We start from the raw sequence: 144,179 nt of genomic DNA, 5'->3' as shown, positions 1-144,179 counted from the left end.
AATGCCCATCACCCAATTACCCCATCCCCCACCCACCTCCCTTTCCACAACCCTCCGTTTGTTTCCCACAGTCCAGAGATTTCCATGGTTTGTCTCCCTCTTTGATGATTTCCCATTCAGTTTTCCCTCCCTTCCCCTATGGTCCTCTGCCCTATTCCTTATATTCCACATATGAGTGAAACCATATGATAATTGTCTTTCTCTGCTTGACTGACTTCACTTAGCATAATACCCTCCAGTTCCATCCATATCGATGCAAATGGTAGGTATTCATCCTTTCTGATGGAATATTTTCAGACTTTTAATGAGTATGAAGTGTTCGTTCTGAGTAACCTCATTTTTAAATTTTCAGTTTCCTGATTATGTGAGTTTGAGCATTTTTTCATATGCTTATTGGCCACTCAGGTTCTAATTCTATTAATCTCTTGTTCACATCTCCTGACGATTTTCCAAGTAAGCTTTCTTTTTCTTACTGATTTATAGAAAATTTTCTGCATATTCAGAGTATCAATTCTTCTTCAGTTATATGCTTTGAAAATAATTTCTCTTGGTCTGTGGCTTTTCTTTTCACCTCGCTAATGAAATCTTCTGCCATGTAAAACTTATATACCAAATTTATCAGGTAAAAATCTTTTCTTTTATGATTTGAGCTTTGTGGGTCTATCCTACTGCTTTATAATGTCAGCTCTTTCATTTACCAAACATCTATATACACATGACAATATTTCTGGCTCTGTATCCTGTTGTATTGTCTGTTGGTTTATTTCAATGTTAATTACCATACCACATTAATTACTGCAGCTTTATTAAAAAGTCTTGATATATGCTAAAGATATTCCCCAGTCCATATTCTTAAATTGTTTTAGCTATTCCTGTCCTATTACTCTTTAAATAAAGTTTAGGATTGACTCGCTAATTTCCTTTAAAAAAAAACTTTTTAATATTTAGAGAACAAACAAAATTTTCTTCTATATAATTATCTTTTCAGAATTAGTAGTATAGAAGATACCGAAAATTAATGCATGTCAAGAAAATTTTTTAAATAATTATTTATGTTATTAAATAAGTGCCTGCAGTTATCAGAAAAAAACATTATGTATTTTTTCTATATGAAGTTCTTGGTAGAACTTCTATATGAAGTTCTTTTCTATATGAAGTTCTTGGTATGGGGGACTGCTGGGTTCGGAAGACTAGATGTGACCTCGTTTTTGTGAATCCCAGAGATTAGCAACCTATGAAAATCCCATAATAATTAAAGCTGTCAATCCAGTGTGTTTCATTTAAGAAATTTTTAATGGAGGAAAGAGGTAAGATATTTACATTCCTCTGAGATGCTGTAGACAACACTTGGATATTGTACTCTATTGATCAGAATTGATATTTTTTCTGAGCCAAGTACATTTTCCATTGCAAAAAAAAAATAATAAATTTCCTTCAATTCTCTGCTGTTCAAAGAATTTGGTTATTGTGTTGGTTAGGGTTCTCCAGAGAAACAGAATAAGTAGAATGTGTGTGTCTATGAGGAGATTTACTTTAAGGAATTGGTTCACGTAATTATTGAGGCTGGCAAGTCCAAAATCTCGAGAGTAGGCAGGCAGGCTGAATATCCAGGGAAGAATTAATGTTGTAGTTTGGGTTCAAATGCAGTCTGCTGGCAAAATTCCATCTTCTTCAGAGAGGTCAGTCTTTTTTCTTAAGACCTTCAACTCATTGAATGAGGCCTACCAACATCATGGAGAGCTGTCTGCTTTACTCAAAGTCTACTAATTTAAACATTTATCTTGTCTAAAAAATACCTTTACAGCAACATCCACAAATGTTTGGCCAAATACCTGAGTACCATGATCTAACCAAACTGACACACAAAAAATTAACTATCACAGGTATTCTAAGTAAATTTCATAAAATATATGAAACTGTAGTTAAAATATTTCAGGAAACACTTTAAGCAACAGAAAAATACTGACACTGACTGTAACAGGGTAAATTCTGTAGTACAGGCAAGTAAAGAAAAGATAGCCTTTGTGAATGAACATGTTTTCTCAACATTCTAGATTACATACATACAAAAAGGGAGAAACTGATGAAATTTCATATTGCATATTGTTCTAAAGTCTCAACATCAAGTTGGGTTTTTGTCTCCTGAGTTTTCAGGGATATAAGAATTGACTTTTCACTATTTCTAATTTTGCTAAGAGGTTAGCAAGGTCATCCATACCAATATCTTTCCCAATTTTTTCAATTTGAACTAAATTCTTTTTTATTTGAATCTCAACTGAAAAATGTTGGTTATCTAAAAATACTGTAAAGATTTTTTTAATTGGATATAGAATTGCTTGCTTGTTCTAGTACTTCAAGAACAGAAAGACTGTTGAACACAAAGCTAAACTCCACCATCTCATGTAAACTCAAATGGAATCATAGTTTTATTGATGTTTAGTGATTATAGCTATTTTATTGCTGTCATAGTCTCCATGTATTTCTTCTTTAAAAGGAAATCGTTTGAAAAAAGGAATCCAGTGACTCTATGCTTTTCCTGCCAGTTGTCTAATTGACTATAACTAGGCTCTATGGGCTGTATGCATAATATGCCAAATTTTCAGACAATAAAGAATTGGACAGGTACCTATTGTGTGTGTGCTGGTGGAGGGAGATGAGTAACACTTTTCAAGTTTCCCAAGGATGAGAAGGCTAGGTTCCCCCCACCCCCCGCCACCGCCCGCCACTGTTTTGCTCTGTGTCAGTAATTAGCAGACATCCTTGTGTATTTACAGGTAACTGCTCAAGCTAAGAGCTTTCTGCTTTCTTGGCTCTTTGCCCCATGGAAGACATCCCATCAACAATTTTTTCAACGACCACCTTGAACTTTGTGTGGACTCTCGCCGATTTACTTTGGACTGAGCTTTGTTTTTTGTTTTTTCTTCCTGTCTTTCTTTGTCTAATCTTTAATTTTTTTTGTCTTTTTTCTTTTTTTTTTTGTATTTCTTTTTAATTTTTTATTTCTTTTCTTCATCTTTAATCTCCTTTACTTTGATAGTCTAAACTTTTAAATCATAGGTTTTAGTCTTTTATGTTCATCTTTTCTCTCTTTTATTGTTATTTTTTTATTAGAGAGAGAGCATGCACAAGCTTGAGGCAGGAAGGGGCAGAGGGAGGAGAGAGAGACTCTCAAGCAAACCCCACTGAGCCCAGAGCCCGACATGGGGCTTAATCCCATGACCCTGAGATCATGACCTGAGCTGAAATCAAGAGTTAGACATTTAGAGGGGCGCCTGGGTGGCTCAGTCGTTAAGCGTCTGCCTTCGGCTCAGGGCGTGATCCCGGCATTCTAGGATCGAGCCCCGCATCAGGCTCCTCTGCTGGGAGCCTGCTTCTTCCTCTCCCACTCCCCCTGCTTGTGTTCCCTCTCTTGCTGGCTGTCTCTCTCTGTGTCAAATAAATAAATAAAATCTTTTAAAAAAAAAAAAGAGACATTTAACCAACTGAGCCACCCCTTTTTTTAGAGAGAGTTATTGATACATTTTTAATCATTGATTGTTTATGTCTTTATTTTAAACCACCTATTCATCTATAATTTTAGCTCCTAACCTTTTGTCTTTATTGCAATTTGTCATATTTAGGTAACATTGTTTCTTTTAATTTCTTCCTACATCTCAATTTTTTGTTGTAATCTCTTCATAGTACTTTACAGTAACAGATAAAAATCCTTCTGTTGCATGGGACAGAAACCCTCACAACAAATAGCTGGAGCAAAATAAAGGTTTAGGTGGAGAGGGTGGAACATATTAACCCACATTCCTGAAAATATCAACTTGCAGGCTTGATTTCAGGCATAACTAAATTAGAAATCTCAAAAACTTTCCCTAGGTCCTAGTCTCCATGCCTACTCTATATTGCTACTACGTTCTGGACAGGCTTCACCACCACTACCCACAGGGTGGCAAGAGGTCTACAACAGCTTCCGCCTAATGACATCCTTCCTCATTCAGGTCCTTCTGATGAGAGAGAGCACCTCTACTTCCCAATCAGCTTCCTGACATCTCACACCACCCAGGCCTTAAATAAACAAAAACATTTTCCATTTTAAAATTCAATAGAGAGAGAGTGTTTATGAGCCAAGAGGGGTTGGACTATGAGTGCTTCCTTGAGGAGACGCTCTTTGCAACATAAGTGGCCTGACACCATCAGAGCCAGTGGCTTCAGTAAATAACAAGCATCAAATTTAAAGCCACTGTATTCTGTAAGCTCCAGGGAACTCCTTGGAGTGTGCTCCTCAACAGCAAAGACTCCTTCTATAATAAGGCAGACACACACAGCTTTTACTATTTATACTACCATTTTACCAGTCTACCTCCTTTCGTGTTGTCAAATAGCAGAGAAGGAACTATGGCAGGCATGAGCATGGGTGACTTACATCTCTTGCATCAGTCCAGCATCCAGTTTTGCACCTCACTTCATCAGAGCTCCTGCCCGGCCCAAGTCAGTTCCAGGAAAATGATAGGGTTATCATCCCACTCTCAAGCCAATTTTTGAGATGATTTTACAATTTTTATTTACTCAGCACAACCAAGAATTAATCACGTATGGGAAAATGAATGATACATGCATAAACTTAATACATGTTTCTACCTAAATGACCTCTCTCTCTTTAGTTCCTATTTTGCTGGAATCCCTTCCTGATATTTTGGGGGTGATTTCTGTTGCTTCAATGTATGTGTGAGGAATTAGAGCAAATGTCACTCACCAAATCATTGTGCCTTGCCTCTTGACTTAATGCCTTTCACAATTATATAAATCCCAAACCCCAAGGTTCAGCCTGGAGCCAAAAACATGCCACATCTACGTGACACAAAGGAGCTTAACCTTGAAATGCATCATACCAAATGGAACCCCATTCCTTGCCAAAAGCTTTGCAGGCATCTGTCACAACATTTATCTCCCTTCAAGCCAGCAGCAGCGTTCACATTGGTTTCCAACACTCAAGCTCTGGCCCGAGTCTCTTCCCCTCCATCTTCTTCAGACCATGTTCCAAATGCGTAGAATAGGTTTTCTCCTCCGGCCCAGCATGCCTCACCTTCTTTCTATTATGAGCTTCCCTGGTTCACCCTACAACAACTATTGTTCTCACTGCTAAGAAACTCCTTTAACACATACAGAATTAGCATGTATCTTTCAGGGCTATTTCTGAACTCAGTCTTCTTTTCATTAGTACTGTACAATTTTCACTACTCTAGTTTTTAATTGTTTGAATTTTTTAAAATAATATATGCACATGATATTTATTTTAAAAGTTCAAAAGGGTATAGAGTGAAAAAGTACATTTTCTTCTCATACTGGCCTTCATCGTGAGCTCCCCTTTCCGAGATAACTACTAAAAACAAAAACAGTTTGTTGTGTTTTTCAAGACACGCTCCTTTGTTTATATAGAGAGATAGCAATCCAGTTTATTGAGAAATATCAAGTGGGTAGAGTTTAAATTGTGATAGCATTATTTTCTCAAGCACGACATTCAGCTGAGCTCCGAAGAATCTCCTTTCTTGCCTACTTGACTTATTCAGCCAATCCTAGAACTTTCTTGCTATTGTCAGTTAAATTTCATTTTAATTTGTTTAAAATTCCCATCTCATATCCAGTTTTAATCTCATCTCCTCACTTCTCCCCAATGAAGACTTGGCATTTGCCTCAAAGGACTTGGAGTTGGGGAAGATGCTCTTTCATTGTGTGGTGGGAGAAGGAGGGGGCCTGGTTCCTTTTCTGGATCAGGCATTTTAGATTAGGGGAAGGACTGGAAGCAGAGACCTTCTTAGATCACTGGCAGCCTGTGGGTCCTTGGGAGTCTCCCCTAGTCTTGCTCTGGCTCCATCTAGCTCCACCTGCTCCTAGTAGCCTCTGAAGATAAGGAGGTCTTTCCGGGGGTGGGATGATTTTCTTGGAATGGTGTCCAGCTTCTCCATGCCTTCCTCGGTTGTTGAGAGCCACCTCAGAAAGTGGCATCTGTGTCTCCTTTCAGTCTCAATAAAAAACCTAGGCCCCTGTTATGAACTGAATTGTGTCCCACTAAATTCATTTCTTGAATTACAAAATTCCAATATCTCAGAATGTGACTGGAGATAGAGTCTTTAAAGAGGTGATTAAGTTAAAATGAAGCTGTTAGGGTGGACCTTAATCCAATCTGACTGGTGTCCCTTTAAGAAAAAGAAATTTAAGCACAGAAAGAGATATCATGACTGCAGACATACATAGAAAAGACCACATGAGGACGCAACAAAAAGGCAGCCATCTGCAAGCCAAGGAGAGAGGCCTCAGAAGAAACCAAAGTTGCTGACACCTTGATCTTGGATTTCTAGCCTTCATAACTATAAGGAAAAATAAATTTCTGTTGTTTAAGCCTCCCAATCTTTTATTTTATTATGGCAGCCATAGGAAACTGATACAGTCTCCAAATCCTGTACATCCACTTAGACCAGAGGTTGCCTGGACAACGTCATGGCTTGTATCTCCATTCTCTCCTTTATGCTCTTTTACAAGAAGATCCAGTACCCTGTAATTTCATCTTCCATTTTTCCAAAGGACATGGAGAGCTGCAAGTGGGGGCTGCCTACTTCCTTTTCCCAAGCAAACTCCCCCCATCCCGTCTCACTGCTCTGCAATAGATGGCCCCTGCAAGGCTCCTTGCAGGAATCTCCAGATAAGTAGTCTCTGGGTTCAGATTACCTCCAAACCACCAGAGCACCTGTTAAGCTCTCTCGAGAGGTAAACTCAATTCCAATGATAACACCACAGTGACCCTCCACATGGAATTGCATCCAGCCAGGAGAGGAAATGTCAGCCACCCTCAGCACCTTCTTCCAGCAGCCCCCATCCCTGTGACTAAGTCTTCTGAAGCCCCTTCATTCTATCTTGGGAGAAAGCACCTTAACCTCTGGACTTATTCCTTAATCTTTTTACATAAGCATGTGGGAGAGAGGTGACAGTTGAGGTGACAGTACTCATTCAGCACCTCTCGGTAAGCCCAAATGGAAGTGTCTGATCATAATTGTGGGCAGCTCTCTTTAGCATGTGGGACCTGAACACCTTTTTGTTCTCAACTTTGAGCCTTATTCACCAATTTGGGAGAAATAGGAAAAGTACACCACCACATACATGTACATATTCCAAGTTCTTACTCAGAGGGGTGGTTTGTCTTGACTGTAATTGATCTGTTCTTCAACAGCAACCCCCACCTTTGAAGGGGTGGTGGAACACAAACTTCAACCTCTCTGGTTTGACACTTTATCTAATCTCTTCAATAACCCCTTTGAGGAAGTGTTCAGTCTCTTGGGAGAAATGCTCAGTCTTTTGCTACAAAAAAACTACATTCAATGACTGTCAGTGTTTATATTGCTTTGTGCACAGAAGTGTGTCATAGAATTAATTCCTAGAAGTAGAATTGATGGATCAGATGGTATTCAGTAAATTCAAAAAATATTCAATAAATATTTGGAAACCACAATAAATAAGGTAGTCATATAGTACATTAGAAGACGGTAACATCTACAGAAATAAGAAGAGCAAGAGGGAATGGGATCAGGAGGTTGCAATTTTAAATTGAGGGGTCAGTGAAGGTCTCATTGAGAAGGTGCTATTTCAGCAAAGACCTGAAGGAGGTGAGGGATTTGGCCTTGCATATAGTAGGAAAAACTATTCCAGGCAGAGGGAACATGCCATGAAAAGACTCTAGAATGGAAGGATCACTGACATGTTCAAGAAAAAGCAAATAGGTCAGTGTGGCTGGAGCAGAGGAAGCAAGAAGGACAGAATAAGACATAAGATCAAAGGGATTCTGGAGCCACGTTATGTAGGGCCCTATAGCCCATTATGGGAATTTTGGCTTTTGCTGTTAATAAAATGGGATACCAATGGAAGGATTTGAGCAAGATGTGACATAATCTGGCTTCTGTTTTAAAATCTTTACTCTGAAGGTGTGTTGAGAAGAGACTTCAAGGAGTGAGAGTGAAGCAGGAGGCCATTGCAGCACTCCAGGTGAGAGACGTGGTGGCGCAGACCTTGATGGCAGGAGTGGAGGTGCTAAAATGTGGTCAGAGTTTAGCTATATTTTGACTGTGTGTGACTGAGGTTGCCAAATTGGCCCTCCAAGTGTTTGCAGCAATTTCTCTTCCCACCAACAAAGGAGACTTCCTGTGTCCCCACACACTGACCAATGCAACACAGTAACAAACTCCTGAGGTTTCACCACACTGGTAAGTAAAAAAGCAGCAGCTCAATTTTGGTTTCCTTTTTTTTTTTTTTTTTAATTGAATTTGTGTTTTTCCATTTGTGAGTGGGATAGTTTTCACATGTTTATAAAGTATTTTTTCTTATTACCTGTTCATGCATTTCACCCATTTTTCTAGTGGGTTTGTAACCATATAAATTGATTAGTCCTAACTTTTTATATATTAAGGAAATTAGCTTTTTGTTTTGTCTGCCATCCTTTCTCAGTTTGTCATTTTCCCTCAACTTTTTCTATAATATTTTTCCCATGTGGATACTTTTATTAATTTTTATATACTTAAGATTACTGATCATTTCTTTTAAAATAACTCTTGAGGAAAGCATTTCTTGTCCACCAACACTCCCTTTCCCAAAGTCTCTTCAGAGTCCAGTGGTTCTCTAAGTTTCCAAAAGAATGATCCTTGTGCTTAAAAAAATCTAGAAATGACTGTAACCCTACTCCCTTCCTAGAGACTTACCATAGTAACAAAAGTCAGTAAAGAAATGTAATTCCTTTGCTAACCCTCTTCCCAAACTTACTGAATCACAAACCACAGTCACAAATTCAATGGAACTGATTTTACTTAGAACATGATTTTAAAATGCTACATTAAATATTCTAAAATCTGTACCAGTGTCAATCCGGCCAAGAGCAGTGATCCTGGATTGCATTGTTTTGCCTACTCTCTCCCTGTCACCAGTGAATGTGCACGGCCTTACAGCACATGTATTGTGTACCAGCCTTACTTTTGATTTTATCTGACCTTCCCAAACTCTCAGTTTCCTTTTGCCCTGCTCTCCTTGTCCACTTATTTTTTTAATTTTATTTATCTCATTGTTTTGCATTTATACATGCATCTACTTGAGACCCTCTCTTACATCCTTTCTGGAATAAGGCAGGGAACAAGGAAATATAAAGAAAGAAATTCCATCTATATAGCAGGGATATTGGGCTGACATATGAAATGCTAAGGATATAAAGATAAGTCACTTAAAAAGGAGGAGCCTGCCACAGTGAGTCTGAAGGTTGGAGGAGAGTGAAAGTAAGGATTCCTGACTTCAGCAGCTGATATATCAAGGCTCAGGAATTGCATGGTCCTCAATAGCAATTGCCCCCTCCTGTCCTCATCTGTCACAAGGTGGGCTGGAGTGGGAGGGTTCACCAAAAGGCATGCTGGATCCTCAGCTGTGGGTCAGCAGAAAACTGGGGGAAAATTGAAATTGGAAAGGACCAGGGCTTTGGGAATTGGTCCAAATTAGGGCTGGTCCTCAAGGAGGTGCCCCATGACAGTGCCAAGCGGAGATCTAATTGAGTGCCATTGTAAAGGTGGTGGGTTTCCACTGTCTGGCAATGCATGACCAGAGCAGTTTAAATAGGACTAAGGGAGCACAGGTTTCAGGAAAAAGACTAACTCAGGAGATGCAGAAGAGTAGAGTGGTAAAGAGCAGGAAATTTGGTGCCACGTTGCCCGGGTTCAAATCCTAGTTCAGCCATTGACTGGTTGTGTGGCCACAGGAAAATTACTTATCTTCTCTGGGCCTTAGTTGCCTCATCCTTTAAAAAAAGGAGGGGGGTGGTTGGTTAACACCATAAGACTCAATGAGCTAGCATCCATCAGGAGCTTAGAACAGCATTTGGCATAAAGTAAGGACTAAGGGGAAGAACCCAGCAAGAAGCACTTTAGGCTCAGGAGAAAGCAAATGGAAATGGGGGGACTGAAGAATGCAAATCCCCCATGCTTTGTTTTTTGTTTGCTTATTTGGAATGATCAGCAAGTTGGGAGGAAGATCCTGAGTTGAAGCACAGCAGGACACAACCAATCTAGACTAATCATTTCAATTCAGCTCCTAAGACCAAAGGAGCAAAAGTAAACTGTTCAAATATTCACTCCACATCAGGGCCACTGCTTTCCCAGATGGCACCTTTTCACAGATTGGAGAGTGGGGTTAGGGGAGGGGGTCACTTGCCCAAGACATTTCCGTGCGATTAGTGTCACAAATCTATGATGGCTCTGATGTGAACGGAGTCCCCAGCGCTGTGCAGTGTGCATTCTACACAACTACATGCAGCCTTTGGCTCCAACTGAAAGTTTGTTTTCTTGTCTTTATGCGGTATGTTGCATAATCTTTATCATAAAAAGTTTTAAACAACAGGAAAAAGGAGAGGGGTATGAACCATGTTAATCTTTCCTCCTGTATGGTAGACAGGAGTGTTTTAATCCTTCTGAAATCTATTTCACTTGAGATGTGACTACTTCCAAATGCAATTTTTTACAACAGAACTTAGTTCAAAATGTTCAAGTTCTTTAAAAGTAAAAAAAAAAAAAAATGTTGAATATGATCTAATGTTGGAAAAGCTGTGTTAGTAACTCCTTCATTTTGAAAGAAAGTTCTGGAGAGGTTTAACAAAAGCCGAAAGGCTTTAAAACCATTTCTGCAACAATTGAGGTCCACGGAAGTATATGACAGGGCTTGAAGCAGTTTGGCTGAAACAAACACAAATTCAACTTCTGGTTTGGGTAGAGTTCCCCCCACCCCAAATAATTTTCCTTTCATCACAAACTAGAAAACCTCTCTGTTTCACGTATCCAGCTGTGCACCCATGGGCATTCATTCTGGTTTGGTCTCGGCTAAATGCAGAGAAACACAGTGGACCTGTTTCAAGTCTACGCTGCCAAGTCGTCATGAATTCATCACTATCCTGTCACAAATGTCCTCCTACAGTGTTTTTCATTGCCTGTGGTACCAAAAGAAAGGAGCCAGTATTGTTTATGAAATGGCTGTGAAACAGATATTTGATTCTTTTTTCCCCTTAGAATCTGTTATAAGCCACGGAAGCAAAGGAAGGAGGAAGAAAAAAAGAAAGGCAGTCACTTCAGTCGTGTCAAACAGAGAAGAAGGAAAAGGGGAGAAAGAAATAGAAGGAAAGAGTTGAAAGAGAAAAGAAGAAAGCTAGAGGAAAAGAAGGGAAGGAGAAAGGGGGGGAAAAAATCTCAGCTCTCTGGGCCATGTACCTGGAATATAGACAGAACCCAATTTGGAGGAAGATTTTTTTTTTTTTTTTACTTTTTGTACCTTAAATGATAAATGTCTACATCTTGTTAAGCTGTGACCTCTATCTTTACTATGGTATAAGCCTCATAATCATCTGAGACTTTCCTTCCCAAAGGTGTGCTATTTAGATTTTTATCTGAACCTCTGGGTAACCAAAATAGGAGTTAAGTTTGAAACTGTGTCAGAGGAACCAGAATGTCCCTCTATCCTCCTCTGTGCTGGGGCCTGGACTAGGAAGAGCAAGCCACACCCCCATCCACAGTAAAAATTTAACGAGGCACCCACTCTCAGGCTGTGACCCGGCACCCACACAAATCTGACAGTGGGTACCTCCTTAAAACATAGCGCCCCAGGGGGCTCACTTGCCTCACCTCTTCCTGACCTGCCACCTGCTCCCTGAACAAGCGCTCCTGGGCCCTGGCAGTCATCTCAGGGCTCTTTCTCTTACTTCTACCTAAAAGCCAGTTGCCGCGGCTCCTCCCCCATCTGAATCTCACCCTGTACCCCCACTACCTTCCCACACCACTCCAAGCCTTGCTCCCACCTAACTCAACCAAGCTGCTCTGGCCTTAGGAATCTATGGCTGAGTTTTGAACAAGCCTCCAAGAATTTTGGAGGTTAATGAGTAGTTCTGGACTTCACTTCAAGAAGAAAAAATCAGCCAAAGAATTTCCTTTGTTATGCTGTGAAACTATGAAATCCCGTTTAGTGACATCATGCCTTAGAAACCATCCAAACTTTTATCCAAAACAGATTTTTATCTAAGGAAAAGATAATGTCTAACTAAGGATATGGGCCTTTCTAGTTAGTTATCGATTTGATTACTTTATTAGTACTATAAACCTCTGGGGCACCTGGGTGGCTCAGTTGGTTAAGCGTCCGACTTGGTTTTGGCTCAGGTCATGATCTCAGAGTCAGGCTCCACGCTCAGTGCAGAGCCTCTTTGTGATTCTTTCCCTTTTCCTCTCTCTCCCCCTCTTCACTACTCTCCCACCCCCTGCTCCTGTGTGCCCACTCTCGCTCCCTCTAAAATAAATAAATAAATAAATAAATAAATAAATAAATAAATAAATAAAATAAAATAAAATCTTAAATAAACTCCTGACTGAGATTTTTCTAGAGGAAATTGTAATATCCCACTTTCCTGCTGAGGGCTTGTTTCAATCACCCGGAGATACTCCTTCTCCCCACCCACTCTACTTTCCTTCTCCTCTACAAACAATTGCACACTGCGGTCTCTCTTAAAGAGTGCATCCTATCCCTCAGTGCACTGAAAAGCACGGCTTTTGCTGGAGAGAATCCAGTGACTCTGGGGAGAATAAGACAACCTATATCAAAGCAACGAGGCTCAGGTGAAGACCTGCAGGCCGCCCTGGTGGGTGAGCACAGCGGTGTCTCGGTCAGCGGCTCTTCTTCAGCACCCACCCCATCACCACCGTGGGGCAGTCGGCACCTTCCCCACTTCCTCTAGAAGCAGCCTCTGGATCCTGAACACAATTCTCCCTTCGATTCTTTTGATGACAGAGCAACCACAAAATGCTGTGGCAATCAAAACTGCCTGGAAACGGCATATTAACCGTTCAGAGTTTTAATTGAGTTAATCAAGGAACGTCAGCACATATGCTCTGTGCAGTTCTTCTCATGTAGATGAACTCTGGATGCTGTGTCTTGAGACTTTGCTCCTTCTCGCTGAAGAGTCCCTCTCCCAGACGGGATGCTGGTGTTCACAGGAATGACTCCCACACGGGATGAGGGCTGAAATGAAGATGTGCCAGTTACTTACAAATGCCTTCTCATTTCTGTTGCCAAAGAACCCTGCCAGACACATCCCCGTGTCATCACCTTGCAACTGAAATTGATACTAAGAGAAGTTCAGTGCCTTTCCTATGGGCACTCCGTTAAGAAAAGGTGGAATTAGAATTAGAACTCATGTCTAATCTTGTTAGACTTTACACTCTCTGTCTCTCTTCAGCCCTCTCCTCCACTGTTTTCTCCCATAATGCAATGCTACAAGTACTCCTCTCCAGAGCACAGTACTTGGTTGACAACGTGGTTTATTTATAAGAGCTGGGTCTTGGCCTTTCGTATCTGAGCTCCAATCATAGGAAATTAATGCTGAACAAATCTTCTAAAGCTGCCTCATGCAATCCCTTTAAATTATGATAAGAAAACTAAAGTGCAGTCATTAAGTTACTCTGCCCCTAGAGAGCCATTAAGTCAGTGCTTGGAGCAGGACCAGCACTAACCATCGCAGTGCGCTGGCACCTCACCATGCTTCCTAGGTCTTGCAAGGAGAAACCCTTGTCCTAGATGTGGGGAGTTGAGTTCTCTCAAGCCCCCAACGTTTCTGGAGATACACATTGGTAAGTGGTGAGATCTGGTGTGGTGGTAAGGGGCAACATCCATACATGTCAATCATGTTTGGCTCCAGAATTGGCTGTTTCTTTTCGGCGGAGCAGTTCTAGGCATCTAAACCCATAGGGAAGACGGGTATCAGAGTGAACAGGAAATAGGGTCGCCAGCAATTTTCCAGGTGGATTCCTGCATCTTCTTCTAGGACTTCCTGATTCTCTCATTCTCAAGCACTTGCAGGGATCCGTACAGCAGTACCAGACCTAAACTACTCCTCGAGTCACCACTACAACCATTACCACCCTCAATTCCTTGTAACCTGTTTTCCAACATGGCCCCTCGGTCTGAGTCAACCCGGTCTATATATACCAGTGCCACGAGCAAAGCCTCTCTACACAACTTAGCTGTTCTCAGTTCTGGCCCCATATTCATGCCCCAGCTCCTGGATGTCTTGATCCTCCCTCCTGTGTCCTCCTCCCCCAGTTCCTCTAAGATGGGGTTCTAGTCACAAATGTTTTTGAGGGCCAGGAAGGTAAGGGAAATGTGTGAAGTGCTAGGTGCATGATGAAGGGAATGGTGGGAAGTACAGCAAACTAAAAAGTGCATGGCCCACCTAAAATACAATTCAAATTTTAAGAAATTTAAAGTATTCAGTTGTTAAAGTACTTCCCAGCCTGGATTCAGTAGGCACCCATTTTCAACCCATTTGCTCTCTAATCTGCAGGCATTACTGTCTTCAAATCCTGACTCAGAGCCAAATGTATTTCTCTAGTATTGTCTTTACTCATCACCACTCCTTTACACCCCCTTAATTGTATGGAGATTCTGTACCATTTTCTCTGGCTTTTGTATTCTATATACGTTAAGGGCAAGAACAGTTCACCTTTGTTTCATACCTCAACTTTAGATCAGCCTTGCCTCGAATTTAGCTAACCAGAACCTCCAACAATATATAGTGTATAGTGTGCAAGTCTGATAAAACACACACACACACACACACACACATTTTATTTGGTGTAAGTCCTATTCCTAAGTGTGTATATTTGTGACGTTGGCATCTTTGGAAACTCCTAATAATGGGGCAGAAGTTAATTTTCTGCATCTCCATAGGTTGGAAGAGAGGGAAACGTTCTGTTCTTAATTTGCACCAATACAAATAAAACATATGGCTTTCTGAATGACAGAGTCACCAACTACGCCTGGACCATTTCTCACTCATCTTCCAGAAAGCTGTCAACACGGGGGTGAACCTTAATGGCCCATGAGTCCTTCTGTCCTCTGCTGCCCTCTAGTGGACAGAAGGGATATAGCGAAGAGTGTGATCCGGAATCCAGAACTTCCTGAGGCCTATCTCCAGAAGACAGTTGACAGCCACGTAGAAAAATCATCCCTTCCTCTGTGATGTAGAGTTGGAGTGATTATAATAAAAACAGAAAAAATTTACAGAGGCATTGAGCTATGGTTTTCTATTATGGAAGACAAAGTTTGTGTTGAAGTAAAATAAGTAGGAATCAATAACTCTTCGGTGAGATATAAGAAAACCAATGAGGCTGAGAGGAAACCAGGATGTGGTCTTCACACCATGCAACAAACACCATTTTTTTTAAAAAAAATATCTTTTAGTGGCTTTTTTTCTATAATATAAAGTATATAAACTTTATCGTACATGTTTTTCTTTGTTACACAAGTATGTGTTCCACTTAGGAAGTATGGATACGCAACAAAATCCAAATGAAATCATTCAGAAACCGCCTTCCACTAAAAGAATACCACTGTCAATATTATGAGATCCTTCTAGATGTTATGGAATGCATATGTAAATAGATAGAGGATCACATTTTGCATCCACTTTCACAACCTGCTTCATTCCTGCCATCTTCTGAGATCATCAGGATGCATGTTTTCTGAAGTTATTCCTTACCTGTGCTGTGTGGGCCAGCCACTCAGAGTGGGGCTCGTGAGTGTGCTATACCAGGCAAAATTACCAGCATGACTCACCTAGCGCCCCCTCTCATCTGCCTTTGCCAGCTGGCTTAAGCATGTGACTAATCATAGCATATTATTTTCTTTTCCAGATGGTAGTTAAAATAATAAATCTGGGCATATGGAAAATAAATTAACATTAGTACTATTTAATGTAGCTGTATTTATCATGGATTTAAACTGTGTGGATACGGCATTTTAGTCCTGCTTTAATAAACACATTTTTTAAACGACATCTCTGAAAGATTTTTCTCCCAAAATTATGGGAGATATTTAACGCACTTGAGAGAAAATTTCAAATGTAACCAATCTGTACTTAGAAGCGAAACAAGATCATTGTTTCTCCAGGCATGTGTAGTTTGCCCCCATGTGATAAACACAACAAGGAAAAGAACGGCATCTATTTAAGAGGAAGCCGTGATGGTGGGGATGAGAGACGGCATGACCAGATTTAATGTTAAAGCAAAACTAAAAACTCCAGGATGGCACTTAAGTGAGCGTGATGGGAACGTATTGTTTCCTTATAATGATTTTAAATGGAAATTACAATTCAATCACAAATAAAAGTAAATTGTAGACAGTGAGCCGAACAAATCTGTTTCACTCGGATTCACGGTGATTATCAAATTAGCAGCTACTCATTCACCACTAACCATTTTCAGTCGTCTTGGTCTCTCTAACAGCCCTGAACTGCAGCTTCATGGTGACTGCAATGGTGGCAGCACATCAGGGCTGTATTTTAGCTGTGCTTTTATCTTCCCTGTTTTTCCTTTCCATTGCTTGCCAAGGTAAAAGGGAAAAAAAGATCATTAGAGGAGTGAAAACTTCTGCTTGCACCTGTTTTTGAAAGTTGTGCAGGCCTAACATCTGACTCCAGGCTGTCTCCCAACCCATCTCCTAGCAGTCTCCCCTCATTAACTCCACTCCAGCCACCGCGGTCTCCTGACTCTTTCTCCACACACCAAGCACACTTCTGCCTCAGGGCCTTTACACCTGCTATTTCCTCTGCTAGAACATCCTTCCCACCTACATCTGCAAACTTCACCCCCCCCCCACTTCATTCAGGCCTGAGTTCAGGTGTCCCCTCCTTAGAGAGATTAGCCGTCCCCAACTGACCCTTCCTAAATTAGCACCCCTGTCACTCTCTACTTCCTTAGTCTGCTTTGTTTTTTCTTGCCAAAACATCTATCACTACCTAATGTAATATTATATGCCTACTTTGTGTTTCGTTATTGAATGAACCCAATATCAGGGAATTCTGACAGAATGTCCAGCATGGGTCTGAGAGTACATATATTGAAATCACCAGGACATTTTGACGTACACCTTGGTTAAGAACCCGCTTTAAGGGACTTTATAGCTTTAGGAATCAGATGGTCTAGATTAAAATTCCAGCTTGATAATCATAGGACATCACAGCTGTAGGCCCAATTGGAAGCACAGTAGTAATAATACCCGTTTCCCAAGGTTATGCTGAACATAACATCAGGTAACAGATTTGAGACAACCTCTTGAAACAGAAAGTGTTACATAAATATTAGTTACTAGTGCACTATTTCATCTCTGAGGGTGATTTCCTTATATTTTGAAGAATAAACATTATAAAATAAGAATAAGATACATTTTTAATTAGAACCCCAGACGGTCTTCTCTGAATCAAACTATTGCTTCTATGTAAACTCTAAATTGTACATCCATTCCATCCCTGAAGGCAGTGCAAATGAGAAATGAATCGAACTTAGCCAATACGTATAGATAATCCCAATAATTCCATATTCCGAAATTCAACATTGCCAGCAGCGATTTTGCCAGCACTGCCCTGGAGTGGCCGCGGTGAAGGGCCCACCTCCCGGGGCTGCACTTCACCTTGCGGATGAGGAGTCCGGCTCCCAGCGAAAGGTGGGAGCAGCGGGCGGGAGAGCGCGGGGATCGAGGATAGGCGCGGAGGGTGAAGGTGCCTCCCGGGGAGACCCGCAGACAGCACTTCTGGGAGCAGCAAGCGGAAACGTGGCATTTTGGAAGCATTAGCTCTAATCACAGGAGATTCCAGTGTGATCCCCCAAGGGGGTGGGTCCTGTGACATAAAAAACAATCGGTGAATTGAGGCTCCGACTCCAGCGGCCCCGCCAAAGAGGTCTTACAACAGAAGTGGCTGTGATAGGAATTAGTGCTCCAGAGAACAGATGTATGGTCGCCTTTTATGACACAGATCACCAGGGAAGGACTTCAGAACATACAGGTGGGGACATTTGGTTATTCATGTTTACGTAACCAAGGAAATAAATGTTTTATAGTTATACTTCTATTTATAAACACCGCTAGCGGGTTTAATTGGATCAAGAGTGACACCTAGTGGAAAAACTTTGCTAAGCTCTGTTTTCTATCTCCTCCTCCCCCACCAAAGTCAAATTAATTTCGTTTATAAAATTATTCCACAATATCATCAACGGGTCATAATGCCAATGGCTTTGAAAATTGCGTCCAAAATCCTGTAACATCAGGCTCTGTAAGAACAACGCCAAAAGAGGACTGAAAGCCTGGAACTAGTTTTAAAACTATGTACATACAAAGAAACTGGTAAAGAAAGGCAACAGTAAAAGAAATAAGACAAATCTTTGTTCCCAGTTTCTTTAGCATAGTATGAAAATTTTCCATTAGACAAAGAGAACAATTGGAATTTGACTAGGAATCTGTGAGTGGGACTTTTTGGATTGGAAGCAGGTGAAAACCAGTGGCTACTATTTCTGGAAACCCTGTTGAGTGGCCTGGCCTCCGGTAATTGGCCCCTTTGCTTGGGGCCCAGGAATCCATTCTTGCCTCTAGTCTATGAGCTTCTGCAATTAATATGTCCCAACTAACACAAGCACGGCCATCTGGATGGGCTTCTATCCCCAGATCCTTTTCCCATTTTTTCTCAGCCTACAATCAGGACATGTGAACTAACACCCAGTTGGACCATAAAACAGAGCCATTGAACCAAGGACTGCTACAAGAAATCCAAGATATTCACTTGCTGTGACAACCTCTTGTTGTCTATGTGACAACATAGATGTGTATTTGCTCTTTTTAAAAAAAACATTTTTTTAAAGATTTTATTTATTTATTCGACAGAGATAGAGACAGCCAGCGAGAGAGGGAACACAAGCAGGGGGAGTGGGAGGGGAAGAAGCAGGCTCATAGTGGAGGAGCCTGATGTGGGGCTCGATCCCATAACGCCGGGATCACGCCCTGAGCCGAAGGCAGACGCTTAAAGGCTATGCCACCCAGGCGCCCCTAAAAAAACATTTTTTTAAAACTTACTTTAGAGAGAGAGAGAGAGCATGCGCCTGTGAGCAGGGAGAGGGGGCAGAGGGAGAGAGAGAGAGAATCCCAAGCGGACACCCCACTAAGCACGGAGCTGATGAGGGGCTTGATCTCATAACGCTGAGATCAGGACCTGAGCCGAAATCAGTCAAGAGTCAGACACTTAAGGGACTGAGCCACCTAGGCGCCCAAGGTGTATTTGCTTTTAATGATTTCATTTTAAAAATGCATTCTACTTCCTAAATGGCCTCTGGGATCATATTTTCCTCTCCCCCACCCCCCACAATTATTGGGAGCTCTTTGAGAGGACTTTACCAGGCCTTCAGTGAAGGCTCTGTGCCCTTCACGTCCTACCTGCTTTCTCTTAGCTTTTCGGGCCCTCCTGGCCTGATTGCAGCATTCTAGTTTTTAACCCCTCCTCTTCCCCACTCCTCTTAATTGCTTTCTCACCGGACTCTGAGCTGGCCCCAGTGCAGGGTTTCCATCGAGAGTACTCCCACCCAGAGCCTCCATCCCAGCTGCTTCACAATGATTTCTCTGAAACTCACTGAGTGAACATCAATTTGCCATGAAACAGCTCCCACTCGAGCGTCTCCTTTCCACTAGAAATGTGCACTTTATTACTCCCGTGCCTGGTCTGCACCACGCGGTTGGTCTGCTCTGGCAGCCTTGTTGAGCCTAATGGCATAATTCACTCCTGTTTGTTTAATTGGTTAAATCAGATTAAAATGTGTTTTTGGCAAGGGTATAGTGTGCTCACTTGTGTGTATTTTAATTTTCACACGCGATCTCAATGCTGAGACCCAGAGGCACAGTTTAAAAATTAAAAGTTTACAAAGCCATGCTGATGACAGTCAACGACAGTGAATAGACTTCACAGCCAGCAAATACTTGAAATAAGTTTATCATTAAGAACTACTGCTCTTCCAGGCCCAAAGAAGTATTGTTACCTTCTTCAAGGTCCCCAAACGGCTTTACCAGCACCACCAGGAAAGCTTCATGAAAAGACACAGTCCTGGGCCCCATCCCAGATCTCCTGAACTAAAATCTCCAGGCAGAGATCTGGAATCTCTTTTTCCACAAGCTCTCAGCCAGCCCCACATACTTTCAGTCCAATGTTTGGAAGCACTGCTCTGAATCACTGCCCAAAGCTCACGTCTTTCAGAAAGGTCTAGTAAAGCAACTTTTGCCAGTATTTCCCAGTCTAAACACATGCATATTGTCTTGATTTTTGCCATATCCATGTACCACCTACTCTGTAATTGACCTAGTATGTGTATATCAATTGGCTCACATTTTTGTATGAATGGATTTCACTTTTTTTTAAAGTTCTGTCACTACCATAAAATCATGACTTTGATGTATAGTTTTTCTAGTACACAATAATAATATATTATTATTATTAATAATATATATGCAATATGCATAGTTTGTGTACCAATGGGGTACACCTACCATACCTGAGAAAACGTTGATGGAAAGAAATAATCTCTGGTCCCACCTTTCCTTCCAAAGAGGGCCCTGAGGACAATTATGAATAGGAGAATTTTGTATTGTTCCATTCTTTACCCATCCTCTCCTTTCTTTAATCAGTAACCAATCAAATCACTGGAGGTGGGGTCCAGGGATCAGTCATTCTAATATAAAACCAAGGGTAGAACCCATCATGCCATTTCCCCTTCAAAAGACGTTTCTCCCGTTTGGGCTCCCAGTATGCTCTACCACTTCCATGGGGCTACCTTGTATTTACTGATAAACAGAGGACGAAAAAGCCACTTAAAACATTCTCACAAGTACAAATCAGAGCCAAAAAGTTGATGCCTTGACTCCAGAATTCCAGGGAATACCAACCTCCAGGGCTGTCCTGTACTCATGCTACGCTGACACTCTTGTACCTTCACGGCAGCAGGCCCGGGTTTCTTTCTTTTTGTTTCTTCTTAGTCTCTGCTTTTTCCTTTCATTAGTTAAAAATAAATGACATACTTTTTTTGTTCTTACTTTGAAAATAAATATTCATGTAAGAAAAATTAGAAAGAAAAGGTAAGATACATAAACATTTTTAAAGGTCCATAATACAACTGTACAGACACTACTTTTAACCCTTTAGAATATATATATTCAGAACACTTTCTAGAATGTGTGCCAGGGTATTATTCACAGATTGATGTGTGCTGAGCTCACTGCTAGGAACGAAGGAGAGGTGCTTTCTTCTCCTTCATTCCTAAGCCAGCACTTGATACACTTGAGTTGCAGAGCTGGAATGGAAGCTAGAAGGCACTAGAAGGCGAAGGCTCGCCCACCGGGAAGGAGGCCAGTGCGGAGAAGGAGGAGGTCTGAACCAAGACCGGAGGTTCACTAGGGAGGAGGCCAGTAGCAGTGGGTTTTGTGAAAGGGGAAGACCCAATGCCCCACCCCACCCCCAGACAGCCCTCAAGTAGTGACTTGGCTTCTGCAGAAGGGGGACTGAATCCCAGATTTTTGGCCTTATCCTACAGCGTCACATCCTTGTACCCAGCTTGGCAAAGGAAATGAAGCTGACATCTTAGAAAAAGGATAATGAGCACCTTAATGGCTCCCATGGAGACATGAACATTGTAACCTCTCTGTTTGCTGTATACCATGTAAAACTCAACTGAGATGGAATTTCCAGCCAGTTCCGGTGGGGGGGGGGGGCAATTTATCTCCTTTAGAACTGTTAATGCTCCTTGGCCAGAGATCCCAAAAAGGGAGTTGTGAGGGGCTTTTTAGAGCATTTGGACTTGTTATGGATATGTTTAAGGAGACATTGGAGCAGCAGGGACCAAATCTGGACTGGATTCTGTCCAGAAGAAAGGGAATTTGGTGGTAACTATCTTAATATTCACCTTGAAAGGAAAAAACTGAAGTGGGGGAGAGTTGTCATCAGTTTAAAAAGAAAGAAAGTAGCAGTCATCAGTGTTAGAAAAGATATTTTAGGTTGTAGAGTGGCTTTGTCTTTATCTTGTTCCAAACATGGTCGGACTGGCTTTGTACAGCATTGTTCATACTCTTTAAACATTGTTAACTTCCACTTGGCAACATCATGATCCAGCTGCTAGCAGAGCCATTTTTTACTTTCCTGAACAAAGGACTATATCATTTCTTAGACCAGATTAATATCCATTACATATGTACACAGTTTTTTTTTTTTTACAAATATAGGAGTATACTGTACATACTGTTTGAGAATCTATTTTACCTAATGATACATCAGCAAGAGTTGTTTGTGACAGTATTCAACTGTGTCGCTTTAAATGGGAATAATGGGGTGCCATTGTGCAGCTAAGCCATACATATTTAACTAGTCCCATACTGCTCGACCTGAGAATGTTTTCCTCTGTGCATACAAGCCTGTGTGTGTGTGTGTGTGTGTGTGTGTGTGTGTGTGTGTGTGTGTGTTATGCTTTTGTAATCAATGTAGTAATGGACATCTCTGTATCTAAGATTTTGTGTATATCCACAGTTAGTTCCTTAGGAGAAATTTCCAGAAGTGGGATTGCCAAATTGAGGTGGGACCACTGTTCTAAGGCTTTTGGTAATATTGTCAAGTTGCCCTTAGAAGTTGTTACAATGTACACTCTCACACAGCAGTGTGGGAGAGTGATGTTAGCCCTGTTTCCTTCAATGTGCTTTGTAATTTTGCAATGTCTGCGTTTATTGGTTTCACGTTTGGTAGATTTATCTCCCTCCACATGAGTTCAGATGGTCTAAGCATGTTAGCGAGACCAAAACTATCCACTTAATTGCTTCCTGAGTAAGCGTTGTTATCACTAGTTAAGTAAACAAGTCAAAGGAAATGTCCTATTGAGAGTAAATCAGGACTGGTTTTCATACACAAAGGACAGCCTGTTAAGGTTTTTGCTGCCAGAAATAGTTCCTTGATTTGTGTCTCAAGCATTTACGGTTTGCTACTCTATGACATTTCAATAAACATTTGTTGACTCTCTTTTAAACACTATCTGATCCAATTAGATTCTTTTGGTTGCAAGTGACAGAAAAACTCAATTCTAAATGGCTTAAACCAAGAGCAGGGTGGAATTTATTGACTCGTGTGACTGAAAACCCTGGAAGACAGTACAGCCACAGGTGAGACTTCATCCTGAAATTAAAGCCTGCCACCAGGATCCACCTCTGTTTAGCTGCCTTTGGGCTGGCTTGATGCCTAAGCTCTCTGCGGTGGCCTCCGGTAGCCTCAGGCTTTGTCATCATAGTCACAGGATGACTGCAGGAAAATCAGAAGGAAATCATCACTGATACTGGGCTGGAAAACAACAAACACCGCCATTCTGACTCTTCTAGAATTCTAGAGCTGGTAGGAAATTTGGAAATCATCTAGTCTAATGTTTTTCAAAAAGTGTTTGTTTTGCTTTGTTTAGTTTTGTTTTGATGGATCAAAGATCTTTTGCTTTCTTGGGGCACCTGGGTGGCTCAGTCAGTTAAGCATCTGCCTTTGGCTCAGGTCACGATGTCAGGGTCCTGGGATTAAGCCCCGAGTAGGGCTCCCTGCTCAGTGAGGAGCTGGCTTGTTCCTCTCCCTCTGCCCCTCCCCCTGCTTGTGCTCTCCCTCTCTCAAATAAATAAAAGTTGGCTTTTGCTTTCTTTACACAAGAGCTTATGATAAAGCCACATACTTGAAATAGAATAAAACTGAGCTGCTCATAGTTGAAACAGGGGTGGGGACCGTAAGCCCCAAGTATTTCACCCCCTCTCTTTTTCCTCATCCTCCCTGAACCTCCTACAAGAAGCACGGATCACTCTAGTGTAGAGAAAATGAGGCTCTGAGCACATCCATGGCTGGCTCTAGGACACGTAGCCCATGAGTGACAGAGCCAGGGGAACTCGAGTGCCCTCACCCTGTCCCACTGTCTTGCTGCTTCCCTCACCTCTGTTTATTTTTCACTGCCATTTTGAGTATTGTGTTTCACTTCTATTTTTGACCTAGCACCTCTGCCCCCACCAAAAACAGGGAGAGAGACAGACAGACAGAGAAACAGAATTGAAAGGCTCAGTTGCCCACCATGGGTGTCTATGCCCAGCCCTCATTCCTCCAGCCATAGTGGATCACCGAGACAGGCTCAGAACCAAGCAGATTCAAATGTACATTGAGCTTCAGTGTTCCTCCAAGTCCACTTGAAGTTTTTATTTTAAATCACCAAGACGATGCCAGAAATCAGTGTTTCTCAAGGTATCACTTAAGGACATTGTGGATACTTCTCTAAGATCCTCTTAGGAATTCTGGAGTTTAGAAGATATTTTTGGACAGAGTGCACGATGAGCAACAGAAGCAAAGGGCCCCAAACAAGAGTCCTAGAGATAGCTGTCCTATGAGAAAGGAAGATTGTCAGTTCGACTTTAAGGGATGGAAACATTTTCTTTAGTGCACAATTGAAAGTTAAAGCCAATATTGAGAAAGAAATGAAAAAGATGACCAAATTTACACAACTGCAAAAAGAATCCCAAGTGGTTACAATAAATAGAAATAAAATAATAAACAACACCATCCATGTCTGGTGAGAATTATACCCCAAAATATCACCGTTATGTTTCATATCACCGTTAATGATTTTCATATCACCATGACCACCGTATCACCATTATGTTTCATTTGCCGTTATAGCCAAGAAATAGATATGAGGAGCTAATGTAATTCACCAATATATTCTCTCTCTCTCCACCCCCATCCATCTCTTTCTCCCAGTTTTAATTAAAGCTTTTCTTATGCAGCAGAATCGGGGCATAGAAAAAACTCAGAAAACTACATTAATAAATTTCCCAACTCAAACAAAATAAAAGGGTAAAGGTCTTGGGACGCCGGGTAACACTCAGAGCTCCATATATACAAGATCATGGGTTAGAGCCAATGGATGACTGTCACAGGAGACCAGGAAGGGGGCAAGCCTCTCCTTCTTAAAGAGCAAATTTTGGAGGATCTCATTAAAGATAATACTCCCTTTATATGGAGGGAAAGAATTTCTATCAAAACTGTGCTTTCTAGCAAAACCCATGCATAACCTTTTTCATTGTACACTGGTATTTTGCAATTAAAAGCAATATTTAATCTGTTGAAGCTAGAGAGGTAAAGTCTCCCAAATATTCAAGTTATAAAAGGAAAATTTTTCCATTTAACATAGAAGAAAAAAATTAGGAGAAAACTGAGCATGTACGTATATATCCCTTTCAGATCCAAAATCACTTTGTGAGATCAGTAACATAGAAATAATTAAGCCCCTCATGATTTGTTTGTAGAATCTTGAGGTCTAGTGCACAGAGAAATGTGATTGTCAGAAGAAATAAGTTGGTCAGGGAGGCATTCATTTTTTTCACCTTTGGGTTTGAATAATCAAAGAAATTAATTCATATCCCCCTGTGACCACCCACTTTATTGTTCACACCTCAGGTTTTGGTCACCTGGTGTTATAATTTTATGTTTACTCATCCATCTTTCCCACCACCAAACTCCGCAAAGGCAAGGACTGTATCTTACTCATTTAGGATCCTGAAGGTCCTAGGAGAATGCTTGTTTCTCAATAAATAACATAGAAACAGAGGCAGAAAAGCGATCAAATGAACTGTACCAACACCCCTTCCGGGCTATGATTTGCTTCCATTTTTACCTTTTTTCCAAATTAATAAAAGGTTAAAAGTAAATTCCAAAGAATGATTGGGTCAGAAGATTCAGAGACCATGACCAAATAAGGGTTAGGACTGTGGAAGAAAGTTCTAGAAAAACTGCATAAAATTAATTTATCCCCAACTCTACCTGTTGCTTTTTTCCTTTGCCAATTTAATGAAAAAGATAATTAAGCCTAAAAATGCAGCGTTGTCAGGGAAATGACTGTTGAAGACAAATAGGGTGTACCAGAAGAGGGCAGTCTTACCACAGATATTTACGGTTCACATTTTTTGAACGTTTGCCCCACAGCAAGGCCAACAGAGAACGAACGGCATTCTTTCCTAAGGAGCTCATAATTCTCCCAGCCAAGCAAGGAAAAGGAAAAACAGCAAGGGTAAAAAATTAGAGAAGAATGCCAAAAGTGATGACCATGCTTCCTGGCCATTGCAATCTGGAAGCAGAGCTTTATATGGTTCTAAGAGGACTATTTACCCCCTCCTCACTAGAGCTAAAAAAAAAAAAAAGAAGAAGAAGAAAAAAAGCCAAAGAGGAGCTATACCACTACACCGGCCAACCCACATTCTGGCCTGCATTAACCCCTCCCTCTGTATTGCCTTTCAACTCTTTTTATTTACATGTATTAAAACAAGTCATTTCATTCTAGGGCTAGACCAAACCACATTTGCCAGAAGTCTGTAGTGTTAAGTGATAGCACTGTACTTTTTAGGGGAAGAGCGGCCACATTCTCCCTGATGCCCCGTGGAGAGTCCTGGGCTTCTGAGCCATGGAGAAAATGAACCCTTTCTGTGCCATCACGCGTCTTTGGGACACTTACAGACTATAGAACTTTTGGTTCTCCTCCTCCTCTGACCGCTGTCATTGTACACAATTGAGCCAGACATTGGGAGGTAGGTACCCCATCTCATGCTGTCCCCAAAGCCCTGTCTTCCCCAAGGCCAGCCCTCTTTGGGGATTTCATTTGTGTACTGGTCTTCCCTTCCTAGAAAAAGAGCTGATGCTTGACTCCTTCAACCTCAATGCCCATCATTCTTCTCATTGTTTACTCCAGCCAGATTGGCCTCTATGTTGTTCCGTGAACATAACTGGGCTGCTGCCTCAGGGCCTTTGTACTTAGTGTTCTCTCTGTCTAGAATTATATTCTCCAGTACCCACATGATTCATTCTCTCACTTCATTCAGGGTTGTGCCCAAATATCATGCCTTCCCTGACTGTGAGCATCCAAAGCAGCTCTGTGCCATATTACACTCTATCCTCTTCCTGCTCCTTACCCTGCTTTATTTTCCTTTACAGCGTTCATCACTCCCTGACGGTGTGTTACATATCTGATTGCTTACTTCTGTCAGCACCCTGAGGGCTGAGACTTAGTTCTGTCTTGCAACTATATTTGCAATACCTGGCACTTTGGATGTTCCCAATAAATATTTGCTGAATTAATTAATTAAACCATGCCTTTCATCCACTCAATTCCTTCCTCCATCCCCTCAGGGACTCCTCATTCATTCCAGAATTAAACCAAACCCTCTGGCATGGCATTCAGGGCTCATGATCTGACTCTCCCCTCCTCTTCTGGCCTTATTTCCTATCACACTTCCCCCACCTGCAATGGACCTTGAACTGTAGTCAAACCTAGTGGTACATCCTCCACTCTCATGCCTGCTCGCCTGTGCTGCTGCCTATGTCCCACCACCATTTGCTGAAATCCTCCTAATCTCTCAAAAACCTTCCGACGCGCTGTCTCCCCGCAGTGGAGACGTCATCTCTATTCTCCTTCCCATCCCAGCCATTGACAGTTCTGTCCTCGGTATCAGTTTGTACATCTCTTAAATTATGTCCTGTCTTACACGTTATTTCTCCATTTAACTTTCACTATCCGTAGACAAAATACCAGAACTGGATATTTTCTCTTAACTCCCGAGCACAGAGAGCGGGGGTCTCAAACTCAAATGCCGGCAGAAGCCAGGCACAAAGTGAGGGACATGTGTGTCATCAGTCTGCTTGGGCTTCCATAACAAAATACCACAGAGTGGGGGCTTCAAACAACAGAAACTTACTTTCTCACAGTTCTGGAGACTGGGAGTCCAAGATGGAGGTGCCATCAGGATTGGTTTCTAGTGAGAGCTCTCTTCCTGGCTTATGGATAGCTGCCGTCTTCTCTCCATGTTGGGGTCTTTCCTATTCCTCCATAGACATGTGGTGAGAGAGAGCGAGCCCTCTGGTGTCCCTTCTCCTAAGGACATGGGTCCTAACTGCTTTTTTCTCTCTTTTTTTTTTAAAGGTTTTATTTATTTGAGAGAGAGAGAGAGAAAGAGCAGAGGGAGAGGGAGAAGCAGGCTCCCCATTGAGCAGGGAGCCCCATGTGGGGCTCCATCCCAGGACTCCGGGATCATGACCTGAGCTGAAGGCAGGCACTTAACCGGCCGAGCCACCCAGGCTCCCTATCTCCCCATATAGTCATACTGGGGTTAAAGCTTCAAAACATGAATTTAAGGGGACACAGTTCAGTCCATAACAAAAGGCCAGAGAGGGTTTAGGGAAACTGGAAGCAGCTCCCCATTCCTCTGGGGCAGCTGCTGCTCAGCTCTAGCCCAGGGCCCCAGGCCCGACACGCAAGCCTCATATCCCCCAACCTTCAGGATTTAAAAGAAGCTAAAAATCTAGATCATTTGTAGGTGAAAACTCTTCGTTTTAAGCTGTCAGTAACTAGTTAAAACATATATTTAAGCTATGAGACCAAAACAAATGCCGTCCACAGGCAAGATCCTGCTTGGGGACCAAGGATTGGCAGTGTTCCAGATGCTGGTGAAAGTACTGGGCCCATAGCAACACCTTGTTCAGCGTTTTGTGAGGGAATGGTTCACTGATGTCTGTGTGTGCCACTGTTTGGAGAACTCTGAAATGAAGATGAGTGGTAGGGGAAAGTCTGACTTCAAACTTCTGTAAAGACTGCCTACTCCTCCCCCCATTTTCCGTGGTGCTTGTCCCCTAGCGAGTTCCGCTGGCCCTGGCCGCCTCTCCATTCCCGTCTCCCCTACCCAGCCATGCAAACCCGGGCAGACCCTCCCTCAGGGCTGCAGTTAATGGGGGAGAGTGAGAAGCTGGAGCGGTTCATAGATAGCCACCGAAGAGATGAGAGGTCTGAGAAATAAAGATCAGGAGAGGTGAAAGGAACCAAGGTAATTCCGCTCGGAGGTGAGAGGGTTACAGGGTTAGCCAGCAATGGTTTTCAAGTATATAAAAGGCTCGTGCCCAGGACAGTAATGAGCTGTTCTCCCTACTGAGAACAGAACAAACAGAAAACAGACTCCAAATGCAGCATGGGGATTTGGATGTTTCTTTCCCTAACATAAGCATTTGTAAGGACTTTTGTGTTTGAATGGATCTTTATAGTGGAAAAGTTCTTTTTTTCATTCATTATCTCCCTTCTGGCTATAACATTCTGTGATTTTAAGGAAGTCCTGTTAGAAAAGGTTGTTCATAATGAATGAGCCATAAGGTGAAAGAAAGACTTTCATCTAGATACGGTGGTGATGTGATGTTTTTCAATGAAGGATATAATCGTTCTGTATTTACCTCTGAGAGTCACTTCATACAGAAAGCAACAAAAATCCCAATGAACTTGGTAATATGTTCAAGGTCACAGATGACTATAAACAGCCACATTTCCCCCTCATATACTTTCCAGTGACATACCAGGAAAGGCAGGTTCTCTCCAGTAAATGAGGAGGGGTAAAGAAGACATATAAATAAATAGATCCACAGAAGCAAGCAAGCAACCTGTTCCTTAAGAAGTGCAGAGTCATGATCCTCCGGGACAGAGACGAGCTGCCCTCACAGGACAGCTGGGCCTTCCCTAGGGGCCACTGTAGTGACTTGCATTTTCTTAATTTGCTAAGTGAAAGGAATAGCAGGGTGAGCTTTCGTCTCTGGAAACCCTGGCGAACCTGGAGCTGCAGTCAACTGGCCTCCAAGGCAGCCCTCGGCAGAACAACAAAGTTGATCAAGTCTTGGATGTTTCTTCTGTGCCTCCTCTCCCCGGGGTGGCCCAGAGCCCCCCTGTCCCTGGACACCTCCACCAATAGCCAGCTCTTTTTGCCAGGTGCACCCACAGAGAAGGCTAGTCAGACCCCAAAACCAGCCTACGATCTTTCCTCACTGGCTCCCTCTGACGAGGATTTCCAGCCAAAGTGATATGGCCTTAGTCCTCTTTCGAAGAATGACCATTGTCACGTAACTCACAGGAATGCATCTGGAGGATTTCCAGGGTTTCAGATGAATGCACGCCCTCACGCAGGTAAAACCTGCCTGGCTAGTCTGTGGCATTCGCTCAGTCCTGAACTCCTTTCTCCTCCTCTTTCTGCCACTTCCCAAGATTTATTTCTTTACCCCGATACTGCCTAACTCTATTTTTCTTCTTGGTGGACTTTTAAAGGCACTTGGTATCCTATTTTAACAGGACTAGTTACTAGTTAACAAGAACAAGAACGCCAACATTAAATCAAAGAGAAGTGTTTTGTTTTGGTTTGTTTCATGAGATAGGACTCTATCTGAAGGGTACAATACGGAGAGGGGATCCTATTTAATTATAGGTCGTAAATTGTCGCGGGACATCTGGAATCAAGGATGAGTACAGCAGGAATTTGAAAGGCTGACAAGCACGAAGAAGGTATTTGAGACCATGAATTCAGAACAAGTGAAGGGGCGGCTTATCTTGTTGCTGGTTGTTCCTTCCAAAGGGGTTATGCTCGGTGCCACTGTACCCTGCCTGGCTTACATAGCATACAAATGGGGCGATGAGGACGCTGAATCTATTTTTTATGAGTAGAGATTACTCATTTGAAATTCTGTCACATAAATTCGGAGCCAGACAACCTGGATTCCAATCCCAGATCTGCCATTTGCTGTGAGAACCTGGCCAAGAAATGTCATCTCTAAAATAAGGGCAAGAATACCAATCTCTAAGCTTGCTGTAAAAATTAATTTATATAAGAGACACGATACCCCTGGCAGTTGTCAGCACATATCTTTTGAAAAGCGGTAACTATTATTATCATTAAAATAATAATAACAACAACAACAACAACGTTGTCACTCCTTGTAGCCTTCTGGAACACACCTCTATAGCTTCTATTCAAACAAACTTACCTTGAAAGCAGACATCAGCAACCTGGAATATTGTGGCAAAGGCAGCCCTGATAGCGGCTCAGAGCCAGCGTCTCCCACTGAGGTACAGGAATGTGCTCAGTGTAGCCTAGGCAACCTCCCTCTTTCTCTCACCCTCCCTCCACCTTCCAGCAAACCTACCCACCTCTGTCCTGCCCCGAGGCTACTCCTCTTCTCATCCTCTCCTCTTTAATCAAAACTCCATTTCCTTCAGGACTGTGATGTTCTGTACATGCTCAGACAAAGATATCGTCGGCTTCCTCCTCGGCCAACTGAAAGAGTGAATAAAAATCTCCTAACTACACTAGGTACTCAAGAGGTCTTGATAAATGGGAGTTCTCATCCCTCATGTATGAAGTGAGAGAGCTGGACGAGGTTACCTCTAAATTCCTGGGATTCCACAGAAATTCAAAGCCAATTGTGAAGCTGGTATATATTTGCATGCTGGCAAGAGAACTTTTTTTAACCACCCACACTCCTCCTAGTTGAGACTAATCTCTGGTTGGTAGGTTAAGTGATATTTAAAGATACCCAGAGAAACTGGATCACCCCCAGCCCACATACAAAGGCCAGAACAGTATTAAGTTCCTCACCACCCCACTTCTGAACGGTGGCTGGCCCTCACTGTGAACACGAACATGGCTAGAGAATTAAAATTAAGGTTGCCACCTACTAGGAATGTTTATGGACAGTCCACGGACACATAGGTCAACTTTATCCTAGAAGGACCCTTTGATCAGAAGCTGTGACCTCAGGTTATCGGAAGCATGACAGGCTTTTTGAGCAGACTCTAAGAACAGTCCAGGCACCCCAGGCTTCCAGTACCTTCTACTGGATTCAGGCTGGGGTGACCTGAACTGAAGATGGCACTTGACATTAAGCCAAGTTTGGAATTCGCTGGCTGGTCTGTCCAGCAGAGGACCATCTACGGGACTGATGGCTCCATAAGAGCCCAGTAATGAAATTATGTGCCTAGGATACACAGCTGGCAATTATACTCTCTATGGATCACTTGAGGCAGCAATAAAGATAAAGTGCTTTATAATGTATTCATTCATTTCAATGGAGTCAGTAGTGATGTTAGAAAGTGGTTCGTATCAAGAAAAGGCTGAACTGCATTTGAAAAGGAGAAACGTGTTTTCTTAATGGGATTATTCTGGAGAACCAAATGACTGTACGAGATGCTTCATTACATCATAAGTCAGTTTGGCAGGTGATCCTAATATGCTCCTGGCAGAAGTGGGAACTGGAGCAATTGAAACGGCGGAAACAAATGAGCTACAGGTGTGCCTTGTTTTTGTTTTGGGTCTCATTTGGATTATTATGGGCTACATCAAATATATTTCAAAAAGTTCGTAGCATATCATCCCAACAAACAGATTTCGAGTTTCTGGGAAGCCTCAGACATTTATTTGATGGACACACGAGGGACAAAATGTGGTTTCTAGGATGTCCTCTTGGAGACTCAACGGCTTCAGGGTAAATCCCCCTATTCCAAGGCTGTTCTCTCCCACCTCTCTTTCAGGGAAAAGATAAGTCACACAGGAGAAAAACTGGACCCTTAAAGTGAGGTGGAAAACACTGAGATAACCACCCAGAGGGGCACTCTCCTGGAAGAGGTTGTTCTGATCCTCAGAAAGAAAGTAAACCTGTAGAGTGCCCAGCTGGGTCCCTAGCCTTGAAATCCTGCCCATCACCATCTAATGCGTTGTTTCTTCGAAGCTGATCCATGCTTAAAGCTAACTCATCACCTTCCTTTTCTTCCCCTCCCCAAATTACCCTCTTTTATGAACTTTCCTAGTTCATTGATTTCATTAACGTATCTTTATTGAGAACCTACTATGTGCCAGGAACCGTGTGGAAGGCAGAGGTAAAAATGAGGGATAGTTTCTATCTGCCCTCTCATTTTAGTAACAAACAAACAAAACAGAAAATAACCAAACGAATGACTAAATACATAACATATTCTTAGATGATAAGAAAAATCAAGGAGAGTAAGGGGAAAGAGAGGGATGGGGTAGTCAGAGAAGGCCTCTCTAATGCGGGTACATTTTAGCAATCTCTGTGAACCTGCAAGAACTTTGGGGGAGAGTAATATTTTCATGTTTTGTGTACTGGTTGAAAATTCCAATTTTCCAAACCACAAAGGTAAAATAAATGTGCAGAGAGGCAAGATAGGGACTGAAAGTGGGGGAGCAAGTCAGGTAGGTACCCGGGGAAGAATGTTCGGGATGGAGAAACTGGCAAGTGGAAAGGCCTTGCCGTGGGATTTTGCTGGCCTTGTTCAAGGAACAGCAAGGACACCTGTGTGGCTGGAGAAAGTGAGCAGGTGGGACGATGGGCAGAAACGGCTCCCGGTTCTTGTTCCCCTCCAGCATGGAGACTATAGGCGCCTTTTACTCCTCCCACCCTTTCCTATAATTGGTTTTCTTTTCTAAAGGATGATTCTCTAAAATCACCCTCTCCCTGTTTCTCTCTGATCTCTCACCCGAATTCAGGCTCCACTCACTTTATGCCTGGATTACTGAGGAGCCTCCTAACTGGCCTTCCAAACTCATGCTGCAGCAGCATCTATTGCTCTAATCACTTTACTCTAAGCTTCTAGATTAATCTTCCTAGAGCATGGCTTTCATCATGTCTCTCCCTCCCTTGCATAAAAATGGCTTAGCATTACCTATAGGATAAAGCAGAAGCTCCCTAGCATGCCCCTCCTCCACTCCTGCCTCAGTCTGGTCTAAACCCCATCTTTCTGTATCTCTGTTCCCACCTTCCCACCTCCAGTGACCTGCACCCATCATGCCCTGTACTCAGGGTCCTCACCCTCAAGCCTTGAAGCCTGGCCTACAACCCGCTTTAGCCTCCTCTGAGTAGCCCATCCCGAAAAAGATTGCCTCCTCTCTCGAACAGCTGGCATACTAAGTCAGGAATATATCTCCAATTCACTGCTTAATATACAGCAGTCTATAAGGCCCGTAGCCTTCTTCTTTAGTCCTAGCCCCCGAATAGACTAAATTCATCCAGGGTGGGAACCATGTCTTCTACATTCGTTATATCGTTTGAGTGCCATGAATGTACAAGCTGTATTTTATATTACGTGTGCAAGAAATACTAACAAAGAAAAAGCTCTGGGTTGTTAGGCACTGAATTGGGTAAGAAAAAATAAAATTATCCTATTGTATCAACGAAGCCATCCTTTTTCTGCAGACAAAAGGGGCTATTCAGGGCAAGGTCATCTTCTTCGTAATATGAAGGAAGGTAAGCTCAGCAGCATGATCACAAAAATTTCATTTTGTTCACCCCCCATATTCGGTAACTAGCTGTCTAAGTCATCAGACAGTTCCCGTATTTGTGTTAAGCACTGAGTATATGTAACTACAAATTCTCTAGGGAAATGCTATCAGTGTGATTGAACCAAATGTAAAAACTGGACACACCTACGTGGACTTCTGGTAGGTGACGCTAGCAGGTCTGCAGAGCTTTATAGAAGTGAGAAGACACATTCCTTCAGTCCTCAATAGCTATGGCAAAGGCTGGACAAGAGCAATATTTTTCCCACACAGAAAGCTCACATGGGTGCCAGTAAAAACACAGGCAAAGTTTATAAATCTTGCATTGTGATGGAAAAAATGTAAAATCTCATTCTTAAGCAGCAAGATTTCCAACAAGAAATTAAAGTAGAATTTACCTTTGGATTCTCTCTGAATGCCTGATGGCCTTGCAGAGCATTGCCCAATGGAGCTGAACTGTCTGGACAGTATTTTAGGTGTGGTCTTTGAAGTTCGCACCTGCCAGGGCCTTTGAAGTCCTATATTTCAAAATCATAATAATCATAATTAAGTTAAAAATAAGAGATGCCAGAATTCTGTACTCAATTCATATTTCACCTGGTTTCAGCAAGATGAAGCCCTTGAAGGGAAGGGCGGGTGTGTAGGTGGATGGGAGGGGTTCGGTGGCAAATCATTAACGTTGCCTTTCCTCCTCCCTGTATTCCCGGAGAGCCTGCAGCTGTGCCTACACCATCTGTGGGGAGGCTCCGGACGAGACTGGCTCATAGTGACAGTAGGCAAAGGACTTACCTGACGTGGGATGCAGAGGCCCTGGGACCCTCCAGGTCTTCCCAGCAGCTAAAGCCTGGAATTCCTTTATTATTGGCTAATTGGCACAGCTTTCTTCCTTCTCCCTGAACCTGCAGGAATTTTGAGGAAAGATAATCCTTGAAGCTGTCATGTATCTCTGAGGGCAAAGGTTGAAATTCCAGGTTTACAGGGCCAGGCAGGCCAAAACGGGACTGAAGCAAACAGCTCCAGTGAACCCCCGCGGCGTGGAGCCCTGCAATGTGGGCCCGCTGCTACCAAGGCTTCTGACCTTTCAGAAGAAGCCAAGAAGCCACATCTTTATGGGAAGTACCCCCCACCCCCCACTTTCTGACACGGACACCTAACTCTGGCTTGATGCAGACCAGACCAAACCCACCCGCAGGCCCGCAGTGAAACGTGTCAGCACGCTGGTCTCGGTACAGTGCAGGGGGGACGTGAGGAGTGAGGGGAGAGCCCGCAGCAGCCTGGTAACAAAGGCAGGAAGGAGGGGCGGGGCTTCCGAGACAATGCGAAGGTCTGAGCGTGAGCGGCTCTGCCAAAGGTGGGCTCTGCGGCCGCTTGCCCGACACGGACCTGCACGGGAAAGGAAGGGACCACACACGGAGCCTCGGGAAGGGTTTGTGAGCAGCAGCTTTGGCCACAGCCTATCTGCCTCTGCTCTACCTTTCGTCCAGGATACTCCCGGGCACCCTGAAAAATATATCAATTACGGCTATGCCAGTATAAAGACAAATAGGAACCAGGCTGGATTACTGCTCATTTTTTTCTTCTGATTTTGAATGAAATTTAAAACTTTTCTTGGGCCCCTAAAAGTATTGTGGGTCTTAGGCCGTGGCCTCTGGTGCCTAAGGGATAAAGTTGACCCTGCCTCCAGCCCAGCAGTCCTTGGACTAAATGCTGGATGAAAACTCTTGGTTACTGGTGCCTGTCGCTGTAAATATGACAAATCAGTAGTCCTGTTGGGAGGCGGCTAGATTATCGTGGACACAGCATAAGCCATAAAAACGGACTGCATTGATTCAAATCCCAGCCCTGCCATATACAATTTAAATTATATTAGGCAAGTCACTTGACCGTCTCTGTACCTTGATCTCCTCATCCATGAAGCAAGAATAGTAACAGTACCTACCTGAGAATTGCTGTGAGGGTTAAACGGGTTACTATATGGGAAAAGCTTAGGAAAGTACCCGGAAAAAGGAAGGAAGAAATGTTAGCTACTATTTTATTCTGTTGTCTTCCCACATCTGGCTGGCTTTATGGTTCTGGATATTGATGAAACTATCGAGTTAACATGTAAAAACTCTTGAAGGACCAAGCATTCTCTGGTCATGAAGGCAACAGCTTTACATGATTTCCTAAAGGTAATTTAACTGGATAAAATTCTAGAGATAGATGAGTATCTATGCAGGCTGGCCTTGGCTAGTTTTTAATTGTATGTTGTCTTCCTTCTATCAGCTTCCTGATTTCCCCCATTTGTCTCTAAAAGAAGTTCAAAGTGGAGACTTGAACTTGAACTTAGACATGGATTGTGTTTGGTATCCTGAAGACATACGGTCTTTTAATAAATAAATTTGCCTTGCATTCATCAAGTGCCTAGCAACTTCCAAAGCACTCAAATATTATACAATGATAAATGATATACATTCGAAGCAGCTAAAAACAAGGGAGAATTTTAGAAAATGTCATGCCACTGGAAGGACCCAGAGCGCCAGTCTCTCCTGTTGTCCTGGGGTAATCATCGGCAGTGATTTCTGTCGTTGTCTGTAGGGTCGTAGGGCGAGAAGGAGCCTTGTAAGCTATCTGCCCATCCTTCATTTGCTGAGGACACTAAACAGACAGCTGTTTCCTCGCGGTCATGTTGGTTGGTCTCAAGCTCTGTGTGTCTAGTCTTGCCACCTCTGTCATCATTTTGCATATATTGCTTATTCAGAGTCCTTTTGTACGAATTCGTATCTCTAGCACTAGAATTGTTGCGGCTGAAGACAGTTATAGACTTTTGGGCAGATTTTAAATTCCTTTGGTGGAAAAAGAAAATGGTACTCAAAATCCTTGCGAAATGAATGAATGAAAGCTCTTTAAGCTTTCATTTCATGTTATCTTGTGATCTCTTTGAATTCCTCACCATCTTATAAAGCAGGAGGAGGAAATAGAGACCCTCATGTATTATCTGTTCTCAGCCTACGTGTAGATATGGTTCATAACCATGTGTGGAATGAAGTATTTCTATTTCCAAATGTTTATAAATACATTAACATGAGTGTTGTTTGATTTCAAAAGAGCTAACAACAGTGCATCCAAAGCCACGTGATTTGGTGATTCCTGAAGACAAGAGTAGGGAAGGTCATGTGGAAACGTGAGCTAAGCTGAGGCTGTATCTCTTGCTCTCTCTACATAATATACCTTTAACTGCTCAAACTACAAAAAGTATTTATTCTCATCTAATCCGAAGGAATGGCACAACTTTGAATCTCTTACATCAGCCAAAAATTAGTGCAATTTTAAAGATACATCTTTACTATAGTCTAAGAGTTCCCTTTCCAAAAAACCAATCAACAGAAACCTCTTGCCCATTTGCAAAATACTTGAAAATCAGTAATTTCTCCCAATAGTATTATTAGCTCACTTTATCGTGAGGTGCTAAAGAAAGTTTGAGACGTATTATAGGATTTTATATAACTCACATTCTATTCAATTGTTGAATCCAGTGAGCCATGCTGTGCTCCTAATGTTCAAATAGATGTCCAAATCTTTCTTTGGGCCAAAATAAACCAATTGGTTGCATCTGAAATAGCTGTTTTGTTAAAAACCAGAGTCATTTATAAACAGAATGGTGATTTCCTTATAGCAAAAGAACAAAACCCGTTACTAACCTATGCTCACATATGACGTTCAGCTCTGTGGGCCCAAATGCAATTCCTGCACATAAGCCATGTCAGCATGAAGTGCTGAATACAGGCTAATATATGGGCTCTTTTTAACTGGACTATTAAGTCCATTAACATTTAATGAAACAATTTTAACTTTGTCCACAAAAACACTCACAGTGCCTTTCCATCAACTCCCTAAAGGCAAAACAACATAAATTTAAAAGAAAAATAACCATGAAGCTTTGCTAAGTGCAGATGATTTCCATAGGACAGGTTAAATCCTGAATTTCTGTCTCAATGCAGTCTACATTTGATTTTTACTACAAAGATAAACTCAAACTGGCAATTACCCTTTGCTAACCCTACCAAATAATCTCAGCATGAAAACGCTGGCATTTTTCTTACTACAGGGCAATGTATGGAGAATTAACTAAAGTAATTTCACCAAGAGTCTTAGTAATCTATTTCAAATTTATGCTATGAAACATTATCTTTAAAAGTATCATGTTAATGATTTTCCCTTTACAGCAGGCTCAAAATAAAACTGCATTCACTTTCGCTTGAATGACGAAGACATAGAAACCAAAGTCCTTTACGAAGATCCACTGTCCCGTTGACCCAGAGATATACGTGGGACACGGGAAACGCAAGTTGTTCAGTCAGTTGTGCTTTTTTCCCCTGTTACCCTCGACACATACATGTGCTAGTTTAAACTTGCATTTGTTCTGAACCTAAGTCTGGATATTTTCACAAGTATGTTTTTCCCCCCAAAGCCTATTTTGAAACTTCTAAAGTAGAGAGAAGTGAAATTGGTCCCCTTATTAAGCTTTTAAAAAAATCATTAACATACTCTTTTTCATGTTTCTTCGTGTGATGCTACCATCTGGCCAGTTCTATAGACTTCACAATTCCATATCCACTCCTCCAAATTTGACCCCTTTGAAAACAGCTCTCCCTCAGTTAAAAAAAATAAAATAAAATAAACTGCAAGCATCCACGACTTAGAGTCATGTTTTTGGCAAACTTATTTAGTAGTCTAATGATTTAAAAATAAATCATATTTTTTTCAAACACCTGTCTTGAAAGACCTCACGTAGCAGCTTCGGGGATTTGAATACCTTTGAGAAACCTGAACATCTAAAGGAGTTAGTGGGACTGAGGCAGTTGAGGCAGTGAACATTTGACATGGCAGTTGTAGGACTTGTAAATGTACCACAGTAGGAAGCAGCTTTCCATGGACTTCAAAGCAAACGGCAGTTAATTATCTAGCTTTCAGGAGCAGCGTGGACTTACCGTGACAGCTGTTAGGCGAGGACACATGGGCATCTCCGCAACTGAACATCAACGCGTGTCATTGTCTGGCTTGGATCTCAATGGAAAGAAATGCTTAAGGTCTCAGCTTGGTTCAATTCAAATTAGTCTAAGAGTTTTCCCAGATGGTTTCTCAGCACAAGCTTATTTCTCACCCCAGAGCCTGTGCTTCGCCCTCACCTCAGATCTGCCGTCGACATGCTGTTTGCATATGCTCGAGCTCCATTTTTAATGCCATGCATGGGACATGCCCATTTGAACTTTCTCCTGCCTGTTGTTATTGTGAATTCAACCTGGGGGTCTTGTAACTCCGGTGAGAAAAGAAATGCTTCTGCTTTCGAATCTCTCTTTCTTTCTCCCTCTCTCTGTACCCTCCCCCTCATCCACCGTCCTCATTTTTTCACTGATGGCGAATATCGACTGTTTCTACCTGGTGCCTAACAGGTGGGATGTCTTGGGGTGTTCTTCATGGTTGGCCAGATGTAGTGGGTCCAACCGTTACTTGACTTGCACGAATCCTGGCAGGGCCTGGCTTGTCCACCGTTTCCCAGAGCATCAGCTTCTATCTATGACCTGCTCAGCCTTCAAATCAGCCATGACAAATGCCCAGAATGACCAAGCTCACTCTTGGCCTCTCCTAACACCGCCTCCCAGTCGAGGGCTGTGGTCACAATTGTGCACTTGCTGCAGCAGGTGTTGAGATCCACCGTATTTAGATCCAGACCTCATCCTTCTTGAACAATGTCAGGTCGTCCACAAACACAAGGGATGTGCCCTCAAGGAAAGATAGCAAAAAGAAAGTAAAGAACATATTCCTTTGATTAGACCTGCTGGAGATAGGGAAGAATAAAATGTGAAGGGGAAAAAGAGAGGGGCGGAGTTATTGGGATCAGAAGCTAATTAGGAAAGAGCTGAGAAAAGGAAACTTTTCAAAAAAAGGAGAAAAAAAAATGAAATACCAAACTGATAATGACCTAAACTCACTTCATCCTTTTTAGAAAAATGTCTGCCTTTAAGTACTCTAAGTTAGTGAGGTCTTGCTGTTAAACTTGAAAAGTAAAAAAATAGCACTTGAACAAAAATCCTCAGCAATTGCTGACCTCTCATTGCCATTCACTTCAATCAGCCCCATACTGTTTCTTGACATGTCCAAAATCCCAGATGAGGCCTTGCAGATTTCGAGCAGTTGGTAACTATGTGCAATATATGCAGAATCATCTTCTGGGGACTCGGAAGACCTAGGACTCTTCCACTTCCTCCACCTCCAGGAAACAAATATCAAATGCTTTCATCTTTCTAGTCTGCAAATGTTTTCAAGCTGCCTGTAAAATGTGTGCTGTGAGTGATTTGACAAAAATATTATACAAATGTATTAATTTTCTTTAAACATGTTTCTTTGCAGTTTTCAGTTCATCTTATAATATTAAGTGCTGAGCAGAAACTGGCTTTCTTTCTTACAGTCAAGTTACACAAGATGCATAAATCTTTAATGTTCTCGGTTTCCTTTAGCGACTTTGCTTTCTTCTAAAAGTGTCTGAATACCTCTGAAATGCATGCTGGATAAATTCCCAAGATGCCAGGCTGCTGGCCAAAGTACTCAAAGGTGATAGGCTACAGCTGCTTCCTTCTTCCTAAGGAAAATGGTGCAAAGATGCGGGTCACTGGATACTTGACAAATGTGTGATTGCCAAGCATTTAGGCCCTGTCTTCTAAGGAGATGCTGAGTAGACCATGTGAAAGCAAACTGCTTTATGTGGAGAGTACATAGTTAACCAAACCTAGGTTTTCTAGTCTAAATAGGGCAATTGTGACCAGTGAATCATAAAAGTTGAGAATGGGAATGTACTTTAAAAATCACATGTTTCTGGGGTGGTAGGTGGCTTGTAGGTTAAGTGATTGATTCTGGATTTCGGCTCAGGTCATGATTCCAGGGTCCTGGGATCGAGCCCCACATCGGGCTCTCCACTTAATGGGGAGTCTACTTGAGGATTCTCTCTTTCCTCTGCCCTTCCCCGTGCTCATGCTCTCTTTCTTTCAAGTAAATAAATAGATCTTTTTAAAAAAATCATATGGTCCAGAGATCTAATCCAAGAATACCTGCTATATAATCCTACCAAGTGATCATATGTTTGAACACCCCTGGAACAGAGAATCTACTCTGTGTTAAAATAGTCTCTCTATATACACACAATTGTAATTCATATCAGACAAATGGATAATCTCCATAATATGTAAAGAGCTACAACACTTCACTAAGAAAAAGGCCTATAGTCCAACAAACAAACAAACAAACAAACAGGCAAAGGATATGGAAAGAAAAAGAAATAGAAATGATTATAAATTTAAAAAGAGACGGAAGAAGAAAGGCTGGGTGGCTCAGTTGGTTAAGTGTCTGCCTTCAGCTCAGGTTGTGATCTCAAGGTCCTGGGATCGAGCGCCATGTAAGGTTCCCTGCTCAGCAGGGAGTCTGCTTCTCCTTCTCCCTCTGTCCCTCCACCCCCCACCCCAAGCTTGAGCTCTCTCTCTCAAATAAATAATAAGATCTTTAAAATTTTTTTAATTAAAAAATAAAATAAAATAAGGAGAGAAGATATGCTCAACTTCACAAAATCAAAACCACACTGAAATACAACTTTTCAAATATTTCCTATATTCCTGATATGAGTATAAATTTGTATAATCTCTATAGAGTAAAATTTAGTCATAAAAGTAACAGATGCATATACATGCTTTTATTTCAACTTTTAGGAATTTTTAAACGTGTAGAATGGTTTACTTATATAGATAGCCACTGCAGCATTACTGGTGCAAACAAAAGACGTGGAAATAACCTAATACCCATCAACAAAGATCCAGTTAATAGCATATCCATGCAATATCCATGCAGCTGTAGGTAATAATAATGATAATAAGGCAGCTCTTAATGTTCATAATAGAAAGGTCTCCAAACTTTATTGTTTAAAAAAAAAAGGTACCCTCAGCAAACTAGGAATAGAGTACTTCCTCAACTTGATAACGAACCATTATAAAAAACAACAACAATCTAACGTCATGCTTAGTGGTAAGAAACTTGAAGCTTTCCCACCAAAATCAGGAAGAAAGCAAAGCTGTCCCCTCTTACCACTACTTTTCAGCTTTGCACTGGAAATCCTAGCTAATGCAATAAGACAGTAAAAGGAAATAAAAGGTATACAGATTGGGAAAAAAGAAACAAAACTATCTTTATTTTCGGAGGACATGATCATCTATGTAGCAAATTTGAAACAATTGACAAGAAGAAATACTCCTGGAACTAATAAGCAATTATAACAAAGCTGCAGGACACAAAGTTAATATACAAAAGGTTAATATACATTCCTATATACATCAATGAACAAGGGGAATTTGCTTAAAACACATAGCTGTTTACTTCTGCATCCCCCCAAATGAAATACTTAAGTATAAATCTAACAAAGTATGTACAAGATTTATATGAGGCAAACAAAACTCTGGTGGAAGATATCAAAGAAGAACTAAATAAATGGAGAGATAGTCCATGTTCATGGGTAAGAAGATTCAGTATTGTCAAGATGTCAATTCCTCGAAACCGATGTATAGATTCAACACTATCCCACTCAAAATCCCAGAAAGGTATTTTGTGGATCTTGGCAAACTGGTCATAAAGTTTATATGGAAAAGCAAAAGATCCAGATAACAAACTCAAGATTAAAGAACAACGTTGCAAGATTGACACTACCTGACTTCAAGACTTACTATTAAGGTACAATAATCAAGACAGTGTGGTATTTCAGAAGAATGGACTAGTAGATCAATGGAATAGAAGAGTCCAGAAATAGACCCACACAAATAAAATCCATTTATCTTTGACAAAGGGACAAAGGCCCTACAATGGGAAAAATTCATCTTTGCCACAAGCGGGGCCAGGTCAACTGGGCATCCACATGCAAAACAATTATTCTAGACACAAACTTCACAGTTTTCTCAAAATTAACTCAAAATGGATCATGGACCTAAATGTAAAACACCAGACTATAAAATTCCTAGAAGATAACATAGGAGAAAATTTGGATGATCTTGGGTTTGGAAATAACTTTTTATTTTTATTATTTTTTAATATTTTATTTATTTATGTCAGAGAGAAAGAGAACACAAGCTGGGGGAGACAGGAAGAGGGAGAAGGAGAAGCAGACTCCCTGCTGAGCAGGGAGCCTGATGTGGGGCTCGATCTCAAGACCCTGAGATCATGACATGAACTGACCTGAAGGCAGACACTTAACCAACTGAGCCACCCAGGCACCCCGGTAATAACTTTTTAAACACAACACCAAAGCACAGTTTGTGAAAGAAAGAATTGATAAGCTGAACTTCATTAAAATTAAACATTTCTGCTCTGTGAAAGACATTGTCAAGAGAATGAAAAGACAAGTCACAGACTGGAAGAAAATATTTGGGAAAGACATATTTGAAAAAGGACTGTTATCCAAAATATACAAAGAACGTTTGAAAGTAAACAATAAGAAAACAAACAACCCCATTAATAAATAGGGCAATGGCCTTAACAGATCCCTCACCAAAGAAGATATACAGATGGCAAATAAGCATATGGGAAGATGTTCCACATCCTAGGTCATCAGGGAAATGTAAATTAAAACAATAATGAGATACCATTACCCATCTATTAGAATGGCCAAAATTTAGAACCCTGACAACAAATGCTGGTGAGCATGTCGACAACATTTGTAGCCGGGATGCAAAATGGTACATACACTTTGGAAGACAGTTTGGCGATTTCTACGAAACTAAGCATATGGTAATACGACCCAGCAGTTATGCTCTCTGGTATTTACCCAAAGGAACTGAAAACTTATGTCCACACGAAAACTGGCACATGGATGTTTACAGCAGCTTTATTCATAACTGCCAAAACTTGGAAGCACCAAGACGTCCCTCAGGAGATGAATGGACAAGTACTCTGTGGTACACAACGGCATATTATGCAGCGCGAAAAGGATATGAGCTATCGAGCCACGGAATGACGTGAAGGAATCTTAAAAGCATATTACTGAGTGAAAGAAGCCAATCCGAAAGATTAGTGGCTGCCAGAGTTAGGAGGAAGGAGAGATGAATAGGCAGACGCAGAGGAACTTCAGAGCACTGACGCTGCTCTGTCCGATTCCGCCGTGCTGGACACTTGTTACACCTACGTCCACGCCCACAGAATGCGCAGCGCGGGCACTGAAGCCTAATGGAAACTGGGGACTTCGGAGGTTCATGATGTGTCTGCGTAAGGTTCCCTGGTTGTAACAAATGTGGCGCCGTGGTGTGGGACGTTGGTGGGGGGAGGTTGTGGGTCTGTGAGGACAGGGGGTATATGGGAACTCTGTACTTTCTGTTCAGTTTTGCTATGGCCCTAAAACCTCTCTAAAAAAATAAAGTTTGCTAATTAAAAAATAATAATAAGATACCACATGACAAGATATATAGGATGTTCCCTTTACATGTAATTGGGGGAGGGATTACCTATATATTCATTTTTCTTATGCACAAAATTGTTATCTATGGAGAGTAGGACAGGAGTTGGAGGAAGACTTTTCACCATAGACCTTTTTATACTTATTTTTGAACCATTAAAAAATGACTTTTCAAAAAATTAAATAACATAATTTAAAATATATGAAAATGGTCTGTTCTCTTTCAACTTGTAGCTGAAAACCAAAAAACAAAACAAAACTAAACCTCGGTATTGAAATACTGCCTCAAACAGTTAACTCTTTTTATAAATTTTTTTTAACTGACACCATCACACAATGGTCTATTTATTCTAGCTCTAAAAATTTGGACCCAATTTTCAATCTTCTTGAAACCAATAGAAGTATAAAGAAAACCTTATGAAATCTCCAAAAGAGAAAAATCAAATCTTAAAAGAATGTGGACTCCTATGTGAACCTCCACCATTTTTTCTCTTATTTAAACTTAACCTTAAATATCAGCCATCAGGCTTGATTATTTCCCTGCCGTTTAAGGTCTTCACGTTTAAGCCTCCAATCCCAGCGGCCCTGCAGGCCGGGCACGCGCTGTGATTTGTTCTGGGCGCGCGGGCAACACCGGCCGTCCTCAGCAGCAAGCACGTTCTTCGGGAACCGCTAGTCGCAGGGCTTCTGGACCTTTAGAGAATTTTTCTCCTGACAACAAACAAACAAACAAACAAACAAACAAACAAACAAAAAACCCCTTTCCTGGACAAATGCTATTTCTTTCAGAACTGATGTATGAAGTGCCTGGGTGGCTCAGTTGGTTGAGCATCTGCCTCCGGCTCCGGTCGTGATCTCAGGGTCCTGGGATCGAGTCCCACATCGGGCTCCCTGATCAGTGGGGAGCCTGCTTCTCCCATTGCCTGCAGCTCCCCCTGCTTGTGCTCTCTCTCTCTCTCTCCCCCAACTCTGAAAAATAAATAAATAAAATCTTGAAAAAAAGAAAAAAAACCCGATTTGTGCAGGATATCTGCCAAATTCCTGTAACATGGTATGTTTCATAAAAACTGTTCTGCTTGTCCCTCAGGTGATTACTACCTTTCTTACAGACATGCCTTTATGAGATTCACATACAGTGGTCACAGACTTTCTTGAATTTGATTGTAGCAGGTGGCAGGCGCTCCGCCTCCCCTTCCTTTGGGAGAACCCACTTGCTTCCAGAAAGGGCTGCCCTCAGCTGACACCGACAGAACCTGCCAAAGAGTTCACATGCTGATTTTTGGATAGGCCTCGCAGGGTTAGATGCTGTCACTGCTCTGAAGCTTTTGGCCAGGCCAGAAGCTGGGTGCATCCCAATGATGTACCATGACCAAACTGTTTGGGCTGGAACACCCTGTTTGGCATAGAAGGGTGGGGTATCAAATTCTGGCCACAGCTTTCAGCTCTGTCGTATCCAAGGAAGATCCCGGGCTGCTGGAGGGGTTTTCCTGATGCAAACTGGCAGTGAAAAATCTTCAGCTCAAAGTCAGTCCACACTGCACAGATTCGGCTTACCCACCAGCCCTTGAGCTATTGATTGCAAATCTGTTTTCTGGAATATAGAGGTTAGCAGATGATAATTCCTCAATACTTGCCAATGAAATTTAACGTGGTGGCTACTTTAGTACATTTTTAAGCTATTTAAGTCCAAATAAAAAATTATCTCAATCATCCAGCAGAACAAAACCTGAAATACTTTGGGAACCAAAGATTTATCTAGTTATCACACCAAAAAAAAAACCAAACCCAAATAAAACAAAGCAAAAGTGCAAAAATAAAGAACTTCAAACTTCATCAGAAGCAAAAGTGAAAGCAGCCAGAAGCATATGTCTAAGAGCCATGTAACACAAAACAGAAGTGAGGAAGTATTTTAAAGCTCAAGGGCTATATTGATTCGTGTGGAATGATAAAAAGTCTCTTGTTCTCACCTTACTTTAAAAAATGCTTAAGGGGCACCTGGGTGGCTCATTTGGTTGACTCAGGTCCTGATCCCAGGGTGCTGGGATGCAGCCCCTCTCTCCTCAGGCTCCCTGCTTCTCCCTCTCCTCCCCTCTCTGGCGCGCTCTCTCTCTCTCTCTCTCTCTCTCTCTCTCGCTATCTTTGTCACTCTCTCTGTCTCTTTCTCAAGTAAATAAACAAAATCTTCAAAAATAATTTTTAAAATGCCTAAAATACGTTTTTGGGAAAAAACCTTAAATATCCCTTAAAAATTTTAAGTACCAGGACTGAGTAAATTTCTATTTCTACATAAACACCTCTTTAATTTATAAATGACCACGAAAGCACTAGGTATTCATGGTTCTAAGAATTATATGTTACTATAATTGCTCTGTGTGCAAAACAGTGATACATCAACGATCTTCTGAAAATATGTTGCTTTATCTTAATAAAGTTTGGTTCTTTGTTCAAAAAAAAGAAGTTTGTTTTCAAAAATCTTCAGTAATCATTTCAAGCAAAGCTGTGCCCACAAACCGTATTCATGTATGACAAAAATACCCCTGGACACAGAACCTATTTACTGGCTCATGAAAGACATATTCCCACATTGAAGGTAAACGGTTTCTTAACCTCTCAGTCTCATCATTTTGTGTGCAAAATGGAGCAAATAATATCTCCGGCACAGGGCTGTCCAAAAGATTAAATGAGATTGCATATGTAGTACCTATTTCTTACTGTGCCTCATAAAACTAGCTCTCCAAATAAATGTATCTTCTTCAACTGCAACTTATTTTTTCTCTCTAATTATAGATGAAGTATTTTGTCCTCTGTAAAAGGAATTTCAGACAGGTAAAGATATTTTAGGAGTTCCCGACATTCCAAGAAATCATTAAGCCTTTGTTCTGATGACCTCTCCCTGGAATGAGGGTAAGCAGTAGGATCTATTCTAGAAGCTGCTTAGGAATTAGTAAGAGTGAAGTGACATATGTCCTTTGACAGCAGCTTTTTTAGGACCTTCGGGCCTTCTTGGCTCTTTTTCACTTGAACTCTGACTCCTTCTCTGCCTGCTCGTGGGCTAGAACCTCTCTCAGGCTGCTTCCAACATTCATCTCTCTCCTACTTTCTGCCCCTTTTTCTCTTCTTAGAGATTCTGCTTCAAAAATCCAATGCCTCATTTATTTCTCCATCTCCTCTGTTTCAAAAGCAGAAGCAGATGGGGAGAGATTATTGACATACTGACTACCAGAGTTGGCAATGAGTGTTTCCGAGGTCCCAAATTCTGAGGAATGCTCTGATTCCCACTCACATTCCAGGGAGGCAGAGCAGTTTAAGAAGACCCAGACACACCACTCTCTCGTCAAATGACCTTGAGCAATTTTCTAACTTCTCGGAGTTTCAGTTATATCATCTGTAATACAGGGAAAGTAATTCTGCATGAACCAAAGAAAGCCATTTTCACCTGGTGGAAAAGAAAAATAAAAACACTTTTTTTGTTTCCAAACATTGTGATCAACAGACATCCCTCAACCTCACACTCGCTTTGGAGGTTCAGGGCTGGGATCAGGCTCGGAGATCCTGAGGGTCTGGCTGTAGTTCAGTAATGTAAGAGGGCTCAGGGCTGTGCAGGGACACCTGTGACAGCCTTTAGTTTTGTTGTTAAGCTGGAAGTTGAATTCTTTAAAAAAAAATAAATAAATAAAATTATTGCTAGAGTCCCAGTGGCTTTGTGAAAATATCCTGTAACCAGCTAGATGACCTGATAGGCTGCTTTGAAGCTCAGGTCATACAATCCACAAGAGAGTATTTTCTATAATATATATTGGGCCCTAGAGGTTTGGTGACCAGTGGTGTTCTCTCTTCAGGTAAAAGCTTGCAGTACACAGATCACTAAAACTCTGGATCGTAATGAATCTTGGGGTCATCTTTTCTAATCCTTCTCAAACTGAGCATACACATGCTGGGCAGTTAGAAGATATGGCATTGGCATGCTCAAGGAAAGTCATTCTTCAGTAATACATGTGGGGACTTTCGTCCCCTTCTCTATCAGCCTACTATGAATGGACATCAGATCATCTTAGGACATAACCAATTTTATATAAAAACAATAACTTCCATTCTAAGCGATCTCATGCAGTTTTTGCGGTGAACTTTGGAAGTCAACTGCCATTCTTAGAAGCTTAAATATACCATACCGTACAATCCAGTAATCCTGCTCTTAGCCCTTGAATATTCATGAAAGCTTTATTCATAAAACCCAAAGCAGAAGCAACTCAAGTGTCCATCTGCTGGTGAATGGATAAATACATGTTGGTATATGCACGCGAAAGAATTCCGCTCAGCAGTAAAATGGAATGAACCACTGATACTCAACATGAATAAACCTCGGAAGCCTCGTGCGAAAAGAGGCCAGACACAAAAGACTGCATACCGTAGGATTGCATTTGCATGATTCTACAAAAGGCAAATGTATATGCTCAGAAATATGAGCTGTGTTGGCCAGGGACCAGGGTAGGGGGATGGGATTAACCACAAAGGCACTAGAGGGAAATTTGGGGGTGTGTGTGTGTGATTGTGTTGATGATGGTTATATGATAGTATAAATTTGTCAAAGCTCATTGAATTGTACACTTTTATTATTATTATTTTTTATTTATTTGACAGAGAGAGACAGCCAGTGAGAGAGGGAACACAAGCAGGGGGAGTGGGAGAGGAAGAAGCAGGCTCCCAGCAGAGGAGCCTGATGCGGGGCTCAATCCCAGATCGCCGGGATCACGCCCTGAGCCGAAGGCAGACGCTTAACGACTGCGCCACCCAGGAGCCCCTAAATTGTACACTTTTAAAAAGTAAATTTTATTGTATATAAATTATGCTACAATAAAGCTGATTTTAAAGAACAGATACCTGCCAAAGAGATTCTCTTAATTTTTAGTCTTATAACTCACTAATTTAAATGATTTAACCCACAAACTAAAAGGTAACAAATATGGTAACTAAAGTTTGAAAGGCGATATATATATTCGAAGTGTTCAAGGTTAGAGATCCTGGACAACTTTATTTTTGCTTTTTGATCACCAACATGTTGTTATCGTGTTACTGGTAGAATAAATAATAAAGTAAGATTGAAAGATTACTTTGTCTTTTTAACTAATCTTAAGCTAATTACAGAAGGTTATTCCCATGTCTGGATCTATAACCCTGCCTCTCTAATTTATGAAATTTTCATTTTACTGACGAACCACCACAAAAACCTCCAGAGTCACCCAAATTGAGCTGAAATTTCATTTTCTGTGCTCTACTCCCACTAGAAACCTCTGATCATTTAATTATTTACTAATTAATTCCACATGCCTCCCCCACTTCCAGAGGCTCTCACGCAACGTCATAAATAAGGCAAGCGTGATAATGAGGGTAAGTAAAGCAAGCCAACGCAGGGTGGAGAGGCTGAGGACGACTGGAAGTAGCTGCAGATTTTGCCATAAGCTTCTAAGTGGACTAAAAAAGAGGAAGCAGGTATAAGATTCAAAATGCTTATAAGATAAAGAAAAAACTAAGTGTTAAGGAGATGCAACATTCTTGGGGCGCCTGGGTGGCACAGCGGTTAAGCGTCTGCCTTCGGCTCAGGGCGTGATCCCGGCCTTCTGGGATCGAGTCCCACATCAGGCTCCTCCGCTAGGAGCCTGCTTCTTCCTCTCTCACTCCCCCTGCTTGTGTTCCCTCTCTCGCTGGCTGTCTCTCTCTGTCAAATAAATAAATAAAATCTTTAAAAAAAAAAAAAAAAAAAAAAGGAGATGCAACATTCTTTCTGATACTAAGACTAGGGTGAAAAATTTCCTGTGGATCCCCTGAAAGAAGAAATTGTGTGACACAGCAAATATCAGCCACAGCACATCGGAAAAGCCACAGTGAGTTCCCTGTGGCACCCTTAGATCCACAGAAAAAGCTGAGAACATAATGCCCCTTTACGCAGGGAACCATGGTGGCTGCAGGGAAAAGGTGGCCGGGGACTGCACACATCTCCTTTCGCAGCTTTCGTATATACACACCCTGCACACATCACCAAGCGCTGGTTACTGTACAGACTGGGGAAGCACCTCCACAAATTACTAGCTGTATAGTGTTGGGTAAGCTCTGTGTCTCCCATCGATAGTGGGGATTAGAGACAACCTACTTCATTTGATTGTTGGTAAGGTTAAATGATTTAATATGAATAAGAAGCCTTGAATCAGTAAGTGATAGCTATTACTAATGATAATGCCAAAGTGAAGTTTGTGAAGGTTGTCCTGCGATGGAACAAAACAATATTGTTCCTTGTATAAAGGTCAATGATCACCCCATTTTAGTCAAGAACATAAAGTTAGAGTATCTACTAGATATGAAAATCAGATGCCTGTTGGTGGGAATGCAAACTGTGTGGCCACTCTGGAAAACAGTATGGATGTTCCTCAAAAAGTTAAAAATAGAACTTCCCTATGATCCAGCAATTGCCCTACTAGGTATTTATCCAAAGGATACAAACATAATGATTCAAAGGAGCACACGTACCCCAGTGTTCATAGCACAATTGCCAAAATATGGAAAGATTCTAGATGTCCATTGACAGATGAATGGATTAAGAAGATGTGGTATATATCTACAATGGAATACTACTCAGCCATCAAAAAGAGTGGAATCTTACCATTGGCAATGACGTGGATGGAACTAGACGGTATTATGCTAAGCAAAATAAGTCAGTCAGAGAAAGACAAATACCATGTGATTTCACTCATACGTGGAATTTAAGAAACAAAACAGAGGAACACAGGGGAAGGGAAGGAAAAATAAAATAAGAGGAAAACAGAAAGGGAGGCAAACCATGAGAGACTCTTACTGTATGGAACAAACTGAGGGTTGCTGGAAGGGAAGAGGGTGGGGTGATGGGGTAACTGCAGGATGGGCATTAAGGAGGGCACGTGATGTAATGAGCACTGGGCGTTGTATGCAACTGATGAAATCACTGAATTCTACCTCTGGAACTAATATACAGTATTATGTTAATTAAATTGAATTTAAATAAATAATTTAAATAAATAAATTTTAAAAAATGGAAACTACCCAAATGTTCATCAACATGTTTATTCATGAAATGGTAACTAAAATGTCATATATCCGTATAATGAAATATTATTTGGCAATAAAATGACTGAAACACCGATACATGCCCTAACATGGAAGAACCGTGAAAACATTATGGTTGTAAATGAAAGAAGCCAGTTACAAAAGACCACAACTAGGCAAATCCTTCTAGACAAATCTATAGAGACAGAAAGATTAGTAGTTGCTGAGGGCTGAGGGAAAGAGAAAGAGGAGTGACCGCTTATGGGTATAGTTTTCTTTTTGGGTGATGAAATGTTCTAAAGTTAGATTGTGATGATATTTGTGCAATTCTGTGATACACTCGAAACCATCTAATTATATACTTTGAATGGCTGAATTTTATGATATGTGAATTACATCTTAATAAAGTTGTTTGGGTTTTTTAAAAGGCATTGTGACAAGTCAACAGGCCCTTGCAACTTGTGGAGTCCAGCTTTCAAGTGAAGAATGAACAGCTTTGGGCCTCCAAAGATAATATTTCTTGAATAAGCTTTCAATTGGAGTTAGACAGGGTTGTGATCACTGGCAACAATTCCAGGTACAGATTTGGTGTGTTACCAATTAAGGGCAAAATTTTAAGTAGTTAGTTAACTAGTTAGTTCCCGTGTCTGGGCAGATGTGGTATATTTATTTCATGGCCTGTCCGTGGGAACCATTTGTCTTAGGCCAGCAGGTTGCCCTCTGCTCTGGAATATATTTCTAGGTCAGTGGCTCCCACCATCAATTAGTGTGTGTGCTCAAGGGAATGCAAACTGATTTCAGCATTATCTTAAACAAAACATAATTAGGAAGGTAAGTATCCTGCCAAAAAATTACATAATGCATTCCAAAGTCAACTAAAAATGAATTTTGGACCAACCATGCTAAATATACACATTTAGCATAGGTTTAAATGGTTAATAGTCACGATAATACTAAGTTGGTAGTACTGGTGTAGCTTTTCTGTTTTAAACTTATTTAAATCTTTCTTTTAGGATTTAGAAATTCTGCTACACAAATTTCACTGGAAAAAAGTTAATAAATGAAATTCTCAAACATCTGTCCCACTACAACATTGTATGTCTTTCCACTACGTCTAAATCCTGATAGAATGTTCAATCCGGAATGTTCAGTCACTTTGCTATGCAAAATTGGTCCACAACCTGGACATCACCAGGGAGATCCACTCCAAACTACTGAGTCGGAATCTGCATTTTTACAAGATTTCCCAGACAATTTGTGTGCACATTAAAGTTTGAGAGGCCTTGCTCTCATACCTCACCGAAACTCAATATAAAACAGCCTCAGGAAAACTGGGCAGTGCATCACTATTAGTAATCTCAATTGAGACAATGTTGTAGCAATCTTAAAATGTCCCTATTTGATTAAGGTGGTGAAAGCTATAAACGTTCTCTTACTGTAAATGTGCACGAAACACAGGAAAGAAGGCTGTGGTGACCACTCTTACTTAAACATCCTAGAGGATGGAGCAGAGAGGAGCTTGTTCCTAAGGAACTTCTCCCTACTGTTCTAGCTGTCCCCAGATCTTCCTCCTGGCTTTGCCCTTTTGGGCCCAGCATTTACCCTTTGTGAAAGCCCAGCCTGGACACTTTGCTGTGAAGCAGCAGGTGGTAAAGAATCATCAAGGGCAGGAGGGTTCCTGAGTGAAAGATGGAAACTTTACTCTTTCACCCACTTACCAGTATGGAAAGAAGCAGTTTAGACCTGGAGCACCACTGTTTTCCCTCTCCCAGGTAGGTGCAATTCAAGCTCACCCTGCATACCCCTTAAAGAGCGTCAAGTCTCCTAAACCCACAGGGTTTGAATACATGAAAACCCCTCCATTGTACGTTTGCCCCCACATTTCTACTTCCTACAAAGGAAGTTTATAAAGCCAAGTAACCAGGAGGTCTTCCCAAGTGAATCAGTGGTCTCCGTGCCATGAAGGGGTGGGGGGAAGGGGAAGGGATCAAGAGAGTTGCCTGGAGAATGATAATTAAAATGCTGATTCTTGGGCTCCACCCTTAAGATTTTGATTCAGGACGTCTGGACTTAGGACCAAAAATTAACATTTTAACAAGTGCCCGAAGCAATTTTAATGTAGGTGGTCCAGGCCTACACTTGAGGAAACTGAGATAGTTGATTTAAGAATAGCAATCCCACCTTTGCAATAAAACACTTATTCTTACGCATCTATTTCAGTTTTTGAACTGATGTTGTCAATTTCCTATTTGGCTTCCATTCAGCATTTACTGAGCAACTGTTGTTTGCAGAGAATGGTAGTACCTGTTCCTTTCCTGGTATGTTTGGGCTGGGTGGAGGGGATGGGGAGAGAAGGGTGTGATCACAATACAGAGCTATTTCTCAACTTCCTAGCAAAATGTCAAATTCACCTTTTCATGATTTGTGAAACAGATTAACCTAAACAACTGTATTACCCAACCACAGTTACCATAATTTGTTAACCTTTCCAGGGCACCAACGTAGCAGAGATGTCATGGCCTTACCGGTAGGAAGGTTAGTTCTATAAACCAAACTGCCCACCTTCTCCACTTGAGGGTATGACCACAGGCAAGAAATTTAACCTTTCTGTAATTCAGTTTCCTCATCTGTAAAATGAGGCTAGAACACCTACTTCATGGAGCTGGTGTAAGGAGTCAGTGAAACCCTATCTAATGGATGCAGAGGGCTCCAAGAATCTAAATAATATAGTGCAGATTCATTTCATTTTTCAGTCAAAGCCACAAGACCATTGTGAGAATACTGAAAACCGTTTCCAGAGGCTGATTTGTAATTCTAGGTGAAAAGAGTGAAATTTAAACTTTATTTCAAACAGTTCAAGTGAATTACTGTCACTAGAGTGATCTGGGGTTTTTGTTTTTTAGGGTTCTCTAACTCTTGGCTCTTCTTCAGGAGTTTGTCCTGCTGATGCCACGCTCGACCCCAAAGTTCTGTTCCAAATCCCCGGTTTAGGGGGAGATGCGGAGGCGCGAGGTCCCAGCCAGGCGCCCCTCGGGAGCTGGACCGGAGCCCAGCCCCGGGGCTGGAGGGGCTGGGAGGGGACCGGGGTCGGCCGCCCCGGCCGGCAGCTCAGCGGGGAGGATGCCGCCGGGCGCCGGGAGCGTGCGCGGCCACGTGACGGCCGCTATAAGAGCGCTCCGGGCCCACGCTGGGCTCCCGCCGCGCCTCCTCCCTGGCCGCGCTCCCTCCCGGCGCCCGGCTTCTCCAGCCAGCAACCTGCGGCTGCGGCGGCCGCCCGCCCCCCGGCAGCACCATGACAGGTACGCGCCGCGCCGCCCACCGCCCCCCGGATCTCCGGCTCCTCGCCCCGCGCTGCCGTCCGCGGCTCCGCCGCCTCCCCGCCTCGCAGCCTCGGGGGAGTTCCTGGCAGGACGAGGACCGCCGCAAAGTTGCTGGCTGGCTGCAGTCGGGCGTGCCGCTTCCTGCGTCAGCCGCTGCCCCGCCGCCCCCGGCGCCGGAGCTGCGGCCGGGAACCCGGGACGCTGTCGTGGGGGGCAGCCTGGCGGGGCCTGGGCTCTCTGCCGAAGCCCCCGTTCCTGCTTCCGTCTCCCTGCCCTTCCTCCTGCTCTCACCGTGAAGGGCGGGCGGAGCAGCTGCGGCGGGGCCGGGTGGGGGCGGGGAGCCGGTTCCCGGGGGCGCCTGTCCTGCGCCCTGGAGCGCGGCGGGATCGCTCGGCGGCCGCCCCCGCCTCCCGCAAGCGGGAACACCTGGAAGGGCCGGCTTCGAGGCCGGGGCGCCGGCGGCCCCGGCCCGGCCCTTCTCTCGGCCGCCGGGGCGCTGGCCGCCACGCCGGGCCTATTTTTAGGCCTTGGGAGCCGGGTTGCGGAAAGCTAGAGCCGGGCGAGCGCCCCAGGGGAGCGGGCCGCCTGCGGTGGGCGTGCGCCGGCTCACTTGTTACAGGGGTCGAATCTGCCCCGAGAAGGGGAAGCGCGGAGGTAACTGACTGGTCCTTCCGATGTTGTTGAGGCTAATAGCGCGGTTAAGAGATCAGTTGAACTGCCGAAACACTGCGGCTGTACCCGGAGTTGTTCTGTTTTACCCAGCTGTCATTGGTCTTTCCTGTTCATTTGTAATGTTTGCTAGGTGTTCCAGCTTACGTTCCTAAGCATTTGTCCTGTCTCCTACTTCATCTTGGAGAGCATCCATATCCTTGCTTCCTGAAATCCTTGAGTCCTCTTTACCTTACTAAACTTTTATCCGGGTTCCTCTGGAATCTGGACCTTTTTTGAGTTAAAACATTAGTTCTTTTTCCCCAGGTTAAATACTCTTGAAATGTGTCCGTCTTATGATGGGTTGAGGGAACAAGTAAAGGCGGAGACTCATCGGCATGTCAAATGACAGGTGGCCCTGTTCTGAGCTTTCCTAGAATGTGACTAGCTGGGAAGCCGGTGGCCCTTGAGGAGTGGGGAAACACCAGTCTTTCTACAGTTTAATAGCGATCTTGTTCAGGAAGAGAGTCCAGCAGGGTGTGAAGATGCCCTCTGGTCAGAGGCTGGCACGTGTGCTAGCCCCCTTGACAGCCTACATCTTTCTCTGTCTCCAGCCTCCGCATTGGAAAACCGGCAAAGGGAAAATGAGAAAGAGCCTGACTTCATGACAAAATGTCCCGACTCCTTGGCTGGGCAACAGTGCCCCCAAGTGACCCCTGCCAGTGTTTGATCCCAAGCATCCTGAACATTTGGATGCCCCCTGCCTTGCTAAAATCCCCCTCAGAGATAGCGTGGACCTCAGACTCATTCCAGGGAAGAACTGGAGAAATCCTCAAGGCAGGGCTGGTGCTCTTGGGAGGGTGTGGCTTGTTCAGTAGGAAGAATAATCCGTGTGTTTGCCTTCCCTTCCAGCAACTGAGTGATTATTGAGTGTGCTGTGTGTGTGTGTTGGGGGAACCCAGGGTACACGGTAGGGGGTACTGCTTGCTTCTCCAAGAAAAAGGAGGCAGGTTTGCTACTACTTTTGAAGTGGTCCCTAAATCCAATTAGCACTGATTGGCTGCTGTTTAGAGAGAAGCACTACAGAGGGAAAGCCTGTCTATCAAGGTGATACTTGAGCAGACACTCAAAGTGACTGTTGAGATGTGGTGGGTGGAGTGGGTGCCTTTGCTCCAGGTTGAGGAAACCATGTATAAAGCCTGAGGTTTGGCAGAAGCCTAAGCATCAGGATGAAGAATATGGGCTCTGCTTTCAGATGTTCTCGGTTGAGGTCATTAGTTGGATTTGTGCATGGCTGGAAATACTTATAGGAAACAAAGTGTACTTCTTGATTTCTTCATTACCACCTGTTAATTGCCTGAGGTCCATCTTCTGGTGTTAAGCTACTCTTTAGTCTGAGAATTTTGCGTGTTCAGACTCTAAATTGGGTTTAATTTTTAAAGCTTAATCCACCTGTTGGAGACTGCCAGAGATGTTTCTGCTTCAAAATGGTCTTGAATCTTTCTTAAAGTGGGCGCTTGGGTTCTTCCTCCACTCCCAAAGAGGCTGCTCCTTTATTAATAGAGCAAATTGATCTCAGAGGAGCTAATTTTGCCAAATTGGTCGTTGAAAGGGGTCCTGGGGTAGGTTTTTCCGGGTAGGATATTATAATGAGTGTGGTTTTTTTTTTCTTTCTCTTTGTATTAAGATCAGGCCTTTGTGACACTGACCACAAACGATGCCTACGCCAAAGGAGCTTTGGTCCTGGGCTCGTCTCTGAAACAGCACAGGACCACCAGGAAGCTGGCCGTGCTTGCCACCCCGCAGGTCTCAGACTCCATGAGGTGAGGACCTCCCTGCCTGTCTGTCTTTTGGTGGGGCTCTGACGTCCTTATCCCGTTTCTGGTATCACTGGGCATTGAGGCCATACCCGCTCCAGGGGTTGAGCACTAGGTGGAGAAAGATCAGAACTGCTGCGTGAAGGATTTCTGGATCTGAAACCTCTTCCCAGCTCTTGGGAGCTGTTCCAGCTGAGCTCCCTTCTGGAGGCGCTGTTCTGACGCAGCTCTTACTGGTTCCAGCTGTGAGAAGGACTCTCCTGTAAGCAAGTGCTCTGGGATGACCCGAGGGAGCGTTTTAGTCCCGGCATTCCTCATTCCTTTTACGTGGTCACACGTCACTTGCATTCCTTTCCCAAAATGCAGCAGGGGCTACTTTGTTTCCTTCTTCCAATCGGGGAAAACTCAGGTGACTGAAAGTAGTTTTCTCCACTGTCAGTTGGCATTTGTAACCTAAAGATCTTTATCATTTAATAGACTACAGTATTTGCCAGGGCTTTCTGAACTAGGGATTGTGCTAAGAGAGCACCCTGGGCGTGGGGGGAGGACACAAACTCCTTGTTGATTGGGTTAGTTCACTTTGATTTGGTGGTATTACACTACCTAGATCCTAATATTACAGAAATATCTGGGCACACTAGCAGCTCTGTATGGTGTTTATTTGTGTTTTCCTACCCCTCTTAGAAACTGAAAATGCCCTTTTTGTGACTTTTTACAAGAACTGTGAGCACATGCCAAGGACCTCTGAAAAGGTTGCTATGTATAGATGGATATTTCTCACATACTAATAACCTTGTTTGTAAAGGATAATTCAGGAAAATGCTAAAAAGACTGTTTCCCAATGTGTACATCCTAATTTATAGTCTATTTAGTGAGGATGTGTGCAAGAAGACAGATGTAGTCTTAGATCCCCCTTTACTGTGGTAAATGGCTCCACTGACCATTTATTTTCAAAACGATCATGTTTACTGTGTGAATTGGAACATCTTTTTCTACAGCCTGGAGACCAATAATGTAATACCAGCTTTGTTCTGTATGTTTCATGTTATAAACTTTCAGTGATGATGTCTTTATCATATGTGTTCCCGTTCGCTGAGCTTAGTGTTTTACCTAAGTGTATGCCCACTTAACCCACCCCAAGATTGCTTTCTAAATAAATCTTGAGTTAATTTTGGGCCTGGAGAAGTACTGCACCTCACAAACCAAAGTGAGTCTCTCATTATGCCAGAAGTGCTAAGCATACTAGAAGTGTTGGGTATATTCGATTCTAAAAATTGGCAACCGAATAACTGAGTCCTTTAACTTCCTTTGGGACATGTAGGCCTCTGTCAACTGCTTTAGCAAAAGTGAGCAGTTATGGGCTTCATTGCAGGTATTATATGCACTTAGCATCATTTGTAAAAACGTACAGTAATCAGCAAGAGTCCATTCTAATGAAATATTATTGTTAAATACATAGGTTGTTGTAAAGATGTGCTCTTTCCAAATGGGAGTCACATTTCAACAGGTGGTTTCTGTAATTTGCGAGTATTCAGTGATACAATAAAACATAGAAAAGTTCTGCTATAATAATGTTTAACACAAGTCCTTCATCCTCACCAAAGCAATTTTTATTAGTGAAGTTAGCTGCGCATGCGAATTAATAGTTTGGCCTGAAGTAAATTAAGAGCATCCATTTAAGAGATTGTACTATCTCAAAGTAAGCAATCGCTCTGGTCATTGATGGGTAGACTCATAAGAATACAATTTTACATTAGGTGGGTTACCTGTTACTTATTTGGAAAGACACTAAGCTCCGTTTTCTGGATTTTATTTTGGCAGAAAAGTTTTAGAGACCGTCTTTGACGAAGTCATCACAGTAGACGTGTTGGACAGTGGCGATTCTGCTCATCTGACCTTAATGAAGAGGCCTGAGTTGGGTGTCACGTTAACTAAACTCCATTGCTGGTCACTTACCCAGTATTCGAAATGTGTGTTCATGGATGCAGATACTCTGGTGAGCGTGGCTTCGACGACGGGAAAGATGTATATAGTAACTGAGACCAGTTAGGCATTTGAGGAATGCTCTCAAGACTTGACAGTCAAGTTCAGATAAAACCACTCATTGAAAGCATCAGGTGACGAAGGAGAGTAAGCCCAGGCTACCTTACAGCTGTCATCTGAATGGTTAGGATCAGCGGCAGATTGTATCTTTTGTGTTGGATAACTTAAGGAGAACTTAAGAAAATGCTGGGGCAGAACATTTCTGTAATGCTTTCCCTCCCACCCCCCCCTTTGAATTAGGTCCTAGCAAATATTGATGATCTTTTTGAGAGAGAAGAATTGTCGGCGGCACCAGACCCAGGGTGGCCAGACTGCTTCAATTCTGGAGTCTTTGTTTATCAGCCTTCAGTTGAAACATACAATCGGCTGTTGCACCTTGCTTCTGAGCAAGGCAGTTTTGATGGTAGGTATCTGTTATCTTTATATTTGATAAGCTGTTAGTAACTTCTAGGGGCTGCTCTTCTCCAGGATCTAGTTGCTTTCATTCCTTGTGCCTGGAAGACAGCAATGAGTGATATGTAGCAAACAAATTCATTTGTGCTCTTGTCGGAAACACTGTTGTGTGTCTGTGTGTGCATATGCATTTTTCTTCTGTAAGTGCATAAGATTGAGCTAGGAGGCATTTTTATACACCTGCCTTTATCTCGCTTTCTTGTGTCTAAATTAGAATATGATAAATGAACCATGATTATTCAAGAATTCTAAAGACTATTATTAAACAACTCAAAAACTTTAACAACTCTCTTTAAATCTAAGTAAACTTAACTGCAGGAGCTAACAGGAGGACCAAGCATTGTTTCCATAGAAATTGGAGGAATAAACCTGGTAATTTGGCTCATTCTCTTGGGAAGCATTAAAAAAAAGATAGAAAATTAAATGATTAATCTCTGTCTCCAAATTCTCATTCCCTGTAAGGCTGCACATCAGAGTGGTATTTGCAAGGCCAAAGAGTAGAATATTGGCAAAGTTAGCATCCATTTTCCATAACGTAGAAGCAGATCTGTAGCCACTTGTATATGTAGAAAGGTTCTGACTACTCGTGGATTTAGGGCCCCACATCCTTTGGAGAAATTTGATCAAATGAATTAGGACGTATGTTTCCATTTCAGGCCAGTCTCTGAAATAATAAATAATCCTTTTTTTTTTTTTTTTAAAGATTTTATTTATTTATTTGACAGAGAGAGACAGCGAGCGAGAGAGGGAACATAAGCAGGGGGAGTGGGAGAGGAAGAAGCAGGCTCCTAGCAGAGGAGCCTGATGTGGGACTCAATCCCAGAATGCTGGGATCATGCCCTGAGCCAAAGGCAGACGCTTAACGACTAAGCCACCCAGGCGCCCCCCCATCTTTTTTGTTTTTACAACAGACTATCCCAAGAAAGAACTAGTAGTTAATGTGCAAAAGCAGCTCTTTCTGAAATTAATGTTGATGGATCTTTTGAATAAAGAAGAAAGCTAATTATGTCAGAGAAGAAGGATCCACTCTAAGAAGCGGCTCTCTCAGCAGGGACTTACTATCAGACACTTGACAATGTGGCAAAGAGCCCTGAGCTCTGAAGCAGACCCTCAGCACCAGGGGAGTCTCTTCCCCCTCTCCTCTGCAAGAGCAGGTCTGAGATTGCAGGGAGTAGATCTTCTGAAGCTAGGGAAACGGCTTTCCTCAGTTGACCTAGGTTTGGCCCTTGGTGAATATAGGAAGATTCATTTCCATTAACTAGTTATCAAATTGAAAGTCATAAGCTCAAATTTAAACGTTTTAAACTAAAAGATTAAAAGTTTGTCAGATTGCTGAAGTTAAAACCATTTCAGTTATACAGAAAACTGAGATTGGATTTTTGTTGTGCTATTCACAGGAAATAAATTCTGTTTGGTCACTTGACAAAGGATTTGGGATATGCAGCTATTGAAATGTCATTGAAAAGAATAAGAACGTTTAAGCCTCCCTCTTGTGTCACTGTTTGGCTAGTGTAAACTCTGTCAGGAGCTCTCAACGTGCGGTTGATTTAGCTTCCTAGGGGACATTTGGAAACAGCTGGGGACCAATTGGGTTGTCACAATTGAGAAGAAGGATGCTACTGGCATCCAGTAGGTAGAGGCTCGGGTTACTGCTGAACGTCCTACGATGCACGGGGACAGCCCCCACAGCAAAGGATTACCAGGTCCCAGTTGTCAATAGCACCAAGGTTGAGAATCTTTGCTCTATGCCAAGACATGATACGCTCTAAAACATCAGGAATATCAGCACCATAATGGATGACGGCATCTGATAAGAAGTACAGTCGTATCGTAGGCACCCTTAAGTAGGAAATAATGTGTTGAGTGTTCACTGTGGTCAGGACCAAATGCAACTTCTTCACTTCACTGGCTTATTTTTTTTAGCTCCATAGAAGAAAGGAAAGATGTATTAGTATTTGAGTTCAAAACACATACTCCTTATTTCTACTGCTATCCTAAAACCATGACCTTTGCATAAAAGGAAGGTGAGAGTATTTTTAGCAGAAGTCCACTGTTTGTCTTAACCTTCCCGTCAAAATATAGCTTGCTTCACCTCCTCCGATCAAATTTGAAGGAAGTAGTGTAATGTGCCAGAAACTCAGTGTAAATTGTCAACTCCAGTAAACAATTCATTCTAAAATAGACCCAGCAACCTGAAATCCAGATGACTGTGCTCGGGTAGAGAGAATCAATCCAATTTCTAATCTAGAAGAGTACTAGGTTTTGTTGTTGAAAGGAAGAGTTTCGGTACCAAACAGTAGTATGCCGTGGCAAATTACCCAGGTCACGATTTTAGAATATAAAACTAATCTGGGTCATCTACCTTGTTTGAGAATTAAGAGGTACTAGAGGAGTTGATGAATTCATCGTTAAGAAGCCAGGACGTGTGAAAAGTGCCCAACTAGAAAGCACTTTCTGCTTTTTCAGCCAGAATCGGAAACCACGGAGAGGTTCTCTCTGCCTCGTAGCACATTCCGTGATTCAGCGGCAGGGTTTCCAGGAGCTGGTCTTTCTGTAAGGTGTTTGGCTTAACTGGCTTGTTGGTGGCGAAGGATTGAATTTTCTCTGTTAATAGAAATGCTTAATTGAAGGAGTTGAAAATTCAGTTATGCGGATGGGAGCTTATAGTTATTCTCAATATGTTGTTTAAATTCAACAGAAGAATAGATTAGCAGCTCCTGAATGAAAGGTAGTTTTCCCTTTGTGTCGATAAGCTTTACTTACCAAAGAAAGCTCACAACATACCGAAGGGAGCCTGTTCCACTCTGGAGAAGTTTACTCTCCTGTTGAATTGATACCAGCGTGACATAAAGACTTACTGGACTGACACTTAACATTTCGTCGTGAGCTACATCTTTTTTCCTAATGGCAGTAGTAACCTTGCTTTTACTTCACGTTTTTGGTGCAGTGCACAATTTCTTTTAGATGTTCTGTCCTAGGCACTGAGATAGGAACATGTTCAAATGTTTCCTTTCACATTTTCTAATATCCAGATATTCGCCATCCCCCTTCACCCCCAGCTTTACTGAACAGAGGGCTTAGGTCTCAGTATTTTTAGATTGGTATTAAAGGAAACCCATTTGTAGATGATTTTATCTCAGTCTGAATATCTCGCAAGTCCTGCTTAATCTCTTGCATACGTCCAACAAAAACGAGGGGGCCGGGTGTCCACTGACAAGCCACACAGGCTGCTGGTGGCTGAGTGTTTGCAGCTGCGTTTGCGGCCCTTCTGCAGAGGAATGTGACTGGCATGCCTGTAATCACCAGCGCTCTAGTTACTACCCCTCCCCATGCCTCTGGCCAAAAGAATAACCGTAGCATGGCCAGTCATGCTAGATACCTTGACTTCTCTCTTCCTTCCAGATATATGGAGTATTAGAATTTAGAGCTAGTGACTGTGCACCTTATTCATGGCTGAATTCTAATTTTCCGTAGTGAAGTATCTAAGTTCCTATACTGTTGGTGTTCGCAAACTGTCTTGACACTTACTTCATAACTGAAGTTACATGTTTCCTGAAAGTTGAACAATAGCTGTTGTGAAATATTTGCACACTAACATTTTACAGAATGTGACAAGATCAGGTTAATTCAGGGTTTGTTAGCAGTGAGAGGAAGAGGTCATATTAGATACCGATCATCGGTTTTGTGTCCACGAACTCATGTGCAGTAAAGATGGTACGCTTGGCCCTTGAGGAAATCAATCCAAATGCAAGCTGAGGTTTACTTTCTTTTCCTCTGTTACTCCAAAGCACCCTGAATTAAGGGTGCTGGTAGAGTTGAAGAGTTTAGTGTTCAGAATTGCTGTCTGTTAAATTTTATCTATATGTGTTAGTTTAAAAAACCTAAGTCAAAAAGAGGGATTTGTATTTTCCAATTTGGAGTGTTGGTTTTTTGTGGGTTTTTTTTGGGTTTTTTTGTTTGTTTTGTTTTTAAGAATTTATTTATTTGTCAGAGCACAAGCAGGGGGAACAGCAGGCAGAGGGAGAAGCAGGCTCAATCCCAGGACTCTGGGATCATGACCTGAGCCGAAGGCAGACGCTTAACTGACTGAGCCACCCAGCCATCCCTTGAGTGTTTTGTGGGGTTTTTTGTTTTTGTTTGTTTGTTTGTTTAATTGGGGATTTACTTTACTGTAACCTAAATATCCTACGCTATTTATTGGAGTAATGAAATTTTGGTCTATGGTTGAATTTTCAGAAAAAATAGGCAATAATTGGTGATCGGAATATTAGGTATGATTTTACTTTCAGCAGAATCCAGGACCTGCTGTGAGGCCCTTACACCTACATATTCCATATTCTAAGTGGTCACTGAGCCCCTTAAACTGTAAGATGTTTTTTCCTTGCTTGCAGACGTAAACCAGGAGAGTATAAGTTTTTAAAAGGATTTTTAACAGAAGAGATTTGGCTTTAAATTCTTATAAAGTGTAAAGTTGACCCCACTGCTACCTCCTTTAACCTTTGTAGTTAATTAGGCTTCAAATCGGACCTGCCCAAGAAAGGAATGAAGGTGAGAGGTATTTCCAGATAACACTTGTCTCGTCCAACCCAAAAAGCTCAGAAATCCCAGTGCACCTCACTGGGTTCACTGACTTGGTGGCTTCTCCCTTGCCGGCTGCCTGTGGTGGGCTTGCCCCGGCGGCCTCAGCATGAGGCTGCTTGCGGCCAGGAGGGTGCTTGTCAACTGCTTTGAAAATTACTCCGCTCTCTTGGATTTATATCACTTAGTTGATAGTACGAGTAGTAAGTATCTTGAATAAGTAAAAATGAAAAGCAAACGTCATAACAGGTAACAGCAAGACAAATGAGCCCCCAGGTTTTTACCTCCTTGTATCCTTGAGTATTTCTTTTAAGTTAGTCATCTGTTTGTCTCTAGCCTTGTAACCAGCAGAGATCATGACCCCGTGAGAAATGAAGAAGGGGGAAAGGGCCAACGTGTTACATGTGTACGGGCTCTTAAACGGGTCCTCCTCCTTCCTCACTTCTTTCCCAACAGTCCTGGGTGGTCGTCATTCACTCACTCGTTCACTCATTCACGTGTTCGTGTAGCGGGTCGTTCTTGGGGGCCTGCTGTATAACTGGTACGAGGAGCCCCTGTCGTCACGTTCAGGATGGCAGCCTGGCCAGTGTTCCTCCGCCGGCGGCAGAGCCAGGGCTGAAAGAGACAGCGTTTCTTGACCTTGTGGCTGGGTTGTGTGTGTGGTTTTTTCCCTCCCTCCCCATTAGTCCATTCTGCAGCACTCACGAAAATGAATCCTGATAGTGATACAGGATGGAGGAGAATCTCTAGGACATGGCCCTCATTACAGATTAATTAAAATTCATTTCTCTGAGTAGAGAACAGCTGGTACATTCCTCACCTTACAGATAGTAGACTTGAGCCTCCATTTCTCTCTCTCTACAGCTTACTGCTCTTCTGCCCCGAACCACGGTATCCAGAAGGCCTGTCTTTCTAAATCCGCTGCACAGTTAGGTCTTGCATTGTTTTCTGAGTCTGGAGATATTCTTGGAAATATCATTCTCTACGTTCTGTAGTCCATTTAGCATTTACATAATTTTAGGTACTAACCTGGGCAAGATACTAAGTTTAAGGGCCAGCAATAGACTGGTAAATAATTCAGATTTTTATACCTGCCTCTATAAAGCTTATGAGACCTTACAGAAATTTCATAAGTAACTATATAACTACTCATGTAATTGTGATTCTGATAAATTCAGAGTGCTAAGAGAAGCCAGACTAGGAGGACCTGCCTTAAATTGAGAAAGTGAAATTTAGGTCAAGAATAAATGTTCCCTTGCGTTTATATGTTATTTAATTAACATCTTAATGGTTAAAATCTTTTAAAAGATAGATTCTTACCTATTTATTAGAGCACGCATGCACTGGTATGCACGAGTTGGGGGGAAGAGGGAGAAGCAGGCTCCCCACTGAGCTGGGAGCCCAACTTGAGGGAGGGATGGTGACATGCAGTGATAGTGAGACCCAAGCTCCAAGCGCTTAGATTTCCATGAGCCACCTGGGGTTCATCCAGTGATCCTTGGCAAACCTCATAGAAATATTCCCAAGATCTAAGCCATTCATAAACTATAATCCTTGGCATGCTTGCTATAGACAGAAGCAATGGTACTAGTATATTGTGGAAGTCTAACAAAGCCAGACACATTTTCATTTCAGCGCTTGCCTGTATCGCTATATAGTCTTAAGCATATTTTAAATTATTTGCTTGATATTTGCTGCTCTGTCCCTTTATTAGATTGAGAACTGTTTGAGAGCTGAAACCTATCTTGTTAATCATATTAACCATAATGCCTGTACCAAATTTATGTCACTTCAGATATTTTCTATGGAAATGACAGTGCAAGCTGCATTCTCGGGGGGGGGGGGGGAGTCATTCCCTTGAAGACTCTAAACCGGTGCTTCATATATTCTAATATGCAGAGAAATCACCTAGGGGTTAAAACGTGGATTCTGATTCTGTAGGTCTAGGTTGGGGCTTACCGTTCTGCATTTCTGTCAAGTTCCCAGGTGATGCCCGTGGTGCTGAAACCTGGACCACTTCGAGTAGGACAATTCTAGAGGGAACATTCCTGCGGCTGAGCTATGAGGGTTCATGTGTAGCAGGGAGGGTGGGCCAATTCTGGTTTATTCACAGGAGGCAGGCCAACTGCCAACGAACTATGAGAGGGCACAAAAACTAATGCATGCATTTGAAAGATGGCACTCACCTCCATCTCTGTCTTATATCAGAAATTCGGTCTATCTGTCTTGTAAAATAGACCGAATTTCTGGTGAGTGCTGTGATGTGTCTGTGGTTACCAGGTTCATGACCCTGCTCAAAAGACCTGGGAAATGCTGAGTGGTTGGAAGATTCTTCCTCGGGCAGCCAGGTGGAAGGATGATGCAGAATCTGGTGCCATGTGTCCCTTGTCCCATTTCCTTTCTGTCTCTCACCTGTGTTGCCATGCCCTGGCCTGATGGGTCACAGCTGCTGGCCATGTCTCCTAATCATGTTTGTCGGTCCAGAGATGATTGCGATGAGAAGCGTCTTAACCTGTCAGAATAAATAAAGCTGGCTCCAGAAGTCTGGCTGAAATGTACTGGACTAAAAAGTGCTGGGAGTTTTGTAGTGAAAGTTCAGCAGTCTTCATAGCATCCCTGTATGTTTCGTGGCGCAGGCATGCTTAGATTTGCATTCTGCTTTGACTTGTGCTCTAATTGAGGGACTTCTAAAAAGACGGTATTGCTAACGTTACATATAGATTTTTCTGATGAAGTTAAAACATTTGCCTGACCTTGAAACGTGGAATTGTGCATTTGGAAAAAGGTGTTTGAAACGTAAAAATTACGTAAAAAGCTACAGACTTTCAGGTGATGTTTAATTCTATTTTTAATCCACAATTTTGGCCTCGAAGTTGACCGTCGGTAGTCACATAATGAGGTTGGAGGCCGTGGAACTTCTATGCTCTGTGCTGTCCGCTCCAGAGGTCCAAGGATTTGCCGGTTGAATGCGTACAACTGACCCACAGGTCTTCCCTGCTCGTTTTACCTCTTGCTTGTTTCCTGTCCCACCAGTGCTGCTCAGCCCTGCTGTGGCACACGGCTGAGGGACCGAGGAGGTTTGTAGGGTACCTGAGGGTAGACGGAAACAGCCTTTGGTGGCCAGGGGCAGCTGGCCAGGGGCTTTGAGGGATCAACAGCTCTGACTCCTGTTTCCCGGGATCATCCTGTCTGATCGGGAAGTTCTGGTTTACAACTACTATTCTGACCTTCACGGAATTAGATTTCTTCATTGTCCTACATGTGATCCGTAGTTCTTTTCAGTGGAATTGCTTAATTTTGAAAAGGTCTTCTAATGTGGCACTAAAAAAAAAAAAAAAATAGAAAAATATATATAGCATGATGCCCAATTTTCCAAAGTTCAGAAATGAGTGAAACTATGCCTGTTGTCTGGGGAGATATATATATATATGAAAACCAAGAAATCTAGACCATTACAAACAAAATTCACCATTAATAGTTACTTTTGGGGGAGGAGCAGTGGGATTGGATTAAGGAGTCCACACAGAATTTAAACAGTGTTGATAACATTTGAGTTCTTAAATTGGGTATTGGGTAGAGTTTTATAATTAATATGCTTTATAAACTACACATATATTTTTGTTTTGATAGTATATTTCATAATGAAAATTTACAGGTAAAGAATATTTAGAAAACATCTTGTCACAATCTCATTCTTGTTCCTCATCATTATTATTTTGAATTATAAAAATAATTCAGCTGTACTAAGGAAAAGTCAGGGAGAGCACATCTGTAACACCAGTGTCCTTATACAGTTACTCTTGTTTTGTTTATTTTCTTCCAGTATGAATATTCATGTTTTTAGTTACGATAACGATGTCTGTCACTGTGTATCTTTATATTTCATGGTGGACTGATGGTCTTTATAGCTCTTAGTTTTAATGGCTAAATAATATTCCTACAAGTGGTTAGTATCATAATATACTAACCATTCCTCTGGTGGAATATTCACATTTTTTTCACCTTTTCTGCTATTACAGAACATCTTCAAGTTTTTTGCATTCATTCTACAAGTAATTTATGTATGTGTAAGGCATTCTGCTATGTGCTTAGAATTACAGTAGTAAGCAAAAAGCCATAGTCTCTGTCCTTGCAGAATTTAGAATCTAATGGCTAACAGTTCTTGATTATATTTTGCATTTTAAGCACATTAATCCTCAGACTTTCAAAATTCTTTATTTTTGAGAGAACAGTAGATACACACGCAGTTGTAAGAAACAATACAGAAAGTTCCCGTGGATCCTTCACCCAGTTTCCCCAGTGCTAACATCTCACATAGTTCTACAGCCCAGAAATGGACACGGATACAATCCATGAGCTCTATTCAGATTTCAGCCGTTTTAAGAGTTTTACGGTCGTGTTTGTGTCTGCATGTGGGTTTTCTGTGCAGTGTTATTACGTGTGTAGTTTGGTGTGACCACCACCACAGTCGAGACAAAACCATTCCGTCACAGGGACCCCTCATGCTACTCTTGTAGCTATGGCTGCTTCTCTCTGACTCGCTCCCCCTCCTCGACCCCTGACAACCACAAATCTCTTCTCTATCTTTATAACTTTAGGACTGGATTGTTTTCACGTAGCGTAATTCTCTTGAGATCCATCCCAGTTGCTGTGGGGAGGAGGAGTCTTTTCCTTTGTATTGTTGAGGGATGCTTCGTCGTATGGAGGTGTCCCGTTCCTACGCCTGTTGAAAGACATTTGGACAGTTTCCAGTTTTGTGCTATAATGAATAAAGCTTCTGTGAACGTTTCCTCAACCTTTATTTTGAAGATTATACGTGAAAGGAAATCAGTAAGACTTCGAGCCTCTATACCTCAACCACCAGTGTTTATGCCCACATTTGGGGTGTCTTTGTAGAATCCAAAGTAAGCTACTGATGAATGGTACAGTGTTTTAGCTTTAATATTTAATATTTTGTCTGAAAATATGTTGTCAATATAGCTAAACTCTGTTTTTGTTCATGTAAGCAGTGGAGCACATCCTGCCACTGTCTTTATTGTCCTTTAGAATTTATGAGGGTAGAATCTCAATTTTTTGTTGAGCTGTTTGTCCCTTGAGGAATGAGGACCCATCCTAGCCTCCTAATACAAAGAAGTTGCTCTGTAGACATTTGTTCAATGAATGCCTTTGCTCCATGGAGTTGACTGAGGGTGTTTAGAAAGGATGAGATACCCAGAGGATGGATAAGGTACATTTGGACTTCAAACTGAATGCTTTGATCTTACTGCTTAGTTCCAAATATTAAATAATCTCCAGATTTTTAAAGTCTCTTTCAAAACCAATGAAAACCAAATAATAACGATAGCCAACTGGGCCTGTTGTGTATTTAGGAAGAAAACTGGGTCTTGAGGAAGAGGGAGGTAACTGCTCAGTATAGCAGCCTTACACTTGAAAAGAGCAGGGTTCTCCCTACCTGCCATCTCCCATACATCGCGCGCACGCGCACACACACGCACACATGCACATATACACACACCCTCCCAAGCTGCTGTTTTGCTGTATGAAAGACTGGTTCTGTGCATGTTTTCTGAAATCTCATGAGCCCAAACAGAAAGGACATGGGTTATGGAGCACAGTATGTTTCGAGGTAGCTTATCGATCTGTTTGGTTACTTGTGTGTTTATGATTTAGGTTAGACACTTAGCTGTTTAGATTTTTATTTCTATTTTTTTTTAATTTCTTTTGAATGAATGGCCATGGCTGTCACTTTCCGGAAGGCCTAAAGATCAGGAACCCCAAGGGCTAAGCAGACACTGTGCTGTGTGGTTGTGGCTGACCTTGGTCCCAGTGATGACTGACCTGGACCTGCCCAGAGGCTTGGTCAGTGGTAGGAGAATGCACCAGGGTGATGTGTCTTTCTGGGCCTCTGTCGAGCCAACAGTTAGGGGCTCTGGAAAACTATTCCATTATCCCAGCTTGCTCTCTCATGCTTTTTACCACCCCCGCTCCTGCCCCTATAGCTCTTAACATAAAATCTAAAATTCTTAACTGGGGATAAAGCCTGTAGTCTGAACCCTGTGTGGTCTGGTCCATGCCCACCTCTCTAAGACCCACCCAGTGCCATGCAACCCCTTCCCCCATGCCGCAGGCCGCGTTCACAGGCCACCTTCCAGCTTTGTGTTCCTGCCCACCTCACATCTTTGGTACATGCTGTTTGTTCTGCCTGAAACGCCATCTGCCCTCCTCCTCTCCCCCTGTATTTGTCAAGCACTCCTGTGTACCTCTCCGATCTTGGCTTCAGTACAGCTTCCTCATGGAAGCCTTCCCTGACACATCACGTGTTCTTGAGCCATTTCCACATGCCTCGTAGCACCCAGCCCTTCACTGCTCTCCTCTCCATCTGTGACAATGCTTATTGACTTCTAATTTGCTGGTACCAGTGTATCCCCCTCCTCCTGCCCCGTCCCTCATGAAGTGATGACCGTTTCTTAGCCCCCTGTTGACTCTTCGGTGCCTGGCGCAGTGTCTGAAACATAGCAGCTGCCCAGTAAACATTTGTTGAGTTCGCGAATTAACTCAGGAAAACGGCCACCCCCTAAAATGTCCTTGGTAGGGTTAACACAGAATTTCTTATTTTAAAAATGGAATCTGTACCTACTTTTAAAGATCCAGTTATGTGTTTCTATGAAAATTATTGACCTGTCTTTGAAGTCGATGACTGTAATTCATTTTTTTTTTTCTTTCAGGTGGGGACCAGGGTTTACTAAACACATATTTTAACAGCTGGGCAACAACAGATATCAGAAAACACCTGCCATTTATTTACAACCTAAGCAGCATTTCTATATACTCCTACCTCCCAGCATTTAAAGCGTAAGTGCAAATGGTTTAACTGTTGTCGGGGGTGGTTAGGGCAGGGAAGCGGGATTTAACATTTGGGGGGGGGGTTTCCTCATTGTCATTCTGGGGTCAATAATAGGTGGGAGCTTTGAGGGTAGTCTTTCTCTTATGAGAAACATGGCTATAGTCGGGAAAGGCCTTGATGTTATCAGTTACTTTGGAGTAACCCAGAGGGCACTCAGCCACCTTATGGAAAAAGGTCCCCATTTGCTCCTGGGGTGCCACACCCCCTGATGAATCGTCCCTGTGTCATGGTCATGAATCCATAGTGGGCACAAACCCAACTTCTGCTACACTTCAGTTCCCGTCCCTCCAAAATGAGGATGTTAGCGGCTTTCCCCGTGGTTATTGTGGAGATGAAGCAAGGCGTTGGCCACGGTGTGCCGTCCCCGTCCAGAGCAGGGGCTGTGGAGTCGGACTACCTCCGTTCACAGTCTGGAGCAGCTTCTTCTGGTTGGTTACTAGTTACTGAACTTCTAGTTCAGGAGGAGTTAGACTAGTTACTGAACTTCTCTGTCTCCATGTCTTCTAAAGCTAATTGGGATCATTAAGAGAGGTAGTCCTATGAAGTGGGTAGAAGAGGGCCTGGCCTACCCTTAGCACTCAGTGAACGTCAGATTATTAGTCCTTTTTGTTTGAGAGGTGGTCTAGCAGTGAGCAGGGATCTCTGAAGCCAGAAAGGCAAGGTGTGTGTTCTCACTCCGCCATTTACCTTCTCTGTGGCTGAGCCTCTGTGCCTCAGTTTATTCATATGCAAAATGACAAGGAAAACCAGACCTACCTCGGAGAGTTGTCATGAGGATGAAGTGAGTTCAGACAGGCATAAAGCGCTCAGTGGACATCTTGTTTTTGGCAGTATTACTTGTTTGGCACTCCCGCTAGTGTGGTTCTAATTCAGCAATTAATACGACCTAGTTGCAGGGCTGGTCTCACTGAACAGGGCCCAGGCCCTGTTCTTTAGCCTCTGACTCATTTGTGTTGAACGAAGATGATGATTCAGGTTTCTTGAACGGAGGCCAAGCTGTCAGGTTGATCCTGAGACACAGCCGTGAGCAGCAAAGCTCTTCATTGAGTTGGGCTGGGCTGCAGTCTCCCGCATGGGCATTCCTGAGAGAGCAGAAAACAAAGGGCCTTTCACTCCTCATATTTCATTATCCAAGTCTTCTCTTTATGTCTCCCACCACAATAATGAGCATGTCTGGCTTTTTGTGGCAGAAGTGTTTCCTTTTCTGTTCTTTTCTGGGCAAACTCTGTCAACATTCCCCCAGATAAGGATTATAAGTGTCTTGTGTTCTTTCCTCCCTAACTGTTCTCTTGGCATATGTCTCTGACATATTATAGCCTCTTGATTGTCTTCCCTCTCTAGAATGAAACAGGCAAACTCTCAAATATACCAACTGTCGCCCGGGTAACACAAATAGAACAGGATTCACTATCAAGGGGTGGATTTAGAGAAACTTTTTTTTTTTTTTTTTTGGCCACTCTGTCCTTGGCCTTGTCAAGTACCAGCCTGTCTTGCTTGAAGATGTGGGCCTGATTCTTTTCATTCTTATTGCCTCATAACTATAACCCTGCAGCTTTGAACTGAGCTCCCACAGACCATGATAGTTTGATCCCCTGGAACTGAATTTGTGATAATAGGGCGGTTGGCTAATGTAATTGACTAGACTCCGTTGAGCAAGCAAAAAGATGGGAGGGGGGAGGAGAAAGAATGATTAGTAGTAGTGTGAGCAGTTCTCCCCACCCTTCCACTTAATTCTGCTCAGTGAGCACATGTCCCGGGATGAATGTGCTGGGGAGACGTGAATCTGATCTCCTTCCAGTTGGTTTCAGTTCCCAAACAGAGTCAACCTAGTGTTTGGAGGTTTGTGTTTTTCATGTCATGTGGCCTCCAGTGCCTAGCAACTGTCTCGCCTCTGGTTCATTTAGACTCCATCTGATTTTCACCGTAACACCAACATCGAACACACTGCACCTTGCAGTGATCGCCTGATTTGCGCAGACACTGCTTGCATTTATTTTGTTTGACAAAAACAAGAAGCAGGTAGAGCCGAGCTCAGGTGTTTGGGGCGCGGCGGGGGGGAGATAGACTTATTTGCCAGAACGAGGGCCTCCTCTCTCAGGAACCCAGTTATTTTTGTATCCTCTGAATGAATTTCCCAGAAAAACAGTTTGAGATCTGAATGACCAAAATGGTGAGGTTGGTTTCTTCTTCCCGGCTCAACAAATCTGTGCTAATTTTGGAAATCTCCTTGGTGTGCTGCCGTAACCGTAGAGTAGGTGACGCACTGGGGAGGTCGGAGCGGCCCCCTCCGTTGGCTGCCGTGCCTGGCCCGGGGCCCCACAGGAGCTCCTGCTGCTTCTGGGCGGCCCGCCCTCAGGGGGTGTCCGCTCCACGCTTCTCTGATAAGACTTCGCAGAGAGCTGCTCTGTCTCCCCCCATCCCTGCCTGTCTGGGAATATTGAAACCCCATCAAAGAACTCCTTTTTCCTTTCCCTCTGCCAGAAAATGCTTTTGTTTTTCTTGCAGAGATCCATTTCCGGAGACATTTTTCATACAATTGGGAAGGGCTAAAAAGACAGTTCTATTCCTTTTTTGTTTCAAGTGAATGTAAAATTGTGACCCAGATCTTTTAAGCTGAAGTAGACGATCGTGGACATTTGGGCCACCATAGCTACTGCACAGATTGCCCTGCGGACCCCTGGGAGCTCAGCATGCATGTGGCGCTCCGTTGCTGGGCTCAGAATCACCTTAGGGGTCTCCAGATCTCAGTGGCCGTGTGGCGTGCTGGCCTTCCCTAGGACAGCGGGTGGGGGGTGGCAGGTAGAGACCGCGGAGTGGTTCAGAGCAACTTGGGCTTGGCGGAACAAGTGAGAATGTGTCTTACCAGCTCCAAGCAACCATGGGCCATGAGGTCCCAAGGCGGTATTTAGATGCCCCGGAATCTTAGAACCGTGGATATCTTAAAACACATGCAGCACTTAGCGTAGCATTGCTGTTTCATGTGAAGTTTTCGCTGAAGGATGGCCTCAGATGAATCGTATTTGGCATGAATTTGAGCCATGAAGGCGGCATCTCTAATGCCTTTCTCTCCGTACCATTTGGCTAGAACAAGGCCTAAAGGAAACACTTAATAGTTCTATCACTTTGAATGAATACTCGAACATCGCTTCTGAAAAACAAAATTAGTGCTGTTTTCTTTAATAGAAGATCCTCTTTAACACAACATAATTTGAGAGCTAAAATGCTTGGTTTAGTAACTTTTAAGGTAATTTGTGAATTGAGAAATTGGGAATTGAATTTAAGGTAATGTATGAATTGGGAAACAAGTTCATAAATGCATTTCTTAATGAAATAATATTTCCGAAAGTGCCTAGCATCGTGTTTAGGAACTAGCAGGCTTTTAGTCAAACACTAGTTTCTTTTCGGCTTTCTTCGTCTAGAAGGCCTATTTTATTCACATAGTTTAGAATCTGGCTTGTGCGTAGTGCTAGGCAAAAATCTCATCAGCCTTTTTTAAAATCAGTCGTTTAGCTCCATTTTAGCTTTTTATTCTACCTACTAACTAAAAGCTGTGTATGGCATTTTGTGCCATATAAAATGGGCCCAAAGCAAAGAGAAAGCGTTCTGCGGTATTGCTTCAAATCACCGTACAAATTAATTAGCCCTATTGACAACAGAGCTTGTTTTACCAAATAATTTCAAAATATTTTTACTTTATCTTTTTACTTGAGTTCAGATATGGTCTGGGACCTGGCCTGGTCTAGTTTTAGAAAGTGGGTCTAGAAACCTAAAAGATTTGTCTCCATTTGCTTACTGCTTTAAATTCTTCTAAGGGTATTTGTATCCACTGTTTCTTTTTCAGGAATGTGGCTTATTCACTAGGACCTTATCAAACCTCTTTAAAATCAATATTTTCCAAAAATGAAATGAGCCTTCCACATCCTGAATTCTGTTGTTCTGGTGTATTTCTGATTTGACTGGTTTTTTTTTTCCTTGACCCCTGAGATGCCCTTGGGTCCAGCTCCCCACCGTGACTATTGTCACCGAAGCCATAGCCTTTCTGTGTTCATTACTGTCACACTCTTAACATCTTCACCTAAAACCCTGAGGCCGTGTAGTTGGGATCCGTCTGATTTCCTCAGCCATCTGTTTGAACACTCACCCGTTGGCTTGGTTGCAGGCCCACAGCACGCAGAGGGCGCACAGCTGAGTGAGAGAGCTCTAGTCTAATCAGTCCGCGACTTCCCACATGTGGAGGGTGGCCCGGATGTCACGTGGCACAGTCCATCATGATTTGAGCATGGGAGAAGAATCCAGCAGTGGTTGCCCGGCCGTCTTGTTCCTCCTTCATGGGTGTCAGCAATGCCTGTTGGACCCCAGGGCCCCCAGTGGCCAGCATGGCCGTCTGGTCGTTCCGACCTCCTCTCTCTTTATCAGGCAGTGTGTCCTCTGTTCTGACTGCCACCTGTCCCACTCCCCTACCTCATCCCTTACCACCGAGGGGAAAGCTTCCGCATCAGACCCAGCCCAGCCATTAGAGGCGCCCTGACAGTGGGCCAGAAGGGCACGAGGGGCGTCCCGGGGCAGAGGTCTGAGTGACAGACGCCCCCAGGAGGAGGTGGAGTTCGTGGGAGGGGAAAGGCGTGTGGGCTGAGTGGAAGACCTGCCTTCCTCTGCATCTCAGACGGGTGGGCTGCGGGCTCTGTTTGCCCCACACGTTTGTTTTGTCTTCCTTACGTAGTTGTCTTCTTCTTTCACTCAGGTGCCAATGCTTAAAAATCAGGGTTTCACATGAAACCTAGATTTTCAACTTCTTTTGGAAAAAAAAATCAGATATTTGGAGAAAGATGTCCAGTGACTGTTACAGGTTTGGGACCTTAAGCAATTGGAGTAAAGGAGTTGCCATTTCCTAAGATGGGAAAAATGGGGGCAAGCAGGTTTGTGGGGGCAGCATTTGACCAGAGATGGATTGAATGTATCCAGTTTGGGATGTAGTAAGTTTGAGGGGCCTGTGAAGCATCCTAGTGAAAATGGGAGCTCGATAAGTAGATGTGAGAGTGGGGAGTTGAGGAGAGAGGTCTGGGTGAGACAGACCTATGGGAGCGTCAGCATGGAAGTGCTGGTTATAGCCATGAGACAGGATGATGGAACCCAGAGAGTGACTGTGATAGAAGAGTCCAGAAAACTGAGCCCTAAAACAGGAAAATGTGGAGCAGGGCCCCGAGACAGAGAACAGTAAGGCCAGAGGAGACCCAAGAAAGTGAGGTGCTGCACCAGCCAGCCAGAGAACACGTTCCCAGGGGAGGGAGGGGCCCGTCTGTGTCAGACGCTGTTGAGCATTGGCACCGACCTGGAGTGCGGAGGTCACTGGGTGACCTTGACAAGAGCATGCCTGGTGGAGTGGTGGGAGGAAGCCTGATAGAAGTGGGTCCAGGGGAACAGAGAATCGGAGGCCGTGAGTGTAGACAACGCTTCTGAAGCGTTTTCTTTAGGAGGGCACAGAGACATGGGCTGGTAGCTAGATAGGGATATAGGATCCAGAGAGGGTAGCGGAGGCGGTTTTTTGGAGGGTGGGAGAAGGTACAGCAACGGTGTGCTGATGGGAATGACCGAGAAGCGCGAGGGCGAGCGCAGTAACGATGCAGAGAACTGGTCCGGCCGAGAGTAGCTGGAAGGGGACGTGTGCGCAAGTGGAGGGGTTGCTGTCAGGTAAGAAGCAGGACAGTTCGTCCTGTAACATGCAGGGAAGACCCAGATGACGGTAGCTGGGTGTATTTTTTGGTTGAGTGAGTGAATGAGCAAGCAGTCAGCCAGGACGGACTGAGAGTGACAGGCTGTCCCCAGGAAAGTCTCCATGGTGGCCTGGAGACATGGGGTTTCCTTGGCCTCCTCTGTGAGGACAGGCCATCCTGGTAGGGGAAGCACTTGGCTAGGTCCTCGTCTAGGTGATTAAAGTCCACGTTTGAGTACCGATGTTGTTCTGATTTCCGGGGCATGATCGGGGAGGTCATTTAGCTTGAAAGGCAAAAATCAGGGGCGTCCCTGGTGGCCACCGTTCTTTGCTGCTGGGTAGCAGCCGTCTTCTGGCGATGCGACATGTACTCACTTGTGCTCCATGGTCCCGACTGCAGACCCACTCCTCCTCTGCGTGGCCAGCCACCCCTTGTGCTCGTGATCCTTGGTGTAGATCGTGAGTGAGTGGGTAAGAGGAGGAATTTGGGGGGTGAGCGGGGAAAGGTGGCTGACTGGTGGTAGAGGAAGGGGCTGTGCAGGAGAGTGAGGCCGAGGAGCAGGAGCGAGTGGCCATGCGCCAGAGAACATGAGCCGCTGAGGTGGGTGGAGGACGGTTGGCCACTGCGGCCACGATTCCCGGAGAAAGGTCTCACAGGCCGTGCTGTGTTTCTTCTTGGTGCCTAATTGAACATCACACACAAATTGCTTTGTGAGACGTAAAATGGCTCCTGTGTGCGCTGTCACGGGGTCGTTCCCTTTCCATTCTGAACACTTCTGTAGTCTCATCCACACGTTACCAGCTGCTGAACTGGTCATGAAAATTCTATCTGATCTTTTGGTAACATCAGGTCACAGGGATTATTTTAACGGCTAACATAAGCAGTATTATTGCTGGCTCAGGTTCAAACTATGTCTTGTGATCTGGACGTCTCTTTTGAGATTCTATCAAGTTAAAATTAGAACACTTATTTTAAGAGATGTATGCAAGCTGAGACAAATCCCCATTACTGGGTCAGAATGAATGGCTCTTAGTAATTTAGAGACAATTGTAATATGTACCCAGTGTTGTTTTATTTTTTGTTTTTTGTTTTTTTATTCCTGGCTAGTAATTTGGTGGATAAATCAGGCAGTGAGTCAGTGAATCTTCTCGTTATCCTTGTTCTGGGTTGAGGTCAGTTGAACTTTACCTTTTGACATCAGTAATTCCCTTTCTTATTTGTCCGCTAACTATTTCGCCTTTAGCCAGGCACAGCGTAAATTCTGGCTGGTACCTGTTTGTGGCCTTTGGTGAGAGAGAGCCAGAACGAGAAAGATATCCTGAGTTTACCTTCTCTAAGGAATATCCCCGAATTTGCATTTAGGCTAAAATATTCTTTTAAGCAAAAAAGTAATTTCCCTTTTGTGACCTGTTCTCTTACTTATTTCGTTTTGATATGGTTATTTTGGATTTTCATAAATAACTGAAAAGTGGTTGGCGTGCCTGGGTGTGGCTCAGTTGGTTAAGCGTCCAACTCTTGATCTCTGCTCAGGTCTCAATCTTGGGGTCATGAGTTCAAGCCCTGTGTTGGGCTCCATGCTAGGCTTGGAGCGTACTTAATAAAAAAATAAATAAAATTTAATTAAAAAAAATTGAAGAGTAGAATTGATTAAAATGATAGAAAATGATTTTTAAAAACATTCCTCAGGGAGCAGGATTAAGACAAAAATAATTACATGAAATTCATATCTACATTAATTGAAATTGTAGATACAAAAACAGTGAGACCTTTTGCTCATCTTTTTTGCAAACTGTTTTATTATGAAAGCTAATAGAGCAAGCCCTACAGGCTGTTTTGCTGTGTAAATATTCTGCTTGTACAGTTAGAGTGTAGTTGTATAGTTTTACCCATATGACACACACATCTTCATAGAAGGTGGCCAGTGTGAGGCCTAACAGTACCCCTGTATCAAGCCAAGGGCAGCCCTAGGTGATTTCCAGAACCCGTCGTGTATGACTACCTTATGCAAAACTGCAAGTCTGTCTTCTTTTCCCTCCCACCGTCCCATCAGAGTCCCATGTCTCCCACTTAGCAGCTGCCTTACTTTGCGCCCTGCCCCCATCCTCCCACCCTCAGAGGGCCTGTGGGCTGGCCAGAACCTTCCACGTGCAGTGACTCATCCAGGCCTGTGCTTCTCATAAAGAATCCTTGCTCTAAAACTTGTTCTTCTCCTACCCCAACTCATTTCCATAAATCGGTTTGGTGTGTGGCAGTTAGGTTAAAGCAATACCTTCATACCTTAAAAAAAAAAAAAAAAAAAAAAGTTCCCGTTCTTCACTGTGCAGAAGTAGGGCTAACCATGGCCTTGAACTCATGACCTCTGAAGCCTGCGCATGACTACTGTATGCCCCATCTTTCCACTTCCTCTCTCCTGCATCTCTCTGCCGTCACACTTCTGAATCCTCATGAGCTCTTTCTGGCCTGCCCTCAGTACCCCAGCTGCAATAGAAACCAAGTCACATTATGCATTTGTTTTTGCTGAAATTTGGGTAGCTGTTGGGCGGTTACGTCGTGTCTCCACAATCCTGCCCACCCCTTGTCCTTCCCCTCATCTTGCACCAAGGAATTCCTCGACTTCGGGCACAAAGGGCAGATCCATCCACATTTAGGAGCCCTTATGATCTCCATTTCTACCCCAAACAGGCTTATCAAGGACTTTCTTCAAACTCAGACTGCCCTATCTATGAAAGGACTCTGCCACGGACACAGTTTTTGTTATGACAGAATAGGTAAAGAAGGTAATCCTGAGGAACAAGGACCCGTCCTCTGGCCACAGAGGGATCAGTGATGTAGATTAAAGAGACATTCAGCGATCATGGCTTCACGAAGACGGAGCCCTGGCCTGAGCCACAGTGAAATGCAGGCTGTGGACTGTGACCAGATGGTGTTCTGTTGACATGCAAGGGGAAGGCATTGAGCCCCATGGGATGGTCTGTAACCGGAGGTTGTGGTGGCCCCTGAGCCACCTTGGGGCACAGACAGAACCAGAGGCCGAAGTGTCCGCTCCTGCCGCCTGCAGAGACGGACGGTCTGTGTCCCTGGGAGGTGTTCGCAGCTCTGCAGTGGGCTGGACCACTGTGCCCTCCCTCTGCTGAGCTTTAAAGGCCCAGTTCATGGAGTGAGGTGCTGGAGAGGAGCTGGGGTGGCCCTTAGACACTGTCTAGCACAGTCCACATAGGGGTCAGCCGTTGGTCCTAAGCACCACATTCCGTTTCTTGTTCTCCCCACCTTTCCCTTACCTTTGTGCAAGCTGAACCCTCTGGACACAGTCTTTCTTAGGCAGTGCTAAGTTGCTTGCTTTGCAGCTTTCTTTCCTAGTGGTTACTTTCTTGCTCTGTCCTTGACTATATCTGGAGTATTTCCAGGGCTCATTAGACACATCCTTTCCACTTTTCAGACTGACCGTCTGTAGGCAGGGACTTAATCTCTGAAGTAACAGATGTCCCTCTCAGATGATGTCCTTCTAATTCTGGGAGTGTCTTTCAGTAACAGCCTAGTTGTGGTTAAGAACCTTGGCTCTGGAACCAGGCTGCCTCCGTGGAATCCCAGCCCTGTCACTCACCAGCCATGTGAACCTAGACAAGTTCGGGAACTGCTTCATGCCTCGGTTTCCTCACATAGTTGTTTTGGAGATTAACTGGGTTATAAACCATGCAGTTGTTAACCAGTGCCTGGGACATGTAAGTAGTAAATGGATGTCAGCTATTAACGTGACTCCTGTTTAATCGTCTGCAAACTGTCGGGAAGCAGGTTAGAAAGGAAGAGAGTTTATGCTATATTCACATTTTAGTGTATTTTAATTAGTACTGTTACCTCTCCTATAACGACCGTAGGACATTCGTATTAGGATTGAAGTTTACCGGCCAGTCGTCTTCTAGGAGGAGCGAGCAAGTAGTCTTGCTGCGGGCAAGATGAATCGGGGGGAGGGATGTCTGAGAAGGTGGAAGCGTGTGCTCTGTTGCGCTCACAGGCACGTTTGTATTACAGATGACGTAGTGCCTGCCACCCCCCAAAACGCACGCAAGTGTCCGGTCTCTAGGATGGGTTCCCCCATCAGCACTAGAACGTTTGTCGAAGGCTGTTACCTTCACCTTGCCGTCTTTCCCAGGTCTTCTCTGCACCCCACTTCCTGCACAAAGCCTCTCCTGAAAATCCCCACCTGCCTTGGCGTTTCCGTAGCCCCTCGAGTCGGCATTGCCCTGGTAGCCTTGACTCCTTGCCCTGTTTGTGCTGCTGTTTCTTATCTTATGTTACATGACTCCGTTCCCTGTTTGGGGGGAAATCTTTGGGGTCCTGCACTGACTGTATGTAACAGTTGCTTATTTAATTAATAGCCCTGTCTGCACAAATCTTGAGCATTATCCTTTTAATGATGAAATTGAGAGTACTTGTGTGCGTGTGTGTGCGTGTGTGTAAAATACAATGAAGAGTCAGCTTGGGGATGTCCGGTGTTGACTTCATTTTCAGAAGAACGGCGCTGTGGTAGTGGCCGTCCGTCTTAGGAGGAAATTTGCGGTAGGCTCTGTTTTTCTTGCATACTTTTGGAGTGGCAGCATGGTAGGACTGGCAAGAGCGCAGGCTGCAGAGGCAGAACTGCGCCAAATCCCTTTTCTGCCGCCTCACGGCGATATGGCTCCGGGTGACTCACTGGCCTCTAGGAGCCTCCGTTAGCACGTTAGTAAGACCTGCCTTTGCCAGACTGTTATTGTTCCCAATCACGTCCTTCACAGTTTGGGCCCAGGACGCCTGGGTGGCTCAGTCGGTTAAGCGTCTGCCTTCGGCTCAGGTCGTGACCCTGAGGTCCTGGGATCGAGCCCCGCATCGGGCTCCCTGCTCAGCTCCCCTCTCTCTCCCCTGGCTTGTGCATGCTCTCACTTGCTCACTCTTTCTCCCTGACAAATGAATAAAAAAAAAATCTTAAAAAAAAAATTGGGGGTCCCAAATGTAGGAAACTCTCAGCTAATGATAGCTATGTAATAGGTCTCTGGCATTAAAACAAACAAACCCTCCAAAAAACCCCAAAACTTCAAAAGATTGTTAAGGTTACATGAATAGTTTGCATTATGTCAATCTGTACATCACGTTCAACTACTTTGGTTGCCTCTCGGATAAATCCACTAAAATCTAATGCTTGAACCCAACACCCAAGGATCTGTCCCACTTTTCCTTTCCCTATCAGTTTCCTCTTTGGCTGCAGTGGGAGTACCCTCGGTCTAACTCACATACGCTCACCTGATACTGGCTCTCCCCCTGCTTAGAGTTCTCTGTATCACCAGCTCGCCAGCTCCTGTCTGTTGTACAAGCTTTAAGTCTTTGCCCCATGGAACCTACCTTTCGTGACCGCCCTGCCTTTGCATTCCCGGAGCACCCACTGCTCCCATCTTTCTTTTGGCATTTGTATTCACCTTTATTATTTGGTTTTATGTACATAGATTTCCTCCCAGCCAGAATAGGGCCACTCTTAACTCTTACTCTAAGAAATTATTATGAAATATAGTATATATACAAAAGGGTATATATAAAAAATGTGGTGTTGTTGTTCTTTTAATCCAGGTTAAGAAACGGAACATAACCAGTACCTTAGAAGCTGTCTTGTCTGTCCCTTCCCCATCATGGCTTCCCCTTTCCCCCAGAGATAACCAACATCATGACACATGTATTGATTACAGTTTTCTACCCTTTATTTTTTTTAAAGATTTTATTCATTTGAGAGAGAGAGAGAGAGCGAGCATGAGCAGGAGGAGAAGCAGAGGGAGAGCGAAAGGGAGAAGCAGACTCTCCACTGAGCAGGGAACCCAGTGCAGGACTCGATCCCAGGACCCTGGGACCATGACCTGAACTGAAGGCAGATGCCCCACCCACTGAGCCACCCAGGTGTCCCCAGTTTTCTACTCTTCTACTCTTTAAACAGTACTTTTTTTGTTTTGCCCTATGTAAGTGGATTCATATATATGAATTTCTACCTCAAATTTTTCAGCATGTTTAAAAAATTCATCCATTTGCTACATGATGTGTGTGGCTATAGTTCGTTTATTTTCACTGCCGTTATTGTATTCCATGATCTGAATATACCAGAAGTTGTCCTTTAAAAATGACAAAATGGACAAACGAGCATAGAATCTCAGTGGCCTTCAACAGTGGGTCTCTATTTCTTGCTCACGTGTTGGTGGATCGGCTGGCGCGGCTCTGATGGTCTCAGCAAGGTTCGGAGCCGGGACACGGGTTTGACCCACATCCGCTCCGTGGGTCTCATCCGCTCTTCTGCTGACCGAGATCCCGCAGAGAGAGGGGCCAGAAACAAGCAGGGCTTTTTATTTTATTTATTTACGTACTTTTTAAGACACACCGTCACTTCCTCCCACGTTTCACCGGCGAAGGCAAGTTCTGTGAGCGCGCCCGGTTATCAGGGAGGCCGAACGCGTGCTCCTCCTGTGGAGATGGGGGAGGAGTGACCGCTTGCTGAACAAGCTTAATCTAAGACACGGTCGTTTGGGTGTTTGTCGTTGCGACCGTTTCAAACAGCGCCGCTGCCGTGAGCGTGCTCTCCGTTGCTCGCGCGTCAGGGTTTCCGCCGGCTCTGCGCCTGGGGGCTGAGCTTCAGGTCGGAGCTGCGAGCGTTTGCCGTGTCGCTGGGTAATAGCAAATGGTTTTCCAAGTGGTCGTGCCTCTCCTCCCGCCGTGGATCGTGTTCTGGTTCTTGCACTGACCCACTGCTCCTTTTGGGTTTTTGTATATATTTAACATCCAACTGAATAATTTCAAATATATGTCAACATTTTTTCAGTGAGCTCAGGTTGTTTTCTTTTTTTTTTTTTTTAAAGATTTTATTTATTTATTCAACAGAGATAGAGACAGCCAGCGAGAGAGGGAACACAAGCAGGGGGAGTGGGAGAGGAAGAAGCAGGCTCATAGCGGAGGAGCCTGATGTGGGGCTCGATCCCAGAACGCCGGGATCACGCCCTGAGCCGAAGGCAGACGCTTAACGACTGAGCCACCCAGGCGCCCCTCAGGTTCTTTTCTAACCACTACTTCTAGTGGAAGGTGCATCGTTAGGGCTTCAGAACAAAGTGCTGCCGATCTTTTTGTCAGCGCTCAGAATCCACTAATGGTTTCAACTCGTGTTCTCTTGGCAGATTTGGTGCAAATGCCAAAGTTGTGCATTTCCTGGGGCGAATCAAGCCATGGAATTATGCTTATGATCCTAACACAAAAAGTGTCAAAAGTGAGTCCCATGATCCCACCGTGACTCATCCAGAGTTTCTCAGCCTGTGGTGGGACATCTTCACCACCAACGTTTTACCTCTGCTTCAGCAGTTTGGCCTTGTCAGAGACACCCGCTCGTACCTAAGTGTGGTAGGTTCTGTGTTTTTCTTTCAGGTAATTTAGTGCTGTACTTTTTAAAACTTGGTATACTGGTAGCGGTAGTATTTAGTGGTACTTTAAATGGAGATAAATAAGATTTGTTGTAGGAAAAAAATGTCCATCTTACAGGGAAGAAATACTGCCAGCAAAGACAAAGCAGTAAATTTTGTGGCAGATTTCATTAGATCTGAGAGCATAAGGAAGGACTTTAGAGGTGTGTCTGTGTGTGTGTGTGTGTACACACACACATATATATATCCATATCTAGTACGTATAGAATTCTTAGCCCATTGTTCTAAGATTCTGAGGTTATTCCTAAAGTATAAAGAATGCCTTATTGCATGTTTTAGGAACTACAAACATTTAAATATACATATTTTTTATTTTTGCCATCTGCTTAGAAGAATGTATTTTCAGTGAACATTATAATAACATGCAAAACAAACACTTGCGAAAACAAATACTTTTCTAGGATTACTTTGGTTTGCCATGCTTGCACTCCTGTGGTTACACAGAATCTTGAAAAAGAAATCTCGTAAGAGGAGGATGACATTAACATTTACAACAACTTGCTTAGCCTCTTTCCTGACTTTAAATGTCTTCCTCTGAGGTTGGTTCTTTTGGAAGAACTGGAAGAGGATGAGAAGTTGTACTTCTGTGCTACATGCTAATATATAAAGAAGAGAACCGAAGGGGTGAATTACAATCAAGTCTACCTGATCAGTTAATTACCTTGTTATAATTATAAGAGGCTATAAGGTTCTGAGAGATCCTTTTCTTTGCCATGGTAGAGATTTTAGCCATTTCACTTAGTAGCACTTGCACCAATATATAAAATGGAGAAAGGGAAAAATAACACTAACATTCTTACTTTAATTGCTTTATATGGACCATGAAATAATACTTGTACAGTACTCGGAACATTGCCTGGCACATAGTAAGCGCATAAAGAAAGCTAGCTATTATTATGTAACCCTTACAACTACTCTGTCAATTAAGTGTTATTGTTAATATGCCCTTTTATATATAAAAATTAAGTGAGGTTTAAAGAAGTTAAATAACTTCTCTTAGTTACATAACATACTCATCAAAAGCAGAACTGGGACTGAAATCTAGGTCTGCAAGACTGTTACCTTCTGAACAATATCGCGAAACAGAATTCTGGAAGAGCCTCCCTATATCATTGCTGTGGCAAGTGGAAGCAAAAGCAGGGGTAATCCAGGGTAAGGACTTACGTTGCTTCAGCTGTGAAACCACCCCATGGAATCTGCCCAATTACGTGGAGTTCCAGTGTATCTGAACACCTACGTATACACAAATACTGACATACATAGCAACAAAAACCAGTAATCAAAAATTTTGTTCTCCCATTTTTCTGTTAAAAGCAATACCTGTATGCATTCACTCACCTTCCTTTTTCTCTATTTCTAGTACCTTCTCACCACAGAGCTTTTTGAAGGATAGCTTTGATATTCTTTTATGGTACAATTGAAGTTAATTGCCTTTCTAATAGTAATAGGATCCTATTTTAACATAGAGTAGGTTTGCTGTATTTCCTGCACATTTCCCTTGTTCCTTCCACGACCCAAGGACTGAGAATTATGAACCAAGGAAGGGTGATGGGAATTGAAACGATTGTTCAAGACTAAGCCAATTGACATGAGCTACGAGAATAGATGATACTTGATAATAAGTTTGAACAGGCAGATAAGTTTGATGCGTAGTCTCAAGCCATTTAGCCCTCGCTTTTATAACATGACAACTTGTGTATGTGGTGTGGCTCTCTGGTTGGGTGCTTTCTGAAGCTTAGCCTCTGAGGTATCATTTTGTTTAAGTTCTCAACCTTTCAGAGCCCACACAGATGGAGAATTGATCGTGAGACTGTGTTCCCTTGTCCGTCCATCTTACACTTTCTAATGAACTGTTTGCAGCTTTCAGACTTGGTCTATACACTGGCTTTCTCTTGTGGCTTCTGTAGAAAGGTATGCAGAACTTAAACATTAACCCTAATTACTTTGTTCTCCCAATGTTTGCACTGAGTCAAGAAGTCTTCATTTCGTTAGGAATAAATCATATGACCCTGTATTTCTGTGTCTTTTGTTTGTTTCATGTAATACTTTTCAGTTTTTGCTACTTTGCATGATAATTCATCCTGGCTTTTCTCACCTTCAACTTATTGCTTGCTTTAAAACCATCTGATTTTCAGCTCTCAAGAAGTCTCTGATTATGCTCTCCTTTTTAGGAAGACGTCTCAGGAGCCATATCACATCTGTCCTTTGGGGAGATCACGGCTGCGGCACCGCCTTGTGTGTCCTCAGAAGAACGGAAGGAGCGGTGGGAACAGGGCCAGGCTGATTATATGGGAGCAGATTCCTTTGACAACATCAAGAGGAAACTTGACACTTACCTCCAGTAGAAACACTGCCATTTTCCCATGGACACATCCACTTCACAGGCACTTGTTTCTGATACTTAGTTATCTAGAGCTGGGTTAAGAAAGGTCTGTTACAGTCGCTAGAAGCTTTCCTAGAATTCATCAGATGAGGGGATTTTGCAGGACAACAGGTGAGAACTGGGCAAAAGTTGTGAAGTAGCAGTTCTGTTACGTGGACAGCGTTCTGCTTTTTAACCCTAGGCTTATTCATTATTCAGCTCATGTGTTGGAAATTCTTAATTTTGCTGATGGCCAACATATGTGGTAAGGGAAACTCAAGCTCATTAAAATGGCTGCCTCGACTCTAAAAATGTGCCAGTGCAGGCTCTAAATCAGTCTCCTTCAGACTGGGACAGGATCTCTCTTGCTTGCGTGTTGTACCTTTCACTAGACCTGCATTTTATTTAGAATTGCCCAGAGACTGCCAGAGTGATTCTAATTCTGCTTTCAGGTGAAGACAGCCTGTAACACTGCTGAGTGATTCATAAACCTATCGACAAATGGTGTTAACCCATTTTATTTCCTAATTCTAGTGTCTGAAATTGTTCACCAGTTTTCTGTGTACAGTAAGGCAGCATGCTAAAATGCTTTCGTTCGGTTCTGTATATCTGTAAACAGCAGTGTGTTCTCTGAAGGTTACCTGCGGGGGCACCTTGTATGAAAATAAAGACTTCATGCCGTATCTTGGTTGTCTGATTAAGGGATTCCCACTCCCCTTGAAAAAAATGTATTAGGTAGTTTTTCATAATTTGTAGAATTTTTCAGTGTTTTAAAAACCATTGTAAAACTTGACACTTAGAATTGGTTTCTAGATACCTAGAAATATTTCCATCTAGTGTTGTCCAGTGACAGTGATGGATGTTGACTGATGGAGGAAAGTGAGATCAAATTAATCTGTCATTTACATTATATCTCCATATCAAGTTGAGTATTCAGATTTTAGAAAATATTATAATGTTAAAATCATCATAGGTTCATTATCAGTCTCTGGACATATTTGATAATCTTTCAGGATTGTTAGAATCCGTACTGGAACCAGTGACTTCTAGTGTTTTTATTCATGAATTAAAATGATGTTAAGTGTAAAGGATATTTATTTAATGTATAGATGATTCTAAGTTGCCAGGACGGCAAGCCAGGGAAAGGCAGGATCCAAAATGACCTTTTAAAACCAACGTGAGTAATCATTCTGTTGGAGGGGGGGAGGCGGAAACAAACCAGGAGAGAAGACCATGACCAGAAACTCGAGAGGTTTAATTGGGCAGAAGCTGCAATGGCTTTTGTGATCTAAGTAACCTTCAAGGTCGCCCTTCTTTATTTCCACAATATCCTACTGGTTACACAAGTCAGCCCTGTTCAATATGCGTGTGAATGAATTACACAGGGATACGGACTCCTGGAGGCAAGAATGGTTAAGGGCCACCTTGGAGGCTGGTTACAGAAGAGCTCAAGAAGAACCTGAGGATTTACCTAAAATTGTAAAAGATCTAAGTGATTTCTGAAGATAAACTACAATTACTTCGGCTGGTGGCGGAGTTGCTATAATCTGCAAGTGCACAAAGCACTACTGGAGACTGGTGCCTCCATGTGTCAGGTGCTGTGGTGCCTCTTCTCAAAATACTCCTAAATCCGAGGATCTCCGCCTTGGGGGGTTTATCAGGATGCAACCTATCATAAGTCTCCTAAGTCAAGAGAGATGTGTATAAAATAAGGAGCTGGTTTCCTGCCATCCTCCAAAGGTAACCAAGGTGATTTGGGGAGATTGTTTTCTAAACATCATTATGAATTAGTGAATTTTAATGTAGGTGGTTTCAATCCATTGCAGTTATTCTTAAAGATCTAATTGTTTTACCTTTGTGATTTACATTTTAAGAACACTGCTTTTGCAGCTGGTGGAAAAGAGCTCGAATTGAGGACAAAAGAGTTGATGGGAAGGACAGTTAGTTTACACTGGTGGTCCTGGACAGAGACCGTGGTAATCTAGCATACCTTTCACCAGGATGAAGGCAGTGAAGTTGCTGATGGATTGGATGTAAAGAGTGAGGAAAAAGGAGTAAGTGAAGATGAGGGGCTTGAGCAACTGAGTCTCCAAACTTGCTGCTCCCTAAAACATTGGAGACTTAACTGTAAGTAGTTTCTTATGCCTCATCACTTAAAAATTCTGACTCAGTAGGTCTTGGTTGAGTCTATCGTGTCTCTGCTCCAAGTAACTACCAGGCAATCCAAGACTCTGACCCAAGTAACACTTGTTACATTAAGGAGGTATTTGTACTGAATACAACAGGGAATGAGGTTTTTAGTGGAAGATGCCTGAAGAGGTAAGGTGGCTATTGCATAGCAGGGGGCTCAACTTCTCATTAAAGTAAAGCCTTTCCAAAAGACAGTCTCAGCTCTTTGAGTGATACAGAAAACATTACCATAAATAACATGTATGAATATATTTGTATAGTGTTTACCTTTTTAATGTCACTGAGACTTGAAGCATTACGCTAAGTAAGATTTGGCACATCCTTAAAATAGTCTGCTATGGTTTGCTTTTTTCTTTGCTTATTATTACAAATACACAAATGGATTATAGTCTTATTATATTTGGGTTATTTGATTAACTTATTTCTCTGGGTGTCAGACGCAGAAATTTGACCTCCTTTAAATAAAACTATGTAAGAAAGCATAAAGAAGAAAGTTTACTGGGCATTTACATCTCAGTTCTCCTGTCAATCCTATGATGTATATACAGTATACACATTTTTGCAGATAATGAGAATAAGGTAAATGATTTGCAGATTTTGATTCAAATTTTTGTACCCCAAAGCTATACTTTCTGCATTAAAAAAAAAATGTATGGTCAAAACAGACAATGAAATCAGAGAAACCTCTCTATATAACCAGAAATACAAATGCCAGAAATCTAGGGAGTAATACAATGTATAGTAAAAGAGCTTTCATTTTGCTATGAAGATACGGAACTTGGCTTGAAATAGGACTTGGGAAATACCTTTTACAAAGGCTTTAATTAAATAGGCTGCCTGAAATTATAATATAAAAATAAATGGATAAAATCCCAGGATAGAATTTGTTGGGAGTTTTGGCTGGGACTTGATTCAGCTCCTGAACATACACACGTATCTTATAAGAAGCTTCTATTATCCTGTTTTCTTTCAGTGGTTTTATTGGCCTAGAAGAGGTACAGCTTCTATTACAGGACTGTGCTGTGCTATTGTGATGTATTCAGGGTCGATGTACACCTATATGGGCAAAGGCTCCTTACACCTTATACACAGCAGCAGTTCAGTTCTTGTGATCTACTTACTCTGTATTCACTTGTTTCTTGATGTCCAGTCTATCAGCTATCATTTCTCACTACCGTTGGACTAGAATAAAAATAGGGAAAGAGTCAAATAGTTCAGGAAAGGGCCTTTGAATGCTAGTCCTTTTCCACTGAGTCAAGTACAGTTGAACTTGAACAACACAGGTTGAACGGCGAGGGTCCACTTACACATGGATTTTTTTTTTTTAATACAGTATAGTACTGTATTTTCTTGTCCTTACGATTTTAATTTTCTCCAGCTTTATTATAAAAATACAGTATATTTTATATATAAAGTATGTGTTGTTTTATCAGTAAGGCTTCTGGTTAGCAGCAGGCTACTAGTAGGTAAGTTTTGGGGGAGTCAAAAGTTATATGTGGATTTTCAAGAGCACGGGGGGTAAGCACCCCTAGCCCCCATGTAGTTCAAGGGTCGAATGTATAGGGAATTACTGAAGGCTACTATTTTAGGTGATCGAAGCTTTTTTGGCTCCTGGGTCCCTGGTTGAGATGAACAGAAATCCAGTCTTCAGACAACTAATACTCCCATGCAGTATGTAATCTGAATAATTTAGTGTATTCTGAACTCTGTTATCAGAAGAGATCACAAAATTCATAGCGTTTTCTTTTTACAATTGAGAAAAGTTTATCAAAGCATCAAATTTGTGTATGGGGGGGAATCAAATATATCGACCTGGTGTTTTTTGTCTTAATACTTTTTGTCCCTCCCCTTTTTTTACATTGTATAAGCGATAAAGCTCTAAAGTGAAAAAGCTTACATAATTTAATATTCATTGAAGGCTATTAACTTTTGGAATCAAAAAGGATGACAAGTATACCATAGAAAATAGCATTTAATGTGCAAAAAAGTATCCAGGTTAAGAGGTTGAGAAATCACTGAACTAGGCGAACAGATTTCTTTCCTTGATCTTTTCAAGGATATGCCTTAATTAAGGTGAAGTACTAACTTTTTCAACTATACCTCAAAATCTTTTCCAGGCAGCCTAAAATACCAAGGGTCAGCTAGTAAGATGTGTAAAATGGCAACATTTGTAGAAGTTCAATATATCATTTTTTTAAATCTTGTGAACAGTGGTGGATAGAATAGCCTTTTGCTGTTAAGACAAATTTGCCTACACAAAGGTCAGATCCATGCCTTTGGAGATTAACTCCATGCTTGATCAAGGTCTGTAATTCATGCCTAAAATGAATGTTTATCTTAAATCTCCTTACTTACACCTGCAAGAAGCCTATTATGTCTCTTTCAGTAGAACATTTCTCATGAAATATTTAATTTACCTGTTCTTTACCAACATACTGATACCAGGGCAAGTTTTCTTTAAAAACCTATAGTGTACTATTAGGGAATATCCCTTCCCTCCCCTAATAAAAAACGTAAGTTAGGCATTCAGGAAGCTGTATCCCGGTTAGTTTTATCTGCCTTTATTCTTAATTAACCAGAATGCTGAAAAGACCACAAAGTTACTGAAAACCTTCCTGAAAGTGTTCATGTCTCTTCTTTAGTTAAGTGCAGCACAGACTTAATGGGGAAAGAAAACATCTGCTCACAAGGTTTCTAATCAACAGTTTCCCCTTTGAAGTAAGCAATACTGCAGGAAAGCATCCCAGTCATTATTCACAGCTGCCAGTTTTCTGGCTCCTTTTATTCAGAAGTACCATACAAATAAGGTACCAAATTCCAGAATGTAGAACCTGGTTACTACATATTTACTAATGAATGAGGGAAAATTGTATTATACCTTTTGCAAGTATTTTAAATTTAATATGCTAAAAACTTAAGGTTAAACATCTGAGCTATTTAGCCAAACATGATATTTGTCTGCATGTGTTTAATGAATCTTCCAAATCCTAATGAATAGAATTTTGGCAAGTACTATCAATAATGGAAAAAAATACATCAATGCCTTCGACTTCCCCCAATAGAAAACATATGCTGCCTGAAGATAATTTCATTGGTACTTACTAGTAAACGCAAGATATTTTCATGATTTAGTATTTCAATCCTAGATTAGGGCAAAATCTCTGATACAGAGTGCTATCTATTAATAGTATTATCGCATCTCCTTTTTTTCCTGGCAGATGAGGAAAATAATTGGAACCCACGTTTTAGAAGATCAAGGCACTTAACTTTAAAAATATATACACTCTGATTTCTAAACAAATTTAGTCAAATTGAGCAAAATAAAAAAGATGGTAAAACTTGTTACTCATAGTACTTATGTACTGTCAGTAAACAATTGTGTAAAATGGGTATCTTCACAAGTGGGAGATTTATAAAAAAATTTCCTTCAAAGAAAAAGTCACAAAAATTATGGCACAGAAGAAGCTGATTTTTAAAACTTTTATTGATTTTAAAACAAAATCCAGTTTGAACCACAAAATTGTTTGAACCACAAGTGGGAATACAATGTCTTCAAGATACTTCTAAAGCTATTATTCTACATAATGATAAAACAGAATTAACAAGAGGATAATACGACCTTTTCATTCTGGTGGTTTATAGATTTTCTTAGGATGAATTAAATTTGTTTAACACCATTTAATAGGACTACAAAAACAGGTATTTTTTAAATGGCTTGCCAAATTTATCATTATGAATGTTTAAAAACACAACTCTGTAAATGGGTAAAGAAGCAAGCTAAGTCTTTTACAGTGAGTTTGCAAGGCTTTGCCTTTGTAAGCAAGAAAAGTACATATATAATTTTTTTTTTGCTGAAAATTTTTTGTATTTAATCTCACGGGAATATTGGTATATAGAAATCCACATACTATATTTCATGAGATTTTCATCAACCTGATTGTTTTTGTGTAATGCTAGTTCTACAAGGTAAAGAAATTCCCTATTGCTCCTAATGTTAGTTGACCAACCCCAAGTTGTTATTCCACACTTATCCGTACAGAAAGGTCTATTGATCCTTTTAACCAGCCCTCTGCCTTACCTGCTGCCAAAGAGAAAAGGCGCTGGGAAGATTCTTGCTGTCTAATCCACTGTTCCCTTGGAGCAAGAGACCCAGCACAGGGAGGGGAGAATTTAGCTATTCATAGATTTAGCACGCATCTAGGTGTATGCCCCAGAACACAACACTGCCTCCAAGCTCATCTTTATTTCTTAACACTGTAAGTAAAATGAAAAGTGTTCTTAAGTCTGCACGGTCAAACAGGAAGCTTCTCCTGTTACAGTAATCTTTCTCTGGATTAAAAAGTTCCCGTTAGGGAAAAACACCACTAACTAACGTGATGGCCGAATGTAGAGCTTGTGTAAATGTGACTCAGAGTCATCTAGAATGCCATGGCAACCACTGTGAGTCTGATTATTAACAAAAAAGTAAGAAAAAGAGGACTAATTTTATAGATAAATGTAGGGTGAATTACTAAAGTTCCAAAATCAATGTCTGATTCTAAACACAGTAACAAAGAAATTTTTCCATTCAGGATTAAGATGTCTTTAAGAGTTGAAACGATTTTGGAGGTCATCCAGCCCAACTTCCATCCAGATATCACGCCTCTCACATATAGTAGTCTTCTGAATTATAAAAATTTATAAAGTTATTTTAAAAAAAAAACTACATAAATAAAAATTATCTCTATATATAGAAATATCTATTCAGCAATTCCATAATTTAAATATTCAAATTAAACTGGGTAGAACTGGTTCCTTCTCACCACCACAGACTGTATTTACACACTAACACATCGAATTACATTTAATAGTACTACTTGACTAAAATGGAGAAAAATAGTATTCTAACACAGTCCCTATGTGAATTAGATCTCAAACTGTTAAAAAAAAAATAAGTTAACTTGGTAACCTGGACTTCAGTGTCTCATTTAAGGTTTGATTCTGGAATGCAAATATGGTTTTTCAAAGTAATAAAATCTCTTGTATATAGTCTATGTATTAATTGTTTACAAGGACTGTGAATCCATCACATCACAAATGGGAGGCTCTAGTGATTAACCAAATGTGTCCAACACAGAAAATAACTCTTTATTTGGTCAAAAGTATAAAAGGTTTGACCTTACTTGTAATATGAAAAAGCTGAGTATTTGAAAGATATATGAAAATACTCAGCAAAGACACTATGAAAAGCTGAATAACAAAGTAACTTTCTCAAAAAATTATTTTAGGCCACAGTATATAACAGAACTTATTGCTATTTGAAATATCATTAAAAATAGGTTCATATATAGAAGAGATTGTTTCAGTAATACTTTGCTAATATAAAATGATACGCTCCTTTTAAGAAGACATACTCTAGATCTCATTTCTAAAACTCTATTTTCTGATTTCCAAAATTTCCATATATATCTAATCAAACTGACCTTACCAAAATCCCACAAATTATAAATCAATTAAAGTTCTGATTTCATTAATTTTAGCTTGTTTCATTTCATTAGCATTTGTTTTTTTAGTTCCAAAGGCTCCAGCAGCAAGTTCTCTCTTTGTGTTTTGTATTTTCAGCATATTTTCTTCAACAGAATCCTTCACAATGAACTTGGGGGGAAAAAAAAAGTACTTTTTAGGTCACAATATTTAAACTCTTCAATGAAAAAAAAGAAAATTTAAGACATGTTGAAATGTTGGTCCACTATAAAGAAATCTGCTTTCTTACAGTATTACATAGATTATTGACTGATTTTGAAAGCTATTAGAAACTGGTTAGCTGTCCTTTTTTTCTCAATATGAAGTGAGCATATTTAGAATATGAGAGAATACCAGAGCTGAGTATTGCTTTCCCTCATTATTCAATATGGTTTTCCTGTATAAAGAATATGGCTGTAAGGCCATAAGTTACATCTAAGAACAGCACCAAAACCAGCAAACTTTATAGGCAACTCTGTAAGTGGAATACCTGCAAAATAAATTTAGCATTATATTTAGCCAAATGAGATTTCCCCAGAAATGCAAGAATGTGCCTTTGTCTGGTTTAACTTATAACATGGATAAGTTAAAAAAAGACATCTTCTCAACAGATGCTTAAGAAGCATTTCTAATAAAAAACCTTGATTAAAAAAAAATCAACCTATAAATAAATGTCCCTCAGTCTTACATGTATCCACTAGAAACTCACCAAGAACAATGTACTCACAATGTAAAACAATAAAAGGAACAGTTCAAGAATGATTACTATCACTACTAACAGTCAACATTGTGTAGAGGTCCAGTTACTGTCATAACTATGTAACATTACTGAAATACATAAAAGACCTAAATAAATGAAGAGATATACTAAATTCTTATATGGGAACACTCCTTATTTATAAGGTGTGTTTATATATTTATAAAGACCATTCTCAAATTAATCATAACTTTAATAAATCCCAAACAAGATTTCTTAAATGGGATCTGGTAACCTAAATCCAAAAGTTCAAGAGTAAATAATTGTATTAGCGAATTTCCAAAAAGAAGGGTAATGACAACACTGCCCTACTAGATATCAAAGCATACTTTAAAAAACCATAGTAATTATAAGAGTAATACTGTCCTGGGAATAGGAAAAGAAATCAATGAAACAGAAACACAGGAACAAAGTCTGGAAAGAGACTCACATTAATATATATAAATTAGTTTATGATAAAGTGACATTTCAAATCAGTAGAAAAAAATGATATAAATTTTCTGAAGCTTTTTCATGAAAAAAAGCACCTACGGTTCAAAGATAAGAGTTTGAAATAAGCCATTTCCAATATACATAACAAGAAATTTAAAATCAGAATGTATAAAGGAATCTTTTGTATTATAAAACTATATCTGTACTTAAAACTGGACAAAAACAACCAATTCACAGAAAAAAATATTAACAACACGTAAGCAAAAAATAAGTATGCTCAAGGTCTCAGGTATACGTAAATTAAAAGAGCACTTTTCTGACCATCACATAAAAATTTACATCATTCTCATACATCATTAAGCCTATTTTGAAAACAACTTGAAACAGTTAAAAGAATCTTAAATCCAGAATTCTAGTTTTCTTTCTTTTTTTTTTTTTTAAGATTTTATTTGAGAGAAAGAGAGCCCACAGAGGGCAGTGGGTGGGCAGAGAGAGGGAGAAGCAGACTCCCCACTGAACAGGAAGCCCAACATGGGGCTCTATTCCAGTACCCTGAGATCATGACCTGAGCTAAAGGCAGACACTTAACCAACTGAGCTACCCAGGCACCCCCAGAATTCTAGTATTCTTAATCCTAAAGAAGTATGTAATATAATGCTCATTATGGCACTGTTTTTATTAGCAAAATATTAGATTGGCTAAATAATGGTTTATCTATATATGGATGTTAAAAAGAATGAGTTTGTAGAGTCATCAAATTCACAGAGAGAAAGTAGAAGGGTGGTTGCTGAGGGCTGAGTTTCAATTTGAGATGAAAAAGTTCTGGAGATGGATGATGCTGAAAATTGCACAACAGTGTGAAAGTATGTAATGCCACTTAAGTGTACACTTAAAAATAGATAAAATGATAAATATGTATTTTGCCACTATATGAAAAACAAAAGAAAAGGTTTTATATGTACTTATATGGTAGTGTACTTATATGGGTATAGTCCCCAAAATATACTGTTAAGAGGGCAAAGTATGTTGCAGAATAATAAAGTATGACCCCATTTACCTTAAAAGGAATTTTTTAAAGAAGAGACATGTACATACAACTGAATCTATGTAAACATCAAGAGAGACTTTGAATAACATGTAAAACTACTGATGGTGGTTTCCTCTAGAGGAGATTAAAGCTGACCTTCATATTTTGTTCTACATAATTCTACTGCAATCTTTCATAATATATTCATGCATTATTTGTATAATCTTAAAAACCTCATCAACCTAATTTTAAAATAGATGGCTTAAAAACTCACTTTTGTGATGATAACTTCTTGCTTCTGGCCAAGTCTATGGCATCTGTCGAAGCACTGATCTTCAGCAGCTGGATTCCAGGCCTAATAAGAATATGAATGCGTTGTTATCACCCTGATCTGTGAGTGTTCTGCACAAATCCTGTCATTTCAGTATTACTCATTTACCTTTTACTGACTCAAATTTTTCTGACTTAATTCAGATACTGACATAAATGCTCTGGGGAAAATAATTCACCCCACTCCAAACTATGACAGGCAGGTATTCTCCCCCATCATTTCACTGTACTGCTTCTAGTATCTAATACAGTACCTGATACATAGAAAGCACACAGCTAAGTGATTGTTAAGTAATCAAACAGTATCTTTTTCCATTTTAAAATTGACCTATGTCTGCTTAACAAAGGAAAAAAAAGTGTTACACATCCTCTTCAATGACCTAATTTATATCAGAAAAAATATGTAATTGGGTTCGTTTATGAAGAAGTTTTCTCCCCTTTTGCTGCTCTTTTGATTCTTTTTCTTTCACTTTCTTCCATTTGTTAAATAAAAGTACAAAAAAAGATTTCAGGAGTAAACAAAAGTCCTAAAACTTAAGGGCTTTGTTGATGCAATTTTCTCTATCTATATTTGAATCTGTTTGACTTCAAAATTGAACTAAAGTAACATTAACTCATTAAATACAGGCGTTATCGTGGGGACTGTCTTAAAGTGAAGAATGAAACAATGAAGCACAGAAAAGAATAAGCAAAACAACAGAGTTCTTCAGTCTAGAAAGACAGGAGTCAAGTGGTTTGGAAATACCATCATGAACTATCAGGGTAGAGATTAAACTATGGGATGATTCTTAAAGGGTGTTTAGAGAAAAGGAAACTATATATAAAAGTACGACCTGAAAATGAAACAAAACTGCAAATGCATATGTAGATGACAAGTTTATAGTATGATTCATACTCAGGCTGTTATTTTCTTCTAAAGTTCCCTTGATGGGGCACCTGGGTGGCTCAGCTGGTTAGGCTTCGGACTTCTTGATATTCACTTGGGTCATGATCTCGGGGTCATGGGATTGGGCCCCACATCCTGCTCTGTGCTGAGCACTGAGTCCCCCCGCCTCTGGCTCATACTCTTTTCCAAAAAAAAAAAAAAAAAAATTAAAAATAAATAAAAAATAAAGTTCCCGTGAGCTTTAGTGAAAAAGAGATTTTACTATGGCTGTAATTTGAGTATTGGGTGATTTTTCATATAGAAGTCAGATTTTAAGAATATACTTAGCTTATCATTTTCTAAAACTGATAATCATATTTTATGTATATTCTGTATTTCACAAATGGATACATTTTGAAACCATTAAACCAAGAGCCCAGATAAATAAATGTTCCTTTCTGTTGTCTCTGTTTTATCTAGGAACCTTCTAGTGAGCTGGCAATATACATCTAGTATGACTACCATGAGTCAATTTTTTTTTTTTTTAAAGTAGGCTCCATGCCCAGTGTGGAACCCAAAACGGGGCTTGAACTCACAACCCTGAGATCAACACCTGAGCTGAGATCAAGAGTAGGATGCTTAACCAACTGAGCCACCTAGGTGCCCCTATCAGGGATCAAATTTATCTCATGATAATATAAAACTGATAGCTGCCATTTCACCAGTACTGATGAAGGAAGGTAATTAGCTTTATCAAAAGCCAAAAATCAAACATTTAAAATACACCGTAACTCTAATCCAACATTCCATGAAAAGGTAAAATACTTTCATTAGTAAAGTTTTTTATTCAATCTTATTTTCCTGGGAACTGGCCTTCATTTTAAAGCTAGAAACATGTGAAATATTCAATGAAAAACAATTTACTATGAACTACTAAAACATTCTAGAAGTTTTTTTAAACTACTAAAGAGTACAGTCTGTCATCAGCTTTATAATACTATATTTGGTATCAACAACATTTTCCTTATCAGATACTAAGATGAACAAAAGAAGCAAATAATTTGGGAATTTGTCCAAAAATCATCTTCTAAGATTATCATCAGGTTAGTTAATATGACTTCATATGCGGTTACAAGGACTATTTTTTTTAATAATAACTATAAAATATTAAAGCACTAGCAAAGATTTAAAACTTCATCCACAGAACTAGGCAAGAAAATACAACAGACCACTGCCATCCATAACATTAATGAGAATCTGTGAATGTCAAAATATGGTTCTGGTTGGTATTTTACTGGGGAGGTTACCCTCAGGTGAGGAAAAAGCCTTGGTAGCAGGTGTATGCATGAACTAGATAGCCTAACCAGAATAACTCAAATTTGTATCTCAGTGAACTTTGTTATGAAATTTTCTGAATTTCAGGTAACAAGCTAAAACTACAAATCTTAAATCTGTAAATCATAGAAATAGCAGATAGGGTTGCCTCTAGCCCTGACAGTAACCTAGTGCAAATTAGAAACTGAATTAGTCCAGAGTGCCTACAGCTCCTTGTGCAATTAGAAAAAGGTGCTGCTCCTCTATGCATGCTTCTCTTAGGTCACAATTTGGTGAGTAAAGTTCAGAGTGAATTTTAGCTCCCACCCTACAGCTAGGTCTATATTGTACAACTACAAGTGACTGTACTGTATTAGATGCTAAAATTTATCCAAAATATTCCATTAATGGTATTAGTTCCTAAAACTGTGGTGCTGGACCACCTGTAACTGAATCACCTATGATCTATATAAAAATGCAGTTTCCTGGGTCTCATCCAATAACTCCTTAGCTCTGAAGACAGAGATGAGAAATTACATTTTACCTAATTCTTTGCACATTAACACTTGAGACCATTAATATCACGATGGTAGCTACTTTCTCTACCTTGTCTATAGCCAGATTCCTGGTGCCTGTAAGACTCCCTGACACAACGCAGAAGCGCATTATTTGTTGGCCAAATAAATGAAACCACTACACTAAAGCATTACAAGTTAATAGAAACTAATTCTATATATAGAAGTAGAAAACCACAGCACAGAAATTAAAAACATGGAATCCTGGTTTGCATATTATTGCATGACGTTGGGCAAGTTATTTTACTTCTTTGTGCTTCAGTTTCCTACCTGTAAAATAAGGACAATAATAAAACCTCATAAGGATACATCATAGGGATATCCTAGGGATGCTGTGAGAATTTCAGTTGATATTATGTAAAGCACTTAAAAGAAAGCCCTCAGTACACATTTACTAAGTTAGTATCTATTTCTAAAGTCTGCCTAAGAATTTTCACCGTCAGTTATAACTATGAAGGTATTTACCAAATAGTTTATTTTTTAAAAAAGTTTAATAACATACCAAAATGTTACAGAACTACTTACTGGATCCATTAAGAACACTCGAGAAGCTGCAGAAAGATTCAAACCAACTCCCCCTGCTTTTAAGGATAGAAGCATTATAGTTGGAGATCCTGCTTCAGTGTTTTGAAAACACTGAATTGATTCAACTCTCTTCTTCTGTGCCATGGAACCATCCAAACGAGTAAACACAAATCCAGAGGCTCTAATGGAAGGACAAAAAAGACAAGTAACACTTGTCCATACAATTTAAAAACAGGTTAAGTAATTACAAATCTCTTCATTCAACCAATTCTTCTACTTATTTATTTTGACAAATACTTACTAACCATCTACTAACATGTCATGCTCTGCAGTCAATTTTTTTTCTGATAAATTGCAAACTAAATCTTTAAAATCCTATGCTCCCAGGAAATATTCTTTGTGACTCTGTCATTTTAGATAGACGAAATGAATGTAACTGGTAAAACATAATTATTTTTTGCTATCCAAATCAAAACACATAAAATCCTTTTACTCAAAGTGAGAATCAATATTGAATTTACCTGAGTGGTGTTTCTATTAAAGACAGGAATGTTGTAAACTGAGAAACAACTAAACTTTTTATGTTGGGGTTCTTCTTTCTTAAGTCAATCAGTGCATGCATTAGAGCATTAATCTGAAAAGGAAAAAAAGAATCAGGACACCCATTAGATTCCATTTTGAATGGGCAAAATACATAAAACTTTTTTAATTAGGAAAAGAATGTTCCTGCCCCATTATTTCTCTAAAATGCAAAAGTAAAAGACAACTAATGTTTTTAAAAATTAGGACTGAAAGAATGCACTCATAAACTGAAGCTCCTTTCTTCTCAAATTCACTAGAAATAAAAATGTTAACACCAACAGAAGATAATATTCAAATGATAGTACTAAATAGATTTAGATAGAATTATTTTAAGACATGGTACCCTTTTATAAACATAAATACTCAAATATTTGCCCATGTGTATTTTACCTTCGAACTGGATGTCCATTCCATATTAGACTTTTTCTCAGTGTCACACGCCAATTCTTCTGGAGGACATTCTAATAAATTGTCTCCATGTATATCATTTCTGCATAAAGGACATTTAGCATGTGGCTATACAAGAAAGAATAAGATATGAGTGAAGTTTATCAGAGGAAAAAATATAAATTTACCTAAAATTTTTTAAAAGTATGGTAAATTCTGTATCCTTAATAGCTAGCATTTTATTAAACTTTTTATTAGATTCATCCATTTGAGATAAATCTGTACATGCTGAACTCCAGGCAGATGTAATGTTGTTATGTGTTAAGTGGGACTGGGTAAGAAAGGGAGCAAAAGTATGGTATGTGATCTTGATGACTAGCGGGAGCTTGAAACAAGTAATATAATACAATTTGCCCTTGAACACGGGTCTGAACTACAGAGTCCACGTATATGAAGATTTCTTCCCAATAAATACAATACAGTACCATAAATGGATATTCTCTTATTATTTTACTATTTTCTCTAGCTTACTTTACTGTAACAATACCACATACAGGCACGCCAGGTGGGCTTAGTTGGAGGAGCATGCAATTCTTGATCTCGGGGTCATGAGTATAAGCCCCACACTGGGTGCAGAGATAACTTAAATAAAAACTTTAAAAAGAATACCATATATAACAAAAAATATGTGTTAACTGTTTATGTTATCGGTAAGGCTTCTGGTTGACAGATTAGTAAAGTAAGTTTTATAAGAGTCAGAAGTGATATTCACGTTTTCAACTGCACAGGGGGTCAACACCCCTAACCCCTGCATTGTTCAAGGTGAACTGTACTATTTACAGACAACTTAAAGAAACCATGAATAACATCCTGAAACTAACTACAATACAGCACACTAGTTGGAACTGTTCATTAGAAGAAAAGAAAATTTCCTTCTTAATGGCTTATAAAGCTAGTCTAGACCTGTTAAATCCTATCAGGCTCATTCAAAGCAATATTTGTTGTGTCCATTTGTACCAAGACATGCTAATAAAATATCTCCTAAATAACTATATACCAAATACCATAACAAAAAAAAAAATTCTGAAACTGAAATAATGTTAAAAAGTATAGTGGGGTTACCTTTAGGGAGGAGGGAGAAGGTAACAGATTGGGAGCGGACACAAGGAGACCACGGCACATGGATGTGTTTACTTCGTAATTCACTCAACTGTACAATCATGACCTATGCATTTTTTTTCTACATATATACCAATGAAAATGTTAAAAAAAAAAAAAAACTCTACCTCAGAAGAACTGCTTAAAGGATTATTCCACTTCAATAAATTCTACCAAACGTAAGAATCCAGACCTACCTTATCCAATAGCCAATAAACACGTGACAATTAAGCCCTTGAAATGTGAAGCCAAACTGAGATACGCTGTATATGTACAATACCACCAAACTTTGAACACGTAAGTTAAAAAATCATGTAAATTATCTCAATAATTTTTATATGATATATTGGATAAATAAAAATGTCATTAACTTCATCTATTTCTACTAGAAAATTTAAAATTACCTTTGTGTCTCACATTATTGATCTATTATTGGACAGCAATGATCTTAACAATAGAACTAGGATATTCTGATCATGCCTCTAAAAGTGTACTGTCTTTTTATGTTTAAAAGGGCTTACTTATAAGAAATATATCACTATGAAACACTGACATACATAATTAACCATAAAATGTGCACTAGTAAATCCAAGTGCAAAACTCTTTATAGTCTGTTTAACTGAGATTTCATTACACTCAAGATGGACTAGTATACCATTCCATCAAACACTGAATCCATACCTTGCATAAAACTAACCTGCTCATTTTGAATGACTTGGCAAATACAGGGTTTACAAAAGACATGTGCACAATGTGTTATGACAGGAACTGTTAAAGAATCCAAGCAAATTGCACATTCTTCATCAGAACCTGAGCTCAGAATTAACTTCATCTTCCTTATTAACTTCTTTCGTAGTTCTTCAGGTGTATCATTTCCTAGAGAAAAGGCTGAAAAATTAATTTCACAGCAAGATTTGTAATATGACTAGACAAATTAATCTTCTTATATAGGGAAAAGTTTTGCTTGGGTAGTCCTTATTTAGGCTTTTTCTATTACAGGAAACAAGCATGATTTAAATTTAAAAATTCAGAAGCTAAAATAGTAGCTACCCCATATAATACACCTTAAACAAAAGCAATATTACAATCTGCACATACTACCACAGAACAAAAGGCAGATCCAATGTGAAACAACTATCTAAGAGTATCACTGGAAATCCTGGAAGATATCATTATTATTCCATTTCACTGGTAAGAATTTGTGAGTATATTCTACTTGTGTCCTATTGTAAAAACAATGTCCATTTGACACAAATAAGACACTATAGGCCATATGAAAAATTTCTGATTCTGATTTAAATATCCCTAACAAATATAAGAGTGTAAATAAATCACATCTACTTACCTGAGGGACCACTGGAAGACACCACGTTTGTAAGAAGGTGAGTATGACAGCAAATCTGCCGCAATCTAAGCAAAAGACCCAGGACATCCGCATAGTGTGCAAGGACAGTCCCTTCATTAAAATACCTAGAGGTAAAAAAATGTTCAACATTATGAAGGCCTCTAAACAATATTATTCCCTATTCTGAAACTGTGGAATAAAAATGGCATTGTTCTTTTCTTCTCTGGAAATCACTTCAAAACTACCTTTAATGAAACCACAAGAGATTTATAACCATAAAGCAAAATATATGAGAAATGGCTGCCAATTGCAATAGAAATCGGATAGGAAGACGCTGAGAGGACTACAGATCTCAAACAGACCTGCCAGAGCACAATTCTTCAAAACAGATGGCAAGTCCTGAGGGGAAAATCAACATCTTTCATGTGCAAAAACAAAAAACAGGGTACATGGCTGTGGTCTGAACTTGCATGGACAAGTTTTACACTAAGAAGAGAAGGCAAGCTAAGTAAGGAAACACAACAGACCTACTGTGTTTCCAGAAAAGATTATGGGCACAAGATTCCGCATTATAAGGAACCCTACAGCTTCTGATCTTTGTTGTGTAAGCACAAATAAAACCTAAAACAACTCAGATATAACCCTGAATCATAATTAAATAGGGATACTTGCTATTGGCCTGGGACACAGCTATGCCCCATCCCCCCATTCATATTAATCTCTTGCAAATAGCTAGGCCAGAAAGAACATTCAAATATAAGTAATAATCAGCAAAGAGCAAGGGAGGAACAAGTGGCAGTGAAAGAAAACTCACCAAAAAAATGTTGCAATGGTGCAAATAAAAATTATGAGCAAGGATACTGCCATGATTTATCATCATGGCAAAACAACACAGAGATGAAAAATGAGGTGGTACAGCTCAGGAGTGTGAAATAGAAAAGTGAACCATCAGAGAAATGAAAGCCACACTGAAACCAGCATAAAAGAGACAAACCACTGTGAAAAACATAGGAAAGAATGTGGGAAACATAAGAGATAAAAAGTAAAACAGACATAAAGGATTAGAATAACATGATACCTATGGAAAACAAAGAACATCCAACACATATAAAAATAAAATAATGGAAGAGAAAACAACATTTAAGGAACACTTTACAGGAAAAGGAGTAAAAAAAAGCCTGAAATCCACAGATTTAAATGGTACCACGTGTTCCAGAAAAAAAATCAACCGCCAGGTACTGGTCAAATTGCGAGACTTTAAAGAAAAACATTAAAATAAAATCAGGGTTTTCAATGGAAAGTATAGCAGAACAATGACAGTACAGGAAGAATGGATGATTCAAAAATTATACACTAAGTCTATCACGTACTTAAGTATATTAAGGAAATAGAAAAAGAATAGCCTAATGTTAGGAACACAGACTCCAGAGCTAGGAAACTTTGGGTAGGTTTCTTAACCTGCATCTTCAGCTTCTTCAGCTTTAACAGTGGCATGGTAGTAATACATGCCTCATAGGACTGTTGTATTAAAAGAAGTTAATATATGGAAAATATTTAGAATAGTGCCCGGACTATGGTAAGTTAATATAACTATATGTATAATATCTACTGTTACTATTAGTAATACTACAATTACTTCTAAATATGCAATAATACAAAAGGGAACATAATATAAAGGTTGAACTTATAAGCTCTAGAACCAAACTGCCTGAATTTAAATACCAGCTCTGTCATTCACTAGCTGTGTGACACAGTACAAGTTACTTAACTGCTCTGTGCCTCAGATTCATCTATAAAAATGTGGGTAATCATCATACTGACTTAATAAGATTATTGTTAATTAATACATACAAAGCACTTAGGGGGTGCCTGGGTGGCTTGGCTGGTTAAGCATCCGGACTCTTGGCTTAAGCTCAGGTCATGATCTCAGGGTCCTGAGATCCATCCCGTATTGGGCTCTGCGCTCAGCACGGTGTGTACTTGAGATACTATCTCACTCGCCCTCTGCCCTTCCCCCCACTCACACTTGCACTAAATAAATATAATTTTTTTTTTTAAAGATTGTATTCATTTATTTGAGAGAGCGAGCATAAGCAGGGGGAGCGTCAGGGAGATGGAGACGGAAAAGCAGGATCTCCGCAGAGCAAGGAGCCCAACGCAGGGCTTGATCCCAAGACCCCAGGATCACAACCAGAGCCGAAGGCAGACACCTAACGACTGAGCCACCCAGGTGCCACTAAATAAATAAAATCTTTAAAAAATACATATAAAGTACTTAAATGAATGCATAACACCGAGTAAGTGCTCACTAAATGTTACTAAATGTACTACATATTAAAAAGAATACTTTAAAAATAACCTATTTTCTAAGGGTTCAATAAAGTTATTCTTCTTAACCTGAATAATCTTTCAAACCGTCTATTCCCTGGCATGGTCACTTACTACACTAATAGTCAGCATTTCAGTTTAACAAATCTCTTTTGAGTACTAGATAATTAGAGTAGAAGCCTCCTCCAACCTCACTAGCCACTGGTCTTTGTTAGACCTGTTCTCTAACTTCACTCGCTTTTGGTGATCTCATCCAGACTCATGCTTTAATTACCAACTACAAACAGGTGACTTTCAAATTTACATCAAGAACATTCCCATGAACTCTAATCTTACATCTGACTACAAGACATCCCCACTTAGAAATCTCAGAGGCATCATGCGATCAATAGGTCCAAAACTGAACTTCTGATCTTCCCTGAAAAAACTGTTCCTCCCATAGACCAATTTCTGCAAATGGTAATTCCAACCTTCTAGTCACACTCATGTGAAAAACCTTGGTGTTATTTTGACTCCTCTCTCTCACTCTCCATACCATATCAATTAGCAAGCTCTGCTGGCTTTGCCTTCAAACTATAACAGAATCCAGCTATTTTTCACCCCCTTCATCACTACTACTACTGTAGTGAAAACCACCATGATCTCTTTGATTACTGCCACTGTTCTCCCTCATGCCCTTACTCCTAGAATATCAAACTTAACACAACAGCCAGTGATCCTTTTAAAATATAAATAAGATTATGTCACTCTCCTGGGTCAAAACCCTTCAAAGTTTTCTAATCTAATAAAAAGTAAAAGCCAAAGTCCTTGAAATATGCACAATGCCTTACAAAACCGTCATGTACTCCCACTCCAATCTCTGACATCATCACGACATTTGCACGTATTATCCAGCCACACTTACCTCTTTACTGTTCTTCAAGTTCACCAAATATGCTTTCAACTAAGGGGCTTTACATTTGCTATTTCTTCTGCCTGAAATGTCTCCCAACTCCATTCTTTTAGATCTTTTTCCACATAGAACCTTCTCAGTAAGGTCTTCAGTGAATACCCTTTTAAAACAGTTTCAGCACTCCCTATCTCCCAATTTTTTTCCATCCTATTTAATTTTTATAAATTGCCTGTTCCCTCCATTAAAATATAAACTTCTTGGGAGTGGAGATTTTTGTCTATTTTATTATGCTATATATCCCAGTATATGTTACACAGGCACATATTAAATTTTGATTGAAAGAATGAATATGAAGGAAATTTCAATCACAACTGCAAGATTTTGAACTCTGAAATCACTTGCTTAGTTAGAACAATCTTATTCAATCTAATTCCTGTTAAACCTGCTTTGTATTTCAATGAAGTTCTTGAGTCTGAAGATTCCCCTATTTTCTCAGCCCTGTTCTGCCTTCACTTGTCTCCTACTCATTTTGGTCCCGTGGGCATTCACACCAAACATGTTCTTGCTTGGACTAGAATTTCTCACCTTTTACCAATCCCCGACCCCTTTATAATCTCCTTCAACAGTTCCTATTCCCAGATTTCACGTGTTGTTTGGAAAGTCATATTGACTTCTACATATATCCAAAACTACATGAAACCTATCTACCACATTAAAAACCTTACAACTTTTTTTTTTTTTTAAGATTTTATTTATTTATTTGACAGAGAGAGAAACAGCCTGTGAGAGAGGGAACACAAGCAGGGGGAGTGGGAGAGGAAGAAGCAGGCTCCCAGCAGAACAGGGAGCCTGATGCAGGGCTCGATCCCAGGACCCTGGGATCATGACCTGAGCCAAAGGCAGACGCTTAATGGCTGAGCCACCCAGGCGCCCCAGAACCTTACAACTTTTTATAATGGCTGTAAGTCCCGCTATCTTCCTCACATTCCCACCACCTTTCCCTGTAGATACCCTTGTCTCCTATTTCACTGACTATACTCTTTACCCTCCACTAGGCTTCATTTTTCTCTACCAATTTGCTTTATTCTCTTCTCTATCTGTAGTCTCTTCCATGCTCTCTTCTCAAGGCAGTTAACCCAAATAAATGCAAAAAACTGACAGAGCAACCAATTATCAATCCTATGTATCAGTCTCACTTTCTTCTTCCTTTTGCAAACTTCATGAAAAATGGTCTACCCCAACCTACAGCTGCTACCTCTTTGAAATTCCCTTACTCCTACAATTTGGTACACACCTCAGTATTCTGGTGAAACTATGCTAAGAGTTTACACCGGTAACTTCTGAATCACCAAATTAAACAGCTTTTCTAAGTCTCTGCATCATGTGACACTACTGACCATTCCTTCTTTCTTGATTATGCTTTCATTGGATTCTCCAACAGTTTTCTTTACTTTTTTCCTAATTCTGCCCTTGACGGAATCTTCTACAGTAATTTCTCTTTATTTTCCTATTTCTTAAATGTGGACATTCCCCAAAGTTTTGTTCCTTAAATAGGTTTATTATCTCTCGCTATATATACTTCTCTCAATGTTTTTACCTACTCCCATGATAGAGAGCCAGGAATAGATGCAAGGTCTTCTGACTAGCCACTCAGAACTTGCCATTTCAAGTAAACTTGTAATTTTTTCCTAACTTAAGGAATTACTTACCTGTAAATTATAATACTATTTCATTTACTTCAACTAATTTGTAAAAAGGAATTTAAATAAAGCAGCAAATTATCTTTCAGTATACTTCAGATTTTACTAACATTTCTAAGAAATACTATTCAGTTAAATAGGAAAGAAAATAAAAATTATCTTCTAAAATGTCTTTCTTTTTTCCGTACCTTCCAATAGTAGCTCTGCCTTCATTTTTCACAGACTGATAAATTTTTCTCTCTTCATCTGAAAGTGTAATGTGCTGAATAAATACTTTACGTTCTGGTAACTCCAAAACAGGTTTTCCTTTAATTTTGCTTGTCTTTGTTCTTCTTAGGGTAATATTTTTAATTAGGGATTGTAAACGCCTAAGTCAAAATAAAACAAGTAATCACGTAACTTTTTATTTCTATATAAGTTGATTCAACAAGAACAAAAAAAATATTTTAATATATTACTATTTTAGAACCTAAAGGTTTTTTTAAAAAAAATCCCTTTGAGTCTTATCCAATCTGATAATCATAATCTACCAATAGAAAATTATAGCAATAATGCATTCATTGCCCTCAATTCAATACTTGTCAGTTTAATCTTCTTTTATCCTGTCTTTATTTTTCTTAACTTCTCCCCGTTTTTGTTCTATTCACTAACTTTTTTACTTCTTGCTTCTGTCAAATACATCATCCAATATTCAACGTTCACACTCTTAAGTAGCTACACAAAGTGCAAGGCATTATACTATATCATAAAACTATAAATATGAGGAAAGATCTTATCTTCAAAAAGATTTTTCAGTAATATGAAATTCAAGGTACAAAAATAAGTGATTTTTACAAAGTAAAGATGCCAAAAAAATTAAAACATGATGTGACAATTCAGAAGAGAGAAACTCCTTCTATGTTCTACAACCTTTATACTCCCTTCTCAACATCAGAAAAAAAGGAGGCACATCAATTCTTTAAGGAAAGAAAGGTTTTTAAAGAAAGGTTTTTCCTAACACTGAAATATAAATACAATTTCTTAAATCAGAATTTACATAGTTGGTTCTGAGAATCAAGCCGTTTTGTAAACTAGGGTGGTGGCTTTTGAACCTTTTCACAGGAAACACATTTTATTCCATCTTGCAAACGTATCTATAAAAACACATACACGTATAACAGAAACCTTTCACAAAACAATACTTACTATATGCAAAGATTTATATTTCTTTAAATCTTCTACTCTATTTCATTTTCTTTTATAATCCTAGCTGCCATCTTTATGATGATTTCACAACCTGCTAATGGATCCCAAACTCTGAAAACCACTGTTCTAGGCAAAAACCTTAAGCCACATATTAGCCTAGTAAGTACCCTGTGAAATGGCTATCACCAAACTGAATTTTATTATCTGTCTCCATGAGATCCAACTTTCTTCCTTAAACTCTTGTTGATACCAATGTATGTCATACCATTCAATTACCACTATATAGAGCTACACAAGGTAAACTGTGAAAATTTAATATATATTAGATCCTCAGACCATACAGTTTTTCCTGCCATTGTTTAATCAATTAATGGTGATTTCAGGGGCAAAAGCAACACTCAAAGACCATAAAGCTCTGTCTTTTCTTTCAGTTTGACTAAAATCAAAGAAAGGGAAGGCTTATGTGTTTTAGTGATAGTATGAAATCCTTGTCTCCCCAAACAAGAATCACCAGATTCTAAGAGCCAAAGGCATTAAGGTATAAATGCTTTTGGGAGAAGAAAGCCAACAGTGAAGTTAAAATAGTAATCAAAGTGACAATTGGTTCAAGCTGCTTACAGTTATTTATTGCTAATATTAATCAGTTTTCATAAAATTACTTACCTAAGTCCTCCTTCATCTCCCATTGTGACAGGACGCTGTATTGTTCTATGCCACCATTCTCTATCAAGAAACGGTTTAAGTTTTAAAAAGGAAAGAAGAGACCACAAGTCCTTTAAAGAATTCTGAATCGGAGTACCTAAAAATAACAGAAAAGTGTTTTAACTCTATAAGTGTATCCATTTAGAATATGCACCTAACGCAATCAGAGGAAACAATAGTTGAAAATGGGCATTCTGCACTGGGCACAGAGACTAACTATTAAGGTATAACTATAATCCATTAAACATAAACCCAATCTCAAAATATAGTTTTGCTCTAATTTTCAGCTCTCACTTGACACACTAACAAAGAAAAAGACCGCAGGTCCAGTAAATTCAACTTTCTCCTTATCCAAGAACATGTGTTTATTTGGTTTTAAATTAGCAGTACTAGCAAGAAGGAAAAAGTGAATCTGAGTTTACATTCTCTTCCGCATTTTCTAGTAGAGGTGTCAAAAGTAGCAAACAGGCTTGGCTTCAATGTGAGAAATAGAGAAATAGAGATTCTGACTGGAGAATTAAAGTGTCTAATGAATCTCCGAAGTTTAAAAAAAAGCCTAGTGATTATTCCATAAATTGACTATAATTCAAATGTTGCCACAGCATGGGCAACTGTGAAAAACAAGTCAAAGTATTTTATTAAATGACTTCTATGATTAATTATAGACAAACCTGAAGTTTACAAAGTTACCTCACTAAAACTTACTGAATGATACATATTTGAGAATTCTTAAAAAAATATAACCTTTTTACCTGTTAATACCCATCTTCTTTCTGCTTCTAAATCAAGTACAGCTTTTGTCTGTTGAGCATTTGGATTTCGGATGGCATGTCCTTCATCCAGTATCACTCTTAGCCACCTTATGCTATGTAATGGACTATCACCTTTAGTCTGAAATAAATGTTTCATGTGAATTAAAAACACAGGCAAGTAAAAATATTACTTCATGTAATTTGATAAATACAAGTTATTATTCTTTAATATTAACACTTACTATGTGGTAGATACTGCTTTAAAACTATATATATATTAAGTTATTGACTGCTGAAAAGCTTATGAAGTATTAGTATTTACTCCTATTTTACAGATGAGAAAACTGAAGCACCAAGGCTGGGAAGCATGTTGCTCAAAGTACCACAGCTAGGAAACAGCAGAGCTACCATTTAAACCTAGGTAGTCTAGCATCTATTGAGACTTTGGTTCAATACACTGAGCTAATTCTGCCTTAGATTAAAACTGTGTTAACAGAAAAATTTTCAGTTGTAGGAATTATTTGAATACAACCTAATTAGTTTTTCTTATGTTAAAGTTAATAACGTTCTTACCAGAAGACCAAAATTTTGACAATAAGGTATTCTGAAAAACATTTTAACAATTGGAATTACAGGCAAACAAACAACAATTAAACTTCTAAATTAACTGGGAAACTCATGAACTTCAGCTATTAAAAAAAGGCTTACTTTTAAACTGAGATAATTATTAATCAAATCACTGTGATAGAAAATAATATTCTAAAATACTAGAAAAAACAGAATTCACTTATAAACTGCTATATAAACTTAGTACAATTCCAATGTAAAACTGTAATTTCAAGTGTTCAAAATGGAAAATATTCATAATCAGCTGAAGAATGTTCAGACTTTTTTGCAGAATATTAGAAAACGATTTCCTATTTACTTCCTACATATTCTTAAGTATGTAGAAAGAAAGGAAGAGTATAAAGTCTGAATTTTAGAATGCTTTAGAAACCTGAAGCATATTTCTTAAATTCAACTTCTGAAATATGAGTCTCAGCATACTTACTCCATAGTCATGAGTTAAAATGTTGTATGTAGTCAAAACAATATCCTGTTTTGCAAGCAAGGCTGGGTCTCTTATACGATCAGGACCATAATAAACATAAAAATTCAAGTGCACATCTGATTTTATATGTTGTCCAAACTGGTCCTAGAAGAAAATTAGAAATATTTAAAATAATAAAACAGATTAGTGTCACGTTTGATATAAAAAACTACTGTCCTGTACACAAACCAGACTACTAAAGTTACATAAAATCAAGTTTCCTGCAATCTAAACTACAATAAGAATGATAATAACAATACTAATTATTATTTTACTGTCAGGAAAACGGATATATATTCAATAATAATAAATTATATAAATTTTGTTTGGCCCTACCAATGAGCAGACACTTCATTTTTAGGAGGAAAAATAACCAAATTTCTTTAAAACTGTAATTTTTAAAAATTTTTTCAATATTTTAACAGAAAGGATCTTTAATGCTTCCCGTTAGTAAAGTTTGTAATATCAAAATTAAACCGTAAAAGAGCAACCAATATTTTCAAGAACATAGGCAGAGATTTAAGCATAGTATCTACTTTCATTCATTTATCACAGACCTACTATTTGCCAGGTTATCAACCAGAAAGTAGTATAGCTAAAAAGAAAAATAAGACCTGGTCCCAGCCCTCTCTGAGGAAATGATCTGTTTAAAACAACTGATGTTTTCTCTCAAATCTGAGAGATGCTGAGCAGGAAAAAAAAATCATGATTAGCCTGGGGGAGGAAAAAAAAAGGATACCAGAGAGGGGCGCCTGGGTGGCTCAGTCAGTTAAGTGTCTGCCTTCAGGCTCAGGTCACAATCCTGGGGTCCTGGGATTGAGCCCTGCATCAGGTTCCCTGCTCAGTGAGGAATCTGCTTCTCCCTCTGCCCCTCCACCTTTCCTCCCTGCTTCTGTGCTTATTCTCTCTCTCTCAAATAAATAAAATCTTTACCAAAAAAACCAAACAAACAAACCAGAAAAACAAAGCTGAGAATCTATTAGGTGAGAGATGATAAGGCCTTAAAGTATCAGAGTTAAGAACAGAACAGGAAGGACAGGTGTAAAAGAAAGATACCAAGAAAAAGGGACTGACAGGACTTGACTAATTAAATATAGGATATGAAAAAAAAGGGAGAAGACAAGCCTCTGATACTTGAAGCGAGTGCCTAGAAGAACTGTGTGATAAAGATGTAAGGAAGTTTAAAAAAAGAAGGGAAAAATGGGTATAAAAATGAGAAAGAAATGGGGCACCTGGGTGGCTCAGTGAAGTGTTTGACTTTGGCTGGCTCAGGTCATGATCTCGGGGTCCTAGGATCAAGCCCCACGTTAGGGGTTTGTGCTCCACAGGGAATCTGCTTGATATTCTCTCTCTCCCTCCCTCTGTCCCCCTCCCCCAGCTCATGCTCTTGCTCTTTCAAATAAATAAAATCTTAAAATGAGAAAGAAATAGTAAGTATTACTTCAGACATTTAAAATTCCTGGACAGTACAGAATGTCTTACTGGAGACGTATACTAGGAATATTTATTTATTTACTTTATTTATTTTTAAAGATTTATTTGAGAGAGAAAATGTGCAAGTGGGGGGATAGGCAGAGGGGGAGGGGGATTAGGGAGAGAGGCGGAGAGAGGGAGAGAATGAATCCCAAGAAGGTTCTCCACCAAGTGTGGAGCCTGACACAGCTCAATCCCAGGACCCCGAGATCATGACCTGACCGACATCAAGAATTGGACACTCAACAGACTGAGTCACCCAGGTGCCCCTACTAGGAAAAATTAAGTATTGGTCTGTAATGCAATGCAGAGATGGACTTTATAAAATTATCATCAGATAGTACATGAAGCTATAGGAATGTTCTAAGAACATGCATAATGAGAAAAGGAGGTTGGGGCAGAACCTACAGAATGGCAGTATTTAAACAGTGGGCTTGTTTTTACTGGGGTAGTTTAAAATATTCAGCAAAGAAAAAAATAAAAATAAAGCAAATGTGGCAGACTTTTGAAATTCCTGAATCTTAAGTAAATGCAAATCTCATTAAAAATTTTCCCAATATTTCAGAAAAGATACCATGCTTTAGGGTTGGGGGGGGGAAGGAAGACTAAATAGAAACCATGGGAGAAAAACAGTAGTCAGAAAGTTGGGGAAGCAACAAAATTTGGGGGGGAGGGGAAGAAGAGCAAAGTTTAAAAAAGGAATACAAGGTTGATTTTTTAACTGCTAATTTATGTTCATTCCCTCTCTCTATAAAAAGATTTAAAGATGGTTTACAAAATAAGACATAACAAAATGCTGTAAAAAGAGCAGAGGAAAAGAAAAAGGTAACTCACTGGACACGGCAACAATGAGGTCACTGAAGGCCGTCAGAGTTTCTATAGAGGGTGGGACCAAAAACGAGACTACTAGGGGCTGAAGAGAGAATGATACCTGAAATAGTAAAGGCAAAAATACTAAGAAAGAGGATAAAACACTAAAGAGTAAAAGGTGAAAACGCAGAGAATTTTATTAAGAAATCTGGTGGAAAAGGAAAAGAGAAAGAATTCAATATGAGAAAACTGAATTAATGTGCTGCCTTGAAATGGAACAGAACAAATTTGTGGCAGGATTAGACCAGAAATAGAAAAAAATTACCTTTCCTAGAGAAAGAGAATGATAGTATTGAGTTTCTAGTCACTGTGCTTCAGTTGTACATATGTGTGTGTGTGTGTGTGAATAAAATATGTGTTATTTCATTTTCTCTTGGGAAGATAACTTGTCCAAATATCCAGAATAAGTATGTGGTGGAAGTGGGATTCGTATCTTACACCTTTAACTGGACTCTCCCCTATCTGAAGACAAAAAAAGGATAAGGTAGTTCTAGCTTGCTCATTAGGGTGCCATGTCATTTACTTGGAGGCTACGAAGAGAGTAGCTTATTGAGAGACTGAAAATTCTAAATTTTTTTAAGATTGTATTTATTTACTTGAGAGAGCACACGCATACACGCACGCATGAGCAGAGGGAGGGGCAGAGGGAGAAGCAGACTCCCCCGATGAGCAGGGAGCTCCACTCAGGGTTCAATCCCGGACTCCAGGATCATGACCTGAGCCCAAGGCAGACGCTTAGCTGACTGAGCCACCCAGGCACCCCACAAAATTCGGATTCTTGACAAGGAATCTATATGCCCAACCATCCCTCATTCCTTTAAAAATCATTTTTTCCATAATCTCATTAGGCAAGACTTTGCCAAGGTTTCCTTTCTGAAGTTTTTATTATCTTAAATTTTGTTTTTCATATATAAAGTTATATATGAAATATTGATGACCCATTTTTAAAATACATATCCCTAACCCAAGCTCTTAAAGAACTGTGCAGAGTTCTACTTTTTATACCACCATTAATACTTATAACCCTCACCCTGAAACTATCATTCTGGTACCCATACACTGGCCTTCCCAAAATGCACTACATCTCAAAAGAAAGAGAATACTTTCGTTGGAATAAAAAAAGAGCAAGAAAGAACCAAACCTCACTCTGGTCCTAAGAGGAAATATGACACACTAATCAGAGATTTAATTTTTAAAACATACACATACCAAAAATTTAAAAAGATGAGAATCAAAGAAGGCAAGAGTACATAAAAATCAAAAACAAAGTAAAGAAGCATAGAATTTGACAATTAGACAATAACTACTAATCTTTTCCAAAGCAATTTAGAGGAACAAGTGGCACAGGCTAGATTTTAAGTAGTAAGTAAAAGCACAAAGTGGAAATTAAATCCCAAAAGGTATGACAGCAAAGGAAAGGATAAGAGTAGCAACTTAAAGATGAAACATAATCAAGAGGAAGTATTTAAAAATGAAAAAGATCCAAGTATGTTTCATGAAAAAGCCAGTGGGAAAAGACTAACCAGACAAAGAGAAAAATAACAGATAAAATGCAAAGGTGGGAAGAGATGGAATCCAAAGTACAAACTAAGGTAATGGTCTTACAAAGACCAAGACCTCTTCCACCTCTGAGATTAGAGGAGGAAAGGTCAGGAGAGGTGCAAATAACCTTGGACGTGGCAAGAACAGAAGTTCACATCCAGTGGTCTTTATGTTCACAATGCTTCTAATAGAGTCATTATTTCATTTTAACATGCAGCTTGAAGCTCAAACTGGAAGGGAAACACAACCAAGCTGCTCCTTACAAATAATACATCAAGAGGTTCTATTCCAATGTAATGTTTTAGGATAGAAAAGCAATCTGGAAGGAGAAAAAAAAAAAGACAAAATTTTCTGGTGGGTAGCCTTAAAAGCACAGGCTCTAGAATCAGAATGCTGGAGACTTTATCCTAACTCCATTTATTAGCTGGATGATCTTAAGCAAGTTACTTGATTTCTGTGTATTTCAATTTGATCACCAGGAAAGTGAGAATAATGGTTTTGAGGACTAAATGCGGAAATCTATGAAAAGAGCTTAGAGGAAAAACTGAGCACATAGGAGCTCACTAAATGCTACAAGTTGTTATATACACGTAAGTCAGCGTAGTTCTTAGAAAAGAGTTTCCAGGGGCGCCTGGGTGGCACAGCGGTTAAGCATCTGCCTTCGGCTCAGGGTGTGATCCCGGCGTTCTGGGATCAAGCCCCACATCAGGCTCCTCTGCTATGAGCCTGCTTCTTCCTCTCCCACTCCCCCTGCTTGTGTTCCCTCTCTCGCTGGCAGTCTCTATCTCTGTCAAATAAATAAATAAAATCTTTAAAAAAAAACAAAAAAAAAAGAGTTTCCAATAATTCGTAAATATAGCAGTCTTAAATTGTCTATCTTTCCCACCTTGTGGGACATAAATGGCAGAGGAAGAAGTACAAACTTATAACAATTACTGTTTCCTTCTCTACTATAAATCTTCAAAGAATTACTTCAATTCAGCAAATAAAACCCCAATTCACCTAACAATTACTTTAACTTAAACATAAAATGCTGACCAAGCATATCTTTCCCAATGAATGACTCTAACAGAATATTTTTTACAAGACTAAAATATAAATCATGTCACATTTTTAAAAGGCTATGACGACTTACAATCCAGTTGCTTAACACAGAAAGTGGGCAGATGATCAGTGTTGTTCTTGGTCTCTCTTCAACATCAGTTTTCTTTGAACCCTCCACTGCAGATGCTCCTGAAATAAATCAGTTGAAACAGTCTTCAGTTCTCTTCTCATATATATGAAGTCAATAAAGAAATGCCAATATGTGCTTTTATGAAAAGAAAACAGGAAGAATTAAAATGAAGTAGACAGACTGTTGTTTCTAGCCATGATGGAAGTAACAGGAACTAGATTTTACCTTGTCACTTCATTATTTTTTACCTTGTTACTCTAAACAACTAAAATCCAGACAGCAATTACTTATGCGGGGAAGTAGAGAATTGTGATTGAGAGGGGACACCAAGGAAAAAGTGTGGAATATCTCCTGATATGTATTTAAGTTACTCATAGTTATTAAGATAACACTTGTTTTATGCAGTTTTTGGAATCTGTACTATAGTTAATGTGGTAACCAGACTGCAAGATACCCACTTTCTAACAGTCACAACCTCATATAGTCTCCTCCCATACTCTACTAGGGTGACAAATAGGATGTGGAAAAAGTGGTGGTATGTAACTTCTGAGATTAAGTTATAAAGGATGCAGTTTCTGTCTTGGGTGCTCTTTCCCTCTCTCTCTGATCACTCCCTTTGGAGGAAGCCAGCTGACATGTTGCAAGAATACTTGGGCAGCCTATGAAAGGACATGCTGTAATTTTATTTTCCATTCCCCTACTGGACAGTATTTACTCCCAATATTTTTCTAGAATAACACAGCAGTGAAAACTACTCTTTCATGTGTCCTTCTACACATTTAGATGATATATCTATCTTCATTATATTTGGCCTAGTTGCTGTTCACCATGGTAATTTATACTCCCATCCATAGTGCCTAAGAGTTCCTGTTGCTGCACAACCTTGCCTATACATGGCACTGTGAAATTTTTAAATGTTTGTAAATATAATGGGTGAAATGGTATCTCTCTGTTCTTTAATTTGATTTTCCCAGTGACTGAATCTGCACAGCTTACCCTACATTAACTGGTTATTTATGTTTTCTTTCCTTAGAATGTACCTTTGTATTCTTAGTGGCTATTCTCTTACTGGATTGTCTTTTTCCAATTGATTTGCAGAGGTTTCTTTTACACATTCTAAATACTAATCCTTCATAAGTTACACTTACCAGAAATATCTTCTTCAGTCTTGTCATTTTGCACCTTGTTTATGTTGCACTTTGATGCACGGTAATTTAAAAGGTAGTAGAATTTCATCTATCTTTTCCTTATGACTTTTTGTGTCTTATTTAAGATAGCACTATCATTTCTGTCTACACTCACTGATTTTTGTTTCTGCTGTTCTTCCAGAAACGAGCTTATTTTGTTTTTTTCACAGCTATGATTTTTTGAAGTTACTTTTCTTCTATTATGGCTATGTGCCTGCAAGAAGGAACTTTTTGACTGTGAACTTAATTCTATCTAAATTCTATCTCAAAAGAAAATTCATGTTTCTTAAAATTTCAAAAATCAGGGTCAAGAATATTCTATTTAAAATGCCTATATTTTCAATTCAATTAATTGTCTGATTCTTAGACCAAAAGTCAGCTCTTTTTTCATCATTCTGTGTTGGGCCAAATATCATCTCCTTTAACAGGTCCCTTTCATCAATCTTTATTTCACTATCCTCCTTTATTTTATTCACAATGCTTATCATTTAAAATTATGTGTTCATTTGTTTATGTGTTCCCATCATTAGACCATAAGCTGCATGTAAACAGACTTCTGCCTGGTATATCCCCAACATGTAAGATATAAGGGACTAAGTAACAGAGATAAAATAATTTGTCCCAGATCTCCTTAGAGTTCAAACTCATTTATTCTCAAATATTTAGATTCTTACACAATGTTTTCCTCTGAACTACAAAATACAAAATTATAATAAATATCACTAACATTCATAAGTGAAAACAAATTCTACTCATACCAAAAACTGAATCTTTATTACAATTTAAATAACTTCGAATTAAATTAGGCTTTAAAGAGCCATCAATTACTCTGGGCCTTCACTAGAAGAAAACATTTCTGCTACTCAGATGAGTAAAGGACCTCTTTTCCATCATATTTTTGACCTAACTAAAATAAATAGAATAAGAAAAGGTACTAGGAGAACACAAAAACATGCACCTCCAAGAAAAATGGGATTATCTTTTTCTTTACTTTCGAAACTTCTTATACATGTTCTCATACCTTTTGTCATTAAAAACTTTTTACACTGAAAAACAAAAGCTAAAAAACCATGAGATTTACCGACCCTTTTTCAACATTCTCCTTTTTGTTGTAGGGGTAGATGAAATAAGTGCACACGCAAACTCTGCATCTTCTTTAACCTTAGAAGATCCTGCTGAAATAAAACCACAGAATCATTAAAATATTTGAAAACTAATTCTCTCCTATGCTTAGGTACAGGTACCTCCTGAGGATAGGAAATAAAAATAACACTTACATACTCCAAATCTTAAGAGTGTATATTAGTCAATAAAAACAAAATTTCTGGTGACCAAAATTGCCTGACACTGAGCATATCATTCCAGCTTAAAGAAGGAATGTAATCACTTGTCATGAAGTGTTACTTCTTTTGAGGAAGAGATGTGAAAGTAGGGGCAGAAATATGCAAAGTGATTCAGCTTCCAGGTGGAAGAATATTTTTAAGGAAACAGGTGTTTGACTTCTAATGATGAGACTGCCAAATTTTCATACCAGTTGGTGGTAATGAGTAATTTTCCAAATGCAATACAATTTCTCAACTATTAAGGAATACAGTATGATCCAGTTTACAAGAAAAGAAAACAAAGAGTTATGTTTTAAAGGTAGAGGAAAAAGTAATGATACTCACTGGTTATCTTAACATCTGTATGACAATGGGAACAGTAATATTACCAAGAAGGTGCTCCCACCCAACTTTTGTAATTTTAATTTATACATATGAGGTTTTATTGGAGTCATTTTATTAGTAAAAATTACTTTGTTTCAAGTTAGTTTAAATATTTCTCTTAGATTTTAATTTAAAACTAATCTTTCAATTTGCCTCATTCACTCAACAGCCTTGATTAGTTCAAATGTAAATAGCAGTCAAGTGTAAGACCTATTACTAACGAATTCCAAGCTAGAGCGATATAAACCTATGGAGTTTTACTTTAATAATCCTTAAGTGTAGATTATGGATACTGAGATTTATATACATACCTTTTACTCTTTTAGTCTCAGACTGTGTATTTTTCAGTTTGCCTACAACAAAACCAAATACAAAAATGGTCACACTAGGAAATTAGAATATAAGACACATTATCAAATCAAATTCATTTCATATTATACCACCTTTCATTTTCTGTGGCAATTCACTTGTTTCATTTTCCTCTGAATCACTGCTTTCATTATACTGGACAGCAGCTTTTCTTCTAAAATAAAGTATACACAAATTTTTTATCAAACAAAAACAAAATGGGATATGAAAACATAGGTTTAATACATGCAGTACAAATGCTTCTGTGTTGCCTGTTTTTTAAAAAAATTTCAAGGAAAATTTGACAAATGAAAGTAAAATTTGCTAAAAGCATTTTTCCTTCATATGCAGATGCATTTACTATACAAAATACAGTACCACTATTATTAAATTTGAAAAAGCCAACCATCCTAAAGTAATAATCATTTTTAATACTGAATTTAATATTTGGCAATTCAAACAAAACACCTATAAAAAACTAGAACTAAAAAGAAATAACTCTTATCAAAGAGAATCCTTCTAATATAATGAAATGAGCAGCTAAGATGCAAAAATATAATTCTCTAAAAATGAAAACTTTCATGTATTTTGTATAGAAACACTATATTACAGTGCTTAAGCACCTAAAAATAATGGTCTTTAGAGTCAGACTGCCTAGATTCAAATTTCCATTCCCCTACTTATTTGCTGTGTCACTTTAGGCTCATCACTTAATAGTCTTCTATGCCTCAGTTTCCTCATTTGGAAAACAGGACTAAAAATACAATGCACTTCGTAAGATAAGATGTGTTACTACATGCAATGCCCCTAAAATAATGCCTGTTGCACAGTAAACATACATGTATTGACTATCATATGTGTGTTAATTAGTTTTTCCCCTACGTCCTCCCTACTATTTCCATGTCCTTTAATCTTATCTGGTCAACCTATCAGTGCTGTTCTCACACTCATGGTCAGTTCAAAGTTGTAAGATTGTAGATCTAGATGAGAAACTGAGGAGTCCTGGTTTTGTGCTCAATTTAGACAGGTATTGATAGAGAACAATTAACAAAGCCCCCGTTATGAGATATTTACTAGACTAGCTAATAGATACTCAAATTTGAGATCACGCCTACAGATATTATGGTAGGCAATACAACAAAAAGTCAAGTATTTAGACCTACTTCTGAGGGTAAATGAAATTTATAACATTAACAGATTAAAGGTAAGATCAGAGGAGCAGTATGTATTTTATTCAAATTCTCCCTCTAGTCTACGTTAACAGAATACTCTCCTTAAGTAACTTCATCTCGTCTTATTTCTAAAGATGAAATGACAAAGAACTGAGATGAGCAATGAGTGCTTCTATCAAATCATCTAATAGTTGTCAGTTTTCATCTCCTCAAAATATAAAGAAAGCTCTTCTAAAATCAACAAAAACAAAAAACTCGGGAGCTAGATCTTAGTTCCTATGTGAAAGAAATAGAAAAAAAAAAGTGGTAGAAAGATAGTGATTATTAAAAACTACCAATTAACTTCTTTTATAGATTAGTATTACTTTTCTTCACCTATAAAACGAGAACACCATCTGCCTAAGTCAGTGATTTTGGAAGTTTCAAGTAAAAGAATAAATTTGAAAGAACTATATAACTGAGATAAATGGTCATATCTCTCTCCTATATATAAGAAAATGGAGAAAGAGTTTAAACAAACATTACATACAATCAAACCATAACAGAGTTTACCTTTTGGGGCGGGAGCTAGACAATTCTGACTTGGGATATTTATTCTTTCCCTTGACATCTGAAATACTGGGTTCTCCACTACATCTAGATCCTTTCATTTCAAAGAAAAGGACAAATATACAGAGTTATTAGTAAATCGTCTTGACTAGCAGCACCCTTCTTAAAACCTTGGTTTTCCAAATCAATTTTTTAATTCTTCATTCTTGTTCTTTCAATCAGCCAGCTCCTAGCTCTACCCACTCACCACAAAGGTCTATACCATACTGGATCCTTTGCCTAGATTCTTAACTCCTTTGACTCCCAGATGATGATCTACTTTACTTCACAAAGAAAATTGAATGCTACCTAGTATAAACTCCCAATTTTCCTACCTTTTGTTCCCTCAATTATCTATATTTTCCATCAACCTTACTTCCTTTCCTTCTAATGCTAACTCACCTATCTGTTCTCTTGATCTCACTGCCCCCACAGAGGCCTACCTCTCTCCATGGTACCCAAAATCTCTACCTATCCATGGATTTCTTTCTTAATGCTCCCCTGTGCAAAAAGCCCCTCAATTCTGCCTTCATCTCCAACTATTTTTTTATTTCAAACTTAGCAAAATAAATAGCACACAACTGTTATTTCCAGTTCTTCACCTACTATTCTTATCTTAAAATATTTTGTTTTGCTCTGCTCTAACCAATCTTCAAAAATTAATTTTGTGAAGGTCATTAACTGCTAAGCCAGCTATGTAACTGCTAAAACCAAAGTTCTCTTTTCATTTCTCTTCTGACTTCAGAATTTGGCTCTAACCTATCTTTCTACCCTCATCTGCTGTTGTCCATGAACATTACATTATAATTACCATAAACTACTCTGAGGTCTCAGAACAAAATATGCCTTATATTGCTATTGTTTGTTTTTACTGCCCTTTCATGTAATTTTTTCTCAACCAAAAATGTTCCTCCTCAGCTTCTCTGACTGGTGTACAACCACCCAATTCCATCGTGACCTCCTTCATGAAATCTTTCCTACCAGTTCTCATGAGATTCTTAGAAAAAGAGATCTTAAAATTTTTATATATACAAAAAGTCAGGGCTCGAATTACATCATCAAACTGGAAAATTTTAAATTAAACATGGGGTCATGTTCAAAAGTAAACTTTACCTTTGATAAGTCCATCTGCCTTTTCACTGGTATTGTTTCCTCCAAGTTTCATAGATTGATCGTTAACATTACACTCCTGGATGAAAAGGCATATTTCTTACACAGCACTGCTGTCAGTTTTAAATAAACTTAAAATGCATCCTTTATATTGCTTTACTTTACAGAATAAAGATTACTTAGACTGGTACTCCATTCTGGAGCAATGTGGGGAGGTGCATTAAGTGATGAGGAAAAATAAACAAATAGATTAAAAAATTTTTTCACAGGTATCTCAAAAGAAAACTAATTGGTCTTTATCTGTTGCAAAGGAATACAAATAACAAAACTGAATTATAAATGGAATATAATTACTGTAAGAAAAACTGAACATGAAATGGAAATTTACTTTAGAATTAAAAGTTCTCAGACTACAAACTTTTAACCAAGAGTCCCTACTCAGTAAATAACTTATCTTTAATGAGGCTGCCATTGCCATCCTTGTTCTCCAGAATTCCCAGGGTGGGAAGACGCAATAGTACAGGTTCCAGAGTACCTTCTACCATACTCTAGTAGGGATTTTCATGCCAAGCCTTCATGTATATCCCTTTGTTTCAATATGCATCAATGTATATATATACATGAATACCAAAACTTCTGTAAAAGTAAAAATTTATACTTCTTTGTAAACGTATTTTTAAATGAGTCTAATAGGGGAGGGTTCCTCTAATCTTTAATTCTTAACTTCATTCTGTAGGTACAAATGACAAATGCCAATTAGCTGAATTTAATTCTTCCCATTAAAAAAGAAAGGTAGATGATTTAGCCATTATCGAGTGGAGATTAGGACTGGGGGTCAGGAGTACAAAGTAATTTTTGCTGAGATTGGGATAAGAAAGGATAATTTTAGTACTAAAAAAATACAATTTGAAACATCTTATAAAATCCCACCAGTTAAGTTTTACTGAAAATGTAGGTGAAAAGATCCATTCCCTTCTAATGGTATGAGTCTAAATAAGCTGAAAATTTTAAATATAACAGATCTAGAAGTACATAACTGGGAGTTATTTTAGGTAATTTTTTATTTGTATTTTTTTCAGAGCTCAGGATATTTTATTTTAATCAATGTAAAATATTTACATTATTTAAGACTGCATACCCGTTACAAAATTATTAAATACACTGCAGTCCAAAGTTGCCATTTTTATTATAGCAGTATTTACACTTTTCTTTCCTTCTTTTTTTTTAACAAGCTAGACAAATGATTTTATTTTTTTCTCCAAGTTTTCATTTAAATTCCAGTTAGTTAACAGTATAATATTAGTTTCAGGTGTAGAATATAAGTGATTCATCACTTACATACAATACCCGGTACAAGAAACTGATACTAAAAATGCTTTTCATCAAATGTTCTACCTAGTCTTCTTCAATAATTAGTACAACCATTTATATTAAACATGCAAAAAAGAACCTAACAGTTTATCCACAAATAAAGGATGTCCATTACATTACTTTTATATGAAATAATTTTGCTCAGCAAGTTTTTTTCTTCAGAGTTCAAAATTAAACCTTCTACGAAGTCCAACCTATCAAGTCGTATTACACTCCAATCTAATGGAACTTAAATCAATGACATTTCACTCTGTAAGCTTGGAATATCTAAATCTATTTAAAACCGTGTAATATTTTTGTTGCAATAAATTCTTAGCTGGAAATCACATTTTCAGCCTCAATTTCAATGAAATGTGACATACCAGATATACCAGATATATATACTAACTATATATATACTAACACCTTCCTGCTATTTAAGGAACACCTTAAATGCATGGTTGATTTTCAGGGGGTGGGAGGGAAGGCCTTACTGATAATAATTTTTTAAGCCGATAATTGCTACTGAAGCTGTAAGTAGTCTTAGGCGGTGTTCTTCTGTTTTAGTAACAAAATGTAGGAAGAACAGGATGTAAAGTATCAAATTACTCATGGTAAGGAACTGAATCTCAGATATTTGACAACAGAGTTAAACTCCCAACAAAAGTACAAAGAAGGAAATGCAACCAAGGTGCATAAATTAATAAGGCTCTTAATAAGCAGCCTCTTTGAAAACTAAAAAAAATCAGAATAGCAGTACAGAAAAGTCCAAAAAAGAGGTATTTTGCATATACATTTTGCTCAGATATTTCCTACTTTAAGTTCTTGAATGTTAAGCTGAAAATGGAAAATAATCGTTTCATTCTAATAATATTTATTTTTCACATAAAACACATTTTTAATTCCTAGAAACTGAGTATAATAATGTTTATATCCCATATGTAAAGACATATATAAAGTATCAAGAAAGTCACCCATGTTATCATCACTAAGACATAATTATTACTATGTATGACTACATTCAGACTCAGACATACATAAATATGCCTTTCTAAAATGAGACTCAACTCTATTCACAAATGCATCCCTGGCCTTTTCTTTTAACTAAAAAATATCATAAAAATAAGTGTTCTTCAAAAATAGGATTTTATAGTTGCAATATATTAAATTTTAAGGCTATATAATAAATAACATAACTGTTACCTTATTGAGGAGTTTCTTCTTTGCCTTTAAATAATGCATAGGGGAAAAAGTTTGAACTTTTATCTCTGAAAAAAATGGATTTCTGATAACTTACTTCCTTCTTTATTTTTTTAAACAAACTTATTTTTTTAAATAGGCTCCACGCCCAGTGTGGAGTCCAACACAGGGCTTGTACTCATAACCCTGAGACCAAGACCTGAGCTAAAATCAAGAGTCGGACACTTAACCAACTAAGCCGCCCAGGTGCCCCTCTGATAACTTCTTTAGATAGTTTCTCTGAAATGGCATTACTGAGTCACAGAATATAAACATTTTTAAGATTCTTGATATATATTACCTAATTACCCTCAAGAATATAGTACCCAACTTTCACTCTTGTCACCAACACACAAGAGAGGCCATTCACTTCTCTAAAAACACTGGGTATTATCAATTTTCTGGCAAATTATTTTTTAATGACAAAATTAAAATGAACCAGAGACTTCGGAGAAAACACACTAATACTTTACCTTCTTCAGTTGACTTTTTTTAATTCTTTCAACAGGAAGAGGTTTGCCATCATGGAAGTTGGTAAGAATTACTGCAATGGCTGTCAGAGTTTTGCCCTTTAAAAATGTTTTTAAAAGACAAATGGTCAGATTCTGAAACCCAATTGACCAGAGAACATTCCAAAACCAATTTTAAAATCAAGTGGGCAAATATCATACGCATTCAAGGCCACAGAAGCATACTACTATATTAAATAATCTATGTATTAATAAAAAGTATTTTGTTGATTAAGTAATGCTTTCCCACACTTTATTACTAAGAATTATTAAATGGTTTACTCCATAAAATACTATAAGCATCTCTGAGAAATGTCGTTCTACTGAAAGATTGCTGTTATAAGATTTTATGTTTAACCCTGAACTAATAACTTTATCATGAAACTACAACTATTTGCTTGCCATGTAGTTCAGAGCTAATTTAAAATGATTAGTAATTCCTGTATGCTCATGAGATAATCATTTTATTAAATTTCATTTAAAGATCACTGTAAGACTTAAAAGCTGTAACTTATCAACAAAGCATAAATGACATATTTCTTGTGCCTTTTTCTTAAATAGAAGCATGTAACTTTACTTAGTTTAATATATAATTAGCAACACAGAAATAACTCTTTGGCAATTTTAAAACAGTAAAGGCAGCAGTTTTCTAAGTGTAGCCCACAGGTCCTAGAGTTTCCCAGGACCCTCTCAGGAGTATGTACAAATGTATTTTCATAATATTGCTAAAGCCTTATTTATGTTGATATCTATAGTAATGCCACAAAAGGGAATTATGGGCAAAACTGCTGGTGCCTTAGAATGAAACAAAGCAGCTGGCACTACATCATACTAGTGGTCATTGTATTCTTGGCTGCCACATACTCACATGTTAAAAAAAAAAATGCTAGTTTTAAGAATATTCTACAAGAATATTCTTGATGAAGCGGTACACATGAATTTTATTAAATCTTACCTCAAGTACACATGTAAATATTCTAAGTATAACAAGACGGGAAGAACACATAAAAATACTTTTTTTGCACACCAAAATATGAGTTATCTAGAGAAAAATTACTTGTGAGACAGAGGTTACAAGCTCAACTAGCACCATGCATCACCATGCATCACTACTTTTACTTGAAAGAATGGCCAACAACCAGTTATTCATGACTGAGTGGCAGACTTTTTGAAAAATGAACAAAGTACAGCTATCTTCAAGGGAAAATAACTGACAGATTTGTTGTAAATGATAAAATCTGAACTTTCAAGCAAAAATTAGAATGTTGGAAAACTTGTATCTGACATCATGAGCACAGCAGCTTCCCAAAATGTAAATGCCTTTCAAATAAGATTAGCAGTAATATCAAAGAATATAAACATTTGATACTATATAATGAAATGCATCAACATTGGCAGATCTGTGTAACTCAATGAACTAATATTTTCCAAATAAACAATGTTATAAAATCATGCATGAGTACAATATCCATTCAATGTACAAGCTACACCAATGGATTTTAATGCAACACAGTACAAAAAGCTCACTGATATCATTTTTAAGTTCTACGTTATAACTGTTAACCTTTAATAAACTAACACGTGCTTAATTTTGTTGTTCTATCAAAGAATTATACAGAGTTATCTAAAAAGACTATTAAAATACTCCTATTTCCCAACTACTTATCTATGTGAGAACTAATCCTTATGTACCTATACCAAAACACCTTATCACAATACACTGAATGAAAAATCAGTTATAAGGACTCAGAATTCATCTCTTAGGCCAATCATTAAAGAGATTTGCAAAAATGTAAAACAATGCCAGTCTTATCAAAATTACTTTGTTTTGGAACAGTCCCTTTTCATTTAAAAATATGCCATGTATGTTAATAAGTAATGAGTTTATTAACTACTATTTGTAAATTACTAACTCAAAATTTAGTTTTAACATCTAATAAGATAAATATTGATATAACTCACAAATATAAAAAGCTCTTTGGGATTGTCAAAAATCTGTAAGTGTAAGGGCTACTGAGACCAAAAAGTATAAAAACTGCTGGTGCAAGGAATCATAAATGTATTTTTAATACTCTGTATATCACAAGACTGTGACAGAATACAGACAATTTCATGTAACATTGTTGTCTTTCCCTTTTTTAAAAAAGAAAACCCATGAAAAATAAGCTACCTTGAATTTCAAAAGAAAATTGAGAAATACGTTTATACATTATTGCTAATTAAATTGTACCTTAACCAAATAAACCAAAACAAAAAAAACCATAACCTCATTTTAAGTGAAAGGCACAGAGAAAACTGTTCTATACTGAAAGTGAAATCTAGTCCCACACTGGCACCAACATATTCCTATCACTATCTACTTCAAAATTACTTTCTATAAAATCATAATTACAAAATAAAATTTTATTAACTCAAGGAAAAAAATAATTACCAAACCCATATCATCAGCTAAAATTCCTCCATGGACATTTTCTGGTCGGTCCTTCTCAGAAAAATTTGTTATTGTGTTATAGTATAAGTTACTTCGCTGTTCCCAAAATGGTGGAAGGTCTTTACTGTTTTCCCGTGAAACCATCCAAGCTAGAGCTTGTTTTTGATGTGGAAGCAATGGTGTTTCAACAGCCTATAAATAAAAGGATTGTCTTAAATAGAAATAAAACCAGTCCTTTCTTTTTCTCCATGCAGATTCTGGAAAACACTTGATCTTATGGTAAAAACTGTACAAATTAACAGTGTATTTTAAAACTCCAAATAATTTTAAATAAAAAATATTGGGGGTGCCTGAGGGGCTCAGTCAGTTAAACGTCTGACTCTTGATTTCGGCTCAGGTCATGATCTTGGTGTCATGATACTGAGCCCTGGCTCTGCACTGAGTCTGCCTGAGATTCTCTCTCCTCACCCCCCACCTCTTCCCCTGTCTCACACAAGCACACTCTCTCCCTTACTAAATAAATAAATATTAAAATATATATATATATATATATATATATATATATATATAAATAGAAAATATTGGCTCAGTACCTCAGCTGGTTCCATTTCATGAGTTTTATCATCTTCTTTTAAATCTTCAAACAATTTGTCAAATTCTGTTTTAAGCTACAACAAATAGCAACAAGAAACACCATGAAACAAACCAATTAAAATAATTTCACTTAATTCAGAGTTTTCAAATCATTTAATTAACTAAAACATTTGAATACCAAAAGGTACCTAACATATTCTTTGAGTTGCTACACTGCTCACTGAAGGCAGAATAGGTGCTTTGGGTGTAAGAGGTAATTGTGTTAAAATCAAAAGAATACAGAAGAGATAAATCTGGCGTTTGTCACAGCTCTGTCACAAATCTATATATAATACTGGGCAAGAGACTTAACCTTTACGGCCTTATACCTTATTCTTATAAAATGAAAGGGATAATTTAGATTTAGAATGTCTCTAAGGTTCCTTCTGCCATTGAAATTCTGTGATTCTATTAGTGGTATTTAAAACATTTTGTAAGATCCTACCAGGTAAATTTTTTGACTTTTTTTAATGTCGATGACCCTTCATTTACTATTATTGCAAACAACCTGCTATGTGCTACAAAATATTAAGAGATGATTTTAATCTTACACTAATTTAGTTGGTTCTTTAAATTGATCTAATTTAATTCTATAGCAATATGTATGTATTACAATTACTTTTATAAATTAGCACATGAATACAAAGTAGTAGCCCAGAAGATATCAGGCCAAATCAAAAAAGTTAGAGAGGTAACCTGGGGTTTACCCACCAGACACAGGCTCAAGCCCTACTAATAACGAGCAGTAAGAGAGGAATCACAATTAGAAGACAAAGGCTAACAGAGATAGGTAGAGACAAAAAAATTGATGTATTTGTAGACTGTCTCCACTATTTTATATCCCCTTTTCCCCCAAATTAACTCAGCCTAACAGTATCTTAGATTACAAATCAAAGTTAAGAACTACACTAATGCCTAAGATTTGGAATTTTTTTTTGCATTCCACTTGCAACCTTATTGAAACAAAGCGTAAGTTTCGAGTGTCAATTTTTTAAAATTAGTATTTGGACATTAAAAAATCAAATAATAAAAAACATCAAAACATACTAAAACATCCCATGCATACACAACAATGCACGTGTTTTACTATATGTATGAATGTGTATGTTTTCCTTATTACTGCTTTCTTTTCACATGAAAGTTTTTAATATAGGGGCATCTGGGTGGCTCAGTCAGTTAAGCACCTGAGCCTTCAGCTCAGGTCATGATCTCAGGGTTCTGGCATCGAGCCCCTTGTTGGGTTCCCTACTCAGCAGGGAGTCTGCTTCTCTCTCTCCTTCTGTCCCTCCCACCTGCTTGTGCTTGCTCTCTCAAAAAAATCTTCAAAAAAAAAAAAAAGTTTTTAATATATATTGTATAGCATGTTTCATAACTTAACATACCTGAAGATCACAAATACTAGCACACACATATTTATCTTATTCTTTTAAACATCAATCGTCAACATTTAAAATTCACTTTTAGATTACAAAACAAAAAAGAAGCTTACCTGTTCAGTTGTCATCTGTACTGCAGCATGAACTGGCATACTATAGCTTGGTCCAGCTCTTCCAGAGCCCCAACTACTTTCTAAACTGAATCCTAAAGCTGTAATTTACAAAATGAAAAGAATAAAATCACCAAATGAATTACCTTTTAGTAATTTTTAGAACTTGTGTTCTAAATATATTTAAAAGATTTTTTTAAAACTAAAAGTCATTAAAAAATAATTAAAATAATTCCACATTTTTAAACAAACTCTTGCCAAATAAATAATACTTCTTCATTCCCTATTGAAGATTTTTTTTGTCTATAATTTATCAAAGACGAAGTTTAAAATCAGGGATTCCCAGATATTATCACTGGGGAAAGTTAGGGGAGGGAATACAGGACCTCTTTGTACATATGTGTGCATGTGCATGTTCTCACACTCACACCTCCTCCTATGAATCTTTAATTATTTCAAAATAGAAAAAAAAAAATCAGGGATTTCCTTAAAAAGATTCCTAAGAAAAGTTACAACTCAGAGCCTTCAACACAAATTAGCTAAGCTAAACAAACTCAAATTATTTCTCAAGAAGAGAAATGTTTTACAAATCCTGCATCTTACAATATCAAAATAATAGGAGTTTAAACTCAAACTTACTTTTTGGTGCAGGTCCCAGTTTAAATCCATGTTTCTTCAACTGATCTAAAACCGCTTTTCTATTTTCTTCTTTTCCCCAAAAAGTCATATGGAGAGGCATGGTAAAAGCATTGTTTGCACCAAAAGGAACAACCCTATTATATTTAAGAAGAGAGAGAAAAAAAAAAAAAAGAGAGAAAATCAGAACTGTTATTTTTTACTTCCATTAAGAATTATTAAATCACATTAAATTATAAACATCGCATTCAAATTTTGCAAGGAAGTGAAATAAGGAACTTTTTGGACAAATTAGAAAGAGAGAAAAAGTACACGGAATAGGATCAACAACAATCAGTTTCTGTTACTCTGTTTTTGAAACAGAAAGCCAGAAGAAACTGAAAAGATGGAACAAAGCAGGGTAGCCTATAACTGAGATTATAAGATAGGTACAACAGTAAGTTTAATTGAAAGGGTAGAGCTTTCACTAACAGAACCACTGAGAGTAGCAACCCATTCTGGGAGAATGGGGAATGATTTGCCAAGAACTACATCTGACCCTGAAACAACATGGGGTGTAGGGACATTGACCCCCTTATACAGTCAAAAATCCACATACAACTTTGACACCCTAAAAACTTAACTACCAATAGCCTACTGTTGGCCAGAAGCCTTACCAGTAACATAGTCAATTAACACGTATTTTGTAGGTTATATGCATGATAGACTGTGTTCTTAAAGTAAGCTAAAGAAAACATTAACAAAATCATAAAGAAGGCAGAATACATTCACAATACAATACTGCATTTATTTTTTTAAAATCTGCATTTAAGTGGACCTGTGCAGGTCAAACCCACGTTGTTCAAGCATCAACTATATTTTTGATCCAGGATTCACTAAAAATTTATTCTCAATATCCAAAAAATTTAATGAACTGAGAATAGAGAAAACAAAGTGAGAAGACATTACTGAGCATTTATCATCCAACCTCACCTTTTCATATTCTAAACATTCCATACTTAAATTGACATCACAGACTAAATGCCTAAAAGAGAAAAGCTAACCAAGGAGACTGGGAGTTTTAAAAAAGGAAGAGGTGGTAGAACTAGGAGAGTTTAGGCCTTGCCTAAAGCAGGAGCTGCTACTCTGCTCTAGTCAACTGATGTCCTGTGAAAATGAAGGTCAGATCTTCCTTCTATTTGTCAAGAGAAATCTTCATAAATAATTTTTACATTAGGGAAAAAATTAACCTATATAAAATGCAGAATATCCAGGTATTTGAATATTGGAAATAAATGAAAAATTATAGAACACTATGTAGGCAAAATGAAACTCACCTACATATGATCACAGGCTACCAGTTTACAACTTCTGATTTAAACAAACACTTCCCAACTCCCAAATCTATGCACTAAAAGGTTTGGACAGATGGTGTGGACTTCCTAATATTTGAGCCAAAGTCTATTTTTTCCATGGTAATAATTTAGTAGGAAAATAAGGGAATAGTTGTTCCATGGCTGGGGTAGTAGAGGCAGATGGGAAAAGAATTAACACATTTATTGAACACATACTAAAGGCACAGTGATAAAAGTTGTCAGGACAACTATATAGCCTCTTAACAAATTCAAAGATCACAACTTAATATCATTAAAACTAAACTCTGAAAGTACATTACCCTTCAATCTGTGCCAATTTGTTGTCCATGATATAGGCCAAAGCAGCTGCAAGATCTTTCTTTAAATGGCCAACCTGATTTCCATTCACATTGTTTACTTTAATTGCATTCTTATCATAAGGGTTATTGGGCTCTCGTTGTAATGCAACCATTTCATTATTATTAACCTAATAAAATAATAAACAGATAATATTATAAATAACATAATAGGAGCTTTCTTCATTAAACTTTATCTGGGATTTCCATTACTTTTTTAGTACTTAATAACAGCATATAAGAAATGTATATTTTCTTGGACTCATATTTGTATAGTAACATAAAAAATATATTTCATAATGTTTTTTACAGTATTTTTTAAACTTACATTCACTGGGAAGTTAACAAATCCTTGATATCTGAAAGATACAATCAAAACTAAATAAAAGATTCACACTAAAAATTTCAACATCCTAACTTCCAAAACAGGTGATCTTTATTGGGTGCTTATTTGCCATTGTTTAAGTACATTACATAGATTTGACTTTTCAAATCTTCACAATTCTGTTGGTAGGTACTATCACTACCTCCATTTTACTGATGAAAACACTAAAGCACAGAAAAGTTAAGTAATTTGCCCAAGGTCATAAAGCTATTAAGTAGCAGAGCTAGAATTTAAATCTAGACAGGCTGGTTCCTAAGTCTGATTTCTCCAGACTCTAAAGGGGGAAAAAGATATTAATTATAAGTCAGAAAGGAATGAAATTAAGAAAATATATCCAACCTTCAACTCATGCCATTCTGATTCTACTAGATTAAAAGTTGCCTGAGGGTGACATCACTGAAAATAGAAGAGTTAAGGACTTCTGAAATTCTCTCTTCTGTAATAGCAATGAAAAAAATGGCAGAAATTGTCAGAATCAATTTTTCCAGACATCTGGAAACCAACCAAAGGATTGCAGAAACCTGGAGGGTGTTAATTCAAGAAAAACAGCTGAATATCAGCACCCTAGTCCCATCTCCAGCTCTTAGCTGCATGACAGCCTTTAAAAATAACCTGCTAAAATCCTTGGTGCAGTCTAGTAGTCACCAAAGGGAGTGCAACGGAACAGAATCTTTCAAAGATTCATTCCCAAAGAATTGTCATTATTTGACCTGTATGATGGTTCTCTAGAAGATCCCCACTTACAAAGTGATTTCTACTTGACCTCTGAGCTCACCCAATACAAAAACCCTTCTCCCTTGGGTGGGTGTTTGTCAGAAACAATTTTACAGGCAGCAGGAAACAGCTGGGGCAAACAATACAATAACCAAAAGGATTGAAAGGAAAGCTGGGGACTAAGATGTCCATCAGGGCTTTGAAAAGCTCCAATATATTCCTGGGAATGTAGAAAGGCCATATGCAAGCAGAGGGCTGTATGCATGCCCGGGGCTGTGCATATGATAAGGAAGACCTAAGAAGACCCTAAGCTCACAACTCTGGCTAAACTTGAGGCTCTGAACAAGCAGGACATGAAGGTTAAGGCAAAGCTGTCAACTGAAGGAGTGCCCCAAATGCATACAGATTCCCTCAGTAAAGACTGGTAGATTTACTGGTTCTGGTATAATCATAAGCTGACCATTAAGCTAACCAAGTACAGACATCAGATTTTCAGGAAAATCAAGAAACAAGCAACAATTACCAAAATCAGCAACAACAAACAACCCTGGAGAGGGAGAAGATTCTAATTTTTACAGCTGTCTACTTTTCAACAATAACAACAAAAGAGACATGCAAAGAAATGAGAAGGTATGGTTTACTCATAGGAAAAAAACCTATCAACTGAGGAAGCACAGATGTTTGACCCACTAGGAAAAAAATTTAAGTTTTAAGTATGCTCAAAAACCTTAAGCAAACCATATCTAAAAAACTAAAGGAAAGCACAAAACCATGTCTTGTCAAATACAAAGTCTGTTGTCAAAAAGTATAGTAAAGTAAAAAAAAATTCGCTAGAGAGGCTTTACAGCAGATATGTGGAGGTAGAAGTATCAAGGAAGTTGAAGATAGGTCAATTAGATGGAGTCTGAGAACAGTTACAGTCTGAGGAATAGAACGAAAAAAGAATGAAGAAACTTGAACAGGCCTCAGAGATCTGTGGGACAATAGCAACCATATCTAAGATACACATCAGTATCAGAAGGGGAGGAGAAAAAGGGGTAGAAAAAATAACTTGAAGAAATAATAGCTGAAAACTCCCCAAATTTGATGAAAAACATTAATATACATTCAGAGACTCAACAAACTCCAAATAAACTACACTTAAGGAGACTTAAGTCCAGACACATCATAATCGAGCAGCAGAAAAAAAATGTTGAAAGCAATAAGAAGAGCAACTCCTTATTTATAAGGGTATCCTCAGTAAGATTAACATCTGATTTCTCATTAGAAAACAGAGGCCAGAAGACAGTGGAATAACTTTTCAAAGTGCTTCAAAAAAAAAAAAAAAAAAAAAAAAAAAAACCAAAAAAAAACTAAAGCCAAGAATTCTATATCTGATAAAACTACCCTTCAAAAGTATAGAAGAAATTAAGACAGTCTAGTTAAACAAAAACTGAGAAATCACCACCAGCAGACCTGTCCTGTAAGAAATATTAGAGAGTCCTACAGGCTGAAATCAAAGGACTAGACAGTAACTTGAATCTACACAAAGAAATAAGGACTACAGGTAAAGGTAATTAGATAGGTAAATATAAAAAGTATAATTTTTTTGATCATAACTTTTTTCTCCTACCTGATTTAAAGGTGCATAAAACAATTATAAATCTGTGTTGATGAGCATACACTGTATATAAAGATGTAATTTGTATGCTAACAGCACAAAGGAGGGGAAAGAGGGAAACGGAGCTATCTACAAGCAAAATTTTTGTATGCTATTGAAATTACGTTGGCACTAATCCAAACTAGATTCTTATGAATTAAGATATTAATTGTAATTCCCCAGAGCAACAACTAAGGAAACAACTCAAAATATATAGTAAAAGAAATGAGGAAATTAAAATGGCACACTAGAAAATATTAACGCAAAAGATGGCAGTAATGAAGGCTACATCCAAGGGCCACATATTGTATGGTTCCATTCACATGCAATGTGTAGAGTAGGCACATCCACAGAAATAGAAAATAAATGAGTAGATACCAGGGACTGAGGAGAGAGAGTAATGCAAGTGATTTCTAATGTGTACAGCGTTCTTTCTGGACTGATGAAACATTCTGGAACCAGAGAGTGGGGATGGTTGCACAACCTTGTGAATAAAAACCACTCAAATGTATGTGTACTTTAAAAATGGTGAATTTTCAGACACCTGGGTCACTCAATTGGTTAAGCGTCTGCCTTCAACTCAGGTCATGATCCCAGCATCCTGGGATTGTGTCCTGCATCAGTCTCCTTGCTCGGAAGGGAGTTTGCTCCTCCTCCCTCTGCCTGACCCTCCCCCTGCTTGTGTGCACACCTGCTGGCTCGCTCTCTAACAAATCAATAAATAAAATCTTTAAAAAATAAAAACGGTGAATTTTATGGTTGTGAATTATCACTTTTTTAGTTGCCTGAAAAAGACAAAGGACTGATGCTTCAAACCACCACCAACATCTGTCTACTGATTGAAGATTCACTACAGCCTGACCAATCAGATTATCAGACAGATATTCCTCTCTAGCCCTTCGGAGATAACTCCTAAGGCATAGCTCTGTTCTCTCCCAGTCCTATCCTCTCTGCCAATGCCTGCAAGCATGATCTTTTTTTAAACCAAATTATGCAAATCCCAGGAAACGTATAACCCCAAAAAGTAAGGCAAAAAAACTGTTATTTTTTTAGCATTTCATCTCAAACAAGAAAATGAGATAATTATCACTTATTAAAATTAGATAATGGTCATTTACTACAGATGATAGCTAATTACAGATAGATAGTAGATAGTAATTAATGATAGAATTTAAAATAGAATACATATAGGCCAAAATGCTAGAGACTATAAAAACAAAAGAAACCAAGGTCCAAGTACCAAGACAAGAAAGGACGTATTAAAAAAAAGATTAAAACAAAAAAGAGACAATCACAACTAATTATAACAATATTTTTAGAATAGGAAAGAAATAATCTATTTTATTATAAAATACTTTTATGTGTCAAGAAATAAAAAATTTATCCATAAGCTTACCAAAAACACATTTTAAAAAAAAATTTAAAAATTAGCAATGCCTGGGAGACCTGGATGGCTCAGTGGGTTAAGCCTCCGACTCTTGACTTTAGTTCAGGTCATGATCTCAGAGAGACCCAGCACCATACAGGGCTCCAGGCTCAGCAGGGAGTCTGCTTCTGTCCCGTGCTCTCTCTGCCCCTCCCCCTGTTCAGGTGCAGATGCTTGCACGCACTTCCCTCTCTCTCTAAAACAAATAAATAGGGGCACTTGGGTGGCTAAGTCGGTTAAGCTTCTGCCCTCAGCTCAGGTCATCATCTGGGAGTCCTGGGATGGAGCCCCACATTGGGCTCCCTGCTCCGTGGGGAGTCTGCTTTTCCTTCTCCCTCTGCCCCCCCCCCCTGGTGCTCTCTCTCTCAACTAAAATAAAATCTTAAAAAATAAAATAAAAAATCTTAAAAAAAATAGCAATGCCAACTTTATATATCAAAACTTAGGAGATACAGCTAATACAGTACTTTGAAGAATGCTTAAAAGATTAAAAGCTATTATTATCAAGATAAAAATCAAGGGTTCAGATTGAAAATCTAAAAATAAAATAAAATAAACTTAAGGAAAATAGGATAACAAAATATAAAACAGAAAACAATGATGAAAAATAACCACCATAAGAAAAATTCAAGAAAGGTTGCTTGAAAAGATGAAACATAAATTTCTACCAAGGCTAATTGATAAAAACTAGACATAAATATATAACACAAAGAATGAACACAGTTAAAATATTTTCAAATATAAATGTTATTAAGCACAACTCTGTAGCAATAAATTTGAAAACATAAATAGATGCTTTTCTTTAAAAATATAAATTGCCAGGGGCGCCTGGTTGGCGCAGTCGTTAAGCATCTGCCTTCGGCTCAGGGCATGATCCCGGCTTTCTGGGATCGAGCCCCACACTGGGCTTCTCCGTTAGGAGCCTGCTTCTTCCTCTCCCACTCCCCCTGCTTGTGTTCCCTCTCTCGCTGGCTCTCTCTCTCTCTCTAATAAATAAAATCTTTAAAAAAAATATATATATATAAATTGCCAAAACTGACTCAATAAGTATTTGAATTATGCTGAATTTGAATGAAGCTAGAATTAAAAAGTACATAGTGTATGATTTAATGCATATAAAGCTCTAGAACAAGCTAAACTAATTGACAGCAACAGAAATTATAGTTGTTAGGGCAGGTACAGCAGAAATGACTGCAACAAGACACAACAGAACTTTCAGGGGTGACAGAAATAATTTATATCTTGACTAGAATGGTGTTTATCATGTATTTATCTTTGTCAAAACCCTTGGAATCATATACTTAAAAATGTGTACACTTTCTCACGTAAATCACATCTCAATAAAACAAAAAAGTTGAAAATAATAAGTATGCAAAGATAAATACCTCAATTTTTATTATATTTTCAACACAGTTATTAACTCCGAAATGCCCATCAATAAGGAAATTAAAAATACGATATACATTTGTACTGACCTGAAAAGATAGTCCTAATATTTTACCAGGAGAAAAAAAGGTGATCACTATAATATACATAATAACGATCTCATTTTTTAATACGTAATATGATTTCAATTTACATGCATATATTCACAGAGTAAAGTGTGAAAAAATAAAATGAGTAACTTATGTTCCAGGATGATAAACTACAGGGAGATTAAATGTTTTTTCTTTTAGCCATTTTAAAATAATGAATATTTATTTCTTATAAAATAATACGTATTTTGAAAAATAAAAAAATTAAGTGATGATTACTTTTAATGGGCTCAACATTTTTGTTAAGCTTATTAGTGTCATAGAAATTATTCTAAGCTCAACAAATATTAAATGTTCTAAGATCAGAAACCATAATCTCGTATTTCACAATGGCTTAAAATAATTTAAAAAAACAATCTAAGTTTAGAAAAAAACAGCACAAATCATAAATAGGCAAGCTCAAAGATAGATATGAGAACTAAAGAAGAGATGAACAGGAGATAAAAACTGACCGATTTCAGGAAAAAATTAGAAATGAAAAACTATTTCAGAATTAAAAACTAGAAAGAACACAAAGTGCACAGACCTTGTGGAAAACATGGTAAGGGAATATAAATGATGAAAAATTAAAAAGTGAAAAAGTTGATAAAAAGGATTTCAGAGAAAGTAACAGGCATATATACAGGCGTAGATATATGCAGAGGAGATCTAATACACAGATGGCAGAATGGAGTCCCTGAAAAACAGCAAGATTTAAAACTGTAATTAAAGAAAAATTTTCTGAAGTAGAAGAAAATGAAGTTACAGGGCAATCATAAGACATACTATCAGATTTTCAAGATAAGGAAAAATACCCTTTAGTTATGGAGGTGAACATTCCCAATTAACTTATATGGGAGAGAAATCATATTGTCATCAGAATTCTCACCAACATTTTATGCAACATCAAAATATCATGGAGAGAAAAGATGGGTCAAGGACTTTATATTTAGCCCAACTGCCCTTCAATATAAATGTCACAATTAGAGACATAGAGAAAACTCAGGAAATCTTGTTCTTTCCTAGGAAATCTCCTAGACAACACATTTCAGACAATTACAAAATAATCTAAGAAGCTCCAATATAAAGAAAATATGGGGGGGGCGCCTAGTTGGGGTGGCTCAGTCAGTTAAGTGTCCAACTCTTGATTTTGGCTCAGGTCATGATCTCAGGGTGGTGAGATCCAGCCCCTTGTGGGACCCCACGCTTCAGCCTACTTAAGATTCTCTCTCTTCCTCGCCTTCTGCCCCTCCCTCCTCATGCTCTGGCTTGCTCTCTCTCAAGAAAAAGAACTATAAAAAGACATTTTTAAACAATCAAGAAAACTTATTATGGATTTAGTTATTAGCTGTAGTAAGTAATTACTAATTTTGTTAAGTGTGAAAATGACAAAGTCTGAATTTTTTGAGAGAGACATACTGAATTATATGGATGTAAACTGACACAGAAGAGATTTTTCATCCTAAAGAACAAAAGAAAAAGTGATGAAAGAAATGTGAGAAAAACTTGTTAACTGCTGAATCATGGGTACATGGAAGTTTGTTATATTACTCTACTTTCATGCATGCTTAAAATATTTCATAATAAATTAAAGAATAAAACTAGTGACACATCATCCAAATAACACAGAAACATACTACATAATCATAACAAAGACAACTTCTCTCCAGATATGGTCATATACTATCTGTCTCTGCCACATACACACAATGCAAATAAAGATACAGAAAGACAGACATAGGAAGAAAAACTGGGAGACAGGTAGTCTTACTACAAAAAGGGGGGAAAAAAAGGACCTAAAAATACACAATTCCTTTATTTAGTAGAAATTAATCTTCCTAAATTAAAAATACTGAAGTACAGAAATGTGCTAAGGGACAGAAGAGGAGAAAGCAAAAAAATGACCTGGATGTTATTCTACAAATGTACCCCTAGTATTTGCTTTTTGGAACAACCATCTAACCTTCCTAAGCTTCAGTTCTTCAGTTATAAAAAGGGGGTAACAGACATTCTATCTACCTTAGAGTCATTATAGCCATCAAACAAAACCATATAGGAAAAAGTGCTTTGTATATTACAAGCTGGATATAAATGCAAAAGAAAATTAGTCATTAACTGTTATCTTTTACCCAGATACACTCTAATTACTTAAAGTAAAATAAGTATTAATTGTACATATCACATTCAAATTCTTATCTTCTGGGTTAATAAGATAAATATATTTCAACTTAATATCTAATGTTATACTCACTACTCCTGTGTAATAGCGTAGTCCAACTACATGACCTCTCAAAGTTCCAAATAAAACTGAATCTAGCTCTTCATCACTAGTTAGGAAGTCGTCTGGAGGTATAATATCTTGGAATTCAAAACGGGGAAAGAAAGTTGGATATGAGAGGCGTGGAAAATTTCCATGGGCTCCATATTGCACAGTCTGCAAGTACTTCCAAACAGGATCTCTATTAAAAAAGAAAAAGCACAGGAAAATGATACAATATTTAACCAAAGGCCATATTATATTTACAGGCCAACTGTTTTCTCATTTTATTTCAACATGTTAAATCTTTAGTGGGAACTGCTGTATAAAGATTGACAGAACGTTACTATGGGTAAAGCAGGAATTGGAGTGAGTGGGGGAAGGTTTCCAGGAACCCTACCTGTTCAGTAAGGCCTCTTCTATGCACCGAGTACTCAAAATAAAAGCTCCAACAAGGGTTCACAAATCTTTTTCCTAGTGATGATGATCTATTTAAACTGAAATGTATATGATGTCTATAACTAATTACACACCGAATTTCAATAAAATTGAACTAGAAAAGACTTGCAAATATAGAACTATTATTATATGTGAAGCCATTTATACAGTTACAGATAATACATCCAGCATCCACTACTTTAATTCTCTCCAAACAGAACCCTTATTCAGGCATCCAAATCATGACCATCATGGGAAGCTGACCTCAAGCCTCCCATTCCGGTTGGTTTAACGGTACCCTCAATCCTTTCATGGATAACTGTTCCAGGAACAGGCATGTACACCAAATTGGAAAATGAAAAATAAAGAGTCTGCTGAGGAGCTTCCTCAAAGTTTCTACTCTCCTAAGAACAGATGGAAGCTATTTCCCCGCGTCTTCCTTGTACGCCGCGCATACCTCTTTGGCTCCACTGCAAATACATATTTCCATGTCTGTGCAGCACCTAAACTGTGAGCTACTTGGGGACAAGGGATGTCGTAATTGGCCCTTTATTCCGAGCACACCGCCGAGCGCACAGTGAGCACCTAACGGGTGTTCGCTGAATAAAGCTCAGATCAGGATCCCAGCTGAAGAGTGGAGCTTTGAACCCCAGGCCCCCCACAGCCCCTGAGAGAGATTTCCCCAAGGCCCTGGCATGAGGCTTGCCTGAGAAGCCTCCCCTCCCCAGCCAAGGCTATGCATTTATTATTTCTCCCGCGGTGATATTAGCCACCAGCAGGACGAATACAAGCTGCACCGGGACCGCGAGGAGAACTCGAAGGGAACGCGGAGAAGGTCAGGTTCATTTGGGGACGCCAACAGGCCGTTACCCCCCGCGCCCCACCCCCTCCGCCCCCTTCACCTCTTGAACATCCAGGACATGGCGCTGCGCGGGTAACGAACGGAACGCCTGGGCGCCCCAGACAGCTCTCGAGCCGCCTCAGTACGCCTCCCTCCAGGCCCCACAGCCGAAAAAAAAGGATAGGTTCCGAGCGCCGGAGGAAAACCACCCTAGTCTAAGAGAGACGCCGCGAATCTAGTCAGACGTCGACGCCGTCGCCTTCTAGCAACAATCTGAGAGACCAGTGACGGTTTGTGACTGACACTGGCAAAGCCCAATCGCGAGGAGGGGGCCTACGGAAACGAACCAATCAGAGCATGGAAGGGAGTGCAACTCCGCCCCACGCAGGGATTCAAAGACTGTAGGGGGTCCAGGCTGCAGGGGCGGTTCCATCCGGGTTCTTCCCCGCCCCCGAGGCGAGCGCGCGGGAAAGACACGCGGCCCTAAGAGTTCGAGCGGCGTGCAGGCGGCGTTCGCGTTTTCGGTTTGATTCCCAGCTTCAAGCACAGGGAGACGACTCTCCTTTCCACTGTTTGCCCCAGGCCCTAACTCTCAGCCCCATTCATCAGGCCTTACCTCATCCTTACCTCATCTGATGCGACACCTGTAACTGGATCTTTCACTGAATAAGCTCCGCGATTTTACGAGCCCTGGAGCTACCAACGAGTTACTTTAATTTCCTGGGGTGAACCTCTGGTGGTTGCCCTGAGGAGAATCAGAGAACTGTACTTTGGGTGGGTTGGCCTGTAGGCTGGCTGCAACCAAGGAGCTGGCAAGGCTGAGCTCTGCACCTTGGGAACCCAGAAGAAGCTTATTCAGCTGACCTTTTAACTGGTACCGCAGCAGCACCAGAGTAAGAATCTGGTGGTGGTTTTGAACCGCACTTAGGGCTCCGTGTAACTGTCAAAGGAGAATTGCAGGATCAAAGAGGAAATGTATTTGTGAACATGGTCAATATTGATGCTTGTCCTTCATAGAGTGGTCCATTTTACACTTCCTTCAGCAGAGTATGAAGACTAGTCAATAAGACAGTTTTTCAAGAGGCATTTGTTCATTTTCTTAAGCTATCATCTGTAAGCATGAACCAGCAATGGAAAGAGAAATCGAATTTGCAGCAATTTATTACTTCATTTCACTAAACAGAAGGAAGATGATGAGGAAGATGAAAAAATTTTAATTATTTTAATTTACTTTCTTCTGGAAGTATTGGACAAATGGCGATATAGTTCATTATTTGGTGTCCTGGAGTCTAAATAAGTGC

The 144,179-nt window shown here is 39.6% G+C and overlaps 2 protein-coding genes across 11 annotated transcripts; one reads left to right on the top strand and one right to left on the bottom strand.

Annotated features, from left to right (window-relative positions):
- The first annotated feature begins 54,709 nt into the window (after nucleotides 1-54,709).
- Nucleotides 54,710-87,565, top strand: GYG1 (glycogenin 1). The gene is made up of 7 exons (XM_026497251.3): nucleotides 54,710-54,873; nucleotides 57,230-57,365; nucleotides 59,181-59,355; nucleotides 59,643-59,805; nucleotides 71,159-71,285; nucleotides 84,221-84,440; nucleotides 86,692-87,565. The coding sequence occupies exons 1-7, from the start codon at nucleotides 54,867-54,869 to the stop codon at nucleotides 86,863-86,865; spliced, it is 1,002 nt and encodes a 333-aa protein (XP_026353036.1). The 5' UTR covers nucleotides 54,710-54,866; the 3' UTR covers nucleotides 86,866-87,565.
- A 4,973-nt stretch (nucleotides 87,566-92,538) lies between these two features.
- HLTF (helicase like transcription factor) lies at nucleotides 92,539-143,178 on the bottom strand. 10 transcript variants are annotated; one of them, XM_026497246.4, is made up of 26 exons: nucleotides 142,940-143,178; nucleotides 141,594-141,801; nucleotides 133,629-133,795; nucleotides 131,978-132,111; nucleotides 131,342-131,439; nucleotides 129,813-129,887; nucleotides 129,220-129,411; nucleotides 126,753-126,848; nucleotides 123,694-123,769; nucleotides 122,545-122,635; nucleotides 120,916-120,995; nucleotides 120,784-120,825; nucleotides 119,852-119,941; nucleotides 117,541-117,638; nucleotides 112,482-112,625; nucleotides 111,431-111,569; nucleotides 110,640-110,775; nucleotides 108,980-109,159; nucleotides 103,872-103,996; nucleotides 103,224-103,414; nucleotides 101,372-101,497; nucleotides 100,921-101,033; nucleotides 100,400-100,580; nucleotides 97,065-97,145; nucleotides 94,535-94,706; nucleotides 92,539-93,734 (listed from the first exon to the last, which is right to left on the bottom strand). In XM_026497246.4, the coding sequence occupies exons 1-25, from the start codon at nucleotides 142,957-142,959 to the stop codon at nucleotides 94,554-94,556; spliced, it is 3,036 nt and encodes a 1,011-aa protein (XP_026353031.2). In that variant the 5' UTR covers nucleotides 142,960-143,178; the 3' UTR covers nucleotides 92,539-93,734; nucleotides 94,535-94,553. The 10 variants fall into 10 exon arrangements, with proteins under 10 accessions (XP_026353031.2, XP_048072059.1, XP_048072060.1 ...); XM_048216102.2 differs by having other exon boundaries at nucleotides 103,224-103,402; XM_048216103.2 differs by having other exon boundaries at nucleotides 103,224-103,402; nucleotides 119,852-119,938.
- Nucleotides 143,179-144,179: the final 1,001 nt, after the last annotated feature.

Source organism: Ursus arctos, unplaced genomic scaffold, assembly GCF_023065955.2.
Source record: "Ursus arctos isolate Adak ecotype North America unplaced genomic scaffold, UrsArc2.0 scaffold_20, whole genome shotgun sequence".
Lineage (NCBI taxonomy): Eukaryota > Metazoa > Chordata > Mammalia > Carnivora > Ursidae > Ursus > Ursus arctos.
This window is presented reverse-complemented; position numbering and strand designations above follow the sequence as displayed.

Excerpts from the sequence above, each read along its gene's own strand:
- GYG1 (XM_026497251.3), top strand. Across the intron at positions 59,806-71,158 it reads TGAGCAAGGCAGTTTTGATG|GTGGGGACCAGGGTTTACTA; the intron begins GTAGGTATCTGT and ends TTTTTCTTTCAG. Across the intron at positions 71,286-84,220 it reads TACCTCCCAGCATTTAAAGC|ATTTGGTGCAAATGCCAAAG; the intron begins GTAAGTGCAAAT and ends TTCTCTTGGCAG.
- HLTF (XM_026497246.4), bottom strand. The coding sequence starts at position 142,959 with ATGTCCTGGATGTTCAAGAG. Across the intron at positions 120,826-120,915 it reads ATTGCCACAGAAAATGAAAG|GCAAACTGAAAAATACACAG; the intron begins GTGGTATAATAT and ends GTTTTGTTGTAG. Across the intron at positions 94,707-97,064 it reads AAGAAGTTATCATCACAAAA|TTCATTGTGAAGGATTCTGT; the intron begins GTGAGTTTTTAA and ends TTTCCCCCCAAG.